Source organism: Mesoplodon densirostris, chromosome 13 (genome assembly GCF_025265405.1).
Source record: "Mesoplodon densirostris isolate mMesDen1 chromosome 13, mMesDen1 primary haplotype, whole genome shotgun sequence".
Classification (NCBI taxonomy): Eukaryota; Metazoa; Chordata; class Mammalia; order Artiodactyla; family Ziphiidae; genus Mesoplodon; species Mesoplodon densirostris.
In genome coordinates this window covers 3,203,029-3,347,207 of record NC_082673.1, presented here as the reverse complement: position 1 = coordinate 3,347,207, position 144,179 = coordinate 3,203,029, and the positions used below count along the sequence as shown (strand labels likewise).

Here is a 144,179-nt window from a genome sequence, read left to right as displayed (position 1 = left end):
TGCGTACATGTATGTATAAGTTACAGTGCACAGTATCACACAGCACTTAATGTCAGGTTGTCCTGTCATTAGTCATGCTAAATTTGCTTCCTTGATAATACCACCAGATTCCTCCTTTATACATGTATATCTTCTATCCTTGAAATTAGCAAGTAATCTTTGGAGTGATATTTTGGCATCACACAAATATCCTTGTTCCCAATAAATCTTCCACCTGATAATTTTGTTATCTATTGATAAACCTTGCTTGAGTCAATTATTACTAAGTGGTTCATATTCTAACTGTTAAAATGGTGATTTTTTTTCTAATTCTGTCATTTCTTCTGCATTTATTAGCTGTCATTCTCTGCAAAGAAGAGTTTATGGCAGCTCTTTTTTTCATCATTGCAGAGCGATTGAATGCCATAAACACTGTAAGTAGAAGGTGAATGTCGCGAATTCAGGAATGAAGGGAACAGCCTTTGTGAAGGTGGAAGGAAGGCATCAGCAGCACGTGGGATGCGATCCTCCACGTGACGGGACGGAGGAGGGCAGGTGTACAGCTTAGAGGCTTGGATGTGAGGTCAGAAAATAATTCCACTCCTAGCCACACCCTAAGGAAATGATAAAAGAAGATAAAACATACACGAACATGAAAATGCCATATAGTAATAAAAAAAGTATTTTAAATAAGAATAGTAGGGCTTCCCTGGTGGCGCAGTGGTTGAGAGTCCGCCTGCCGATGCAGGGGACACGGGTTCGTGCCCCAGTCTGGGAAGATCCCACATGCCGTGGAGCGGCTGGGCCCGTGAGCCATGGCCGCTGAGCCTGCGCGTCCGGAGCCTGTGCTCCACAACGGGAGAGGCCACAACAGTGAGAGGCCCGTGTACTGCAAAAAAAAAAAAAAAGAAGAAGAAGAAGAAGAAGAAGAAGAATAGTAAAGGAACAGCAATAGAGAAATGGCAAAGACTATTATATTTTCACTGTCTATAGAATATTATGTCATTAAACATTATAATTAGGAGACCTATAGGAAGACAGGAACCCAACAAGTTAAAACAATCAATATTTTTGCTTGAAGTTTTCTGATTTAAAAATAAAAAGCTAGTACAGCTGCCACTGCAAAGCCTGATGTTCTGCATAAATCATCCTCAAGGGGACAGGCAAGTTCTCTCTTTACAAATGCTTTAAACAAGTAGGTTTATTTTATCCATGTGGCTCCTCCCACTGAGAATAACAAATAAAATTCATAAACGTGTCCAGCACGTGGGTGGTGCTGGATTACACAGAGATTCAGCTCTGCTTCAAGTGGGTTCTGCTTTCTCGACAGACTGCATGGAGCTATCTCCAGATACCAGAATGCTTGTCAGAGAAAACTAGGATTTTCGATGGCTTTTCATTCCAGGCGTTCTATGACGTTTGGATGACATATCTACTTGTATACACTAAGCTTCTCCCAAGGAACTGATTTCTTACTGAGTTCCTCTCAGGAAGCAGGTTTACTAAAATTTCATCAACCTGTTATACACACACACACACACACACACACACACGTGTGTGTGTATATACATACCCATAGGACACATATGTATACACACATAGAGTGCAGTTTAAGGTGATGGCGTTCATATGTATTCTTGTTATTTTCTCTTAAGCCCCTGTTACGACAGTAGGGGAGTCATTTTTAAATGCACAAAGAGAGCTGGATCAAGGGCGGCAGAGATGAGACGTCAGCAGGTTGGAAAGGACAGGTTCCAGGCAGCAGACGGGAGAAGCGCCAACGGGGGCGACGCGGGCTCCATCCCAGCTGATCTGCCTCCAAAGCCCCCGAGAGGCCCCAAGCCCCTGGGAGCCGGGCAGCTGCAGGGTCCCACACAGGGGCTGGAAGCGGACAAGGAGAGCTGGGACGCCACATCTGACCCCCGCAGCTGGGTGACTCACCTCCCCACCCCATGGGGGGCAGAAGTTCTTGCTCTGGAGAAACTGGGCCCAGGTGTGTGCTGGACGCAGGGAACCAGGCAGGAGAAGACAGGAACCAAGTGTGGGAACAAAAACAGGGAGATGGAGTAACGTCTGAAAACAGAATGAGTGAAGAGACCCTTTGAACACAACTAGCGTCCGGAAGTGCCAACAGCGCCCCTCCCCCCAAATCTCATAATCATAACGTCTAAGAGCAACGAATTAAACCGTTGACGTGTGAACCTGGCAACCTCTGTTCCTGCCAGGAGGGATTTCCCAAAAGAGAAATCCTGTTCTGGCCGGTGGGAGACATGCAGCTCATCCACGCTGACGCTTCTCAGAGATGCCATTTTAACTTTCCCTCCCTTTCCCCATCTTTTTTGTTTTCTCATTTCATTGATGTGATATGATGTCTGTGTGTAACCTTGTGAGATATGGTACAAATAAGTGTACCTTGCCCTAATTTTAAGGACAGTATCATCCATTGCAAAACTCTGTTCTGTATAAATAGAAGTGCCATTAACATTCTGTTCTACTTAAAGGGCGCACCTGGGCCACATATCCTTACGCACAAAGCATGCAGATTACAACGTACCTGGTGCATTTGCAGTTGACACTACGTGTAGCCAGCTCTGGTCAAGGAAATTTTATTCTCATATAAACTTTAACAACACCATACACTTTGAAGACTCTGAGTTAGGATTCAAGTTTTATTATTAAAACTTGTCTTCCCTTTGTACCACGTGATGGAGTACTAGTAGGTATATCTTGCTTGATCCATGTTTTCTATGGTCTAATAATTTCAAATTATACATTGCAACCAATTTCATCTCTGCTGCAGTGGGATGAGACAATTCCTAGAATAGGAACCAGATGGGCTCTGATTGGTCTCTGTGGTCCTCGCCAAAACAACCCACTTCCTGTATCTCACTTTGTATATAAAATGGGAACCGAAGTGCCAGACCCAAAGACATCCTAGTAAAAGAGCATTAAGGGAAGCATTCTTTGATGTCTTCCTTAGTTGGATAAGCGGAGATCATGGCCATCTAGGAGGAACATTGTTTGCTGTTGTTTTCCCAGCATGCTGCTGAGGAAAGGAGAGTTTTCTGGAAGTCGAGGGTCTTTTTGGTGAAATTCTCTACCTCGCACACGTGTGTACCACATCTGTGCATTCTGTTAGCTGAAATAGTAATGTGTGTGCTGGCAACTTAAGCAATTTCTCTTCCCTTCTCACTCTCCACACAAGCTGCTCAAAATTTCAAGAAATGAATACGATAAAAAGCTTATTATCCTTTTTCCGTCCAGCGTATGTACTAGGGTTTTTGTGCTAATCAGCAGTTTGACATCATTTTCACAATCAACCAGAATAAGGGGGGGGGATTTCATTCTTAACCTTATTCTATCAAGTACTTCTATTTATGCATTGCTTATCCATTAGACAAGTTTTCCCTGAAGTCAGTACTTTTAAAACTAATGATGCATTGGGACTTCCCTGGTGGTACAGTGGTTAAGAATTCACCTGCCAATGCAGAGGACATGGGTTCGAGCCCTGGTCCGGGAAGATCCCACATGCCGTGGAGCAACTAAGCCCGTGTGCCACAACTACTGAGCCTGCGCTCTAGAGCCTGCGAGCCACAACTATTGAGCCCGTGTGCCACAACTACTGAAGACCGCGCACTTAGAGCCCGTGTTTTGTGACAAGAGAAGCCACCGAAATTAGAAGCCCGCACACCACAACGAAGAGTAGCCCCCGCTTGCCACAACTAGAGAAAGCCCTCACGCAGCAACGAAGACCCAACGCAGCCAAAAATAAATAAATAAAATGAATAAATTAATAATAAAATAAAATTAAAGATGCATAAATACTAAGGTGACTGAATTATGGAGCCCATGTTCTCAGGAAATAGAATATTCACTCTTCACACAGACTGTTTCAGCTTTTATTTTAAACAGAGCTTCTGTGCAATGGACTAGCAGGGTTTCTGCATTTCTCAAGAGAACGCCTAAGCACATACATTATATAACTGTACTAAGTTAAGTAAAACCAAATGGACATTTAAAAATATCAGCAGTGGTATAACCAAACAACACAGTTTACAGGAAGACTGCAAAAATCAAACACAGAGTTAAAAGCTTTGCAATGCAATGATGTAAGTAAATTCTACTTTAGCATGGCTGTCGGCATATTTATTCTACCTAGTACCCAAGTCATAAGAAAGAAGTCTGAGACTTACAATCTGGGTTTCTACATGCTCATAAGAAGGCAACAACCTAGAAGTAATGATACAACAGTCTATCCAATAATTTAGAAAGCCAGGAGGAAACTGAAGTACTGGGTCCCATTTAATCACACACGCACACTAGGATGCCAATCCACGCCTTGCTGTGTGGACAAGGCAGCCATGTCAGTCCTGTGTTTTTCCAGCAGTCTTCTTGGTAGATTCCAAGACAGCCAGGCTGATCTGTGGGAGGGATGATGCTGTGGACAGGTGGATCACACGGCTCTCCTCCGATCTGTTTCCAGAAGATGTCAAAGTACAGCCACTGAGTTTACAAAGACAGATGAGGTTTCAAATCCAGATTATCACACTTGTCTGTGTTTGCGGCCAAATATCCACTTTACTCTCTGTCCATTACCTTAGAGAATGTGGTAGTTACTCTAAGCTTAAATTTTAATTTTGAAAATATACTGAGGATTCACAAAATAATTTTGTGAGTCATAAAGAACATCAATAGAATGTTTCTAAGAAATTTGAAGATACTAAAATGAATTCCAAGAGGCCTCTGAAGCCCACCAGCAGAGAACTGTTCAAATGCCATGATGTACATCATTCAAAATGCATTGGAGATGGAAAACCATGTTTTGAAAAGTTTACTATTATTTGTCACCCAAGGTAGGTTTCTAAGTTTACATTTTCTAAACTGATAGCTATGAATTATTGCATTGTTCCTAATTACTCTGAGAGCTAAGGAAGCAATTCTTATTCATGAAAATCAGCAAGGGAGTTAGCTTCTTCCTTGGGAAAAACCCAAGGGAGAGTTTTTCCTTTTCATTTATTTTGTTAGAAGTATTTTGAAGCTAAGTAATTGAGAATGTGGTGAATGCCCATCAAACTAAGTAAACAAATTCTGCCAGCAACACTCATAATTTTTATCACACATAACACTGACCCTGGGAAACAAATACTTTTAGAAATTTTCATTCCTGTTTGGAATTCATCCCAAAGGGAAAAAAATATCTTTTAAAACACTCATTAATGACTGGTTAAAGTAGTCTGGTTAAAGCTCTTCCCTCTGGTCTGAAGTGTAAACTGCAGATGGCTGGGCAAAGCCAATGTCAGTCCTCTCTCTTAATCCACTTTTGTCTCCAAGAAGTTGAGATAAAATATAGGGTGCTGTCTGGTCTCCCTTGTGAGACCAGACATCTCCCAGTTGCCGTCTGGGATGAAGAAATAAAGTACAAATAATCCACAGTTCCCTGTGGAAAGGGAACCAGGAGAGGTTGTCATGAGGGCGTCGGTCATTTCAGCTCCCTGGGTCCCCTGAGGCGAAGAGGATGAGGAATATGAGGAAAAAGGGAACGGAGGGATGGATACGCATCTCCTCGTCTCATTAATTCCCCCAAAACGTGTGAGATCAGGGCACACATAAAGTTCTCGGTCTTCAAAAGAAAAATGCACGCTAAGGATTGCAACGAACTGCTCCAAGCTGTACTAGGTCGACGGGGGCACAGGGGCGCTGGTGTGTGTCGGGGGGAGTGGAGCCCTCTGGAGAGAGAAGCGATGACAAGTAACCGAGCCACGGAAAGAGTGGAAAGAGCGGTTTCGCAGGTGCGCTCACCTGCACACCCAGCGCTGTTTTTGGATGCTCGGCGCCCGCAGCTGGCTCCGCCAGGGGGCGCCGCAACCCGGCCGGGGATCCGGCTCCAGGCCCTTCCCGAGCCCGGCGGCCGGGTCCCCGCAGGGACAGCGTGGGTGGGAAAGCGGAAAGGTAAAGAAAGAAGAGGCTGGGACAGGGAGGGGGTTGTCACCGTTCCTATCACTGCTGTGTAGGCATCACAGCCAACTTCCATCCTCCTGCATCCAAAGCCCCGGCCTCTGCTAGACGCGCGCACGCATAGACGCGCGCGTACACACACACACACACACACACACACACACACTCACACACACTCACTCACTCCTGACCCGCCACCCGAGCTGTCTGTCTCCCCCGTCAAAGGCCCGGGCGGCCTTAGCATCTCTCCCCTCGCACCTCCGCGGCGTGGGAGCGCCGAGGGCTCCACGAAGAGCCGGGCTGCGGGCGGCTGGGGCGGGAGGCGGGGGGGAACGGAAGAGGGTCCCTGCAGTACTGCCCCCTTTTCTCCCCTTCCTCCCCTCCTTGTCAAGCTCGGGGGTCGCCTCGGCGCCCTCGGGCCTTAGGGAGAGGGAGAGGTCCATGCGCTCTCCGCCGCCTCGGCCGGTCCCCATGTCCTGCGCGCCTCCGCACCACCCGGAGGGCTTGGCACACTGAAAGGGCGGGCGCAGCCAAAGCGCGTCCGAGTCCGCGGGGCCTGGGCAGGGGCCCGAGAACCTGCATCTCTAGGAAGATGGTGGGCGGGGGGCGAAGCTGCGGCTCAGGGACCACCCTGAGCGCCGGGCCGCTTGTTCCCGGCGCGCCGGCTCAGGCGGCGGCGGCGCGACACGCCAGCAGCTGGCGGAGGCTCCTTCGGAAGCTGTCGTCCAGGAAGGCGTAGAGGAAGGGGTTGAGGCAGCTGTTGGCGTAGCTCAGGCTGGTGATGACGTAGGAGACGGCGACGACCACCGGCGTCTGCGGGAGGTCGGTGGTGAGCGCCACCACGGTGCTCAGGTGGTAGGGCGTCCAGCAGAGGAGGCACACGGCCAGGATCGCCACCACCAGCACGGTCACCCGCTTCTTGGCGCGCTCCAGGGCCCTGGCGTGGTTGTCGAGGCGTATGGCGCGCAGCCGGCACAGCAGCGTGGTGTACAGGACGCAGATGGTGGACACGGGGATGGCGAAGCCGAGCACCAGCGTGTAGAGGCGGCTCGCGCGCCACCAGAAGGCCTCGGGCTGCGGGAAGACCAGCACGCATTGGCGCCGGCCCTGCTCGTCGTCCAGCCGGGCGAAGACGGCGAAGGGCAGCACGACCAGCGTCACGACCCCCCACACGGCCAGGCTCACGGCGCGCGCGGCGCCGTACGTGCGGCCGGCCACGCGGCGCGACTCGGCCGTGGCCAGCACCACCAGGTAGCGGTCGGCGCTCATGACCGTGAGGAAGTAGAGGCTGGAGAAGGTGTTGTACTGGTCGATGGCCACGATGAGCTTGCACATGAGCTCCCCGAAGGGCCAGCGCCGGAGCAGGAAGTCGGCGATGTTGATGGGCAGCACGAGCGTGGAAAGCTCGTCGGCCACGGCCAGGTTGAGGATAAACAGGTTGGTGACGGTCTTCATGCGGGGAGCCCGCAGCAGCACGAACAGCACGGCCGAGTTGCCCGCCAGCCCCACGGCGCAGATCACCGCGTACACGACGGGCACGGCCACGGCCAGAGGCGGCGGCAGCGGCGGCAGCGGGCCGGACGCGTTGGGGCAGCCGAGCGCGGGCGCGGGACACGACGTGTTGGCGCGCTCCGGGCCCCAGGACGACGCGCTGTGCATCCTGGCCGGGGCCAGGGGCTCGGTCTCCTCGGCCGCCTCCCTGCGGGGCTCCGCGGTCCCGGGGCCCCGACCCGCGCCGGGGCGCTCGCGGCCGCGCTCCGAGCCCGTCTCCGGCTTTCCTGGGGGGGCGCGCTCCCGCCGGCCTCTCAGCGCACGGGTGCCGCGGACGCCGGGGCCGCAGAGCGGAGCGGAGAGCGCCGGTTGGGCTCGTCGACGACGGGCAGCACCGAAGGGCGGTTCCGAGGCGGGGCGGGGGTGGGAGCGCCCAACCTGCCCCACGTGACTGCTCTCTGCCACCTGTTTTTTGTTTTGTTTTGTTTTGTTTTTCTCGAGGTGGTAGATTCTTTTATGAATCTTCCATGGGCATCAACCTCCATCACCTCTCCTTCTTGCGCTTTAGATTCCCCATGTCTGAAATGAGAGATTCGACCAAGTCAATTCTCAGTCTCTTCCAACTTGAACAATATCTAATCCTGTAACCATCTCGGTATCTCAGTTCCTGGTCAACACCTTTCTAGTTGAGGGCGGGGATTTAGGGTCCAGAGCTTGGAGGAGGCAGGGTTTTGTTCAAACAACCACTTTCTGCCACCTGTTGGACTCTTACTCTGACCCGCTGGACCAAGCAAACGTTACCCTCAGGGGAAAAATACAAACCCACTGGCCCAGCTCTGACCCCCGCCCGGCCCCTGGAGGCCCCGGTCACCCCAGCGAGCCCGGCAGCGGCCAGCTTCGGGGCCCCGCGGTTCCGTGCGCCCCGGGTAAGAGCGGGCCCAACATTAATCGCTGCCTCCCCCGGCCGGTCCCGGGACGGTCGGTCCTGCGGCTCCCGGAGCGCTCCGGGGAAGGGAGGTGGGAAGGGGCGGGGGAGGCAGCGGCGCCCGCGGGCCGCGCGGCCCCGCCCCTTGCGCGCGCCGGGAGCCGGCCTCCCGCGCCTCGGCTCGTCCCGCCCCCAGCGCCCCGCCCCAAGCAGAGCAGCCGGGAACCGAGAACAGCCTCGCCCGAAAACTGAGGAATAACTTTCTTCGTTCCGCCAGTGTGACCTCACTCCGTCTGAATTCCTGAAAAGCGCTCCTGTTAAGAATTAAATGAAAGGAAAGCAAAGGTAGGGTGTTGCCGGGTCTAGTTGAAAAGGAGCGCAAGGCAGTGAAGGCTCCCGTTCCCGTTTTTTTTTAACACCGTACCCCCAGTGGGCTTATGTAATTTAAAATGTTAAGTTACATTCATATTTCAAGGCTATACACAGAGAAAGTGCACGCAGTCTTCAAATGCAAATCACCCGTTTTCTATGACTCTGGTCTCCACAAGTTTATTAGGTTGTTAGGAACACGTCATGGTCGACAATCTGAGATACTTAAGGCTTTCTGGAAATATATATACATATATATATTTATATTTATAAATATATACATAAAGATAAAGTGTTTCCGATTCTGCCCTGAAGAGAACTACCCCGCGGTCGCAGCAGCGTTGCCAAGGCCCCACCCGGAACGGGCTCTGGGAGCCTCCAAGTCTTCCTCATTTAAGAGGACCTCACCTTGGGCGCCTCATCTCTGAGGACCGAGTGAAATCAGCTCAGTAGTATTTCCCTCGAATTCCTGTTTTCGTCCTCCACTTTCCTTTGGGAGAGCCAGCAAATTAAAGCACGGGGTTCTATCCTGCTTCCCTCCAAGAGAGCAGGCAAAAGCCCAGATAAAGTGCGTGTTTGATCCTTTATGAAGCCTTGGAAAAGGAGAGGGCTTGAGACACCGAGAAAGAGACCCAAAGGAGCCAGTGGAAGAAGCCTGGAAGGGGCAATGGTACAAATGCTTTCCTTTACCCACTCAATTCTCCTTTTACTAGAATATGTATAATTTTGGCTTCCCTGCAGTTTCATGCGTTGTGTGAAGAACATGTCAAGAGAGTCAATGTCCATGAGCAAAAATATGTGAGAAAACACCATACGATGTTAAGTGAAACAAAAAAGAAAGATATATACATATATAATATATATAATGTATATATAATACACACATGTATATACATATGCATATATCTGTGTGTATGTATGTGTATATACATATATATGTATATATATACATATATATGTATGTAGTTGCTTAATTGGCAAACATTTGTAGACTTTCTAGCTTTTTAATTATTGATTTCTAGCTTAATTGCACGTGGACACAGTACAAATAGTATGATTTCAATTCATTGGCGTTTGTTGAAACATTGCCCAATAAATAGTTATCTAATTATTTTATGTTTACTTGAAAATAATGTGTGTTCTGCATTTGTTGGGTGCAGTTGTTGGGTGTAGACTATTGCACCCTACAAACGTCAGCTAGTCAAATTTATTATTGTGTTGTTTAAATCTTCTCTCTGTCAGTATTTTTTATCTGATTGTTTTGTCAATTTTTGAGATAGATGTGTTAAAAAATATCGATCAATGATTGTGGATTTCTCTATGCTTCTACTTTTGTCAGTTTTTACTACATAATTTGATGCTGTTTTATTCGATGCACGCAGATTTAAGATTGTCATATTTTTCCATGAAGTGGACTCTTTCACCATTGTAAAATCTTCTTCTTTAACTGGGCTACGACTGCTTCTTGTACGTAGCCTCCTTTGTTTGATATTATTACAGCTACACCGTTGTGTCTCTCTTAGTATTATCATGGAATACGTTTGGGATCTGAACTACTGTCCATCCATCAGTGAGTTGATTGTGACAGTTTATAATACAAATTTTGCAGTTGGAATTAATTGTATGTGCTTTATGGATTACCCTTTCATTAATGGTCTTGATTTTTTCTAAAGTCAGTTTTATATAGCTGTCATATACTGGGCATCATCTATGTGTCATACATTATACTAGATGCAAGTAAAAGATATAGAAAGAGGAACTTGCAGGCCAAAAGATACTTAAAGGATATATAAGGTTATCGTGATGTGTAAAACTTAAGTACTCTCTAAATACTTGACAAGATTAAGAATTTTTCGTTGTTGGGTCTTTTTAGAGCTAATGGTACTTTTAGTTTAGTTTGTTCTCCCCTTCAACAACAAAAATTTGGCATCCATCCATAAGCAGAAGTGCCTCTGTGGAATTTGTGGAACCAAGCACCATACACCAAGGGACCCAGAAGGAATCTCACCCACTGGTGCATCAGGTGATAGGCAGACAGACTGTGGCACCAGCTGTGGAACCTACAGGACACTGTGAGCTGGTTCCAGCCCCTCTTGGCCGCTGCCTGGGAACTTCTGCAGAACACTGACATGGGTGGTTGCCTTCAGACAAGAGAGCTTTTGCGGAAGTCAAGGTTTCCAGAGAAGCTCCAGCACTGCATTGGAGGGAAAAAAAAATACAAGCTTGGACGCATTAGAGGGTAAAAGGAACAGCTTATCTTTGCTGGCATCACCCCACACCCAAGGCTGCACAGCTTAGGGCTAAACTAGATGGCCTGTGATTTCTCCCATGAGGGAAAGGGAGAGCCAGTGAGTAAACTCCTGGCTCCCTAATCTCTGCAGGATGCTGCCAGAGAGACTCATTTCTCTCTTGCAGCACCCAGAACACTAAAGAGGGAGAGCCATGATGGAGGAAGGAGCAGATAGAGAGTGGTAAACGAGATTCCCTGCTGACTGCATTCTGGACTCAGTCAGCAAGGCTGCCCACGAGATGCAGGGGAAATACCACCCACAGATCCCCACTCCCCAAGTGACCCTCAGGCAGCCCCACAGCTCCTAGCACTCTGCAGTGGGCTCCGAGTACATACAAGGCTGAGCAAGCTCTGGTAGGTGGGGAGCACAGGCAGAAGGCAGGCCAGGGTCTATAGGCAAAGGAGAAATCACAAACGTGGTCTGTGTGCCACCTTCAGGGAAACAGCAGAGGCTACCAGCAACCTGTCTGGTGCTTAGTAGGATTGAGAGAAGACACAGAAGCTTAAGACTTCTGCCATAAGAGGGGAGGGATCAAGGAATGAGAAGCAGGTGTATCCATACAAGGTCAGAGAAAGCCTCAGAATCTACAGCAGGACTGATGAAAGGAATTGCTGCCCTGAAGACCATTTAGTAAAAACTGGAGGAGGTGACTGCTACTTCAAATTTGAATCCAACAATGCAAAACTCCAAAGAACATGAAAAATCAAAGAAACGTGAAGTCACAAAAGATCATGATAACCTTCTAGTAACTGAACACAAAGACATGGAGATCTGTGATTTACTTGATAAAGAACTCAAAATAGCTGTTTTAAGTAAACTCAGTGCCCTACAAGACAACAGAGAAAGACGAATGAAATCAAGTAAACAATATGCAATCAAAAGTGACAAAAAGATTGAAATTTAACAAAGAGATAAAAACCATAAAAAACAATCAACAGAAATTCTGGATCTGAAAAATTCATGAATGGAATGAAAAATGGAATAGAGGCCACTAAATAGAAGAATCAGTGAGATAGAGGATAGGAACTTTGAAATAACCCAGTCTGAGGAGAAAAATAAGAATGAAAGAGAGTAAAGAAAGCCAACATGATCTATGGGACACCATCAGAAAAACTAGTATCTGAATTATTGAAGTTCCAGAAGAAAAGAGAATGAAGGGAGCAGAAAGGTTATTTACAGAAAGAATGGCAGAGAACTTCCCAAACCTGCAGAGAGATTTGGACATTGCAGTCCATGAAGCTAATAGACCACCCCATTATTTTAATCCAAACAGACTTTCCTCAAGACACATTATAATAAAACTGTTGTAATTCAAAGACAAAGACTTTAACCAAGGATGTGGAAGATCTTGAAAACTACAAGACATTGATGAACGAATTTGAAGAAGACACAAATAAATGAATTTCTCGTGTTCACATTCTAGAAGAATTAATTTTATTAAAATGTCCATACTACCCAAAGCCATCAATAGATTCAATGCAACCTCTATCAAGATTCCAATGGCATTTTTTACACAAGTGGAAACAGCAATCCTAAAGTTCATATGGAATCACAAAAGACCTCAAATAGCCAAAGCAATCCTGGGAAAGAAGAGCAAAGCAGGAGGTACTATACTTCCGGATTTCAAGCTATGTTACAAAACTGTATAATCAAAACAGTATGGTACTGGCATAAAAACAGACACATAGGCCAATAGAACAGAATTGAGAGCTTGGGCTCTCACACATGTATGGTCAACTAATAATGGACAAGGGAACACAGACACTCAGTGGAAAAAAGATAGTTTCTTCAATAAATGGTGCTGAGAAAATTGAATATTCACATGTAAAAGAATAAAACTAGGTCCCTATTTTACACCACAAACAAAAATTAACTCAAATGGATTAAACACTTAAATATAAGATGTGAAGCTGTAAAAATCCTAGAAGAAAACATAAGAAGAGGCTCCTTAACATGGGTCTTAGCAATGATTTTTTTGGATATGACACCTAAAGTAAAACACATTATATATATATAATGAAGTATTATTCAGCATGAGAAAGACCAAAATCCCATGATTTGCAAACACATGATGGACCTTGAGTGTACTGAGCTAAGTGAAATTAGATGGAGAAAATTAAACACTGTGTGTTCTCACTTATAAGGGGAATCTAAAAAAGCTGAAGTTGTAGAAGCAAAGAGTAGAATGGTGGTTACCAGGAGCTGTGCAAAGGGGGAAATGGGGAGATGTTGGTCAAAAAGTACAAACTTCCAATTAGAAGATAATAAGTTCTGGGGATAGATATATTGTTATCAACTCATCATAGATTCTGCACTATATACTTAAAAGTTGCTAAGAGGAAAAAATGTCAGTGCTCTCAACACAAAAAAAGATACAGTAATTGTCTGACATAATGGAAGTGTTAGCTAGCATTATGCTGGTAATCATATTGCAATATATGTGTAACGAATCAACATGTTGTATACCTTTAAGTTACAGAATGTGATATGTCAATTATACCTCAATAACACTGGAAAAAATTAAAAACCATGGCTACAAAAAAAAGGTTTTGAAATACATAGTGATGATGGTTGCACTATGTTGTGAATATAATTAATGTCTCTGAATTGGTTACTTAAAATGGTTAAAATGTCATATTTAGGGAACTCCTTGGTGGTCCAGTGGTTAGGGCTCTGTGTTTCCACTGCCGAGGGTGTGGCTTCGATCCCTAGTGGGGGAACTAAGATCCCACAAGCCACACAGCACAGCCAAAAAAGAAAGAAAGAAAGAAAGAAAATGTCATGTTTATATAATACATATTTTACCACAATAAAAAAAAATTTAAGTAAAGGGATGGGAAAGATATACCAAAAGAAATCTAGAATAGCAATGGTAATTTCAGGCGTGGCAGATTTCAGACCCAGCTAGATTGTCAGGAATAAGAAACGGCATTACATAAAGATAGAGGAGACAGCGCTCCAAGGAGACAGACCCATCCTGGATGTGTTGCATTTAACAATAGAGTCAAAATACATGAAGCAAAGACTAATAGAACCACAATGAGAAATAGGCTAACCCACTATTGTACTTGGAGACTTCAACACCCCTGTGTCAGTAATTGACAGAAGAACCAACAAGCAGAAAATCAGTAAAGACATAGTTGAACTCAACAGCACCATTCATCACCTAGATCTAATCAGCACTTACAGAGTACTTACTCCAATAACAGGAGAATACATATTCTTCTCAAGCTCATGGTATATTCCCCCAAACAGAAAACATTTGAGGCCATAAGACATACCTTAACTAATTTAAAAGAACAGAAACTATATAAAGTTTTCTCTTGGACCAAAATGGAATTATACTAGAAATCAATAACAGATTGCTGGAAAATCCCCAAATATTTGGAGATTAAACAACACACTTTTAAATAACACATGGGGCAAAGAAGAAGTCTCAGGAGAAATTTTAAAATATTTTAAGCTAAATGAAAATACAGCTTATCAAAATTTGTAGTATGCAGCGAAAGCAGTGCTGAGAGGGAAATTTATAGCATGGAATGCATATATTCGAAAAAAAAAAGATCTAAAAGCAATAATCTAAACTTCCACTGTAGGAAAGTAGAAAAAAAAATAAAAAGGAACATATTAAATCCAAAGTAAGCAGAACAAAAGAAACAATAAAAGTCAGAGTCAAAATCAATGAAACTGAAAACACAAAAACAACAGAAGGAAGTGATACCAATTCTCTACCACCTCTTCCAGAAAATAGAAACAAAGAAAACGCTTCAGAACTCATCCTGTGAGAATAGCATTACCCTAATACCGAAACCAGGAAAAGACGTTATAAGGAAGGAAAACAACAGATCAATGTGTCTCACAAACATAGATGAAAATTCTCAACAAAATATTAGCAAATTGAATCCAACAATGTATAAAAAGTATTGTACAACATGACCACGTCAGATTTATCCCAGGTTGGTTCAACATTTGAAAATCGGTTAATGTACTCTATCACATCAACAGACTAATGAAGAAAAATCAAATATCTTATTGATAGAAACATCAAAAATATTTGACCAAATCCAACACCCATTCATGCTGATAAAACTCTCAGCAGGAATAGTGGAGAACGTCAACTTGACAAGGAACATTTATCCAAAAAAAACCCCTCCAGGTAACATCATACTTAATTATGAGAAGCTACATGCTTTCCCCCTAAGATTGGGAACAAAGCAAGGATGTCCCCTCTCACCACTCTTTTTCAATATTGTACTGGAAATCCTAGGTAATACAATAGGAAGTCTGTCTTTTTACCCGCCCCTTAACTGCCTAAAGAACTCAGACAAAGGCCCTGGTCCAGGAAGGGCACTGTCACCAGAGATCTACAAAGCACACAGGTCGGCGCTGGAGGGGAGCTGCACAGGGCCAGGAGACCAGAGTCCTCTGTGTGTCCCACTGTCCCTGCAGACCCAGCAAACATCTGCCACCAAACATCTGCTTTCCTTCCCACCTCCGTGTGAACTGCCTTCTCCCCGCTGAAGTCCCCCCCGGCACCCCCTTCTCCTCTCTCAGGCGCCACATCTATGGCCTCATATTACGGGGCCCCTGTACATACGTAATCACATCTGGTTTTCTCCTGTTAATCTGTCTCTCGTCAATTTAATTCTTAGACCAGCCAGAACAACCTAGAAAGGGTAGAGGGAAATGCTTTTCTTCTCAAATACCACTCTTGGTATCAGTTTGCTTTTATAGCTTAGGAAGATAAGATAATCAACACAAATTGGTCAAAATTTGTCTTCGTGTTGGAACCCTGTGTGCCAAGAGCGTCATCAAGACTGAGTGAGGAGTGATGAAGATCCTGACAGCCTCAAGGCTGAGGGCAAAAGTGTATGCATAGTGCTGGTTTGTTTACACAGATGTTCTTTGGAAGATATTTCCCATAATAAAATAAGTTGCAACATTTTTCTGTGTTCATTTTTTTGGGGATAAATCTTCTTAGAGCTGCTTGGTTATTACTGTTTTAAAATGAAATGCTTTTGATTATACTAAACACATGACAGCACTTTCTGATTTCTGTGCGTCATACTGCTGAGAGATTCACGAAAGGAAACAATCATCAGAGCAAAGTGGTCACCAAGTTTATTAATCAAATCTCAGGGGGAAAAAACAGACAAAGAGTGAACCCTAATGTAAACTCTGGACTTTAATAATGATTTATCAATACTGGTTCATCAGTTGTAACAAATGTACCACACTAGTTCAATATGTCAATAAGAGGATGATTCCTCATAATCATATTGGAAGGCAGGTCAGTAGCACACAGACTCACATAACAATAGAGTTAAAGTCTTGGAATATGGTACCTACATGGACAAGGCACTTACCCGCCAACTCATGGCCAATTAGGCATTATCCCAGGTTGGCCTGTGAATCCACCAGCCACAGGAGGCTGGGTGCTTCTCTGACCTGGCTGACTCATCGGCACTTTATCCAATAGAACGAATGCTCTAATGCTTAGTTCAAATAGTGAATCTTAAAGTTTTTATATCTTCTTTCATCCAAGGTTTATAATTGTTCCATTTAAAATCCTGTGGTGTTATTTATTCATCTTCCTCTCTTCTCTCACTAATAGTGGCCCCAAGCAGTCCTCATTTCTCAGTCAGCTCCCTCTGGTTGTAGCTGAATAATTTATTTCCTTTACTTCCTGATGGCCTGATTCCAGTTCTAGCAGAGTTTGCTGGAAGAAAATACCACCAAAATGTTGTCTAAGATTTGTCTGCCTCAGAGTGTGGAGGAATGCAGAACATATACAACAGTCACTGAGGAACTGTAATGCATAAGACGATGTATAGAATACTGAGAAATAGGACAGCGAGAAAGCAGCTGTTGTACAAGGCAAAAGAGTTCTGCAAGTTTGTCATAGATCATAAGTGAAAAATGGTAGAAGAAGGAAGTGAAGGCAGAATAAGTTTCTTATTGCAGGTCCTCTTGGAATCCTTAGTATGCTAACGTAAATCAGGAACTCCAGTTCAAACAGCAGTAGGCAGAATTCTATAGACTTTCGTTACCTGAGAACACTTCTTTATGTGGATGCTTCCAAGAGACAAGCATTCTACAGAACACACCTAAGAAAATGCAGTGAAGAATAAAGTACCAAAATAAAGATGAAGTAGTGCAGAGGCAAAGTCTGGTGGAAGTCCATGAGAAGAATTGTTCTTGCCGACCAGGGGAAATCAGGGGAGGCGTTACTGAGGAGGTGGCATTGTAGCTGGTTTCCGAAGGATATAATGAGGATAAGATGTGGATACAGACAGTCCTGGTCAAAGAGCACAAACAAACAAAAGAATGAGGTGTCAAAGTGCGTGCTGTTCCTTGAGGAGAGATAATTTTGACATTCCTAGTCCAGAAGACCAGGAGGATGGTGCACCATTTACCAATGATAGGGAAGAAGGAAAATAAAACTTTTGACCAGAAAGAACTAGAAGATGAAGGAAGTGGCATGTGAGAGATGAAGGTAAGGGATTATTTTGAACTTGTTAAATTTGTGATGAAGAGGTTCTTGGTGAAGTCTTCAAGAGACAATTCCTGGAGATTAGGACAGAGCCCTAAGGAGACAATAAAGATTTGAGGGGTCTTCTCCTATCCAACATCCAGAAATATGGGACTAGCTAAAGTAGCCTCTTAGGGATTAACCCTTGATGACATTAATCCATATATCTCAGAAAACAAACTACTTGATGAACATATCAAAATCACGTCCATCTTTACAGTGGCAGAGAATGAGTTCTGATCAGCCTCTTAAAGATGAAATGAACTTTCATCTTTAAGGTCGTTATATGTCAGCCTCTTAAAGATGAAATGACCTTGTTTGTATCTCATACTTTGCAGCACAGTCAGACGGTAGGGTTTCAGCAAAATTATAGCAAAGTTTAATCCTAACTCTGACATCTCAGTCACCTTTCATGTTATTTGAAAGAAAATTGGTCTGCCTTCTCTGGTCTGACAGATGATGGGAAATATTCGTCTACATCAATTCATGAGCAGTAGCTAATGGATTGGCTGGATGCATGGTAAGGGATACAGAAAGGACAGGACTGGAGGACTAGTGACAAGGAAGTTTGGGGTATCCACATACCTCTGTAGATAGATCTCTCAAGTGGGGTTTGTGTCTGTATTAGTTATGTGTTGCTATCTAACAAATTACCCTCCAAAATTTAGAGGCTCAGAACAACAATCCAGTAATGGCTTAGCTGGTCCCCTGCTTCACGGGCTGGCAAGGTCACAATCAGGGGTCAGAGCTTCTGGCTCAAGTGATGGCTCTTCTGGGACACGATCCACCTCCAGGGAACATGGTTGTGGGCAAGACTCAGTCTCTGAATCTGGAAGCCTCAGTCCCTCACGGGCTGCTGGCCATGGCCCACGCTTCACCACGTGACAGGTCGTCCTCTCCGTCGGGGCTCGTGTGCAGGCAGAGTTCCTTGTCGTGTCGGTGGCATGTCACCAGTTTCCCGCATTTCATTTCCTCGAAGCACGTCCCTGGGTCCAGTCCCCACTCAAGGGGAGGGCATCACACGAGGACATACACGCCCAGAGGCAGGACCCCCGGGAACCATCCTAGGAGGCTGCCCACCACGCTCTCATGTGAATACTCATCCAAGGGTATCCACTGCGGAGGAGGTGCTCGGTACTCAGGCACACGATGATGCACTCCGTGGCTTCAGTCAGCGTCCTTCCCCAGCCCCACAGGACCTTTTCATGGACGAGAGAAAAGTATCCATGGTGATAAGGATGCCATTCACAGGCTCAGCAACACACACTCCTCATCTCCAAGGCTGACCCCTCTCTCTGCGGCCTTATCTGCCAACAGCAGAGAGAAATAGTTCAGCCCCAAACAGCGAACAATTCTCCAGGAGGAACAACCAGCTACCTGGTGGCAGGTTGGTCACTGGTTCTGTTCCATCATGGAGGAGGAGAGATTCATCCCCACTGGATGTTGACTTGACAGATCAGTCTTTAGGGAGCAGAATTTTCGGCGGCAGATGCCTGAAGGTATGGAGTTGTTCATATGGTCTGTGACAGGTACAGTTACCTTTGGGACTGTTTGGGGCCGATTCAGAGAGGTGAACGTAGACTTCTTCTCTGTACTTTGACTGTCAAGCACCCAGGAGGTGCTCAATAAATGTTTACTGGAAGAATCAATAAACTCAAATTACTGTATCACAGGATGCTACTGAGTTAATCATGAACCTTCTCAGGTGATGCTTGTCATTTCAAATATTTCAAAGAAGATATTCCAAAGAAGTCTTCAGATTTTCGGTTACTGAGCTGGGTAGTGGAGAAAACTCTGAAGCAAGGATGTCCTCAAATCAAACCATTTATGTGCTGCCTGTATAGCACACACTCAGAGGTGGTCCTGGCTGTTCATCATTATCTGTGTTTCTCCATGGTTACTCTCGGCCAGCCTAGTAACATGCAAGGCTGCCTGTAGGATTGGCCATTTTTACAGCTTCACTGTCAGCTCGGTTTACAGGCAATTTATGCGTGGCTGGAGTTTCTGTAACTTAAAGGTCACGGAACTTTAATAAAAGACCAAAGGCTGTTATCATTCATCTGCTTTCTTTTATGGCCCTGTGTGAGAAACACAGAGGTAATATTGATAATTCATGGAGGTTCTTATTTAGCTACTTAGAATATAATGCTGAGAACTGGAAAAGGTGTACGATGGCATGATAACCCTTGTATATGGATGGTAACCTACTACTCAGAACTTACCATCGCTAAGCAACGTGGGTGTTTTTTCCCTCTTTGCTGTGATTTGAAAGAGTTCTGCTGCCGTGCTCCCTAGGTAGGCTCTCTTCAGATGACCTGCACCTTCCCAGCATTGCACAGGTCTGAAGAATCAAAGACGGTGCCAGGCATACACCTCAGCTGTCCCTGGAAAAGCTCTGGGCACCGCGGCATGATGCCCTGAGACCACACTGCATGAGAAGTTCTGAGAAGCCAGCGCTCTTTGCAACGGCTTCATTGGGAAAACATCATGTGCGTGGAGGATCCCCCCCCCATCTCCCGCCTGCATTGTAGGTGCCCGAGGGAAACAATCAAGAAATCCTGTAACATGTTTTTTCTAAAGTTCGACTTGTTTCAAGACTAGCTCATGTTAAAACATGGTCAAGAAGTCTTACATTTTAAAAACTTTTAATTTTATATTGTAGTATAGTTGATTAACAATGTGGTGTTAGTTTCAGGTGTGCAGCAAAGTGACTCCGTTATACATATACATGTGTCTATTCTTTTCCCATTTGGGTTGTTACATAATATTGAGCAGAGTTCCCTGTGCTATACAGTAGGTCCTTGTTGGTTATCCATTTTAAATACAGCCATGTGTACATGTCAATCCCAAACTCCCTAACTATCCCTCCCCCCGACCCTTCCCAGATGGTAACCAGAAGTTCGTTCTCTAAGTCTGTGAGTCTGTTTCTGTTTTGTAAAGAAGTTCATTTGTATCTTTTTTTTTTGGATTCCACATATAAGCAATATCATACAATATTTGTCTTTCTCTGTCTGACAAGAAGTCTTACATTTTTGACAATTAAAACCAAGATGGATATTTTCATGTCACTGCCTGTGACAGCCGGAAGGAAAGTGGGCGTGCTTGGAGGGACAGCGGCAGAAAACTCATGCTGGTAAGACACTGAGGTTTATTGGATGTTTGTGAGGTGCCAGGTTTGCCTGTGTCAGCTCGTCTGAGTCTCAGCTTGGTTCTGTGTTTACCTCCCATCCTCCCGATGAGGACATTGAGGTGTAGAGAGCATGGGTTGAAGGTCACAAAGTGGTAAGCGGATGTGGGAGAGTCCAGACCACACCAGCCCTTACTCCTGTAATTACTCCTCCAGACTGCTTTTCCCCTTCAGTTATTGCTGTAGAGGGCCAGGAAGCAAAATATGATATCCAGCGACCCTTATAAATAAGTCATACATGGGGAAATTCTTAGAACTAAAAAATTATAGATCATACAAGAAAGCATTGAAGTTACATTCAATAAAGCTGTCCGACTTGCCAAATATTTTTCCAGACTGTGGACACTTCTGTTTACCAGCTAACACTTAAAATTTCAGTTCTTGATAGTACTCGATAGCTCTTGATAGGATGTTAGTGACATGCTAACCGTCTTGCATCCCGATTGCTTCAAGCCAGTTTGTGATACCAAGGGGATGATGTCATAGAAACCTAGGGGCTGCTCTGTGTCCACTTGTCTTCCTGCTGAGCTGTCCATTTTCTTTTCATTTATCAGGCCAGGGGCAGCTGCTGATAAGGTACAGGTATAAGGCAGCCTCTCTAAAATATCACACTTTCAATTCTCTGATGAAATTTAATTTTCTGAGGATTTTTTTCTTTTGTAGACACATTCACTTAAGTTAGAATTTGTACTTCTGTATTACAAATGAATCCTTCATGTAATAAGTGTTTATTGTGTGCCAGACATTCTCATATGGGTCAGTTATAGTCACCACGGCTAGCATAGTGTGAAATAACATTTTACATTCATATTTTATGATCTTCCTAGCAAAGCTTTTAAATAATTAAAGTTTATTTCAAATTAAAATGAAGTTGAAACATAAACTCCGGTGCATGAATTTGTAATGAGTCCGTAATTCTTAGGAAATAGAATGTCTCCATTGTAATTAGTCTATTCTTTTAACTTGAAACCCTTTAAAACTAAGAAATGGAGCTGTCTACACTTCCAGTTTGCTCAAGGCACACTCCAGACAGCCACTCGGGGATTTTTGTTGAGATACCCTTTAGAGGATGTTCCAGGCCCAGCCGTAATCAAGTGGCACACTCCGTTTGAGAAGTCCTTTGAGGAGTCTTAACAAGAGGACCATGAGAGGTGTAGGTCATGTTTAGGAAAATTGGTAAGAAGCAAGAAAAAACGTATCCTGCCGCTGGCCTCAGTGGAGGAAAAGAAGAAGGCATCACCTCCTACGGGCCTGAAAGGATGAACAGGGGCCGGGTTCCCTGGACACAGAGAGAGCCGTCTTGGGGTCAGGGCCATGCAGCTGGACCACCCTAAGGGAGAAGGAGGCAGCTGGACCTCCTGGCTCCACAGGGAGGAGACCCCAGAAAACACCCCTCACTCCCTTCCTGTCCTCTGACCTCTGCACAGCATCCCACTGGCCAAACTCAGTGGGAAGCCAGAGGGGAAGGGGGGCTGTGGATGCAGCCCACAGAGGTCAGTGTCCCTGGACCCACACACTCTAGAGCATGGGGAGAAGGTGGGAGGGGGGTCTGAGAGGGATGAGCAGAAAGCACCACGCGGTACTTCTCTGTCACTGTATGCTGCAAGAAGTTCAAGAGCCTCATGAAATGGGGCCACTCAAAACTTCGTTGAGAAAATTAGTATAATACCAACCTCTTGGGTTTTCTTTTTCTTTTCTTTTCTTTCTTTCTTTTCCTTTTTTTTTTTTTTTTAGTGAAACAAAGTGTTTATTTGGAGGAAAACTAGTACGAGTGAATAGACACACACAGATGGACTCGAGAGAGAGTCACGCCTTTGTGGTGGTTTGAATTACTTATATGGGGCATTTCTTCCGGGTTTCCTCTGGCCAATCATTTAGGTTTTCTTTTTCTCTTCTTACTTCGTTTTGCTCTCAAATTAAGATAATTCTCCTACACATTCTATGCTGAAGTATTTGGGCAACGGATATGAAAATATTTTTTTGATCTACCTAAATAATTACTCTAATTCTCTCCTCTTCACAAATTATGAGCAAAAAATACCAGAATAGTTTAAAGTAGCACAGGCCACATTGGAAATACAATTTTGAAGACGATAAGGGTTATGTGTGAGACGAGAAAAATGCCTCTTGTTTCTGTGATGTAAGTGTCCCATGGCATTTCCCGAAAACCATGCACCGAATAAATGAATATGAATGAATGAAGGCATTGGGTAGGAAACACGACACGTAAACGTGTGAGGCCAGGAAGTCACTGCTCTACCAGGAGCAGGTCCTGCCCCTCTCCTGTCATGTTTCTTCTCTGACTGCCCCCATCCTCTCTTCACCCTACTTAACTTGTTTATGCGTCTGGCTTTCTGACCGAACTGTAAATTCCTTCAAAGCAGGTGCCATATCCTCTCAGGAGGTAGTAATTCAATTCATGTTGTTTAAATAGTCGACAAAGCAGGAATTACAGCAATAGTTTAATAGTAAATCTTACAAATAGGTGAAACCAACTAAATTTAAGAGGCCCAAAACTCCGAATTTTCACGTTCCAAATGCCAAAAGGAATTGAGGGAGGGGAAAAAAGCCTTCATTCCCCACCTTCTTTATTCTCTCATTAAATTATTTTTATCTTACTAGTAGCAAATAGTGTTTCTTTTTTTTTTAAACTGGTGCTTTCTTCCATTTCCAAGTTGTACAAATGCTTGCATTACAATACAGGGCACCTATAACAATATTAAATGTATTTATATTATATATTTATAAATATTAGAATTCCCATAATGCTTATTATGGAAATCTTAGTGAAGTTCTAGAAATGGGAGCTATTTAGCATAGGTAGATTACTCTCTGAGGACACAGTCCCGATTCCATGATTCTTTAAGCCTGATGAGGCAAGGGCAAAGGTTTTTCAAGCAAGGCATCTTCATTTCTTTTGCTTAATTATACATCTGTGTAGTGGCTGCAGAAGCTTACAGAAAATTTTACTTTCATAGTTCAAAAGGAAAATGCTTTCTTAATACTTACATTTTTAATGGCAAATATAACTTTTTAAAGCTTTTTATATTGAACATATTTATTAGCTTTTGAAAAGTATGTTGAAGGTGAAAGTATCTAAAGTGATGGAAGAAATTTTCACACATTGAAGTATGGGGAAGTCGTTCTAGCTTGTATGTGATTTGTCTTGAACTTTATGCTAATGGACAGCCTGTCTTCTGGCCCGTCAGACACGTACTGTACATCTGCTTTAACCATTAAAGAAAAGAATGCATTGATAAATCAAAATGGATGCTGTATAGCAGAAACTAACACAACATTGCAGCTGACTGTACTCAAACCTGGAAGAGCTGAAAATATACAAATTAAAGATGACTCTGAAAGAGGAAAAGGCCAGAATCCTATTACAACTAATCGTTTTACATATTGATCTTTTGATCTCTCCCCATGGGCATGCATATTTTCTACGTTACTCATTAATACATTCAACAAGCGTTTACTGAGTCTCCTATATGCTGACATTGTTATAAACGAAGCACATGCACAACTTTGTATTTACTTTTCAACTGAATATGATAATACACATTTCTGTCAAATGAAATAAACAAACAAAAAACACAAAATGGAGTAACCGTGGTTCAGGCATCGGAAATGGAGCCCAGTTGTCACTGTGAATATTGGTTTCAGACACATTCCTGCATCACTGAGAACTTGAATTTTGAACTGTATCAAACTCGGGACACCACCAGCTGCTCTCAAAACAGTACCTGCCAGCAGCTGCCAGCTGCCACCTCATGGTCTCAAGGTCTCCCCTTGAGCGTGCAACCACTTCAGACCCCACCCGATCCTTGCTTAACAAGCACCCTTGCTGCTTGCCAGCTCCCATCCTAATTCTTGACAAACAACTTACGTAACTTTGTGGGTTCTGCCTTTGTAAGCTCCCCCCGTTTTGTAGTCGGGCAGAACACAGTTCAAGTGCTTCTTGAATCTGTGTCTACCGGGCCTATAGTTCTCAGTGTGACTCAGATAAAACTCATTTCTATTCTTATAATAGATTATTTATGGATTATTTGTGTCGACAAAAGTCAGTGGGCTGTGGTTTCATTCGTTTGTTTGCTGAAATTAAAAAACACACAGAAACAAAAAACCCTGTGGTAAATACAACTTTTATCCTGTCTGCTATCAATTTGGAGAATAGTTTCTATAACTTCAACATCTAAGTTTTCTCACTTTAATTTTTAGTCAGCATTATTTTTATGTTTATACAGTAGACAGTGAACCAAAAATTAGAGCAGAAGTAGGTTGGTACTTTTGAATAGAGCTACTAATTTAATGGTAAAATGAGATTTGCCTTAATAAAATTTTGATGAAAATATTTGATTTCATGTACTCTGTTATAGAAGGAAAAATTTCAGGCTTTTGCCTGAAATATCTTATCAAAATTTCTGAATGCATTTGTAAGTGGAGGTTTTACCTTATTTTTTAATTACCCCTTTGGTGTTTAACAACCCTCACTCTCAGGAAAATAATTTAAATCTGCCTAACTTCTTTCATGAAGGGTAAGCTGAGTTTCTCCTGATTTATCTTCACTAAAAGTATTTATTAGATCAGACTTATTCTTGTCACCTAAGAAAATATGAAATTTTTCCAAGGCAAACTGACCAAATGCGCTTCCTATTCAAAATGCACTCATTGTTCCCTTATCTTTGAGTGACTCAGGTTAGTAGATAAGAAATGGAGTGGCTGATGGTAGGCTTTCTGAAAGCAGGGCTTTCTCTCTTTCATCCACTGGTGTAACCACCCATAGGGTTTAGAACAGCCCTAGTAATTGTCCAATTATACTTTTTGAATGAATGGATCAATCAAAGCAGATTGTCTTTGTCTGTTTTGGCTGCTTAAATAAGAACACCACGTACCAGGTGGCTTATAAACAACAGAAATGTATTTTTCACTCTTCTGGTGGCTGGGAAGTCCAAGATCAAAGTGCCAGCAGTTTCGGTGTCGATGAGAGCCCAGTTCCTGGTTTATACGGTTCAAAGCCGAGTGTCCGCTCTAACCTCACATGGCAGAAGGGTGAGGGATCTCTCAAGAGCTTCCTTTGTAAGGGCACTAATCCCATCACCTCCCAAAGGTCCGCCTCCACATACCATCACATTAGGGGCTAGGTTTCAACATATAAATTTTCAAGGGGCACAGACATTCAATCTATAGCACAGATCTTTCATAAAAGGCTGTTTCGTTGTAATTCTCTAGAAAGCAAACATTCAAGTAATAAAGCAAATAAGGGTAAATGTGGATGTTTATAGAGTGTTTCCAACTCAAGTGAATCTCAGGTAAATAGATGATAGGTCAATTGATAAATATTATGTTATAATAAAGTCATACCACGGTCCACACACCAAGTCTGATCAGGGCTGGGGAAAGAGAGGAACCTTTGGGGATGTTTAACAGATTATTACATAAAACTAACTTTGACTTAGATCAGTTTTCCACGCTTTGGTGATACGGTTCACCTACAGGCTTATTTAAAATATCTTCCCAGGCTCCTCCATAAAAAGTCTGTTTCATTGTACCTGCAGGGATCCCAGGAGTCTGCATTTTTATAAGCTCAGAAAGTGATTTTTATAATCAGCTAAGAGAGCAAAGTGGCTCTGTTTTCATAGGGAAATAGTTAATCAAAAGCAAGAGAAAATATAAATAAGTATGAAATAACAGAGCCGCAACTGTAAAAATAAGAGCTGTAAAAAAAATGTACGGTAGCTCCCCCTTATCTGCATGGGATCTGTTCCAAGACACAGTGGATGGTACTGCACCCTCTATATATTGATACTGTATCTTTTCCTATACATACATACCTGTGATAAAGTTTAATTTATAAATTAGAAACAGTAAGTGATTAACAACAATAACTAATAATAAAATAGAACAACTATAACAATATCCTGTAATAAAAGTTAGTTGAATGTGGTCTCTCCCTTTTGAAGTATCTTACTGCACAAATTTAATGCCTTTCCCATCTTAACTAAGCCCTTGTCAGGTACCACTGTTATAAATTTTGCAGTTTGAGATGCCACAGCAAGACTAGGACAAATTTCCTTTTCCTTCTTCACAATTTCACAGATAGAATAGTCGTTCTTATTGTAGATCTTAGCCACTTCAGCATATAATTCTTTTCTTTCCTTATGAACCTTCACCTTTTCACTTAAAGGAAGCACTTTACGTCTTCTATTTGGCATATTCGAATTGTCAGCATGATTCCTCTTGTGCTTTGGGGCCATTATTAGGTAAAATAAGGGTCGGTTGATCACAAGCACAGGACAGTTGACCTGATCACCCAGCGGCTACTAAGTGAGTAACCTGCAGGACACTCTGGACAAACAGACGATTCATGTCTCAGGTGGGATGGAGCTGATGGTGTGAGATTTCATCACATACTCAGAATGACACACCATTCAAAACTTAAAGGTTGTTTATTTCTGGAATTTTCCATTTAATATTTTCTGACCCTGGTTGACTGCAGGTGACTGAAACCGTGGATAAGGGGGGGCTACTCTAAGAATAAAGAAAGAGGACAAAAAATAAGTACATAAGTTCTGATAAATATCCATATCTGATAGGAGAGTACAGAAATGTCATTTTGAAATAAAACATTCCTTTTTTTTAAAAAAAACGAACATTTATTTTTTACTTTTACCATAAGTGTTTTAGTATATTGTAGCAGCAGCTTCTGAAAATGTGCAACTTATAATTACAAAACTGTCCAAGGGAGGATCTTGCCCAGGAAAGGTAACCTTTTATTTGAAAACTGAAGGAACACCTAGTGTCTGATAGACAATTTCAGGGCCATGACTAATAGGTGTAATAAAAGTGTTTCTCAGCAGGCTGGGGAGAGAAAAATCTGAAACTCTGAAAAAAGTCTCGTCAATTTAAGACCTCACAGATTTGAACTCCAATAAGAAAGACTCAAAGTTTGGAGGGGATTTTGGGGGAAGTCCTGTTGGACACACACAAGCTGGAGCTCCCTGGGCTGTGCCCATGCAGCCTATTCCCCGGGCACTGGGGGCCATGGCTTGCTGGTGCAGGACCTGCTGAGTTCTCTAAATTGTAAGGAATGACTCAGAGTGCAGGTCCCCCACTGGGACCCACTCAGGTCCCCCTTGAAGTTGGGCATGAGAGGCATGGGGGTGAAGAGAAAGAAAGCAGTGGGTTACAACCAGTCTGGCTACAACTGTGCAAGAACCGTGGGTGTGGTCACCAGCAAACAGAAGTCACTGGAATCAAATAGATACAAAGTCTCTGAGGTTTCAAAGACAGCCGTACAGCTCCCAGCCACAGGTGGGGCTCATTGAGAGGCACACTCTGAGTTTGCAGGGAGCCCCTGCCTTCCCCCACCCCAGGGGAAGGGAAGGGAGGAAACAGGACTCACAGAGGACAAGCCCGGCTCCGACATAGCCTCAGTGGTGGCTTCAGCCAGCCCGTGGGGTCTCTGAAGCTGGCGTGATGGTGGAGGACTTGGTACCCTTGCACTGACCGTAGGGACGTGGCTGCACCAGCAAGGGACGTAACCTTGGCAAGGCAGCTCCCTGCAGCTCAGGGCTAACTGATGCTGAGGGCTAACTGTCGCATCATTCCCGGTACCAGGAAAATCAGTCCTTCAGTTCTAGATGGAGTGCCTGCCAGGGTCCACTTTACCAGGAAACCACAGTCTAGACTAAAAGAACCTGTGACTGGTTGAGCCATAAAATGAACCTTGAATCCCAGCCTACATGGGCAGGAAACGAGCTCAAGTCCACAGGGAGGGGAAATTCCAGTTCCAAGATTGAGTCGATGTACGTTTCCCTACAGTTCCCACTAAGTATAGCTAAAAACCTTGGACGTTACATAAAGCATACATAAGAAAACTCAAAAATGTAGAGAGCAAGCAGACCAGCTAGGGACCTTGTGACCTGAGGAACACAGGGCAGTTCCCTGGCTTTTCTTCTTGCCTCACATGTGGAGCCAAAGAAACAGGCAACCTGGAAACACCAACAAGTGCAGATCCAGAAAGTACCCCCCCACCACCAAATAAAAGATCTGCTCTCTCTAGTCAAAGGACAAGGAAAACTGTAATCTCTGAGGACAGAAACTTTTAGATAATAATCATTCTACTCTAGCCAAACACCGCAGGAATAGGAAAGCGAGGAACCCAGCTTCCTGGTCCCCAGCAGCCGGTGACAGGGCACCCCTCATCCCCACAGTGGGAGAACCAGGGACTTGCATGACTGCGTGCAGGTCATGAGACCCCAACACAGTGTCCCTGGACCCCACGAGGGGAGACGAGGCTTTCAGCCCGACCCAGCAGGAACCAGGAGACCCAAACCCTTCGGGAGACCAGTTGGGGAGTTTGGACTTCTTCCTGTGCTGGCGGTGTCAAGGAGATGCCCCCCACCTTTTCTTGCCAGAGAAGTGTCAGAAAAAAACAGCTAAAACACAAAGCTTAAATAAGATCCAGAGTTTCATAATACAAAAATGTCCAGCTTTCAATAGAAAATTACTCATCATACCAATAACAAAATCTCAAGCTGAAAGAACAAACGACAACAAATGGAAGCCAGCACCGCAATGACGGAGATATTAGAATCATCCTACAAAGATACAAGCAGCCGAGAGAAAAATAATTCCACGAGCAATCACAGAACACTTGAAATAAGTGAAAAACAGAAAGCCTCGGCAAAGAAAAGCAGCCCAATGGGAATTTTGAAACTGAAATAAATACAATAATGGAAATAAAAAGCTCCGTTGATGGGCTCAACAACAGACAGGAGGGGACAAAGGAAAGAATCGGTACATGGTAAAATGGAAAATTAGAAAATTTCTAATCTGAACAAAAGAGAGAAAATAGGTTGAAAAATAAACAGGGGAGGGGTAAATCAGAAACTTGGGATGAACAAACACACACACACATACACTACTATATATAAGATAGATAAACAACGAGGACCTACTGTATAGCACAGGGAACTCTACTCAATATTCTATGATAATGTATATCTAAAAGAAAAGAATCTAAAAAAGAATGAATATATGTATATGTATAACTGAATCACTTTGCAGTACACCTGAAACTAACACAACATTGTAAATCAACTATACTCCAATAAACTTTAAAAAATTAACATTAAAAAAATTTAAAAAGTAATAATAAATAAATAAATGAACAGAGCCTCAGGGCCCTTCTCCCTGTGGGATAAGAACTACAGCTCTGCATAGCACAGGGAGATCAGCTCGGTGCTTTGTGACCACCTAGAGGGGTGGGATGGCAAAGGTGGGAGGGAGACACAAGAGGAAAGGGATACGGGGATATATGTATACGTATAGCTGATTCACTTTGTTATACAGCAGAAATTAACACTCCATTGTAAAGCAATTATCCTCCAATAAAGATGTTTTTAAAAAAAAAAAAGTTAAAAAAAAAAGCACTACAGCCCTTACATTCCCATCACCTAGTCTCAGAAAGGAGAGAAGAAAGAGGTGGGGCTGGAAAAGTACTGAGATAAATAACGGCTAAAGCCAAGCGAGCAGATCATTGGACCCTCCGAATATTTCGTCGCTCTCTGGTCCAGGTCCGCAGTGTGGCACGTGCTGACCCCACAAATCACGACAGACGATGAGGCAATGTTTGGCTGTGCCTCAGATGTCGCTGGTGGGGGTGACTGGGGGTGATCGACATGCACACTTTGTGTACAAGAAGAATGTAATGAGTCACTGCCTCTCTCCTACAATTTGACTTTTATGATCTGTAATCTACTTTTGGGCCTTGAAAACAGCTGCTTCTCCCTCGCCATCTGTCACGGCTTCATACGTTCCCGTCAAGGTAGAAAGAAGACAGCAACCCGGTGGTCAGAGTGAGCCAGAAGCAGAAGCACAGTGACGCGTCTTCCGGCTCAGGAGCTGTCCCAGCGCTGACCTCACGGGCCGCGACCCTGGGCAAATCGCTGAACATTTCTGAGCCTCCGTTCCCTCATCCTTAACATGGGCACCATCAGAAGGCCAACCTCGCTGGACAGCTGTGCAGGTTAGATGAGACGGTGGAAATTCTCACTGTGATCAGCTCCTGCAGTCAGGTCCAAGAGGACAGGGGACAGCTGGCTGTGTTGGGAATTTTTTTCTCACAAAGTTGGTTGTGCCCAATCGTTCATGCACCTACAACCGTGTGCTTAGGGAACTGGATGAGAGGAAGGCACGGTGCTGGAGCTCGTTGATTCATTCATTCATTCATACTCCCCTGCTGCATCCTGGAGGAGCTGACAATCTCGCCAGGGGCCCGGACAAATAGACAGGCATGGTGATGAGTGCTGGAATAAGACATGGGCGTGGTCAGAGCCCCAGGCAGGGACCCACCGGAAGGGCTAGAAATTCTATGTGGAGCCGCTCCTTGAACTGGCACAGCAAGATGGGGGGCGGCACTCTCTATGTGGGGAGTGGAATGGGTCAAAGCAAGAGAGGGCAGGGACACACAGGGAAGTGGGGGATCTGGCTTGGCTGGAGAGTGGGAATACCAGTGGGAGAGAGGCCAGAGATGAAGGGCTTTCATGCAGTGAGGAGGGATGGCGTTCCTTAGGCAAAAGCAAGGAGCTTTTGTGTTGTGAATATTGTGAATCAACTATACTTCCATTTAAAAAGGAAATATAGGGCCTCCCTGGTGGCGCAGTGGTTGAGAGTCCGCCTGCCGATGCAGGGGATACGGGTTCGTGCCCCGATCTGGGAGGATCCCATGTGCCGCGGAGCGGCTGGGCCCGTGAGCCATGGCCTCTGGGCCTGCGCGTCCGGAGCCTGTGCTCCGCAACGGGAGAGGCCACAGCAGTGAGAGGCCCGCATACCGCAAAAAGAAAAAAATAATAAATAAATAAATAAATAAAAAGGAAATATATTTAAATTCTTATATTAAATTTCAGTAAATTATATGCTTCCAAAAGCTCTTGGTGTTGCGTTTGTCTTCAGATTGTTTGGTCTGTGGGTTCACCTTTTCGATAATTGCTGGCATTTCTCTGAAGGTTACAAAGGAAAAAAGTTCTTAAAAAGTTAATGAGTCTGTCTTCTGGGGCTCCAAAAGGAAATTGAGACTGTCTGTAGTTTAACGACGGTCTAGCTGCCCTGTACAAGGACAATAAAAATCATGTGCTTCCCTCATCAGACAGGTTTTTTTTTTTTTTTTTTCCCCTGGTACGCAGGCCTCTCACTGTTGTGGCCTCTCCCATTGCGGAGCACGGGCTCCGGACACGCAGGCTCAGCGGCCATGGCTCACGGGCCCAGCTGCTCCGCGGCATGTGGGATCTTCCTGGACTGGGGCACGAACCCGTGTCCCCTGCATTGGCAGGCGGACTCTCAACCACTGCGCCACCAGGGAAGCCCCAGACAGGTTTTGACTGGTTACCTTCCAAGGAGCTCTGAAGCAATCAGGGAGCCTGTATCAAGCAGAACGTTCATCTCTGATCGTCAAGTGGCTACCATTAAGCACATATCTTGACATTTACTTTAAACGTGTTACCCACAGCATCCTATCACTCATTTGATCAAAACCTGCTCTAAAGGGTTTATTTTAATGGCACACATTGGCCTTAGCATCCAGCACTTCCCTGTTTCAGACTCACAGATGGGGAAAATGTAAAGGACATCTGGCTTCTTTATAATTTAATTCGAGTCAGCAATCATTTCTTCAGCGCTCACTGTTGCAGCCTCCAGCCCACGTAGGTCTCTTTCCCCAGCTCCTCTTACCTCTCACCATCCTCCCCCATCAAAGTGCTGCTCTTTCTATCCTCTTAACTTAATGGAACCACCGTTTAAAGGATCATCATTTTAGACCCACAGGCGTGGAAAACAGACTTGTGGTTGCCAAGGGGGATAGAGTGGAGGAGGAATGGATTGGAGTTTGGGACTAGCAGATGCAAATTATTATATGTAGGACGGATAAACAACAAGGTCCTTACTGTATAGCGCAGGGAACTATATTCAATATCCTGTAATAAACCATTGTGAAAAAGAATATATATATATATGTATAACTGAATCACGTTGCTGTACAGCAGAAATTAACACAACATTGTCAATCAAAGTATATGTCAATAAAATAAATTTTTTAAAAATGATCCTTCTTGGTGCTGTCAGACTAGACCTGCTGGATTCTGGCCTTAGCACAAGTCCCAGGTCGTCAGTACAACCCCACCTCTGCCCCGCCACCGTCCTCGGCGCCCTTTCTCGGCGCAGGGCAGTTTCCCGGCAGGTAACACCTCCTTGATGGGAACCCAACTCATAAGTCACATCATTTTACTGCTTCCAGCCTGCACCACTGAAAGGATTGTAGTTTTCTGTACAAATCATGCTGCCTTTTGTCTCATTTATTTGTTCATATAAGAAATATTTATTAAGGTACCTGCTCTCTGCAATTCTGGAAATATCATGGTGAACTGAATGTCTACCCAAGGTTACAGGCTATTGGATGCCTCTGGAAATCCCAGATCCTCACCACAAATCATGGGTCTTACTCGTTGCTGGGCATCACCTTCTAGAAGAGACTTCTGACCAGCCAGGCTCCCGCCCCCACCTGCTTCACACCTGTCTCCTCCCCCGACTGTGCTTCTTTCTGCACATGTGAATACAAGAACAAATAGAGCCACTCTGCAAGACCTTATAATCCGTGAGAGAAGATGAGAAATATGTGCATGTCCCCATGAAAATGCAGAGAGCAGCCAGAGAAACATAGCCTCCCTGGACTAGATAATATGAGCGATTCCCTCAAGAACCATGCCCTGGGCACCTGGTGTGAAGTATCTCCTGGTGCTTGGTGACAAAAAGAGTAGGCAGCAGCCCATACATCTGAGGAAATCACAGGCTGACATGGGGTTCAGAAATTTTCATAGGGAGGAAGCATTGGAGATGGACAGAATTTCCAGAAAGGAGAGTGAGGAAGGGGTGAGCACTGTGGGCATCAACAGCTGGTGAGTGGTCCGTGGCAGGGGGACACCAGGCTGGGGTTGCTGCAGGGATTAATTTCCCTGGAGGGGGAAAGGATAGCCAGAGAATTGAGGTCTTAAGTAAACAAGTAACCAATCTTTTAGGAGAAGGTGTAACCTCAGATTGACTAAATTTGTTTGATTCTGTTTGCATTTAAGTTTTCTGAGTCACGAGGGGATGGTGACTATTAATTCAGAGTGCGTGTCCGGGCAACAGCTAGGGATGTCAACTACCGTGAATCATTCAATGACTTACTAGGTCAATCTGAGTTTCAAAACATTCGTTTTCTTTTTTTCTTCTCTCTGTGTGCCAAGCACGGATTTAATACACAATTACTGATGGATTTATTTTAGTTCTGATATATAGATCATACGCTTTCTGAGTCATGTAGTTTCATCCTTTTGTTTTTCTGTCTTTAAATTTGATTTGTTTAAAAGTTAAAGAGGGGTAGAGTGAAGATGGCAGTGTGGGAAGATGCGGAGTTAGCTTCTCCCCACAGCTAGGGTGCCCGCCGGCTGCTGGGGGGAGACTCTGACCCCCAAGGAGTCGGGAGGAACCCCAAAGTGAACCAGTAGGATGTAAGGGGACTGAGGGGGGAGGAGGAAAACATAGGCAGAACACTCTATGACATAAATCACAGCAAGATCCTTTTTGACCCACCTCCTAGAGAAATAGAAATAAAAACAAATGGGACCTAATGAAACTTCAAAGCTTTTGCACAACAAAGGAAACCATAAACAAGATGAAAAGACAACCCTTAAGGATTTCCCTGGTGGTGCAGTGGTTAAGAATCCGCCTGTGGATGCAGGGGACACGGGTTCAAGACCTGGCCTGGGAATATCCCACATGCTGTGCAGCAACTAATCCCACGAGCCACAACTACTGAAGCCCCAGAGCCTAGAGCCCATGCTCCACAACAAGAGTAGCCACCACAATGAGAAGCCCACACACCACAACGAAGAGTAGCCCCTGCTCGCCACAACTAGAGAAAGCCCATGTGTAGCAATGAAGACGCAATGCCGCCAAAATAAATAAATAAATAGAATGAATAAATTTATAATAATAAATAAATAAAATAAAGAGACGTAAATCTAAAAAAAAGAAAAGGAAAGACAACACTTAGAATGGGAGAAAATATTTGCAAACGAAGCAACTGACAAAGGATTAATCTCCAAAATTTACAAGCAAAACATGCAGCTCAATATCAAAAAAACAACCCAATCCAAAAATGGGCAGAAGACCTAAATAGACATTTCTCCAAAGAAGATATACAGATTACCAACAAACACATGAATAGATGCTCAACATCACTAATCATTAGAGAAATGCAAATCAAAACTCAATGAAGTAGCGCCTCACACCAGTCAGAAATGCCATCATCAAAAAATCTACAAACAGGACTTCCCTGGTGGCACAGTGGTTAAGAATCCGCCTGCCAATGCAGGGGACACAGGTTCAAGCCCTGGTCCAGGAAGATCCCACATGCTGCAGAGCAACTAAACACGTGTGCCACAACTACTAAGCCTGTGCTCTAGAGCCCGTGAGCCACAACTACTGAGCCCACATGCCACAACTACTGAAGCCTGTGTGCCTAGAGCCCATGCTCTGCAATGAGAGAAGCTACTGCAATGAGAAGCCCACGCACCACGTCGAAGAGTAGCCCCCACTCGCCGCAACTAGAGAAAGCCCACGCACAGCAACGAAGACCCAACACAGCCAAAAATAAATAAATAAAAAATTTAAAAAATCTACAAACAATAAATGCTGGCGAGGGTGTGGAGAAAAGGGAACCCTCTTGCACTGTTGGTGGGAATGTAAATTGATACAGCCACTATGGAGAACAGTATGGAGGTTCCTTAAAACACTAAAAATAGAACTACCATATGACCCAGCAATCCCACTACTGGGCATATACCCTGAGAAAACCATAATTCATAAAGAGTCATGTACCACAATGTTCACTGCAGCACTATTTACAATAGCCAGGACATGGAAGCAACCTAAGTGTCCATTGACAGATGAATGGATAAAGAAGATGTGGCCCATATATACAATGGAATATTACTCAGCCATAAAAAGAAACAAAATTGAGTTATGTGTAGTGAGGTGGATGGACCTAGAGTCTGTCGTACAGAGCAAAGTAAGTCAGAAAGAGAGAAACAAATACTGTATGCTAACACATATATATGGAATTTTAAAAGAAAATGGTTCTGACGAACCTATGGGCAGGACAGGAATAAAGACACAGGAGTAGAGAACGGACTTGAGGACATGGGGAGGGGGAAGGGTAAGCTGGCACAAAGTGAGAGAGTGGCATGGACATATATACACTACCAAATGTAAAATAGATAGCTAGTGGGAAGCAGCTGCATAGCACAGGGAGATCAGCTTGGTGCTTTGTGACCACCTAGAGGGGTGGGATAGGGAGGGTGGGAGGGAGATGCAAGAGGGAGGGCCTATGGGGATATATGTATATGTATACGTATAGCTGATTCACTTTGTTATACAGCAGAAACTAACACACCACTGTAAAGCAATTATACTCCAATAAAGATGTTTTAAAAAAATAATATGTGGCCTTGATGGACAATAAAGAAAAAATATATGAACAAAAAGGCAAATATAAAAAGCAACCCTAATACTCTTCATCAGAACAAACTGCTCCTAACTTTTTAGTGTATATTATTTCAATCTTCCTGGACTTCTAATGACTAAAAAGTCAACATTAGTTCCTGGTAAGAACACTATTCACTCCATTAACAGGGCAAAGAAAATGGTCAAATAACCAGAACTCCAATTTTGCATCTTCAGAAGGCATTGGTGGCCATGTTTCCCCCAATTCTCATGAGGAACAGGTACCCCTGCTGGTGCTGACAATAACCCAGAGAAGAAGGAAGGCTGCAGGCCACTCCTGCACGTCTGCCTGGACACACATGGGTACGCAGCTCAGGAAGAGACGTGGATGAAGAGAAGGGAGAATCCTTTCTCAAAGGCCGTCACGAGACATGTGTTCCAGGCCACAGGGGAGCAGACAAGAGTATGACTCTATTAATGAATCCTTCCCACTGAATCCCACTGAACTCCTGGCTGCACAATTGTCTTAACTATGAACTTTAGGAACCTGAGAATTAAATTCACTGGAAATTCCAATGTGCAGAGAACTAAGAAACAGGAACAGGGACTTCCCTGGTGGTGCAGTGGATAGGACTCAGCGCTCCCAATGCAGGAGGCCTGGGTTCGATCCCTGGTCGGGGAACTAGATCCCACATGCTGCCACAACTAAGAGTTCACATGCCACAACTAAGGAGCAAGCCTGCTGCAACTAAGACCTGGTGCAACCAAATAAATAAATTAATTTTTTTAAAAATTAAAAGGCTCCTATACCTTTTAAAAAAAAGAAAAGACACAGGAACACAAAAGTCTAAGCCAAATTAGTTTGCATTTCCTTTGTGGACTGATTTCTAGAAATGTGGGGAATGGTGTGGTGAGAGGTGATGACAGCATAAACAAGAGGGGCTGAGCACAAATGTGGAAGGACAAACCGATGTGAGAGGCATCAGGAGGGAGAGCTGATGAGAGGGAGGAGATGAACAGGCGGACTGAAGACCATGCGAAGAATAAACACAATCAACCACAGAGTTTCAAATGCAGTAGAGGCTCAGACATCAACGTTATGTATCTTCTTTGAAGCATTATATTTATTTATACCTAAGAAAGCAACCTCGACTTATGGGACTTTTCAAGTTAATAGATTTTGGTTAATCCTGGCCAGGTGTCTGTTCCTGATACCATTTGGATTCTGGGCAAACTGACTTAATCTCATTATAATTTAAAGCTTGTTGCTAGGTTCTTTCTGATCCCTAGATCAAGATATCCTTGCCCAAATGTCGGTAAGCTAATCTGTTTAGATACACACACATGTCATTTATGAAACTATCTCTGCATGAACAGAGTCAGATATTTTCCCACAGAAGCTGAGTATTCACCCGATGGTAACCTTAGTCATCTTTTTAAAAACACGAGGATGCCAAAAAAAAAAAAAAAAAGATTCCAAATGTAGAAGAAAACATAGCACAAGGAACAGAAAGAAATTCCTCACAGTATGGCATTAGATGGTTTTTGAAGTTATTGTAAATTGTGTATTTTTTGTGTATTTCATTTTATAATTGCTTGTTGCTACTATGTAACAGTACAGGGTTAAGCATTAAAAAACTTTCTTGGCCTTAAAAAAAACAAACAAAAAACCTGAGGAAATAGAATAGGCCCCTCCCACTGAATGGCCAACAACCCTCTGTCCTTGGCTTCAGAGTTACAAAAGTGTGAAGCAGCATCCTGTAAGCTGAAAATACAAAATCCTCGCCTGCACCTTCTCATGGAGGACATAGGAGGTCAGAGAGAGAGGATACCTTGGAACAATCTGGTTCCCACGGGGTGAGCAGCCCGGGAGGGTTAATGTGGAGATGGGCTCTGGACGACGGACTTGAGCACTGGGACTCTGCTCTGTAGGACACAGGAAGGGATGGGGTAACTGAGGGAGAAACACAGCACCCAAAGGACACTTGAAAGACAGCCTACTCATACCATTAGTTGTCAGCCTCGTTCTAGGTCTTGTGTGGGTGATTACTGGTCAGCGTCATGAATGGACTTACGTACTGTGCATATATTGCTCCAAGGATATCACACAGTGACCACACAATGCTAAACACTTCCTGTGAATTTATTTGACCAATAAACAAATAAATGCCACAAAACTGTGGTGTGTCTATAAAGACTATAGAGAAAGGTGTTAAGTGCCAGTGATTCTACTGAACCCATCAAACAGGAACGCTTTGGGGACTTCCCTGGTGGTCCAGTGGTTAAGACTCCTCACTCCCAAAGCAGGCGGCCCGGGTTCAATCCCTAGTCAGGGAACTAGATCCCACTTGCTGCAACTAAATATCCCACATGCAACACCAAAGATCCAGCGTGCCACAACTAAGACCCAGAGAAGCCAAATAAATAAATAAATATTAAAAAAAAAAAAAAGGAACGCCTTGGAAGAAGTCACCAAGATGGGACCCTGCATTAAAACAGACTTCAGTGACTTCCCTGGTGGCACAGTGGTCAAGAATCCGCCTGCCAATGTAGGGGACACGGGGTTCTATCGCTGGTCCAGGAAGATCTCACATGCCGCGGAGCAGCTAAGCCCGTGCACCACAAGTACTGAGCCTGCACTCTGGAGCCCACGTGCCACAACTACTGAGCCCGTGTGCCACAACTACTGAAGCCTGCACACCTAGAGCCCATGCTCCGCAACAAGAGAAGCCACTGCAATGAGAAGCCCGTGCACTGCAAGGAAGAGCAGCCCCCACTTGCCACTAGAGAAAGCCCGCGCGCAGCTATGAAGAGCCAACACAGCCAAAAAATTTTAAAAAATTTTTAAATTAAAAAAAAACAGACTTCATAAACCATATCTGAACAAAATGTACTTGAGATGTGGCACATTTGGGGCAATAAACAAAATCAAATGAGAACAGGGAAGTGTTTCCCATACAATTCTGGTGGTGCATTCAGTCACTCCCTTTCTTCCAATTTTATTTTTCTCATTAAAATCCAATCTGTGGCACATTTCAAGTTCTCTCCCATCCAACAGTAACACACGGGAAGCAATAAGCTGCACGTACCCTGGGGGACACCAAGTGAAGACTCTCAGGGTTCCAAGGTCCATGTGACACTGCAGTCAACAAGACTTGTCAGCCGCTGATTGCACAAATCTGACACACTGCCAGGTGAGACTGGGTGAAATATGTGGATAATACATATAAGAGTGTTGGAACTGAGTCATACAATTTTTGCCTGTTTTATGGGGAAAAAATAAAAGCATTCAAAAATTGGGCTTGAGGGGAAATCACTTCTTCCCTGGACATCTGAAAGGCTGGGTGGCAGCTCAGACTGTTCTAATTGTTCAGCTAAATCTGGTTTGCTCCCAGTGAGGCAAGGGCTTGTTAATTCAACAATGTTCTTGCCCCAAACCTCAAAAACTAATCATCTTTTTCATGCTATTGCCAATAGCTTTAGTGTTTTGTCAGAAGTGCATCCTTCTTCCAACAGAAATCTGCCAACAAACACACAAACAACCCTAAATGATTGAAGAGCTTCATTTCATCCTTATTTAAGTACCGCAGGAAAAGAGTCTTCAATTTTTAAAATATACTTATGAGAAACTCATCTATCTGAGGAGTGAAATTAACTTTCTTCCCCTGAAAATTCTTGTTGAAAGTTAGTTAATTCTGGGCTCAGTCCTGAAATTTTGGGGGAATTCCCCATGCTTCTCCCTACACAAATCCAAATTGACGGGTAACTAAAGGTTAAAGGAAATCGCCCTTCGCATGACGTCGAACATAAGGATGGAAGAAGGTTGCCATGCCATTTCTGTGGCGTCTGTGCTGCCAGGAGATAGGGCTTAATGTCCCTGGCACAGCACTGCTTTTCTTCTGAAAATGCCAAGGTCAGAATATTCACTGACCAAAGGCAGGCCTACAGGACCTCATCAGCTCATGCAGAAGACAGTGAACCGGCAGGGACAGTGTGATAAATTCCTCAGCATGTGCAAAGGAAGGGAGGTTACCCCTTCAGCTTTGGAAGGTCCATGAGGGCATCCCAGAAGGCAACACTTATAAGCTGACTCCTAAAGGGAGGGAGAGAGCGAGTTGGGATGGAGAGAGGGCGGCAGAAGATGAGAAGTGTGGGAGGCCCTCTAGCCAGTGAATGCAGTTCCTGGACATGTCAGACGTAAAGGGGCACAAAGCTTCAGGAGAGTCCCCAGCGCTAGGCCTCATCAGCAGTGTTTCTGGGCGTGGCCCACAAGCCATCTCCACGTGCAGCGCTCAGCTTGTTGAAATGCAGTTTCCTGACCTTGAAGCTCTACTACATCGGTATCTGGAGCCCAGGACTCTAAGTTTTGAATAAGCATTCTAGAGGATTCTCCCACACTCCAGATTTTATATCCTCCAGCACAGCATAAGATGGGCAAGGAGGAAGGGTCCAGAGGTGATTTTGGAGAGGAGAGCGGTGTTGGACCACGATGTCCTTCAACATTGAAGGTTTGGGACTTGGGACTTCCCTGAGCGCAACAGAGAAGCCACAGCCAGGATCCTCAACATAACAAAAAGCGAACAGAATTCTGCTTGAGAAAGGCCACCTTGGCGGCCATGTGTGAGAAGGGAGCTGGGCTGTCAGCTCTTCTGTGTCCCAAGGAGCCAAAGAGAAATAGTTACAAGCAGACCTGATTGATTCAGTGGGATATGGCAGTGGACGGGAGGGACATGGTTTTAAGGACAGGGGACACCAAGAATGACCCCTCCCCAGGGTTCTGGCTTGAGTACAGGGCACAGGGTGCTGATCACAAGGCGTGGTGCGGGGACAGTTCAGTTCTGAGCAGGTTGCGTTTGAAGTGTCTGTGGAACTCTGATTCTGGAGACACACTTGGGATGGAGTTAAACTCAGAAGTCTTCGATATACAGATGGCAATAGAAACTGGGGGGAAATCAAAGCATATGGTACACTTTTCTTCATAAAGTAGGAAGTGAAGTTATTTCCCAATGCTTAGTAAAAGAGGAGGTGTCAGAGAATGCAGGAAATACAAAATAGCCTCTACGAAGCCACAAGAGAGAACACTGAGTAGGGAAACAGAGTAAGCGTTAAAGGCTCAGCAAACATGAAGAACAGCGACCATTGCAGTGACCCCTGTCTGTCTGGCTGTGCTGTCCTTGTGCAGCACTTGCTCGCCTGGGGCAGGAATGGAGAAAGAAGACAGCTGGGGTGCTGGGGCCTCGGCCTTTAGAGGAGCCGAGGGGACTGAAGGGCCCCTCTTGTCTGGAGGGCTCCCTCCACCGTGCTGTGCTCCCAAAACTCAGATCCCGAAACCAGAACCTGCCATGCCTTTCTTCAGTTTGACTGCACGTGCACACGTGCACACTTTCGCAAATACAAGCACATCCCTTGACTACTCACTAGGTCTACTTAAGTAGCAATGAATGTTGACATTTCTTCCTGTTTCGCAGTTACATGTGCCTACAGCCGAAAAGCCAGCGTGACAATGAAGCAGAACTGTCATTCTAAGGTGTATTCTGAGTTCATAATCAATCATTATTTCTATCCCTGGCGTTTCCCAGCATCTCTCCCTCTGTTCACTCCCTTCTCAGATATCTTCACCAAAATACCCTTTATAAAGGGCTTAACTTGAACACGATTGTATTTTTTAGAAAATCATCTTCTCTGTAAACTCATCTCAGTTCATAGTTTTTCACCGGTTGAATGATTTTTGACTATTAACAAAACAAAACCAAAGCACAAACAAAACAAAACAAAGCACCTTTAACCACATCAGTAGAAACCCACAGAAATTAAGTCTCACTACACCATGAATCAAAAGAAGATTGGGGGCTTCCCTGGTGGCGCAGTGGTTGAGAGTCCACCTGCCGATGCAGGGGACACGGGTTCGTGCCCCGGTCCAGGAAGATCCCACATGCCGCGGAGCAGCTGGGCCCATGAGCCATGGCCGCTGAGCCTGCGGGTCCAGAGCCTGTGCTCTGCAACGGGAGAGGCCACAACAGTGAGAGGCCCGTGTACCGCAAGTGCTTCTTGTGAGTATAAATTAATATTATCGTGTATATGCTAGCAAGTAATTGGAGGCAACCTAAATGTTCACTGACAATGTGATGGTTAAACAAGTAACTAGGAGATGGTGCAGTCAGTGAAAAGGACAGCTATAGGCATAGAAAGATCTTCATGTTACACTCCTAAGTGAAAAACAAATCACAGGAAAATGTGTGTACTGTATTCCTGCCTGTGTTGGAAAAAGACACTCAATCTATACATAGTGTTATGGGCTGAATTGTGTCCCCCAGACTCATATGTTGAAGCCCTACTCCAAAAAACATCAGAATGAGACTGTATTTGGAGACAGAGCTTTTAAAAAGGTGATTAAGATAAAACAGGCTGCTAGTGTGGGCCCCAATCCAATCTGACCAGTGTCCTTGTAAGAAGAGGTAATTTGGACACACAAAGAGATACAGGGGAGACAAGACCATATAAGGACATGGCAAGAAGACGGCCGTCTGCAGGCCAAGTAGAGAGGCCTCAAGAGAAACCAAACTTGCTGACACCTTGATTTTGGATGTCCAGCCTCCAGAACTGTGAGAAAATACATTTCTGTTGTTTAAGGCCCCCAGTCTCTCCAGAACTGTGAGAAAATACATTTCTGTTGTTTAAGGCCGCCAGTCTGTGGTGCTGTGTTATGGCAGCTGCTGCAGAGTAATACTAATAGTAAAGATTTTAGGAAGATACATGCCCAGTGGAAAATAGAGGTTGCTTCTGAAGCTCTGGAATAAGAAGGGGGAAAGGAAAGAGATTAAAAAAAAAATATATATATATAAAGAGAGAGAGAGAGAGAGAGTTTATATATGCTTTCATGTTGCTAGAAATGTTTAGAGCAGTTATTTCTTTTGTAGTTTTTTTAAATTGAAGTACAGTTGATTTACAATGTTGTGTTAATTTCTGCTGTACAGCAAAGAGACTCAGTTATACACATACAGACATTCCTTTTCATATTCCTTTCCCTTATGGTTTATCACAGGATACTGAACATAGTTCCCTGTGCTATACAGTAGGACCTTGTTGTTTATCCATTCTATATATAAAAGCTTACATCTACTAACCCCAAACTCCCACTCTATCCCTCCCGTCTTTCATTATTAAAAAAGAAAGAAAAAAAAAGGATCACTCTGACAAGTTGGGGAACATTTGTCGATGACACACAAAGCAATACTTTAACCCATTACTCAATGTTTTAAACAGAATAGGTGCAGACAGCATGTTTTGAGTTTAATTATACAGGAATGTCATAAAGTTTATATATGGAGTATGTATTTTTGAAAAGACTTAAAATATCAGTTCTATTTTCAGAAGGTACATTTTCAAAAAAGGAAACCTCACAGCCAGTGTAATTTTAAGTCCAAAGACTGTTCATTTTCCTTGCTGCATCTCCATTACTGCAACAAGCCACCACCACATTTTGCTAAAACTAAGTTATTCCAAATTAAATAAACAACACACTGACAAAGTCAGAAACATTTCCACCCCAGAGAGGGCAGCAGAATCCACAGCAAAGCTCTCTGGCTCAACCCTCCACGGCCACAGATACTACCTGCTGGACGCAGATTCTGACAGGTTGTCTTACCCAACAGCTGGCTTCAAGAACTTGCTTTACGCTTAGGTCACTAAAGGACAAATTCAAGAAAAAGAAGCAAAGGGATGAGGAAGTCGCCCCGTCTCCCAATTCTGAACCTTAAAATTGTCGGCTAGAAGCATAAAAACTCTACCATCAAAGTTTTCACTAGCTGAACCGTGTTTTAACCCGGCTTCACTGTCCACTCTCTGCCATCCCCATCCGCATCCCGCCCACCCCTGGGATCAGGGTTTGCATCCATATTGTGACATATTTGTTAACCTGAATCTTATTATGTGATTTTTGCCAGAGAAGAGTCTGTCCTGAGAGGAATGATGGTGGAGGCTCCAAGCAGAGGAACTACGTACATAAAATTGAGCTGTAAAATGACACTCTGGTTGCTGTGTTGATGATAGACAAGGGAGGTGGGGGGCAAGCAGGCAGAAGAGTGGAGCATCTGTTAAGATAGTCTAATGAAGAAGACGGTGGTGACTTAGACCAGAGCATAGGAGGGGAGAGGTGAGAAGCAGTCAGATTCTGGATCGCTTGAAGGTAGAACCAAGAGAATTTCCTGATGATTGGATTTGAGGGGTGAGAGTAAAAGAAAAGAATCAAGGGTGAGTTGGAGTTTGGTCAAAGACAAATGGAAGATTAAGTTGTTGGATGCAGGGGTTTTGGAGAATCAAGAGTGTGTTTGGGGGACGTCCCTGGTGGTCCAGGGGTTAAGGCTCTGCTCTTACACTGCAGGGGGCACAGGTTTGATCCCTGGTCTGGGAACTAAGATCCTGCAAGCCACACAGTGTGGCCAAATAAAACAGAGTGTGTTTGGGCATATTTTGGAGATTTCACATAGAACACTGGATATATGATTAGAGTTTAGAACCAAGGTCTGAGCTGGACATACAGATTTGGGAGTGGAGGCTGTAGAGTTGGTGTCTGATGCCAATGAGTTGGGTGTGACAGAGGTGAGGTCCAAGGTCAGAGAGACAAGGAGGGACAGCATGAGAGATGAGAGGAGGAAGAGCATGACACCCTAGAAACCCAGGTGAGGAAGAGGCTTTGAAGAAGGGAGGTGACCAAGCATCCTTGTCCACTGTTAGAGCAGGACGGGACAGGGAAGGGCCATTGGTTTCCGGTACTGCAGTCACTGGGCAAAGCGCTATCTGCTATGTTTTTCATTTACGTCACAGGATGAAGCACATTAATTGCTAATACTATCTGGAATCAGATTACTACCAGATTTCTGGTAATATATTGATATGAATCCATGTTGGTGTGATAAAGAAGAGATACATATACATTGATATATTTTTTTTTTTTTTTTTTTTTTGCAGTATGCGGGCCTCTCACTGTTGTGGCCTCCCCCGTTGCGGAGCACAGGCTCCGGACGCGCAGGCTCCGGACGCGCAGGCTCAGCGGCCATGGCTCACGGGCCCAGCCGCTCCGCGGCATATGGGATCCTCCCAGACCGGGGCACGAACCCGTATCCCCTGCATCGGCAGGCGGACTCTCAACCACTTGCGCCACCAGGGAGGCCCTGATATATTTTTAATTAACTTGAGAGGAAACCATGGAGCCATAGATAAAAATCACAGAATCTTGCCAAAAGTTTATTTTTATCTTAAAAAAAAACCTCCTTCCTATTAAACCTTTACCAAATCCACTCAGGAGCGCAAAATTGACTCGCTGATAACTCACCTCTCAGCAATATTAGGTACAATTAACAAATGTTCTGAAATAGATGCAGGACCTATAGGAGGAGAAGCAATAGCCCTGAATAATCTCCAAACTGAATAATCAGCAAGCATTACAAAGCATCTGTAGTCCAGAGAAAGGTGGCGTGCAGATCCCAAGGCCTGTATTTCTGCATCACCTTTGCCACGAGCAAGCTGCCTGAACTCTGACAGGCTGCTGGCCCTTCTGGACCTTCAATTCTTCACGTATAAAAAGAATGGATCAGAACCGAACCTCCAATTCTAAAACGCCATAAGCCTGTACCAGCATAAAAACATGGGTGTCATTCAGAGCAATCTTTGAGGGTATATATGAGTGAACTCCATTCTTCTATACGTAGTTTTAAACTCAGAAGATCATTCTCGGATTCAAACTTGACACTACTGATAACTTTCTTTCCCAGTACCCTATTCTCTATGCAAATGGACTGACTCAGGGGCGCATTGAACTGCTATGACGCTGTTGAGTTGCAACATGCAGGGAAGACTCAAATATTTACACCTTTCTCTTCCTCCCCAGAACCAGTAAATTCAGAAGGTTTAGTAATAATGAAGGATTATTGCACCCAACAGTCGTACGCATGGAAATGGTGACGCTGTCCCCAGGGGGTCTTCAGGGGCTATAGCACCAAATGAAATGTTTAGTTTGCTTTTCCAGCAAAGAGATCCTGAACATAATGTTTCAAGTTTTGCCTATTGATGTAGCAGAACTGAAAGAAAAATCAAATCAAAATGAAACAAAAAACTCATTATAGGTGAAAGGCAAGGGTTAGATGAAGGTATCTTTGCCTTCCAGAAATAAGTTACAAAATGCAGATGCATGGTTTATAAACATTTACTTTTCTCATGAAATAGAATCAAGAAAATCATACATAACAAAAATGCAAATCAGCACTCTAGGACAATAAAAATCTGAAGAAAGAACACTGTTGGCTTTCAAGTCTCATTAGATGTCAGAAGATATTTATTAGCAAAAATAACAAACCACTACTTTGCCTAGCATTTAAAAAAAATAGCTTAACGAGACTGAAAGGCAGGTCACCTTGCCCACTACCCGCCGGGCACCCATAAAGTGTTCAGATTCCATCGTGTACAAAATAGGAAGTGGTGGGTGTGCTTCAATCGGGGTGACATGACTATCATCAACAACACATGTATCCTCTGGTTATAGATGACTAATTAAAACTCCTAACTTTTCTATGCCCTTTTTAAAAAAACATTTATTTTTGGCTGCGTTGGGCATTCTTTGCTGCCTGCTGACTTTCTCTAGATGCGGCGAGCGGGGTCTACTCTTGGTTGAAGTGCACAGCCTTCTCATTGCAGTGGCTTCTCTTGTTGCGGAGCACAGGCTCTAGGCACGCGGGCTTCAGTAGTTGTGGCATGCAGGCTCAGTAGTTGTGGTGCACGGGCTTAGTTGCTCTGTGGTATGTGGGATCTTCCCAGACCAGCGCTCGAACCTGTGTCCCCTGCATTGGCAGGTGGATTTTTAACTCCTGCGCCCCCAAGGATGCCCTGAGTCCCCAGGGAAGCCCTCTGTGCCTTTTTTTTTTTTTTGCGGTACGCGGGCCTTTCACCATTGCGGCCTCTCCCGTTGCGGAGCACAGGCTCCAGACATGCAGCCTCAGCAGCCATGGCTCACGGGCCCAGCTGCTCCGCGGCATGTGGGATCTTCCTGGACCGGGGCACGAACCCATGTCCCCTGCATCGGCAGGTGGACTCTCAACCCCTGCACCCCCAAGGAAGCCCTGAGCCCCCATGGAAGCCCTCTGTGCCATTTTTAATTAGAGTAAACTTCATAGACATTACCTTGCTTAAACATTCATTCAGAACAACCACGTTTGTTGAGAGTTTGCTATGTTCTAGCCCCTCATAAGGCACTGGTATGTATATATACAATGGAATATTACTCAGCCATAAAAAAGAAATTCTGCCATTTGTGACAACATGGATGGACCCAGAGAGCATCATGCTAAATGAAATAAGTCAGACAGAGAAGACAAACACCGTATGATCTCACTTATATGTGGAATGTAAGACGACAACAATAAAATGAACTCATAGATATAGAAAACAGATTGCTGGTTGCCAGAGGCAGGGGTGGGGAGCTGAAATGGGAGAAGGTGGTCAAGAGGTACAACGTTTCAGTTATAAAATAGATGAGGCCTGGGAATGTAATGTACAGCTTGGCAATGATAGTTAGCAATACTGTATTGTATATTTGAAAGTTGCTAAGGGAATAGACCTTAAAAGTCCTCAACACAAGAAAAAAAATTGTACCTGTGTAGTGTTGGATGTTAACTAGAAATACTGTGGTGATAATTCATAATATATACAAATATTTTATCACTACATCATATACCTGAAACTAATATGTTATATATCAACTGGATATAAATTTAAAAATTAAAAAGACAGTTTAAAAGAAAAAAAATAAAGATTGGAAGGAAAATCAGAGAAGGGATGAGAGCTGGCAGTCTCGGGGGAAGGAATGAACTCCCACCTGTACTGATTCCTAGACTAGTGGGATGGTCCAGAGGGAGTTTGCAAGGTAAATTATAAATGATACAGCAAGTGTGGGAGAGTGTAAATATTTTATTCTCTATTAGCACAATCCTGAAAAACAAATTTTCCCTAGATTTGATTACAGAAACTTTTCTTCTCTCAAAAATCGCTATATACAAATAACCTGAGGGAATGGAAAGAAACTACTTTTTTAAGAGCAATCAATCATTCGTTGTATTACTTCTTTCATTCATAACCACACAATGAGCACTGAGCACAGCTCTGTTCTCTGTGCTCGGATGCTAAAGTGGATAAACATGATTCTAGAATCCAGTGGAGATGAGGGGAGTGAATCACTCAGAGAAGGAGGGCAGTGGCCTGAGACGGGCACGCACCTTCCTGGGGTGCAGGTCACTTGGAGGACTAGAAGAGGGCCCAGGGGGTCAAGCCCAGGACCTCGAAGCAGAGACTGTGGCTGGAGAGTCCCCTGCATTTAGGGCGGGGTGCCACCCAGCAGAAGGCACAGCATCCACCCAGGCTGGACTTTGGGAAATCAAGCTGACACAAGCGTCAGGAGGACAGAGAAAGACTGGCACAAATACACTGTGGTGGTTCAAGCTGTCAACCTCAGGAAAATAGAGCCCCTGCCCACCTCCAGAGGGGTCTGAGCTGACACAGAGGAAGCTCCGAGCTGGATCTCACTGTGCCCAGCGGAGAAGCACCTGCTGTCCAGACACAGTGGTGAAGGCTTATAGCTCTTATATTTGGTGTTCTCCAGACACTAGTGAATTTATATATTTGTGTATAAAGAAATACATATATCTTTTAATCCTTTTTTTCTACAAAACTTGAACCATTCTCTGCATACCATATTTTTAAAAATTAATTATTTAATTTACTTTTGGCTGTGTTGGGTATTTGCTGCTGTGCACGGGCTTTTCTCTAGTTGTGGCGAGTGGGGGCTACTCTCCATTGCAGTGCGTGGGTTTCTCATTGCAGTGGCTTCTCTTGTTGCTGAACATGGACTCTAGGCGTGTGAGGTTCAGTAGTGGCATGTGGGCTCAGTAGTTGTGGCTCACGGGTTCTAGAGTGCAGGCTCAGTAGTTGTGACACACAGGCTTAGTTGCTCCATGGCATGTGGGATCTTCCTGGACCAGGGCTCTAACCTGTGTCCCCTGAATTGGCAGACAGATTCTTAACCACTGCACCACCAGGGAAGTCCCTGCATACCATCCTATAATTTGGGTTTTTTTTTTAATTTAACATGTCTTAAAATTTTTTCCATCTCAATAAATATAAATTTATGCCATAATATAAAACCTGTATAATATTACATGATATACCTGGATCAAAATTTTCCTGATTATTCATCTACTGTGAGGGATACGAGTTGTTGTTTCCTATTTTCACTCATAAACCAAGACATGATGAAAAACCTTGCAGTTTTCCCATTATTTCCTATGATTAAATTCCTAGGATTGAATTTACCCTGGATCAAAGGATGTTTACTTTTGAAATTTCAATACATGTTCATATTGCTCCCTGGAAAGGTCGATCCAATCTTCACTCTCACCAATAGCATGAGATTTCCAATAAAACCATCTTGGATGCTTAATGAAACACTCCCACCTTGAGATACTAACACCTGCTATGTCACACATACACAAGTTTGAAAACTGATTCACATAGTTTTCTTCTCAGATCATTCATTTATCATTTTTTGGATATGGTCTAAACATATACATAACATTGTGATTAAAAGCAATATTCCACTGTAAAAATCTGTACACAGACCAGAGGGCAGACAGCAGAAGCAAGAACTACAATTCTTCAGCCTGTGGAAGGAAAACCACATTCACAGAAAGATAGACAAAATGAAAAGGCAGAGGACTTTGAACCAGATGAAGGAACAAGATAAAACCCCAGAAAAACAACTAAATGAAGTGGAGATAGGTAACCTTCCAGAAAAAGAATTCAGAATAATGATAGTGAAGATGACCCAGGACCGCGGAAAAAGAATGGAGGCAAAGATCAAGAAGGTGCAAGAAATGTTTAACAAAGACCTAGAAAAATTAAAGAACAAACAAACAGAGATGAACAATACAATAACTGAAATGAAAACTACACTAGAAGGAATCAATAGCAGAATAACTGAGGCAGAAGAATGGATAAGTGACCTGGAAGACAGAATGGTGGAATTCACAGCTGCAGAAAAGAATAAAGAAAAAAGAATGAGAAGAAATGAAGACAGCCTAAGAGACCTCTGGGACAATATTAAATGCAAAAACATTCGCATTATAGGGGTCCCAGAAGGAGAAGAGAGAGAGAAAGGACCTGAGAAAATATTTAAAGAGATTATGGTTGAAAACTTCCCTAACATGGGAAAGGAAATAGCCACCCAAGTCCAGGAAACGCAGAGAGTCCCAGGCAGGATAAACCAAGGAGAAACATGCCGAGACACATAGTAATCAAATTGACAAAAAACTAAAGACAAAGAGAAATTATTGAAAGCAACAAGGGAAAACTGACAAATAACATACAAGGGAACTCCCATAAGGTTAGCAGCTGATTTCTCAGCAGAAACTGTACGAGCCAGAAGGGAGTAGCATGATATACTTAAAGTGATGAAAGGGAAGGAACTCTAACTGGCAAGGATCCCATTCAGATTTGATGGAGAAATCCAAAGCTTTATAGACAAGCAAAAGCTAAGAGAATTCAGCACTACCAAACCAGCTCTACAACAAATGCTAAAAAACTTCTCTAAGTGGGAAACACAAGAGAAGAAAAGGACCTACAAAAACAAACCCATAACAATTCAGAAAATGGTAATAGGAACATACATATCGATAATTACTTTAAACGTGAATGGACTAAATGCTCTAACTAAAAGACACAGGCTCACTGAATGGATACAAAAACAAGACCCATATATATGCTGTTTACAAGAGACCCACTTCAGACCTAGGGACACATACACACTGAAAGTGAGGGGATGGAAAGAGATATTCCATGCAAATGGAAATCAAAAGAAAGCTGGAGTAGCAATACTCATATCAGATAAGATAGACTTTAAAATAAAGACTATTACAAGAGACAAAGAAGAACACTACATAATGATCAAGGGATCAATCCAAGAAGAAGATATAACCATTAGAAATATATATGCACCCAACATAGGAGCACCTCAATACATAAGGAAACTGCTAACAGCTATAAAAGAGGAAAGCAACAGTAACACAATAATAGTGGGGGACATTAACTCCTCACTTACACCAATGCACAGATCATCCAGACAGAAAATTAATAAGGAAACACAAGCTTTGAATGACATAATAGAGCAAATAGATTTAACTGATATTTACAGGACATTCCATCCAGAAACAGCAGATTGCACTTTCTTCTCAAGTACACACAGAATATTCTCCAGGAGGATCACATCTTGGGTCACAAATCAAGCCTCGGTAAATTTAGGAAAATTGAAATCATATCAAGCATCTTTTCTTACCACAATGCTATGAGATTAGAAATCAATTACAGAGGGAAAAAAAAACATAAAAAACACAAACACATGGAGGCTAAACAATACATTACTAAATAACCAAGAGATCACTGAAGAAATCAAAGAGGAAATCAAAAAATACCTAGAGACAAATGACAACAAAAACATGACGATCCAAAACCTATGGGATGTGGCAAAAGCAGTTCTAAGAGGGGATGTTTATAGCAATACAAGCCTACCTCAAGAAACAAGAAAAATCTCAAATAAATAATCTAACCTTACACCTAAAGGAACTAGAGAAAGAAGAACAAAGAAAACCCAAAGTTAGAGAAGGAAAGAAATCATAAAGATCAGAGAAGAAATAAATGAAATAGAAACAAAGAGAACAATAGCAAAGATCAATAAAACTAAAAGCTGGTTGTTTGAGAAGATAAACAAAATTGATAAACCTTTAGCCAGACTCATCAAGAAAAAGAGGGAGAGGACTCAAAACAATAAAATTAGAAATGAAAAAGGAGAAGTTACAACAGACAACCACAGAAACACAAAGCATCATAAGAGACTACTACAAGCAACTCTATGCCAATAAAATGGACAACCTGGAAAAAATGGACAATATCTTAGAAAGGTATAACTTTCCAAGACTGAACCAGGAAGAAATAGAAACTATGAACAGAGCAATCACAAGTAATGAAATTGAAACTGTGATTAAAAATCTTTCAACAGGGCTTCCCTGGTGGCGCAGTGGTTGAGAGTATGCCTGACGATGCAGGGGACAAGGGTTCGTGCCCTGGTCCGGGAGGATCCCACATGCCGCAGAGTGGCTGGGCCCGTGGGCCATGGCCGCTGAGTCGTGCGTCTGGAACCTGTGCTCCGCAATTGGAGAGGCTGCAACAGTGAGAGGCCCGCGTACCGCAAAAAAAAAATAAATAAAAAATATAAATAAATAAATTTATTTTAAAAAATAAATAAATAAAGCTCTTACTGTTATAAAGGAAAATGAAAAAATTTGAAACATTATTAATGCTAATATTCAAATATGAATTTATATTAATTATACTAATATTCATTTAAATCCTAATGAATCCTAATTTTAAATATTAGGAACATTGAGAATAGAAATATTTTATTTCTTGAAAAACTTAAGAGCAGCTTGACCACTGTATAACTCACAGAACAAAGGGAGCATATTTTCCTTGCTTTGGTCAATTTTACTCCTTTCTAAATGGATCAGCTTCCAATATTTTATAGTTTGTGCCTTTGATGTCATGAAATATCGTCAAGAATTCCCTTAATGTGAAGCTTTTTGCCAGCGTCACGGTCTGAGACATTGTCGTCCTTTTCTCACAGCCATGGTCCTTGTTTACGTTGATAAGTTCCTCTAGGCTGCAGGACTAGAAGCTCTTGGAGCAGCAGACCACACTGCTGTGGTCCGGTTTCGCTTCTATAATTCCATTGATGTTTCACTCAGACTTCACTTCCAGCATGGTCAGTTTTTGCTTCTTTGCTGCACTCTTGTCTTCGACGGCCAGTTTCCTTTTCTGTGTCTATTTTCAGGAAATGTCACAGGGGTTTACAAGTGGGAGACAAGGAGGCAACAGAGCTACATGCTTTGCTGCCTGTGTGTGACTCGAGTAACCGCTCAGGGACCCATCACCAAAGGACTTTGAAAGATGTGATGACACACATCTGCTATTTATGTGATGACATACACGCTGAAGACCTAAGAATTAAATTTGTATTTTATCCACTTACAGTTCATGTATGGTGGACACAGACGTTTTAACTGAGTTGTTGGGGGACTGCTTTATTGAGCTGAATGGGGGTAAATGAAAATCCATGCATATTGGGAACAACCAACACAGGGGCTGCCTGTATTGTTCTTACTTGCACATGCCAATAACTTGGAGGAAACTTAGGGAGAGAATGGGACCTAAGCCCCGCCTCCTATTCCCTACGTTATTTCTATGCAAGATCTTTCCTTTACCTATTTGCTACAGTAGCTAAAATCCCACTGATGGTCACCACCCTTTGGTGTTAATACCCTGCCCTCCTTTGATCAATATTTACTGAGTACGTCCTGTTCCACACACAAGGAACGTAGTGGGAGACGAGCAGAGAGGGATGTAAGTGGAGCTTCCATTCCAAAGGAGAGACTCAGAAAACAAAATGAACAAATAAACCTGAAGCATGACTTCTGCCTGTGAACTTGCTTTGGAGAAAGTAGACAGGGCAATGTAATAGAGCCGAAGCCAGAGCACGTGGGAGGAGGCTGTGTAAGCGTGAAGGAGAGCAAAGGCCCGCTGAGATTTCAGATGAGCTGCGCCCTGCTGATGAGAAGAAGCCAGCCAGGTTTCAGAAAATGAAAATGCATTTGGAGTGTTTGAAAAAAAAGCCAGGAGTGCGGCTGGGGCCCCCGAGTGAGGGGGGGAGGAAGGGGACGTGGGATGGCAGAGCTGGGCCAGATCTCGGAAGGCCTGCAGGGCCCCAGAACGGAATGGGGTTTTATTCCACTTACAATGGGAAAAGATTGGAAAGCGTGAGGCAAAGGACTGGTGTGATAAGAGCTTTGTTAAGATGGAAATATGCCTGGGAAGGGTGACAAGCTGCTGCCAGTTGGAAATAGAAATGGTAATTCTGTAGCTGAGCCGAGCAGAATAATTTGGGATGAGGGGTGCCAGCCACACTGAGTAAGATGAATTGGAACGCCTCCGTGCAGGGATGCGGATGCTCCAGGGCACCCAGGATAATCAGGAGGACAATGGGCACCCCTGGGCAGGAGGCCGACCCACGCTGCCAGGTGCTCTCTGGGCTCGGTGATCCGGCCAACAGCAGCCAGTGTGCTAGAGGTATAGACACTGCCTGCTAAAAACGGCAGTTTTCTGCCCTGAAGGTTGTCATTGCCTGGCATCCTTTTTCATTTCTTATCTATTGTCGCTAACCCAGATCCCCTAAACCCAGCAGAGAGAAGTAGCCAAGAAAGAAAGAAGATGCATCGTGAGAGGCAGGAGGAATTGTTACTTCCCTGTGTTTCCAAGATCTCGGAAGGCAGTTGAATCTTTCCTCAACGCCTGGGGTCCTGGAAGTAAACCTGGAGTTCTGAAAACTGAAAGAAATCAGGTTAAGAGCCCTTCCTATGATATTGTGAAATAAGGATCTTTTGTTAACAGAGCCTCTTTGGGTTGGGGGATGGAATAGACAGGCTTTAAAGTCAAACAGGCTTAGATTCAAATTCCAGGGGTAAATCATTTTATGTCTGAACATCAGCTTCCTATTTGTATGGAAAACGGATTTGATAATCATACTGACCCCCCATGCTCCTCGGCAGGTGAGATGAGGCAAATATATAATATGTCAAAATCCCTGGCCCATAATGAGTGTGAAATAAATGTCTGGTATGTGAAATACGGAATCCATGGAAGTTCCGGGCTCCGAATTCGAGCTCAGATAGATTAGTCATCTTCCTTGCCCTCCGGCCATTCCTCTCCCCGCCTCCCTCCCTTGAATGGGATGCATGGCAGGCCCAGACTACCTGAATTTTCTTCAGTATTAAAATATTATTATAAGGTGCCAGGATAGGAAAAAGAGGAAAAGGAAAACAGGAAGTCAACAGGAACATGCAATGTGGAGCGGTCTGGGGGAGGTGGAGAGCAGATCCAGGCAGCGCTGTCTTCCAGCACTGGTTTGTGCCACTGAGCAGGAGCAGTTTGCTAAAATGATGGGATCGCACCCCATCCTGGCCCTGAAGCACCAGCCATCAATTCCCTGTGCACAGCACACTCTGGTGCAGCTGGTCCATGAACGGGGAAGAGGGCCCTCCAGGCAGGCTCGCAAACACATTCTTAACTTTTCAAAACATCAAGTGACTGTGAAATGGTGTTGAATGCTAAAATCAGAGTGGCAAGCTAGACAAGAATCTGGAAAGGTTGTCCTACCGATTTCTTTGTCTTATGGCCCAAATAGGGAAGATGCCAAAAATGAATGACATTCAATTTAACAAATATTAATAGAGCACATACCACATTCTAGACACCCAGCTGGGCAGGGAGACTACAGAGATGGGTGTACCCAAAGGGAAGAAGATGTAACATCCAATAGCAAACTATTTTTCCGTTTAATAACCCTTTGCCAAGTTGTCCCTGACATTTTATTCTGTCCCCAAAGTAGAGAAAGCCATGACCTCTCATGGGGATACTAGAAACAGTTAAAGACTGAGACTCTTAGCTAATTCCAAAGTTTTGGCCAAACAAACAAGGCAGATAAGCAGAAGAGATGATGTCAGACTCCAAAGTCTGTGTCACTTACAAAATGTCTAATACCCAAGGTATGAGTATTTGGAAACCCTAAAGGGATGTTTCCAGCAAAATAGAAAATTAACCTCTTTAGAACTATAGATAACTGGTCTACTAGCTTAAAGAAAACAAACTCCTGTCTTGTGTGTATCCCTGTAATTTGCATGATTTGAATATATGTTCTGTCTGAAATAGAAGTACATCTTTTTTTTTTAACTGGATTGAAATGGAATTGAAGTAGTAATTTTTTTCTTTTTATCATTTCCCTCCACTTCCATCTGATGTTGTTATGTAGACCATGTTAGGCTTTCCTGATATCAGAGGGGCAGAACTGAAGGAGAAGAGAAAGAGTGATAGAAAAACTGTCTCGGGTTTGCTAAGGGAAGTTGGCAAACAGGGCTGGAGTAGGAATCTTGAGATTAAACCCCATCCTGGGGCAGAATTTTCCATTTATGTTTGAATCAGGTAGGTATACATTCTTTTATCATCATTCCTAGTGTAAGAACCAGAGGAGAATTGGTAAATCATTTCAGAAGCAAAGTCGGACTGAGCTATGTGGTTGTTTTGTGCCTTATATAAAATGTATATAAGAATCGCCAAGCAATGAACAAAACTAGACAAAAATTGGGGGGTAATTTGCGTCTTACAGGTACAATGCAAGCCATTCCTATACTCTATGCTTGCTCCTAGTTGCAGCTATTTAATCACTTTGACCTTTTTAAAAATTTTATATTCTATTTTATGTTCCCGTTAAAAGTAAATTCAGAATAAAATCAAATACTCAAATAATCAACCAACTCTTTTTGCATTCAAAAATAAATGAAATTCATCACAAGCCCAATTAGAGTCCCAGCAGTCTTTTTTGTAGGAATTGACCAGCTAGTTCTTAAGTTTATATGGAAAAGTCTATATAGAATATGCAAAAAAGTCTTAAGAAGACTAAAGTTGGAGAACTTATACCACCTGACTTCAAGACGTACTATAAATCTACAATTTCAAAAGTGTAGTATTTACATAAGGATCAACCACTACAGCAATGGGATGGAATACAGAGGAGAAAAACAGACCAAAGCTTATAAGCTTATTTGATTTTCAGCAAAGAAGACAAAGAAATCAGAAATGGACAACCTTTTCATCAAATAGTGCTAGAACAACTGGATATTTTGGGGGGAAAAAAATAAAGCATGATCCCTACCTCATACCATACACAAAAATTATTTTCAGATGGATCATACGCCTAAATGTAAAAACTCAAACCATAAAACTTTCAGGAGGAAACATAGGAGGCTATTTTTCTGACTTGAGGGTAGGTAAAGGTTTCCTAGAAGAAAATACAGAAAACAATAACAATAGGAAAAAAGTAATCATTGAAAACAAAAGACATTAAAAGAGAAAAGTGATAACTTGGATTTAATTATAATTTAAAATTTCTTATTAAAAGACACCTTTTAAAACATGAATAATCAAGCCACAAGCTGAGGGAACATATATCTGTCAGAGGACTGGTATTAAGGATAAGTAAAGACTCCTTACAACTTAGTAATAAAAACAAATAACCCAATGAAAAAATAGACACAAGATTTGAACAGATACTTCACAAAGAAGATATACGATTGGTCAATAATCTCATTAAAAGCTATCCAGGGCCTCCCTGGTGGCGCAGTGGTTAAGAGTCCGCCTGCCGATGCAGGGGATACGGGTTCGTGCCCCGGTCTGGGAGGATCCCATATGCCGCAGAGCGGCTGGGCCCGTGAGCCATGGCCGCTGGGCCTGCGCATCCGGAGCCTGTGCTCCGCAACGGGAGAGGCCACAACAGTGAGAGGCCCGCATACCGCAAAAAGAAAAAAAAAAAAAAAAAAAAGCTATCCAGTGTCATTATTCATTAACGTTATGCAAATTAAAATTGCGTAAGATGTCATTGCACACCCGCAGTAGCAAGTGCTTGCAAGCATATGAGGAGTAACTGAAACCTCAGACATTACTGGTGGGAATGTGAAAATGGAACAACTACTTTGTAAAATGACCCCACGCTTCCTTCAAAAGGGAACCATACACCTACCCTAGCAATTCTCCTCCTGCATATAAGCCAAGTACCCATCAATAGGAGAATGGAAAAACATACTGTGGTATATACATAAAATGGAACACTAATTAACAATAAAAAAAAGGAACAAGCTGTGAATACACACAACTACTGGAGGGGAATCTCAAAAGCATTATGCTGAGTGAAAGTCTAACAGAAAAGAGTACAAAGCGTATGATTCCATTTACATGAAGTTCTGGAACAGGAAAAACTAACCTGGAATGTAGAAATAAACATAGTGACTGCCTCTGGGTGGGCAGGGACCAAGATTGGCTGGAGATGAGAAGGGAGGGTGAGTTTCTCAGGTGAAGAAGTTCTAAATCTTGATAGAGGTTTGGAATGCATAGATGTATGCATTCATCAGAACTCACAGAATAGTAGACAAGATGTGCCTATTTCACTGTGTGTAAATTTTACCTTAAAAAAAAAAGAAATGTAAACAATATAGAGTTTAGGGGAGTTCCCTGGTGGTCCAGTGGTTAGGACTCTGCACTTCCATTGCCAAGGGCATGGGTTCAATCCCTGGTCAGGGAACTAAGATCCCACAAGCCATGCAGTGTGGCCAAAAAAAATTTAAATATATATATATATGTATATGTATATATACATATTATATATATTTTATATATATATATATATATATATATATATATATATCTTAGGGAAAGTGTACTGATTTCTGCAACTTACTTTGAAATACATCAGAAAATAAGATGGGTTGATGGATAACAGAGGGATGGACAGATTGATAATAGGCAACAAAGCAAATAAAACGTTAATGGTAAAATCTAGGTTGTGGGTATACAGGTTTATAGTGTAAAATTCTTTCACCTTTTATGTGTATTTAAAACTTCTCATAATTAAATGATGAAAGAAATGAACTGGAAAGCTTTTCTTATACTTCTTGTAAGTTTAGAATTAATGCAGCACTATATTATTAAGGTCCATCTGGAACTGTCTACGTCTTTCAGATCCGGGCCATATTTGGCATTGCCAATCACGTCCTCACCCAGGCACCCCTCTTTATATTTGCACAGTTCATCGTTCCCCCCCACCCCAAGCCCCCATGTTCTACACTCTATTCAAATCTGTCAAGAGGCATCACGATGATTATTGATCATGGCTCCATCTCTGTGGTCACTTTGAAACCATACACCTGTCAATCCTCTACCCCCAAACCAGGGCTGTGGTTTTCCAGGGCTTTTTACTCCATCTGATCTCTGTGCAGAGGGTGGGAAAATAGCAGTCTCCTGGGCTGGTCACTAGGCAGCATGTTTGCCCAGGTGCCTCATTTCAAGAGTCATCACATTGAGATTATTTTTAGCCACATAAATGTTTCAGCCAGCAGCTACCTTACACACCAGATGGCTCCCTGCTCCTGCTTTTCTCAATAGGACCTTCTAATGAGACTATTATATGGTGTGCTTAGGGTACCACAATTAGAGGTAAAATGAAGAGAGAAATCCAGGCTTTCTGATTTTACAAAGGTCCTTCCAGTGAATCCCCACCGATCTCAGTTATGTTAATCTCATTTTAAAAAGAGAAAGAGTAGATGGGCTTCCCTGGTGGCGCAGTGGTTGAGAGTCCGCCTCCCGATGCAGGGGACGCGGGTTCGTGCCCCGGTCCGGGAAGACCCCACATGCCGCGGAGCGGCTGGGCCCATGAGCCACAACTACTGAACCTGCGTGTCTGGAGCCTGTGCTCCGTGGCAGGAGAGGCCGCAATAGTGGGAGGCCCGCGCACCGCGATGAAGAGTGGCCCCCACTCGCCGCAGCTAGAGAAGGCCCTCGCACAGAAACGAAGACCCAACACAGCAAAAATAAAATAAATAAATTAATAAACTCCAACCCCCAACATCTAAAAAAAAAAAATAGTGTATATGTGTCAACGCCAGTCTCCCAGTTCCTCCCACCCCACACCTTTCCCCCTTGATATCCATACATTTGTTCTCTACATCTGTGTCTCTGTTTCTGATTTGCAAATAAGGTCATCAGATTGTTTTAAAGATCACACATCTGGGAGGGGTTGAAACTGAAATCAAGTCTCAGTTTGCTATCCTGGGGCAAATGACTTTTGGGCTTTTTACCACTTTTAAACACTGTCAAATACAGACTCCCTGATTGCTGCCCACGGTCCATGGAGGGGTCTGGGGATGAGATAACGCAATCTTTATAAAGTTCTTAACACAGTGCCAAGCACATAGCAAAGGTTCAGTTCCTATAAGCTGTTGTTATGATTACGTTTCTACTTTGACTCACAATCTTCCTTTCCCTCCCGACTCCTGCCAGAATTCTGGTGGTTCTACTGTGAAACAGACCATTCATTTCCTCCCGCTTTAGCCTTTGAGAACCACCCCCCCCAGAGCTGGACCATTTACCGCCTTTATCTCTCTCGTATTTGACGTACACTCCCATTACCAGGAAGGGGTCAGGGCACACCTTTAAAAGAGGGACACCGCCACCGACAACAGGACACAAACTGGTTAGAGCCAACTCGTTCCAACATGGCGGATTTCCACTAGACCCTGAGCCTCACCATACGCTCCCTGGAACACATCAGCTAAATGACACACCCACAGGTGCTACAGCTGTTCCGAGGCTGACCATAAAAGGCCACAAAGTGGGCAGTGGCCGAACTCCAGGAAATCTCTGCTCCTTCCCCCAAATCGTTGGACTAATCCTCCTACTCATTAGCCTATGAATTTACCCAGCCCATAAAAACCACCCCATATTTTGGGGCCTCTCTCCCTTTCTGAGACAACCGCAGTCTGCCTGAGGCAGGAGGTTGATGGCCCCAGGCTGAACAGTTTCCCCCTTGTGGACAGAAACTACATAATAGCAGAAGCTCCATAAAAGCAGGATGGTGGAGGAGGCTGGGCCCTGCCCAGATAGAAGATAAGAGACTGCATATTCCTCATTCTCGAAGTCAAGGAGACCTCCCCGACTACACATGCGCAGAAAGGCTCCTTGGAGGTCAAAAGGGGAGGGGGTGCCACCTCATAGTAAGTGATGCCAACGACCCATAGGCCTCTTCGCTGGAATCCATCTTGGCTAAGAGATGCTCACACACAGGGGAGGACCCTGAGGTAAACCAAATAGGAGCTCAGACCAGGCAAAGCAAGTTGACTGATCAAAGGAAACCCAGAAGAGATGCCCCATACAAGTGATTCAAACGGCCACAAGCACTCGACTCCCTCTCTCTGAGCCCGCCCATGTGTCTATCCACAAGTTCTGTGCTCTTTTTCCTCCTAATAAACACTTTACTTGCTTCACTACTTTCCATCTCTATGTGGAAATTCATCTCTTCATAGCTGACGGGCCAGGGCCTTCTTACTGGCCACTTGTCCCTGGTGGTCTGGAGGCCAGGATTCAGCGCTCTCCCTGCCACTCCCGACGTCAGTCTGTGGCCGGGAACCGAAATCCTGCTTCAAGCTGCTGCAGGCTGAGGCAACCGAGATCATGTCTATGGAATGTGTATTTCTTTAAGTAAACCTGCTTTCACTTTACTGTGGCTCGCTCTTGAATTCTTTCCTGCAGGAAGCCAAGGACCCACACTTCGTGGCCCATCCCGTCCCAGGGACTCACCTGAGACCTGGGACATGACCCTCCTCTCACGCCCCACTCTTTCCTGCAACGACATGGAATTCTTCCACATTGTAAGTTCTCAGTGTTCTCCCCTCTAATCCAAGCTGTCTCTGAGAATAAGGGCTGGGGTGTGATCTTCCTGAAGTACGAGTCTGATTATGACCTCAGCCAGTTAAAAAAACCTTCAAGGGCTCCCCCTAGTAAAATTCAGTGCCTTTAGCTTGTCATGAGTAAATTCACAATCCTGATTCAATGTAATTCTTCTCCGTTAATCTCAAGCCACAGATACTACACCCTCTAAACTTAAAACTCTCAACTCCAAGGATACCTTATCCTTTTTCCCCTTCTAGCCTGGGTGGTTGCAGAAGCTGGTCCTTAGCCCGGGGCGATGGAAGAGGGTGAGAGGGCCTTTCTCCCTTGTAGGCCAGATGCTCTGGCTTACCTTTCATTTGCGTAGACAATACTCCTGCACAGGGACCCTTCCAAACCCCTTCTCTCTGACTCTCATCTCCCTTCCCTTTGTGTCACCTGAAGGTCACTGTCCCTCTGTAATGCCCAGCCGTCCAGCACTGTTGGCGCACTGGGGCACCGACCACAGAACTGAAGTGTCATGGCACCCGAGGGCTTTCTTCTCCCTCCTTTCCAGGGACTGTAAGTCCTCTGAGGACAAGACCTGGTCGGGTTGGATTTTTTTTTTTTTTTTTTAACTTTCTAGGGCTTAGTGCTGCCTGGAACACAGGAGGCAACCAACAACTGCTAACTGAGCCAGATGACTGGATCTCATCTATTCCAGCCTGGAACTTGAAACTCTTCCACAAAGATTCACAATGTCCCCGCCTCCTGGGATAAATCTCCTCAAGGACAGACAGACATAACTCCTACCTGAAGACCAAAAGGGCCTTTCGTCTTTTAAATTTAGAAGAAGATGGTTAGGAGAGGGGTATAAGCATAAAAGAGAATTTAAAGATCTGTGGATTTACACTAACCTTTTCTGCAGTATCCACTTTCTTTTGCCTCTACAGGTCTTCCAGGAAAAGGCGAGTGAGACTAAATTTTTTAAATGTAAATGAGATGTTTTTTTCCAATTGCTTTGTATTTCAAGTACAGAAAAAAAAGTGCTGAATTTATTTTTTGCCAGCTTAAATAGTGAAAATAGTTGTCTTTTGAACATATAGTTTGCCATTAAATCAAATGTATTTGAAAAAAATGTTTTAAAAACATACTTCCTTGTAGATTATTCTATTTAACTGTGAATTAGATAATTTTCAAGAAATGAGATGCTAAATTAATCCTTAAATCATTGACTCACCAGAGTGTCTTCAGAAAGGCAGCATGTTTACTTTGAAGTTTATTATTATTATTCATGCATGTGACCATAAATGTCAGGGTTTCCTTTTTTATGGCTGGGCTATATTTCACTGTGTATTATTACCACATCATCGTTATCCATTCACCCATCAGTGGACACTGAGGTTGTTTCCATATATCGCCTGTTATGAATAATGCTGCAATGAACATGGGAGTGCTGATATTTCTCAGAGATTCCGTTTTCACTTCCTTCGGATATATAGCCAGAGGTTGAATTGCTGAATTATGTGTTGGGTTTTAGTGACTTGTATTTCTTTAGTTACCTGTTAGTGTCATTTTATCTTATTTCCTCCTTTTGAGTTCTTCATGTTTTTCTTAGAGATTTGTATGAGCTATTTAGCTAATAAGCATACAATTATTTTTTATGAATATTATTTCCTACTTTATTCTCTCATTTTATTCACAATCAATTCACAACCATTGTGATGTACAGACATTTAGATCTTTTATAGTCAGATCTCCCTACCCTTTCCTTTCAGAGGCCTGCCATCCCTTTGATGCTTAGAAAGACTTATTTACCTAACTCAATGAATGGCTCAACAGCCAAACCAGAAACCGGAAACATACATTATTATGTAAAGGCCCCTTGTCTGTTAAAAATTATTATAAATATAAGTTTATTATTAATGCCTAAACTAGTAGTAGGCATGGTTGGCACAGGACACCACAGAGACAAAAATAAACAACATCCAGCCCGTCCTCCTGCCTCCCCCAGTATTTCCCTCTTCACTCCCACGTCCATCATCTTAGTTCCCACCTGCACCTCCTGCCTCTATTAATCTATGCATTGCTCCCTGATGGCCAGAGTGATTTTCCAAAAAGCCAAAACCGTTTCTGCCACTCCTGTGTTTAAACACCTTCAATGCCTCCTTGAAGATTAAGTCTCAGCAGTGTAGCTTGACTTTATTCATAGTTCATCTCTCCCCTTTTATTTAGTCACGCCCTAAATCCCACCGATTTTGCACACAAATTATTCCCTGTGGTGTTGGGAAAGTTTTAAATATCTTTTCTATTTAAACAATTTTTCTTCATTTAATACTACTGTCCTCTCTACTACACTCTACACTTTAATTGTCATAACTGCAAACCTCCTTGGTTCCCCAAACAAGTGGAAATCTAACAAGTCCTTTCCACATTCTGATTTGCTTTCCCTTGAGGGAAGGATGGACATGCAAAGGCAGTAATAAATGTATTCCCTGTCTACATTATAATGAAATACACAAGAGTCTACAGTGCCCTTTTTTTTTTTTGCCGCATGACTTGAGGGATCTTAGTCCCCCCAACCAGGGGTCGAACCCATGCCCCCTGCCGTGGAAGCGCCGAGTCCTAACCCCTGGACTGCCAGGGAATTCCCCACAGTGTCTTTTTTTTTTTTTTTTTTTTTTGGGTATGCGGGCCTCCCACTGCTGTGGCCTCTCCCGTTGCGGAGCACAGGCTCCGGACGCACAGGCTCAGCGGCCATGGCTCACGGGCCCAGCCGCTCCGCGGCACTTGGGTTCTTCCCGGACCGGGGCACGAACCCGTGTCCCCTGCATCGGCAGGCGGACTCTCAACCACTGCGCCACCAGGGGAGCCCCCACAGTGTCTTTTTAAATTTGCCTTCTCAGGGGTGAGGAAACAGGCATGATGGCAACCACACAGCAAGTCAAATGACGCAGAGTCACATTCTTAAGATGAACTTCACGGTAATGATTATTTGTGCCTGAAAAGTGCACGCGTTTTCGTTCGTAATTTTGTTGCCTCCTAACTTATAGCCTCTGGAGGGGCAATTCATAAGTAATCCAAAGGATGAGGGCAAGCATTCAGCCTCAGTGTGACTGGCTCTTTTGGGTGAAGGTACTGATTCATGTATAGGTTAGGCTGCTAATAAGCAGAATTGTACTTATCGTGACTGGCCAGTGGCTTCTGGGGGGCAAGTTTGCTGGGTGCTGAATTACCCCAGCACAGATCTAACTGTAGCTAAGAGCAAACCTACAGCACAACCCATCCTTGCTTATCCTTTACAAATAAGAGAAATCAGACTGAAATTCCTATGGTAGAGTTTCTCAACCTAAGATCCTTGGTTCTTTATTGGTCAACACTGAATTTTGTGCATCTTTCTGGGTCAGAATATCTGTAGCTATAAGCAAATTCCAGAAGGGGTTAATGATCCCCTAAAATGCTAAAATCTATAGTTTGGTAACCGGAACTCTATTTCCTGTATATACCCTATCCCACCTGACCCCCAAATTGCAAAGTATTCTATCTAATCTTCAACTGAATTTACTCTTCCTGTTGTCCTTATCCTTCATTTGCCTGTTTATTTTGAATAATAAATACTGAATTTATTTTGTTGAGGCTTAATATTCAAATAAAAATCATGTGATTGACACGAACTCAACATTTTAAAACATTTGAAGGTTTCTAGCTTATAGTGACCCCTGGTGTTATTTTGAAAATATGCAGTATGCTATTCATATCTTTAAGGTCATCTACTGATGGTCTACTGCCTGGAGTGGGCAAACTGTATAGAAAGCTGCTCCTTCCTGGTGACCCATGGGGTAAATAGCAAATTTATCCACGTGAAATTAGATTCTGTGCACTAAACATACAAAAGAGCAACATTGTATTAGGTAATACCTGCACGTGCTATTTTAAAATTTTACAATAAAACCATTTGGGAAATAAATTCATTTTATCAATTCAAAACTATTAAAGCAATAGGAAAAATAAAAAGTGATTATAGGAATTCAGACTTACCTAATCTAGTGGAAGGCAATATCTAAAAGGAGAAACATAGATATTTTCCAAGTACCTTAAAATCCACAATTATGCAGAATTAGGTGTTCCCCCAAGAAGAGCAAATTTAAGAAATCAGTTGTCTATGTAATAATATGAGATAAATCTAACTAACTCATACTGAACACTAGAACATTTATCTCTGGATATGCTACTGTAATGAAAACAAAATGTTCACCTCAAATCCTTCATGGATGTATAATCATAATTTGTTTAACTTGTCTTCTATTAATGAACAATCCATATTTTACTACTACAAATAATATTTCAATAATTATTCTTGTTCATGTGTTCTTGTTCAGTTCCCATACGTGCAGTTATGTCTATAGAATAAATTAGAATTGACACTTTTATGGTAACATTAATCACAATGGATTGTCAAATTGCCCTCCTTTGAGGTTGTAATACACTTACACTCCCTGAAATAAATATGTGCCCACTTTCTCACCTCCTTTCCAACACTATTTTTTACTTAAATACTACATTTTGGAGATATATATAGCTCTAGTTCATGCATTGAATAGTATTCAATCGTACAACTTGAATATACTATTTATTTATCCACATCCCCACTAGTGGACAATTATGTTTTTCCCATGTCACTTTATCCTTGTCAGAGTGTCTCATCCATGATAAATGTTTGTTGAGTGAATGAATAAACTAATGAATCAATGAGTAACAAAGAAACTGATTGCAAAGTATGCTAGACATTTGGTATGGACTGTAGTTGAGAATCCCTACTACAAATTGCAGTGTCAAAGGGATGCCCAAGAAACTCCAAACTCCAACTACCTGCTGTCTTTTCAAGACCTTAGAGGTGGATGGGAAGGGTTGGGGAAGAATAGCCTTTTACTGCTTTTAAGCTCTGTATAATTTTTCAGTTTTCATAAGTGGCATTAATATCCTCAATTATCACTTAATCAAAGTGTATATTAAGGATAATTTTTCTACTTTTAAATGTAAACAGTACCTTATTAGTGATCTTTTGAATTGTAGGGACACACCCAGCTAGCTACAGGCCACCACAACCTGAGTGTGGCTTATATTTACTGAATCAAGAATAAATCCAGCTAGGTTGCTTTGTTGTTAAAACGAGACCAGTAATTTGAAGCTCAAGTTCGAGTTCATATATTCTGATTCACCAGTTGGTTTTTATATCATGACAAAGGGGCAGCTTCCACATAAGAACTTTAGAACACTGACCATCCAGTGATGGCAAGTTTTGGCACAGGACGTTATTTAATATTTGGGAACGATGCATTTTGTGCTGGGGCAAAGGAACACTGAAATGTGGTCGACTTGAGGCCAAGTTTAGAAACTTCTGATTTCAGATCTCTCTTGGGTCAGCTTCTAGGAATTTAGGGGTGTAAAGGAAGGAAGGGAAAAGGGGGAAGAGGTAAAAAGCCTATAGTATGAATGTGGAATGTGACAAGAAAGATGTAAAATAAAGAAATCTGGGAAATGCTTTTATGTTTTAAATGTACCTAGATGTGTGCACTGACAAACACTTTATTAATTTCAAGAACTGATGGAGTTGCATTTTTCAAAATGTATCGAGTGCCCATCATATAATTATCGTTCTGGGCCAGCACAAAATGTCTTGAATTGCAGTATATATATATATATTTTTTCTTTTTGCGGTATGTGGGCCTCTCACTGTTGTGGCCTCTCCCGTTGCGGAGCACAGGCTCCGGATGCGCAGGCCCAGCGGCCATGGCTCACGGGCCCAGCCGCTCCGCGGCATATGGGATCCTCCCAGACCGGGGCACGAACCCGTATCCCCTGCATCGGCAGGCGGACTCTCAACCACTGCGCCACCAGGGAGGCCCGAATTGCAGTATATTTTACATGCCTTTTTTTGGCTCGCTGCACGGCTTGCGGGATCTTAGTTGTAACTACTAAATCATACTGCTGATGTAATGCTTTATTTCTTACTTGATTTTCGTTTTAAGTGGAACAACAGGCAATTAAGGATAAATTCCAATTTCAAAAGATGTTACTTAAATTCTGTAAAACATTTGCCATGTACACTTAATTTGGCACTTACCAAGGGGTCCCACAGAATGACTGAATGAGATGGTGGGATGGAGTCAAGAGCCCACCAGTCCCTTCAGTAGAAGGGACGAAGAGTGACTGGAGGGGCACCAACAGTAGGCATGGAGAGGTTTGCAGATTACTCGGCAGGAGAGCGGAGTTCTCACAGCTTCCATTTCCTCGTGATGTAGGAGGTGAGATTACTGACCAAGAAAGAGGAATCGCAAAGGGGTGGGGATTAGGGATTTAAGAGCAGTGCAGTTGGATGGAGAGCAGAGTTGACTACTAGGGAAACAAACACAGCACAGACGGCTGAGGCAGGAATGGACACCAGGTTTCCAGGCACCCGGTTTAGTGCTCTCCTTAATAAACCATATTAAAAAGGATGCCTACTGGCAAGTGTTTTACATGTATGGGCAGCAGGTAGGGTTGACTAAAACAAATGGATGATTTGGGGAAGCAGTAGTTTCTTTTGTTGTCTTTTTTTTAATAGATCTATGACAACCCAGTTCTATTTTTTGACATTTTAAGCTCTTTGTCAAAATAATGAAAGACAGAATCTCAATGTGAAAAAATGACTATTTTGTCTCAATCTATTGGTTTAAATCTGTTGGAAGATGAAGGATGCTGTATTTTCTTGTGGGTGTTGCATTAGAAACAGTGTTGCTTACGAAGCTTCTCTCACTAGCTTTGAAGATCCTCACTTGTACATTAACTATCATCATCATCATCATTAATAACATGTAAGTACCAGCAGAGCAGCTGACTGGGGCAGCTTTAAGGTCTGTAAATAGCACTGGACAGATTAACTTAATAATGCCAGAAGCCTCCAAGTACTGTACGTGACCATATCTTACACACCAAATAGCTATGGTCTTCAAAACAAAGTCCGAGACTTTTTAAAGGGGCTAACTTTTTAAAATGGAAAATTATGATTCATACTTTAAGTCATGTCAGTCGTGGTTACTACTGTTTGAACATAATCTAAAAAATCAGGCTAATGACACGAAATTGTTTGAGAAATATCTGACACAAATGGAGAAGGAAATCCCCAATCAGGCAGTTAACAAAATTAAGCTGTGTACTGTGATCTTCCCAATATCCTGATGTATTTTTGGTTCAAAGATTAATGTCATAAGCTTGTCACGACAATGACTTTTGAATGATCCCCTGTCCGAGTTTCTGAGATCCTCGAAGGCAGAAATCTTCCACAGTACCTTACCTACTCAACCTTCAAGTTGAATATTGCATAATTTATGACATTCAATACTTCATTAATTGCTAAGTGCCCAGCTCTCTATAAAGTCCTAGGAACTTAAAAATGAGTAATTCATAGTTCCTTGTCTTAAGGGTTTCAGCTTTAGATGGGGAGACTAACAGTTTACAGTGGTGTGATACGAAGCAGGGGTGGTGGAAGGGGGAGTGATCGCTATACTGTCTAGAAGCTGGCAGCTGGCTGAGGCCCAAGCTCTGTTTTAAAAGGTGACTTTGAAAGATGAACAAGAGTGGAAGAACATCCCTGGATGATGAAACTCATACCAGGCATGTGTCAACATGACAAGTGCCAGGAGATACCCTAGAGGTGGGTTGGGACCTAAGAGATTCTTATGCTAAGAAGCTTAAATTGTATGTAAAACGCCAAACAAAATCAGTGAAGGTTGTAGGTGGTAGGAGACAGGATGAGGTTGGTCTTAGATTGAGTAAATAACAAAAGATGAGTTGGGTGGTGAGCTGAGGTATCAACTAAAAAAAGCCTGTAGGGCACCGTCAACAAATGTGTGAGTGCACTGTACAGCATGCATTTGCGGAAACAGCTCCATTAAAGGACTTACATTTCAGCAGGTCAGAGAGATGCTGAAAGATACAAGGATCTAGGGGAACTACGGGCATGTCAGGGAAGACTCCCTGAGAAAGTGACACTGAAGTTGAGACTTAGGGGAAAAAGAGGTGTTAAAGACTGGCACTGATCTGAAGTACTTAGGGTGTTTAATAGCAGACTTTTCCTACTCCTCTTAAAGACTCAGAAAGAGAACCACTGTCTTTCGCCCTCATGGGAAATCTATCAAAGGACCTAAAATGTTTATCAAATTAACGAAGTAATGTGATGAGGACAAGATCAAGTCTCTTATCTCTGCGTCCACAGCACCTTATATTTTCATCATTTGCATCTGTATTGAGAATTTAGAAGAGGTCCAAGTAAAAGAACAGATTTAAGAGCCAGGAAGGAAACACTACAAAGGGAAGGGGGAGAAAAAAAGATTTAAAAATGTAAAAGGGCAAATGGTTTAGAAAGTTCAAATTAAGTCTCAGCATTGCCCATTTAATACAATAATTTGGGGTTCCTTATTAATCCGCAATTTCAGCAAGAAAAGTACAGTTGGCAAAAATGAGACTGTGGATCGAGGACTTCCTATCCGGAAGCTTGGCTGAGAAGGAACGCCGCATGAGGATTGTTTGTTCTTGTTTTCATTTCTTAAGGGAGAGAGTGCAGAGGGTTTTCAATATCCTTGGTTTGAAGGAAAACGTGACTTACTGACAACTATTATGGACACACGCAGCATTAGGACACGGTAACAGTGTTTCCTCTAGATAGCTAGATATATGTCAGAAAACTAATGTTGATACATTTTCACTTATCACTAGGCAAGGGCATGAGGCATATAAACTCTTACTATTTATACTCTGGAGAAGAGGAAGATGAGGATTGAATTAGGTTTTGTTTTGTTTTTTCCCCCAAAGAAAGAAGTCAGGCAAGTAACATTTAAAACATTTTATTTAATAGATTATCACTGGCATATTCCAGTCATGATTTTACATTCTAAGGTGTATTTAATTTGTACTGACGAACGTCATTGATAACTAAGAGGAAGGTCAAGCACCAATATATTCTTTAGAGGCCTAATCCTGTGCTCCGCTTGCCAATTTTCTGGCTGAATCCCTTCTGACCACTTACTTTCTTTATGCTGGTTACGATGCTGTGCCTGATAAAATCAGCTCCTTTCTTCATCTTGCCAGTTCACAGCTTCCCCCAAGGCGTAACAACGGTTTAGCCTCTTAATTTTCAGTTCCCTGCAGTAGTACCTTGTTGGGGTGGTGTAATAACTCCACCTGAAAAAAAAAAAAAAAAGTAAAAATGACTCGCCAAAGACAAGACCTCTCCAGGATCGTCAGGAGTGTAAACTTAAGAATCAAGGGGTAACACGGGTTAGCCCGTCTTAGCCCGTCTTAGCCATAACTTTCAGATACCGGGTCAGCGCGACGGAAACTGAAAAATCCGTAATGCTTACCAGCTATTCGACGTTTTCTTTCAAGTTCCTACCATTACAAACGAAGAAGCGCAGATTTCGCTTGCCCGTAGCGTGTGTTCTGCTTGGGCGCCTTCGAAAAGGGTGCTGACACGCCTCTTTACGCAATCGCAACTCAAAAGCCCTCTAGTGACTCAGCGGTAGCACCTCCAAGCTGTTACTCATACCAGATATTCCTGGACCTAACAGGAAGCCTATAAGTCTTACGTATTACTCTACCTGCAACTCCCGCTCCTCAGACTTGAATACTTGCGCGCTGCGGCTCCGAGCCATGGCCCGTGACTCACCGTCTTCACAGCATCAGGACCCCCGACACTGCTTTCCTTAGGGGGCTCGTGCTAGCCCACTAGAGAGCTCAGGCTCGAGCTGAAAATGGCGTGGTCGCGGCGCTTTCGACCCAACGACCCCACCGACCCAGCCTTAACTGCCTTCTTTCCCTTCCCTGATCTGAGCCTGTGGCGCCAGCGCCTGCACGCTTGCCAGGCCCCTGGCCGGCGGCCTGCAGGCCCGGCGGAGGGACGGAGCCCAGGGGCCGCGACAGGCCGAGGGGGCCGAGCTCTTCCGCCCGGGCTAACCCAGGATTCGGTGGGTCGGCGAGCGCAGGCCCACTCGCTGGAGCGGAGAAGGTCAGGCTCACCTTGGGGCAGTCGCGCCCGGACAGCGGCCAGCACCGCCTCGGGCCGCCCAGCGGAGTCTCCCGGGTCACGCGAGGACGCCAGGGCCCCGAGCCGGGAAGCACCAGCACCAACACCGGCACCAGGCGGAGCCCGATCCGACCCTTTCCGGCGGCCCGCCGACTTCCGGACCTGCGCGGAGCTGCCCTGCGCCCGCCGCACCGCCCCTCCCCCGCCCGTTTCCCGGCGTGCCCCGCGCAGGAAGGGCCGGAGTCGACAATAACAAACCCGCGGCGGCCGTGTCCGCGGCCCTGCCGAGCCCGGCGCTGCCTCGGCTCCCCGTCGCCCGGCCCCTCGGCTCTGACCGGCCGCGGCCCGCCCTCCCCCGGCCCCCGACCCAGAGCCGAGGGGCCTGCCCGTCCCCGCCGCCCAGAGGCGGCGGCCCCGGCCGCGGCGGTTGTGTCGGTTGGCGGCGCCGATGGACGGTTGGTAGCAGCCGCCGAAGACGAGGCGGCGGCGGAAGATGGTGCCGGGAGCCGCGGGCCCTGCTGCTGCCGCCGGCGGAGGAGGAGGCGCTGCCCGGTGAGTGCGGCCTGCCCCTCGGGCGCGGCCCAGGGAGTGGGTTCCCGGGCGGGGGAGGCGGAGGCGGGCGGCTCCGTGGGGGCCTGTGCAGCCCCGGCCTCCCGGTGCCTCCCGCCGGCGTCGGGAGCGCCGGGGCCCAGGGACGCACCCTCGCCGCCGCCGGGCTGGGCCCCGAGGTGTCAGGCTCGGAGGCCGGACGGGGCGAGGGTCCCAGACGCGGCTCCGTCCCGCCGCGGAGCGCGAGGCTTCCCTGAGGGCAAGATGCGGATAAAGTTACTCCCGGGAATGACTCAGCCTCCGCCGCCCCGCGGGCGGGCGCGGGACGGGGCGCGGGTGCGGGTTTCACAGCTTCCGCGGCCGGAGCCGGACGGCCCTCGTGGGGGGTCATCGCCGCGGTGCCTCCCACCGCCTGCCGCGTGCGCTGCGTTCGTTGTAGATGGTTTCGTGCCCGCGTCCCCTCCGTCCGAAGTGTAGTCGTCCCGCGGGGCCCTGGGCAGGCGCAGGTGCCCGCTGTTGATAAAGAGGCGCGTTGCTGCGAGACCCGAAGCCGGAGAGGAGCGTCCGCCAGGCAGGGAGCAATGATTTGGGCCGCAGGAGCAGGGCCTAACCACCGTTTTGTATAGTTTCTAGGTTTTCGTGTGTGGGTGGTGCTTGTGTGCTTTCTCCCGAGGGTGGGAAGGTGAGCCGCTTAGGAGCAGGGTACTCAGTTTAAGCAGACAGACAGCCTGTCTGATGAATCTCGCTGTTGTATGTCCGTATTTGACATAAGCAGCGCGCTTCCGATCCTGACGTTACTATGAGGGGCAGCCAGGGGCCACTGAGGAAGGTGGCTGACTCGATCCGTAAGGAGACCCTTGCTGGCGAGGTGAAGATCTCTTTTTCCTTTCTGTTTTTAATGTTGCAACAATAGAATATGGTCTGGATGAACACATTTTCTCAGCAACATTTTCGTGTTTAATATTGTGTTTAAAACCTAGAGTTTTGGAAAAGAGATGCTTCCTGTTGATAAACGTTTGTGTTGGCAAATGCCTGTTGATGGACATCGGACATGGACTTAGACCACGGTTTTAAAAAGTAATTTTATTTCGTCTGTTTGGAACCTTTTATGTTAGTCACAGGATTAGTTTGGGGCCTGATTCTTATATGGTGATGTTGGATTACAGGGAAGGCGAGGAAGCGAAACTCGTCTCTGAGGACAAGTGTTTTTCTGGCCCTTGCCAACAAGCACAAGGTCAGAACACATGGCAGATTGGACTCCTAGCAGATGAAATTCATTAAGTTAGAGGGGCAGAGGGCCGAAGACCTTTGTTTTTGAAAAGCCGCACTTTTGAACTTAACATTTTTACTAGGTAAGCTTGAGGAGCTTTTATTTAGCCTCTGAGTTTGAGACCATCTTTAATTGTCATGCGTTCAAGCAAATGTTTGAACACCTGCCCTATGCTTTACTTTTCAGCTGTATATAACTCTTCAAAAAAAGTAGTGGGTAGTGAAATTTTCTCATTCAGGTAATGCTGTTCTGTAACCCCAGTTAATCTTTCTGTGTTCAGAAAATACTGGCTCAGGCAACTCAGGTAAAAATCTAGCAGTCCCTTTCCATGCACACTCATTTGGATGGTTATTATTTCCTTACCAAGGCAGACCGTTGAACCAGTTACTGCAAGGAATACAGGAATGTGTTCGATATTGTTTTTGCCTTTTATAAGGAAAGAAAATGGAAGTCCTGTATACAGTTAATTACTATTTAAGCATTATTTGGAAATCTGAAGGAAAGACCCAAGAGAAGTGAGGAAGCTGACTGTGACTGTCTGGGGAAAGAAGGAATTGTAAACGCAGAGGCTCTCAGGACCTTGGCATATACGAGGGAAGGCGAGAAGGTTGCTGAGGTGGGCGGGGCGAGCGAGGGGAGCCCCGTAGGAGCGTGTGGTGGTGGCAGCAGAGGCTCCACAGATACTCAGGTTTCCGGACTCTGAGTAAGGAAGGTAGCGTACTCCAAGCCCCACGTACTCCAAGCCCCACGTACTCCAAGCCCCGCGTACTCCGAGCCCCGCGTACTCTAAGCCCCGCGTACTCTAAGCCCCGCGTACTCCGAGCCCCGCGTACTCCGAGCCCCGCGTACTCTAAGCCCCGCGTACTCTAAGCCCCGCGTACTCCGAGCCCCGCGTACTCCAAGCCCCACGTACTCTAAGCCCCGCGTACTCTAAGCCCCGCGTACTCTAAGCCCCGCGTACTCTAAGCCCCACGTACTCTAAGCCCCACGTGCAAAGCCACAGAGGCTTGTTCAGTAAACCTGGCAGAGCTGGGAAGCAGCTTGGGCTGAGAGTCATTCCTTTGCTTGTGAAATGTTAAACCCCAGCAGGACCCAGTTTTAGCTCCAGCAACACGAGCAGTGAACAAAAGGAACTTTATATGTAAGCTTTGTATACAAGGTTGTAGGAAATGGTGAAACACCGGAAGTTTTCAGGAAGATAAATCGCGAACGCAGACTGCTCTGAGATGCTGAAGCAGGCACGGTGCTGGGGGAGCAGACTGTGGAGTACTTGCTGTCTCTGCGTAGTGATGAAAAGGATGCACATTCTCATTATTACATGACTCTGATTCTTCCATATTGGGGACCCAGTAAAGCTAATTTGTCTGTAACCTGGACCCCTTGTGCAGGGCCCTGGGAGGGGGGCCTTTCTTCCATGGCTCGGTGAAGTTGCTGTTCGGTTAAATCTCTCTGCAGGTACGGGGCTGGAGCGCTGCAAGGGTCCCTTTCTCCGTCGGTTAGCGTCTGCTTTCACAGCCGTCCAGTGGGGACCCAGAGGGTTATGCAGTCTCCCCGCAACCGCCCCCCTCCCCCGATTTTGCTGTCGAAATCTCATATTTTATTGGCTTGTAATTACGCTAAGAGACGAAATAATGGTGACTCCCCCTCCTTTGGTTGCTGGTTCAGGACTGTTTGCATCATGTTTTCCTTCATGTGCCGCACGTAACTGGTTAGTAACCAGCAGAATATCGAAATGTTAGTCGCATCAGTACAGTACCTGTTCATATTTCCATGGCTGTTTTAGACATTATACTGCAAATTCCAGATGTGCACATCCTTTTTTGATATTGCTGTATATTTACATATAGTCTTGGTTTAATAGAATGAAACTAATTCAACATTTGCTGTAAAAGATAGTTTTGGTTCCATTTCTTTACTCTTAGCATCTATTATAAAATGAAGCATAGAACTAGAAAATTTTGCTGTAGATATTATTGTGTGAGACTTTAGAGTTAAAAAAAACAGTTCGTATTTAAAGAAGGTGTCATAAGTCGATATTGATATTTCAGAATTGTACCACGCACAGCCCTGGATTTAGCATCATCACGATGACACTAATACAGAAAAAACGGTTGTGGCTTCCATGGTTGGTATTTGGAGGCCGGGGAGCTATTTTGTAGCAGACTGACTTCAATTCATTTTAATGGTTATTCTGAGAATCTATCAAATGACCCATGAAAATTTTTTAAATGTATTAAGGATGAAATCGAATGATACTCTCTATTGGGACTAATTTTTTAGACTGTGTATTTACTAATATTTCCAATTCCAAATTATCTTTAAATTATGTGTTTTACGCAGTTTTTACGACTGTCAGGACACCACAGTGTGTAATACATTTATATGTACTGATATGGAAAGATTCCCATGATATTATATTATTCAACGCAAACAAATTGCACGTATGCACGATGTTATCTCGTTTTTGAGAAACCAGACTGTCCACACGTAGACGTGTCCTTCCTGTACATGTAGGAAAAGCCCGAAGCGCCTGCTCCGCACTGCTGAGAGCGTTCCTCTTGCCTCCACGCTTGTCTGTCGGGCCGCCCTTCCGTCAGGTGGCCCGTCTGGTTGCCGGCGAGGCATTCATTCAGGACGCCCTGGACCTCCATGGAAAGGTTCTCTTTCGGGGAGTGTAAGGAAGATGGCTGACCTACTCTTCTTTCCTTCTTTTTCTCTTTTTCTTTTCTTCTTGAAAGAGAAAGAGGAGGATCAGACGGGAATAAATCTGATCTGGGGAGGTTGAAGCCCAGTTTGCAGTCCCTGGGTAACCCGGACAACTCCATTTGTGGTGAACATTACTAGTTCCATTGATGTAGCACCCGTGGCCCTCACTGAGGTCCACCTGCTGAATTACAATTTGCAGAATTGCACATCAGAAGTTTTCCTGATCCTTGTTCTTTATGAAGCTTTTGGTCCACCTTGTCCAGCGTCATCCACATTTCCTGTGTTCTGCTAGACTTGAAAGCAACTTGAGGGTCTTTGTACTCCCAGCACCTGGCATGGTGTCTGGGTTATGTCGGGTGTTCGATAAAAGTAGGGTGAATAATGACTGGCTTTGTTCAGTTTGGGAGGGCAGAGTTGTTATCTGGGGCTTTCCCCTTGGTCTCCCCAAGTAGGGAAGCTGATTCTGAGTTTTGAATGGATTAGACCCGTTGACAGTAAGCTGGAGTGACTGACCTGGTCATTGTGGTGGTAATCTCTCAAAGAGGAAATTACAAATTAATCTCCAATGATAAATGATAGACACTTTTTTGTGAGTATGAGAGATGCTTTCTTGTTTTTATGGGCATGAAAGGACAGTTGTAACACCTGTATGTCTGGGAATAAATGCAGCGGAATCAGTATTTTTAAAAATAAGTCTCTCCTTTCCTCCTCATTTATAGCTGACTTTATCCCAGGAGGATCCAGAAGAAACAGATGTCCTTTCATGATGTGAGATTATCCCCCCCCCAATAAGATAATTCACACCACTTGATAGTGCAGAGCTCTGTTAGTTCAAGGCAGGGAAGGGAAGACTGTGGGCCACCAGTGACTAGGGAAGACTTCCCAGAGGGGCTTTTTTTTTTTTTAAAGATTTTTTAAAAATTATTTATTTTATTTATTTTTGGCTGCCTCCGGTCTTAGTTGCAGTGCACGGGCTTCTCTCTAGTTGCGGCCTGCAGGTTTTCTCTCTCTGGTTGTGGTGCGTGGGCTCTGTAGTTTGCGGTACGCGGGCTCAGTAGTTGTGACACGGTGGGCTCAGCTGCCCCGCGGCATGTGGGATCTTTGTTACCAGGGATCGAACCCGCATCCTCTGCATTGCAAGGTGGATTTTTTTTTTACCACGGGACCACAAGGGAAGTACCCAGAAGGGCTTTTGACCACAGTTGGATGAGTAAAGTTCAGATGAGACGAAATGGGGCGAGTATTTTATCTGGTAAGACTATGTATAGCTAAAGTGAGAGTGTGGGTTTCGTGTAGGAGAGTAGCTGGAGATACTTTTAAGAAAGACAAACTGGGGTTGATTATGAAGTCCTAGAGTATTGAAGATTACGTAAAATTACAGTTGGCACCATTTTAGAAGCTTTTATTATATTCCTTACACCATAACCTGAAATGCATTATTGCCATCCCTCTCGTACACTCTGCAGAAGGTGTGATTTCAGTTCATAAACGGATGTGCAGAGGGGCACTGAGGGTGGGAGAGCTGGCCCTCAGATACAGGGGGCTCTTGCCGTTTTCCTGCGAATCTGGCTTCAGGCCAGAGCTGTGGCTCCACGCGTTTGATGGGGCAGGCAGAAGATGAAGTTCAGGGAGGCTGTCTGTGTACCGAACTGCGTCCTGCACCCAGGTCACAGACGGCGGGGCACGGTGGGCCGCTGGTGTGCCAGCTGCTCTGGCAGCAGTGAGGCTCCGGGGTGGAGGGGCGAGGCGGTGTTGCCCGCAGTGTTGTAAGTGGAGGGTGTGTTCAGGAAGGGCTGGAGCCGGATGAGGGGAGCTTCCAGGCTCTGAAAGAAGGGTGATGTCGTCGGAGAATGAGGGGTTGGATTATAAAGGGAAAGAGGGACAGGATTTAGACAGAAGTAACTGAAGTCTTGGGTAGCAGGAGAACCATCGTTTTGTTCACAAAAGAACTTAGGGAATAACTTTAAAGGAAAAGCACTGAGTTGAAATGTAGACATGTTGAGTTTGAGGAACAGTGTGGATTCTGACTGGAGACAGTTAGCAGCGGCCAGGCGCTGGTCCTGAGCTGAGGACAGAGGTCTGGGAGAGTTAATTGTCTTGCACGCGGTTTGCATAACCCTCCTGTGTATGTATAGATTCTTCTCTGCATTCTCACAACCTGTGAGTTGGGAAGTCTCCTTCCTTTTGGTATCAGAACAATTCAGGTTAGTTGAGGTCCATCAACATCACACAGTCGGTAGTGGGGACGGGACTTGCACGTAGGTCTTCTGACTCGTGATCTCACGTTCCTTTCACAGTTCTCTTCTCCCTCTTATGTGCACATCAAGACAGTGACTGAAACTTGAATGGCCATCTAGGGAAGTGTGCAGAGTAAGTGGGGTGGGTCTCCCTGGGGCCCGATTGGGGGCCAGCCTGGGACCAGCAGGTGGGGAGGGTTGTCTTGTGTCTTAGGTGGACCAGCTCTTATAGGGCAGTATATTCAGGTCCTTTATTTCTTTGGAACGTGTAGAGTGTTGTCTTTTTTTCTTTTTCAAAATGGAAGCAAGTATTTTTAACCCCAGATTATAAATGTGATTTTAAAGACACCAGAGAGCGTGAAAGTCCTGCATCCAGAGATAGCCTTTGTTAAAAACACTGACGTTACGTTGTTCCAAACTTTTTTTTAATGCTTGTGTCTGAGTATATATCCTTCAGTTAATAAAATAAAAATAAAATCCACAAACAGAATCACATGATATATTCTGCAACTTGCTTTCTGTAACTAAATGATAAATATATCTCTAATCGATGGGTCTAGATCTAATGAACATTTTAAAATGTCTGAGTAATGTCCCATTATATAGTTGAACTGTAATTTATTTGACCGGCACCTATGATAGTCATTGTTCTGATGTTTCATTGTTAATAACGGTGTAATGGAAATCATTGAATATTTACCTTTGTACACTTGCCTGGTTATCTGCTTCAGACACCTTTCAGGAAGTGGAATTTCTGGTTTGCACATTTTAAGTTTTGGTGCATATCGCCAGACTAAATCTCCTTACCAGGTAGACCAACCTGTATTCTTGTCGGACCTGTGCCAGTGTGCTCACTGTTACCTTGTCAGCAGTTTTATTCATTAATCATTAATAGTAATCTGAAGTGTAAAAATGGTATTTCAATAGACTTTGTTTGTCTTCATGCTGTGGATAGCCATTTAGTATAATACTTTGTTTGAACAGTTTTTACTTTCTCTCTGTTTGGATTTCTCCTATTGTGTATCTGTGTATATGTGTTTAAAGATATGTTTGAATCTCTTCTGTTCCATGTGTTATCTATTAATGGGCCAGAATCCTAGTTTTAATCGCTGTTATAGTATGTCTGATGTGTTTTGATCAATGTTCTTTCCTACAGTGTCTCAGTATATGTACAGCAGGCTGGTAAGTTGTATTCTCAACCGACAGAAACTAAAGACAGTGTTTATGCAAAGGGCCACATAATTTTAAGAAAATTTTGTGTCAGTGGTTGAGTTACTAATCATTTGATTTTTTTAAAAAATCTAATATTGGCTTATTTTCTTTCTTTTTTAAAAAATTTATTTTTATTTTTGGCTGCATTGGGCCTTCGTTGCTGTGTGTGGGCTTTCTCTAGTTGCGGCGAGCGAGGGCTACTCTTTGTTGCAGTGTGCGGGCTTCTCACTGCGGTGGCTTCTCTTGTTGCGGAACACGGGCTGTAGGTGTGCGGGCTTCAGAAGTTGTGGCAGGTGGGCTCAGTAGTTGTGGCACGTGGGTTCAGTAGTTGTGGCTCGCGGGCTGTAGCCCGCAGGTTCAGTAGTTGTGGCGCACGGGCTTAGTTGCTCCGCGGCATGTAGGATCTTCCCAGACCAGGGATTGAACCCGTGTCCCCTGCATTGGCAGGCGGATTCTTAGCCACTGTGCCACCAGGGAAGCCCCTGACCCTTTGGTTTTAATTTAGAATTGCGTTGTGTTAACTTGTGTAATATTGAGTATGATTTCATCTTGTAGAAGTTAATAAAAAGTTTATATAAAAAATGAACATGCCAAATTTTAGAAAATCTTAACTGGTGGAAAGTAATGTTACTTTATGAACTAAGCTTATATTTTATATGAGGCACATAAAGTTAGTTTCTAATTCCTCAAGCAGCAGTTGGCTTCTGTGCTGGTACTTTATAATTAATTGCATGTAAGGAAGGATGTCTGTGACCTCTTTGCTTACAAAATGGAGGCAATGAAATGATAGGAGCAAGGGCACGAAAGGTGAAGCTTATTCCTCCCTGTTCAGGAGGTCGGCGTAAACGGTGTGCAGCTTTATGTAGCGAGCCGTAGAAAGGCGATGCTGGAGTGTTAGTCCAAGGAATTTAGATGATTGAGTAGATGTCATCAAGTGTTTTTAGTTTGGGGAGAATTACAGTGACATTAAAATGAGACCTAAGATTGCGTAGTTGGTGATGTCCTCCAGGATGGCTTTGACATGACTGCTGCGGGTAGAAGGAACTGAGCTAGGCTGTTGGCCCAGGTGTGCAGTAGTAGCGCTGAGTTAGATTGCTTCCTGGGAGTAAAGTGGAAAGAGGGGCGCACAGACTTGGGGCTGTTAGGTCTGCGCCAGGGAGTGCTTCTTCACATAAGACGTGTTAAGCCAAACTGGTCACCACCGGTAAAACCAAAGAGGTGGGTAGGAGGGGTAGTTACAAAGAGAAGGATATGTTTAAGGTAGAGGTGGTTATTACTGTTTTGTTTTTTTATTAAGGAACCTTGGAATATGTTGGCTGCTAAAGAAACTACCAAAAATTAGCTACTTGGATGTGATCTCTCTCAGTTACTATTTGAACTCTGCTTTGCTAGTAGTGGAGTTTTTGTTTGTGAGGACCTATTCACTCAACAGATAATCTTGAGTACTTTGTGTTATGTCACAAGGTATTTCCTGTCCCTAGGCAGCATTTTGGAGTATTTACTGTGGAATATGCTCTTTTGTGGGGATTATTTTACTTGTTTTCTACAAAAGCGGTATGAGGCAGGTATTGCTAATATCCCTACTTTACAGGTTAGGAAATGGAAATTTAGCTGGGTGTGCACTGATGAGGACGTTGGGGTTTTTTTTGTTTTTAACTCTGTTTACTTGACAGTGAAGCCATGTGGCTCATGGATTGGCTGGAGAAGATGTAACTCAGTAAAATTTTATAACTTTGATTTAGATTAAACAAAATTGGTCTTTATATAGGTCTTATGACATTTCTTTTAAAATAATTTAAAATATTAGCATGAATAAATATATTTTGTTCATTCTGTTACCCTTTTTAGAACATTTAATTTTATAACCCATACTTTTCAGTTAGAATCTGATCAGAGCTTTTATTTCGCTCACATACACATTCCTATTTCCACTCCCTTATTATTGTGTCCAGTCTACAGATTATGAAAAAAATAAAATTAAATGTAGAAATAAAATCTTTCCTCTACCAAACAAACTTCCTTGCTGTGAAGCTGTGACATGTTCATCTAAAAATTAGTAATACAAGGTTGAAGTTACAGCTCAAGATAGAAATAGATTGTTTTAAAGGACTTTAGTCTTAGAGGAGCCAAGGTAAAGGAGAGAGAACTTGAGATCAGGCAGCTTTATGAGGAAGTGCAGGTGGTGGAAAAGCAGGGGTCTCTGTGATACGCCTGGGCTTGGACTGGGACAGAGTGCGTGCGTGAGAGTCACGGGACATCTTTCTCGTTTACTGTTTATTCACATCTGGCTCTTTGAATTGTTAGTTACATCTTGTTACCCCTGCAAGATGGTACACCCTGCAGGACAGAGACTCAATTTTGTCTGTTTCCATGTACACAAAATTTACCTTATAGAACCTCCCTCGAGTAGGTCGGTACTGTGGGTGTCGTCCAGGGTGTCTTTCCTCTCAGGGCAGTGACAGGTTTGGGGAACTCTTAACTCAGAAGTAATTTCATTTTTCCTGTCTGTAGTTTGAGAATAAGAAAGCCTGGACTGACCTTTATACTATATATCGATCAGGTGTTGGTGCCCAATGGAAGTTTGGTTTGTATGTTTCTGTATATTTATGCTTACTGGTAGGAAGTTATGATTTTCATTTCACTGGCAGTTGTTACTGTTCCTTTTAGGTAGTGAAGCATAATATTTATGCCTTGCCGTGGACACAGTGGCCACAGAGCCCCTCTGTACAGGCATTATTTATATATTTTGCTCATTTTCATGGATTGGCTGTGAATATGATATGCTGAGAGCTGATAGGAGATGCTGGGTCCAGACTTACTTGAAAGTGGGATGAAGATTGCCTTGGAGAAATTGTGGAAGAGAAAATTTCTTAGCTCTGTCTTACCACAGTGAAAGGCTGCTCCAAAAGTGTTTCAGTGACTTGTATCCATCAACATGAGAAAGGATGACCAAAAGGTCTGGGGGGAATTAAGTTTGTGTCCAGCATGAACGGTGGGAGATCAGGTTCATAATTTCTGGTGTGCGTGTAACCCTCGCACAGGCATATGTGTCCTTTTGTTCAGTAGTTATCTCATGGCCAATCTTGGTTCATGTATGTGTCCCCCCCTCACTTCCCCTTGTCTCACTACTTTGATCTTGAAGAACAGATATGCCCCGGATAGCTCTGCAAGGAAGATATTATCTCTGCTTTTGAGATGAGAGAGGTGTGTGTTTATTAAAGTTTTACTTACCTATCCCAGGAACACCGGTTGCTTTTCAGGAAGGTCATAATTATTTATAGTAGATTCCCACCTATAATATATGAATGCTGAATGTCTTGTGTGCTTTAATAATTACCAGTCTTTTGATGATCTTATCTATCCCCCGTGTAGCTAAACTCTCCCCTCCCTCCCTCTCTTCCTTCCTTCTTAAATTTGTTTTTGCTAGACTATTTTAGAACATCTCAAATATCATTTTACACATGAATATTTTTAGAACTAAATTATTTTTTACAACTATTATTTTATAACCAAAATGCTATTATCATCCAAAAAGAGGAATCGTAATTCTTTTTTTTTTTTTTTTTTTAGTTAATTAATTAATTTATTTATTTTTGTCTTCGCTGGGTCTTTGTTGCTGCCTGCCGGCTTTCTCTAGTTGCGGCGAGCGGGGGCTGCTCTTCCTTGCGGTGCGCGGGCTTCTCACTGCGGTGGCTTCTCTTGTTGCGGAGCACGGGCTCTAGGTGCATGGGCTTCAGTAGTTGTGGCTCACGGGCTCTAGGCACGCGGGCTCAGTAGTTGTGGCGCATGTGCTTAGCTGCTCCACGGCATGTGGGATCTTCCCGGACCAGGGCTGGAACCCGTGTCCCCTGCATTGGCAGGCAGATTCTTAACCACTGCGCCACCAGGGAAGCCCTGTGCAGTGGTTTAGTCGAATCTGGACTTAGATGGAGTGGTCCTCACAAGACCTCTGTCACTTGGGATACCAGCCACAGGTTTGGTGGTGCCCAGGACCACCCTCACTTCGCACCAGCTGACTGCAAAGTCTGGCGTTCCCCAAGCTTACAGAATTCAGGAAAGTGCTGTGTTTATGATTACAGTTCTATTATAGTGAAAGGATACACATTAAGATGAAAAGCAGACAGAGGCAGATCCGCACGGATGGGAGTCTGGAAGGGTTCCAGGCGCTGAGCTCTGGTGGTGCCCTCCACAGGGTCGAGGGAGGCTCCATGCTGCCCTCTCTGCCACAGCACAGAGTATGGCGCCCTGGGGCTTATCCGAGTCGTTGGGCAGAGTTGTAACTGAGTCTTCATCACCTAGCGCCCCGTGGCTGGCCTTTAGTCTCTGGCTGCTCCTGGAGGCCAGACACACATCTTTATTCCCCATTTCCTCTGGGGATCGGGACTGATGCCTTGTTTCCCAGCTGTACGCACAGTTGAAGGAATAAAACAGAAAAGAGTGAGCGTAGATGTTGGAATTGCTTTTACTTAAAAATAATGTGCTTTTTTTTTTTTCTTCTTTCGCTGTTCTTTCTGAAAGTAGATATCATGGAGTTTGTGTTTAGATATAAAATTTTCATGTTGCCCACTAAGATGTAAGCTTTATGAGAGAAGGCAATTTTATCATACTGTTTTCTCTTTATTCCCAAAGCCAAGAAAATGCATAGGATGTACTAGAGTCTCAGGTGAATTTTCATTGAATGAATGTTATTCATTGACCTGGGTTCAAGACTCTGGAACGTTTATTTACTAAGTTTCTGCCTTCGGCAAGTTGAGGAACCTCTGAGTCTTTTTGTTCATCTGCGGAGGGGGACAAGTAATACTGTAGATACCTTACATGTTGTGCAAAGTGGGTGAAGTCATGCTGAGCATAATGACTGACTGGCATGTGGAGGCTCACTCCGTAAGTGCTAGCAAGGATTATTTCCTGTGCCGTCTCCTTAGGACAGTGGAATAAATAGCATTTGTGGTCCTGGCAGCCAGCAGCCTGACATTTGCACGCAGACCCTCAGTGCTGTGGACCCCGGAAATGATGACTGACTTCGCCAGCTGGGTTTTCTGCACACTGTTCAGGGGAGGCCCTTGGTGCGGGCTGACGGTGAGAATGCGGAGCGAAGATTCGGAAGGGGGCTCTGGTTCACGCTGCCGGTTTGATGGCTGTAAACCATAGTCAGGGGATGAAAACATGGGACACCCTATCAGTGCGGGTGGGCTTCGGAGCTGTTGAAATGAGCTGAATGCGCAGTGATGGGGTCGAGTGTGCCGAGACAGTGGAGTGGAGTTCTGCTGAGTTCTAGAGCCACTGACGTCAAAACTGTCCTTGAAGTTGGCTACATTGTTCATCCGGTGTGCAGACAGACTCGGTCTCAGATAAGCTTTGTTCAGGTTTTTGTCGGCGTTGTGAACGACTGCGGGTCACAGGTTGAGCTGCGGCTTCCGGTGAGCGCCCAGAGAGGACCGGTGTTTGTTTGAAGGATGCAGGAGCTGCTGCGGCTTGTCAGTTTCTCTCGTTTGCTGCAGGTGTTGTGGAGGAGGGCGGTGACACTGAGGTGTCGCTAATCTCTGATGCTTCTGATTGACTGAGAGTGAGGTCGTGAAAAGGAAAAGGAAAGATGGAGTGTTCCAGAGTGAAGGAGATTAAATAGATTTTACAGCTAAATGCCGCATATGGTCCTGAGTTGGATTCTGTATTGGGAGAAAAAAACTTTAAAGAATATTATTGGGGCAGTAATTTGAATATTGACTGTGAATTAGATAAACAGTAGTGATCAGTGATTTGATAAATGTACTTTGATTACATACAAGAAAATCCTTGCTGTTAGGAAATACACATTCTGAAATATTTATGGGTAAAGAGACATTCTATTCTGTCTTCAGATTACTCTCATAGTTCAGAAAAAATAGATCTAATATTTATATGTATCTAAAGAGAGAGAGGAAGAAAGAAAGAAAACCGTGCACGTAGCATGAACTGGTCCAAATGGTAAAGCAGTGGAGCACAGTGGGTGAATCTGGGCCAAGGGCAGAAGGGAGTTTTTTGTACTATTTTTGTTACCTTTTTTCTTATGTGTGAAACTATATCAAAACAAAAAAGATAAATAATATTGAAAAGGAAACAAAAAAAAACTTAGAATAATGTAGTGATTATTATAAAGACTTCCTGTCTAGTCTCAGAGAAATGCTGTGTCTTCCTGTAGTGCTTTCCCCGCCTTCCCAGGACAGGCTTCCTCTCACCCCCTGCTACCCTGTCTACATGGACCCGCACAGAGGCCTGCTGCCGTCACCCCCACCTGAAGTAGGTCCTCCTTCCTGCCCACTCTTCGTTCACTGTAATCATCACAACTGACATCTTGTTTGCTCTCTTCTTGTTTGATGCCTTTTTCTCCCTCAAGACGGTGGACTCCATCAGGGCAAAGACCACGTCTGTTCTGTTCACAGAATTCCCAGTCCTGGCCACATAAGTTCATAGACAATGGTTGGATTTGAATGGATGAATGAATGAATGAATGAGTGAGTGAATGAATGAGTGAGTGAATGAATGAGTGAGTGAGTGAGTGAGTGAGTGAATGAATCAATCATCTCCGCCACCAGTGTTCTTATACTTCTGTTTTAGTCACATACTTCAGCTACCTAATCTGTCGTGAAACAAGATGGCTCCTCTTCACCTGTAAGATAAAGTTTGTGCATTCACTGACATGTTTTAACTAATTTGCCCTTTTATCCATGAAACCTTCATTGACTGCAGTCATGTGATCCCCTGCTTATCTCTAGTTTCCTCTCTTGGTAACAGCTCAGGTCTGCATCCTTTTCCTAGGGATGCACCCCCTGGCTACTCTTTTCTTGTCACTCTGAGCGCCTTCCGTGTTTCCCTCTCACTCTCTACACACTTCTTAGACAGTATTGTGATTATGGCCATTCTGCCTACTTTTCTTGGCGGCAGATGTTACATTTTTTTTCATTGTTTCTATATCTTCGATGCTCAGCCCTTGAATGTACAGAATCTACGTATGTTGAGTACGTTTCTCGAGTGCTTGTCTTAGGCATTGCATTGGATGTTTATATATATATCGTGTTGCTTAATTTTTAAGCTCACTGGCTAAGATGAGTTTCCATTTTTTCTGGTAATTGAGGTTCACAGAAGTTCTGGGACTGTGCTGGTCTTATTTACTGTTACAGCCCACCTCTACCATAGTGCATGGCACGTAGTAGGCAACCTATGCATGAGTCAAGTCAAACTCACAAATAATCAGAGACAGGGTTTACATATAAAGTAATGAAATAATATTAGCAAGCATTTGAAAATAGGATGATGGCAAGGATACAGTGACCTTGTTGACTGGGTGCGTTGCCTGAGGAGTATAAACTGGTAAGAGAAGCAAGCCTAACAGCCTTAAAATCTTTGAATGCTTTGACCCAGCGATTTTACTTCTAGGAATCTACTTTATGGGAATAATCCTAAGCATAAGAAAAAAGATGTACCTGTGAGATTAAAAAACAAAAACCTGGAGATAGTAAATAGACTGTGGTCTATTTATTCACACATTGGAATGCTTTTTGGCCATCAGTATTGATGTTTATGAAGTATCTGTAATGGTGTGGAAGGATGGTTACTAAGTGATGGACAGGTAATTTAGATAAGTCAGGGTACACTGGATGATGCTCTGGTATGGAATTCTCATCTAAACTTTCAGTGATTTTTCACATGTTTTTCTCTCACACTACAAGCCCCGCAGGGGTGGGCAGGGGACCGTGCTTATTGTTACTACCCAGAGACCCAGCTCTGCTGCTTGGGATGCCCTGATAATCAGCTCTTTTTTATCACTTCAGTCTGTTGGCTTCCTAGTCACTCTCCTTCATTCATTAAAAGATTTGGTTCTACTGTAGTGTAACAGGAGCATATCTCTTCGTATAAATTAGGTATCTGTTTAGTTGGGCTGAGCCACTGGGGTTGCATTTGTAGAGTAGTTGCACCACCCATAATCGATAGTGGGGCGAGTGTGTTGGTGGTGGGTGAAATGCAGCCTTACTTATCCTTGGTGGAGATAAAGAGCCTGTGGTCAGTGCCCCGCGTGTGACTTCTTAGCAGTCTTCATAAGGATATAGAATAATCCTTTACTGGTGTAAGATTAATCACTCATTTTATTGAGAAAGTATTTTAGAGCTAGTTCCCAGGAATAGGGTCCTTGCTTTAAAGAAGCTTGCCGTTCAGTAGATGTGAGAACTCTGTAAAGAAACATCACAATATATGCAGCGTAGAAGCGCACGTGGAGTACATAGTCAGCACGGCTAACAGCAGGATTGTGTGATTAACTTTGTGAAAGACTGTGGTGGGGGCAGGGGGAGGGTGACCACAGCCAACCAAGGAAGGAGGCTCCAGGCTGGGGAACAGCCCTCACGAAGGCTCAGAGACTCGAAAGGGCTAGTTTTGTTCAGGAAGTTAGGCAGGGTGGTATCTGGGAGTGACAAGCTGCGGAGGGGTGGGAAAGGGTGGGGAGGCTGAGGGTGGAGAGGAAGCAGCCACGCAGTGTCTGCTGTTTTCCTGGATGTTACCATCGTGGTTAGAGACTCGAGAAGATGGAATTGGACCGTCTGGGTTTGAGTCCTCACTCATTATCCTGTGACATTACTGAAGCCCTTAATTCTTAGTTTCCTTGTCTATAAAGTGAGGACGATGATAGTATCTACCGTAAAGGATTCTTGTGAGGATCCAATGAAAACGTTTCATTTAGTAAAGTGTTTAGAACAGTCGCCTGGGACAAAGTAAATCCTTATGAACGGTGGCCGCTGCTATAAAGGTCATCCTGACCCTGGTTGGTGTCCCGGAGCAGAAGGGTTGAGAACAGCCTCCCTGAGGGCAGTGGGAGGGTATATGCGGGGGGGGGGGTCAAGGAGGTGGGGAGCCGGTTGAGAAAGTCCAGAGTTAGCGAGGGCTTGAGTAGCCACAGGAATAGGGGTAGGTAGCGTAGATAACGCGTCAGAACCAAGCAGACGTGGATCGTTCCTGACGTTTATGGATCCGTGAGGAAGACGGAAGACGTAGGACAGTGGGTGAGCGTCGGCTCCATCGACAGAGAGGAGCGGAAATGGACAGCGAGTTTCAGGTGGCAGGGCGGATTCCGGAGGGCTTGCGTGAGGACTCGGGGCCAGGGAGTGAGTCAGGCTGGGTTCGGTGGTTGGCAGTGGTGCCTCTACAGCCCTGGGGGGCGGTGACGTCCTCAGCCCTGCCCAGCACTGTCCTGTGAGGCCCCTGCGGTGTGAGCACCGTGTCACCCGTCGCTGAGGAAGAATGACCACGATCTTCGCTGTTTAAAACGGCACAGACGTATTATTTCACGTTTGTGGGCACGGCTTGGCTGGGTCCTCCGCTTCACGGTCTCTCACAAGACTCCAGTGAAGGTCTCGGCCCGGGTGGGGTCTTGTCTGAGGCTCAGCAGGAATGATCCGCTTCCGAGAGCTCGCTGTGGTTGTCAAGAGCCGGCCGGTTCCTCGCAGGCTGTCGGACTGATGCCCTCAGCTTCTTGTGGGCTGTTGGCTTCGGTTTCTTGCCACGTGGGCCTCTCCCTATGACAGCGCATTCCATGGAAGCTGGCAAGAGGGAGGTCACGGTCCTGAGTAGCCATCATGTAAGTGACACCCCATCACCTTGGCCGAGTCTCAGTGGTTAAAGCAGATCACAGGCTCCGCCCACGTCCAAGGGGACTTGGGGAAGCCGCGGGGCTGGCTCAGAGGCCCAGTGCTATGGGCACCATTTTATTCCCGTCTTACAAAAGAAGAAACTGAAACCGTTAAGCATGCAAGTAGTGGGGCCGTTATATTTTAAGGACTGAAAAACGGCTCTACGCTTTGACAGTGTCGGGGAGTTCTTTGGGGACTTTTGTCTGGTGTCTTTTTAATGCAGTGCTGTAGGTCAAGGTCATGTGCTTGGGGTTCAGTGAATGTGCAGGTGGGAAGAGAAGCTGAGTAGAGATTACTCTTTCAGAAGGTAATGTTAAAAGGAAGAGCACATAACCGTTTTTATAGTCACATTGAATTATTTCTCTCTATAATCAGAAATTTTTCTTTTCCAGTTCACTGAGTTTAACCAGTAATGCCATTCAGTTGCCAATATCAAGCAAAGCAAACATAAGCCACTTTTAATCTGCTTTTTAAGAAAAGTGGTAATCCTTTTCACAGTGCCTGACGGTAAGTCACAGTTCCTGCCTTTATAATGGAGTTTTGATCTAATGCATTTAAAATAGCGATTTTGGAAACAATTTTAAAGCCTTATTTGTTTTTTCTTCCCTCATAATTCTGCTCTAAGCTCATGTGGAGAGAGCGTAAAGAAAGATAACTACTAGTTTCTGGAAATGTATTTATCGTCATCTTTCATCACTTACATTGATATTGGGGGTTTTTACCTCCAGTTGTTAACAATAGAACGCTAGCTCTGGACATCTGTCCCTTTTATTTATAGACGAGGAAGCTTTATTTTATACATGGGGTTTTGACTTGGACAACTAGGTAATGGCAGGGTTGTTTTAAATATTCTGATTCCCAGACCTGTGCACTTTCTGCTGTTCCACAAAGCGATGAACTGTTAGGGCCAGAGTTTCTTCCGTCAAGTGTTTCTAACTCAGCGTGGAGGTGGAACGCAGAGTAAGAGGCACCTGGTGGAAGGAATAGGGGCTCCTCTTACTTGCCGTTAGTAAGTCTAACCTTAAGACTTTTTCATTGTTACAAGGAAGAAGCAGGGGGAGAACTTTTGGAGTTAGGAAGATGTTGGACCAAATTTTTAATTTTTATTTTTCTTCCTGACGTCGGGTGGTCCATGAGAGCAGTGTGAAATGTACACCACAGTGTTCTAACTACTGTCCTCTTTCTTCCTCAGAACAAATTGTTTTTCTTTATGATAGAAGTTACGCTCTCATTAGCCTCATTACTGTTCATTTTTGTTTTTTAAGCAACAAGTTTACTGAATTGTCCAGTTAGCCGTTCTAGACATCAAAACCTGTTCTGTTTTTTTGTTGCTTATGTGGTATAACTGTGCTCTGTCTTACACGAGCATAATTGTCTTTGTACTTGCGTTTGTAAATTGACCACTTTTCTTGTCTGTTTCTTTCAGTAATCGTATCAGAGTGAGGTATAAGCTCACAGAATCCAGAGAAATCATCATGAAGTTGTATGTATTTCTGGTGAACACTGGAACCACCCTGACATTTGACACTGAACTTACAGTGCAAACGTGAGCTGGGTTTCATGGATTCTCATCAGTTTTGCATTTTGTACATGTAAAAAGTTAAAGATTTGATTTTGAGAATACTATTCCTTTATTAAGTAAGAGTAGCAGTATGGCAAGTCTTAAGTTTTTTTATCCTCAGCATATTACGTATACAGTTGTCATCTTTCTCTAAAGTGCTAATGATAAATTTGTTAAGTTGTGCTTTGTTCTGTTTGCGTGACTATATTTTTCAGAGTAAACATACTGATTTCAAACCAAAGCTCAGGATGCTGCTGAGGGGGTTATTGCTAGCTACATAAACCAGCATGTACCAGTCCTATGGTTTTTCGTCATTGTTATTATTATTTTATGTGAATAGAGTCAATAGTGTTTGTTTTGTTTGCTAATGATAGAGTAAAATTTCGAATTAATCTTATTTTTTTAATGGAATTATGAAATTATTTTTTTGAAAGTTCTCGTTTTTATAAAATCTGATTTGACCTGTAAAGGAATGGTTTTTTGAAAGATTAGGAAAAGGAAGCAGTTTTCATACGGTGTAGACTTCATGTGTTTTGTGTAATGTGATGTGGAAATTTTAACACACATCCTTTGTTCTGAGGATTTTAACAGACCTGGTGCCAATTTGAGCATGTTCCTTTGCTACGTTATATAAAGATCACAAAAATAAATGTTTCTACTGCCTGCATTTCATAGGCTCACTTTTAGGTGTGGGACACGGGTGATCGTTGACCTTCTAGTTATTTATAATTGGCTGGTTGATTATGGAATCCAGCTGCAGAAACAAGAAGCTTGTAGTTTTTACTACTGTTTTGGGGGAAATTTTTAGAGTGAAATTCATTTATCTGTCAGGTATTTTTACATAGTGCCACTTGGATAATGAAAAAAGTTGTCATTGGGCAAATGTAAATAGCTGATGTTTTGGCCCCCCTGCCCCGCCTCTTTTAAAGTGTGGCTGACCTGAAGCATGCCATCCACAGCAAGTACAAGATCGCTATTCAGCACCAGGTGTTGGTGGTCAACGGGGGAGAGTGCATGGCTGCAGACCGGAGAGTGTGCACCTACAGTGCCGGGACGGTAGGTGTCCAGGGCCTTTCCTTCCATGCAGACGCGCTCCAGCTTCACGGAGGGGCTCGGGGCTTGTGGTCGCAAGGAATGTGTATCTGATTGGTGTATGGAGGGCAGTGTGCACGTTCAGTATTTGTAACATTTTACTTCCTTTTTTTTTTTTTTTTTTTTGCATTTTTACTTCTATAGGACACAAATCCAATTTTTCTTTTTAACAAGGAAATGATCTTATCTGAACGTCTACCTGCTATTCCTAAAACTACCTTTTCAACAGAAAATGACATGGAAATAAAAGTTGAAGAGTCCCTTATGATGCCTGCAGTTTTTCACACTGTTGCTTCAAGGACACAACTTGCAGTGGTAATTTGTAATATTTATTTATATCTAGTACAGTTTAAAATTAAAAATTGGCATTATTTAACAGAATAATGCCTTATTCACATGCTTGGTAATGTTTTTGTGGACTATTAGCTTACTAGGCATTGACGAATGATCTAAAAAATTGATTGCTTCTAAAAGCATTCAAGTCTTGGGCTTCCCTGGTGGTGCGGTGGTTAAGAATCCGCCTGCCAATGCCAGGGACACGGGTTCGAGCCCTGGTCCAGGAAGATCCCACATGCCACGGAGCAACTAAGCCCACGCGCCACAACTACTGAGCCTGAGCTCTAGAGCCCGCGAGCCACAACTACCGAGCCCACGTGCCTAGAGCCCATGCTCCGCAACAAGAGAAGCCACCGCAGTGAGAAGCCCGCGCACACAATGAAGAGTAGCCCCTGCTCGCTGCAACTAGGGAAAGCCCGTGCGCAGCAACAAAGACACAATGCAGCCAAAAATTAATAAATACAAAATAAATAAATTCATTAGAAAATAAAAGCATTCAAATCTAAATAGCAGAGTAGTCTAAATTATAGAAGAAACATGCCAAAAACATGAAAAATAACAAACTTTGAAAAAATATTTTGTGATTACTTTGTCTGGTTTTTAAATTTCAGGCATGTGCTTTGTAAGTCATCCTACGTTTGCAAACAGTTACAAGCTCTTAGAGTGGAACAACTGTCTTAAACATGGTTTGTTTACTCTTTCCTAGATGATGGTGTGCAGATAATGACTTCAGGACATTGCTTTGATCAGTGCAGTACTTACGTTTGAGTAGATAGACATAGGCACAGAGAGCTTAAAGAACTCTTAAGATTGTGACTCTTTCTCTCGTATCCATATTTAGGTCCTGGAGGAGCACCCAGTTTCTTCCTAATACATACCTCTTGTGTTGCTACTTGCAGTCCCCATGCATTGTTTCCCAGTCATTTGGTTTATTTTTTGTTTTTGTTTTTTTGTGTTTGTTTTTGACTTGCTGGTACTTTACTGTAATACTGGCTGTAAGCTATCAGTCGTGGGACACATTTTGCTTTCAGACATAAAAAAAATGTTATCTTTTAGAATCAACTGAAAAAGAGTATTTACCTTTTATAAAAATAAATTAATGAAGTAAACTATTAAGTAGTAATATTTGCGATTTTTAAAGAAATTTCAGAGCAGGTTGTTTTAATGTAAGTACATACATTTGTGAAACTATACCATTTTTCACACAGGATACAACATAAAAAGAGAATAACCCCATCTTTCTGGAATATGCTTAATAAACATTAAAGAGTCTGGAAATAATTTTTAGAAAGCAAAATTATTTTTAAAAAGACAAACTCTTTAAACGGAATTTATGTAATAGAGTCCTTTAGATTTGTTTTCTGATTATTGGTCTATAAATAAATTAATAAAACTAATAAAGATAGGTTACACAGTTGCATGCCACTTAAAAAGTAATAGTTTTGATTGAATTGAAAAATATAGATACTACATGCTAATAGAAAAATGTAATATTAGATATAAAAGTTAAAGGCTAACCAAATAGGATGTATAATTGTTAAGTGATAAGAGTAAGAAATCAAAAGAACAAATAAAACTTGATAAAAAGATTTAAAAATCAAACAGATGAAATGAGAGAGAGGATTAGTGTAGCAGCAAACAATCTTTTCATTATCTGGTGATGCCAGGTGGCAGGTTAAAGATTGTAAAGGTTTAATCCAGGCATGGATTAAGTCAAGTAGGAAAGGGAAGGGGGTATAATGAGTAGCAGAGAAGAGCTAGGAATGGATACTATCTTCATTAAACTAGCAAAAATCTAGATAGGATATACTAGAAATAATAAAGTGAATACTAAACATAAAAGAGTGAGATTAATACAGTCCAGTGTTTGGTTATTAATTAGCCAACTTTTCTCTTACTAAAAGAAATTTTATGGTATGATCAAAACAGAAAACAACTATGCCATCACAAGAAATACTGCTAAAACAGGTTGCTAAAGTATGAGAAGAAAGATATGCACGGAACTAGTAGATAGTGGTTGTTAAAAGCATTCAACAGAAAAAAGTGAAATTAATAATAAAAGATTTAATTTATGAAAAAGACAAGCCACATCTGTATTTGCCTGTCAACACAGGCTAAAGATAACAATATTAATCCCAGGAGAACTTTTAATATAATGACGTACGTCAGTGTTCATAGCAAATGGTGGAAACAGCTCAAATGTCCAAGCGGATGGATACACAAAATGCGGTATATTTGTACAGTGGGATATCATTCAGCCTTCAACAGGAAGGAAATTTGTGATATGAGCTACAAAATGGAGGAACCTTGAAGACAGTATACTAAGTGGAATAAGCCAGACACGAAAGGACAAATAGCGTATCATTCCAGTTATATGAGGTCCCTAGAATAGTCAAATTCATAGAGACAGACAGTAGAATAGACGTTACCAGGGACCGAAGAGTGAGGGGAATGTTGAGTTAATTGTTTAATGGATGCAGAGTTCCAGTTTGGGATGATGAAAGAATCCTGGAGATGTGTGGTGGTGATGGTTGCCCAGCAACGTGAATGAGTTCATGGTACTGAGCCATACACTTAAAGATGGGTTGAAACGGTAAAATTTAAGTGTGTTTCACCACAAAAATTTTTTAAGGGAGATTTTAATACATTTCTCTCATAATCAGAAGGATCTTGCGGACTAGATTGAATTCTCTGAATCCTAAAAATATAGAATATACTTTTTTCCTTATAGATAAAAACCCAGAAGAGTATCAAAAGACTAATATATTAATAGCAAAAAGCAGATGTTATGGGGATGCAAGGATGGTTCAGTATTTGGATATGTATTAATATAATTAATTGCCTCAATCACTAATACTTTACAGGAGAAAACATAGAGCATCATATTAATGTTGTCTGGAAGAGGCATGTGTTAAAACTCAGCAGCTGTTCCTGATTAATTAAATAGCCCTAGAAGGGAGCAAAATAAATGTAACACAGACTTGACCAAATACAAAAAGATAATCAGCTTTCAAGTAAGTGAAAAGCTAGAGTCACTTGCATAAATCAGAATAAACCTGTTCAGTATTCTTTTGGAACTTCTGGGAAATATACTGAAATAAAAAAAATCAAGTAAGTGGTGAAGTTAATGGAAAAGAAGCGAAAAACATCCATTTTAGGTGATATGATTGCATATTTGGGAAATTTGAGAGAATTTAATAAAAACCCACTGGAAGGAATTGTAAGGTTGATTGGGTGTTTGATAAATATATAAACATCATTCCTATTTCTCTGTATTGGCACTACTTTAGAAGAGAAATGGGAAATATATTGCATTCTCAATAGCAACAACAACAAAAGTCTATAAAGTTCCAGAACATAAAAACTTATTATGTTTTTAATCTTTAAAAAAAAATTTATTTTATAATGGAACATAGTTTATTAACAATAAAACATAATCAAATGAAAAGATATATTCTTAATGTTCATGATCATATTCTAATTACTATCTGTTCACTAGCTTAATTAGTTAATTGCTATGATGAAGCATTTTTGCTTTGGGGGTGTGAGGGAAATTTGGTTGTTTTGTTTGTTTTATTTGTTTTGCATAAAATGGATATTAAGTTTGCTTGGAAGGATCACTGTCCAGGAATAGCTAAGAAAGTGATGAGAAAGAAGAATGGGAAGTGGAGGGAAGAATGTACCTCTCAGATTGTAACATTCACCCAAAGCTGCTCTAACCAAGATAGAGACCCACAGTCAAACTGTCCATCACGTCAGCAATGAGAGGTTCGGTTTTTTTTTTTTTTTTTTTTTTTGCTCCACCACTGGGTTTGTGGGATCTTAGTTCTCCCACCAGGGATCAAACCTGGGCCCCCAGCAGTGGGAGCGCGGAGTCCTAACCACTGGATGCCAGGGAAGTCCCGAGCCTCTTGTTTTTTAACCATCTAGAGCATGGTCTCCAGAGTCACGTTTCCCAGTTACTTGTGTGACCTTGGACTGTTGTCTTTACTGCTAGTGAAATTAATAATAGAGTGTTGTTTATTGATAAACATTTGAAAATGGACATATCACAATTATACATTCATAATTACTAGTGCAGTTTCACAAAGTGAACACAAATTCTAAAATACGGTGTCACCCCAAAAGCCCTACTTCATGCTTTCTCCCTTTCAGGACCCATTATTTCTTTCATGAAGTTAACCAATATCCTGACTCCTAAAACGGTTTGTTTTCTTTTGTGTCTGGCCTCTTGGACTCAGCATTATGTTCCTGAGACTTGTTCATGTAATTGCGTGTGTTAGTGGTTTGTATTCATTGCTGTGTAGTATTCCACCATAGAAAGTTCACAGTTTTACTTTTGATGGTTGTTGCTGCGTTGCCCTGCGTGGACCTCTGGCCGCATTTACTCCCAGGAGCAATGAGTTCCTCCTCATTATCACGGCAACAAGCAGGAGCCAGAAATGGAAACTTTCCTGTAACAGTGCTTCCTTTGACATGAGTTCAGAGCACATTCACACATGTTCATAAGTACACATATGCAGACATGCACACAAACATTACCTTCTTTTACCGATTATTTCTTCTTTTCCAATATAGGAAATGTATGAAGTTGCCAAGAAACTTTGCTCTTTCTGTGAAGGTCTGGTCCATGATGAACATCTTCAACACCAAGGCTGGGCTGCAATCATGGCCAATCTGGAGGATTGTTCAAATTCCTACCAAAAGCTACTTTTCAAATTTGAAAGTATTTATTCGAATTATCTGCAGTCCGTAGAGGACATCAAGTTAAAACTTACTCAGTATGTATGCCATTAAAATGGATAATAAGATGTTTGTTTAAAATACCTTTGCAATTTATCAGTAGTTTTAGTAACAGTAATTTCGCTTCTAGTAGGCCATATATTTATTATAATTGAGGTTCATGTTTTTGAGACTTTTATACTGACTTTTATGGGCTGTAAAATTTTTAAAATTATGGACAGTTTTATCCTCCATATATTTTATGGATCTGCCATGTTTCTTTTTCTTGTATTTTCTCAAAATACTTTTGAAATCACTTAGAAACCAGGAACCTTTGTCTCTTGCCTTGCTACCAGTTTTACAATAAAGTAAAGCAAAATGCAGAAATAACAATCTAATGGGAGTGGAAAAGTTTTCAAACATTAGGCAGTCAAGGAAAACTCTATTTTTCTTTTTAAATATTGCCATATGATGAAGGCTTGCTGAGGTGGAAAAAAGCCTTTGTGTTCTGGTTCTCATTTAGATGTTTTTCTGGTTCTTTGCATATAAGCCCATCTGATACCCATTGGTTCTTTTTTAAAAGGGCTATAATGAATGTAAAACAGCACGGCAATAATTCCACACAAATGTAGCCCTTTGTTGTTTGTGTGTTTGTGCTTTCAGTGTTTTGTATTCGTTTTTTTGGTTCTTCTTAAATTTTTTATTTAACTAGAGTTGGAGGGAAGTATCATTTTCTTTTTCTTCTTTCAAGTGAACTTTATTAATTCAAGTTTCTCTATTTTGTGGTATGAATATTTAGAACATTTTGGCCTTAAGTGGACAGTGGGATGCATCTTGGGAAGGAAGGAATGATTAATGAAGACTGGAAAGAGCATTTAAAATTTTTTATAACCTGAAATTTCAAGTAACTGTTTTTTGGGGGGTGGGTAGTTCTCTCAGACGTTAATTTAATGTAGGATCCTGAATCATTTTACATAGTTTTTACAGAAGTCAAATCATCAAGATTTGATCTTTTCCCCATGTTTTTTTGACAGCATACATCTATCTACCTGTTTATTTTCAGGGAGTGACGAATGCAAGAGTTAACCTTAATCTCTAATAAGAGTGTTAATTTTATGCATTGCTTTCAATGTATCAAAAATGTTTTGTCTTTAAGCTAATCGAACATTAAACTTTCTGTGGTAAATCTTTTTTATAAGTTCCAATTTTTTATACCTTAAGGTTTGTTAAAAACCAAGTGTCCACATGTCTAGTGTAAACTTGCTATCTTTACTTTAGAGGGTGTTTCAGTGTGTGAACGATATCCTCCTTCTCTCTGTCTTCTTTTAAAGAGCACCTCATGGACTACTTAGATGCATGTAGTGTTAACAGAGAGGTGGTGAGATTTCTGTGTGTGATAATAACATACTATTTCTTTCAAAACGCTAACCTCTGACTAGAGCAGTCCCATTATTTTACTGACAGGTCTCTTGTACTTTAAGTTTAGGAACTGCGGTTTCAGTCATGGCCAAGATTCCACTGTTGGAGTGCCTAACCAGACAGAGTTACAGGGAATGTTTGGGAAGACTGGATTCCTTGCCTGGACGTGAAGGCTCAGAAGAGGCCGATACGAAAACCTCCACTGAACTGGTGCTCTCTCCAGATATGCCTGCAACAATGAACAAACCCTCTTTAACCTCATTCCACAAGTCCGTGGAACATGTAGCCCCAGACACCACAGATGCCGAAAGTGGAAAAGAAACGAGGGAACCTTGTCCAAGTCCTGTCCAGCAGGACGAAGCTGCAGTAGATGCTAAAGACGGTGACCTGCCTTTTTTTAATGTTTCTTTGTTAGACTGGATCAATGTGCAGGATAGGCCTAATGACGTGGAATCGCTGGTCAGGAAGTGCTTTGATTCCATGAGCAGGGTAAGAGTCATCTGATTTTTCTTGTCATTTAACCACTTGAGATTATGTTACCTGTACTACATATTCTCTGTACAGTAATGGGAGAAGGGGCGGGGGTCGTACCATGTTATAGCGGAAATAATGAGCCTTGGAATAAAACTTTACAACCATATCTAAGACTTCGGACCAATCAAATCATTTAATGCATAACCTTATTTATGAACTGATAGTAAATTTGGGAAGATTATTAGAAGTAATATAGGTAAAGTCTCTATGCAGTGCCGAGCCTTGAGGTGTCCACTCCAATGGGGATGGTCTTGGTGGTGGTGGTACTTTGAAATTTTTTTCCCCTGATCCTGTAATATTACTTGGACTTTTTAATATCTCCTATCCTCTAATTTGTCCCTACAGTTAGGCTCTTTGATCTACTAGGTAAAACTTGAACAGTCTTGCTGGTTTTCATTATTGTGCCTTGAGTACTGAGCATTCTCTACAAGTAAATCTACAAGTAAATGGGTAAAATGATAACATTTGGCCATCGCTGTTTCTTACATTAACTTAATAATGATTCATATGTTCACATTTACAGATGCTGTAGAACTTTCAAGCTTTTGGGGGGAAAATATTAATGATATAATTTTGTTTTTATCTATAACAGTTTTTTACACTAAGAATGATTGACGTTCGATGAAATACACAAGTCTGGAGTGGTTAGTTCACGGGAGTGACCAGCATCCAAAGGCAGATACATTGAACCTTTCCACCTCCCAGAAAACCCCCATGGGCCTCTTTTGCATCACTCCCTCCGCCTCCCTCCCACCCGAGCCCCCCCGCCTCCCAGGGAACTCGTCTCTGAGGTTTAAAAGAAGTAATTTTAGATACAGTATCTGCCTGAGATATTTTAAAATTCAAAACCTAGACATTGTGTTTTTAGTTTTAGTTTGTAACTATAGTGACTTGTGTTTTGGATTAAGTTCTCCCCCAAGTACACTTATAAAAACTTTTAAACCTGGGGAATAAATCTGGAATAAACCTCTTCAGATCTGATCAGTAAGTGGATAGAAAATCTTTGAGGCCTGAGAGGAAGTTGTTGAGGCACATGCGTCAGTGATGCAGACCACATGAAACAATATTTTGAAGGCTGCTGTTGTCTAAAGATGATGGGCAGAATACTTAAACTTTTCTCAAAGGTAAACTTTTGACTCAGTTGGAAAAGAGACTTATTAATCTTCGGTTGGTTATTGGGGGAAAGGCAGCACACTGTCTGGGATGCCTGGAAAACAGCAGCATTTTTTCTTGTTTAAGTTATTGGACAGTAAAAATGGAGTGCATTCTGAAGTTTATTCTTAATTCTTTCAGTACAGCCATTTCCTTGATGACATCCTTTAGGCACTTCTTTCATTTTGACCATTTATTATCTGTTGTCAAGAATGCTTCAATTATGACATTTGCCAGGGCGGGGAAGCATGGAATATATTGTGCAAAGATTACTGCCAAAAATGAATGAAAACTAGTGTTCCTATTCAAACTGTTGACATTTTAGTAGCCTAAAAATTCCATCTGTGATTGTGGAAAATCAACCACATGATTGTGATGGGTGATTGAAGCGTCATTTTTTATAATTCCACATGAATCAGAGAACAGGGCTCTAGGCCACGAGAACCACTTTTTTAAAGGGCTTGCAGTTGGCTTTGTGTTTGCATGTTTAAATGAAATCTAGCAAAGCCATAAGGTTTATTCACTTTATATGACGAGAGAAGAAACAATGATCCTTTTCTGGCTTAATAATGAAAATTCACAATAATTTATACCTACAGAATTCAGTGAATCTTAAAACATTCTTCCATGCTTGTCTGTGTAGTTGTGTTGTACTCTGAGTGAATTATGAGATACAGAAACATTAGAACCAGGAGCCATGGTTTAGAGTTTGTTTTTTCTTCCCTAAATCACTGCTGTGTTTTATGTATAGCTGTAATTAGGCCCAAGTTGAATTATTTTAGTCATCTTTTTTAGCCTTTTATCATCCTCATAGTTTATAACTAGTCAGTACTTTGCATTGGAACTGTGTGCACATTGGACTCAGCGTGGAAATGAGGAAATGTTCACATGTGCACAGGTTTTCGTTAATATTAGGTGAAGCAGGCGCTGTCCGTGTTACATAACAGCTGTGTTAACTTTTCTGTGATGTTAGAAGTGCAGCTTATCGACTACACTGAATTCTTGATAACGGTAGAACAGTTCACTTTTAACTGCTTTCGTATGTTGTCTGTGAACCTAACAGTGCACCTAAAATGAGTAATTTACAGTCCCTTTGTGGTGATCAGGGAAGACACGAAGGAGGTGGTGTTGGCTAGGCCCCTCACAGGGAGGCTGAGGTGGGCTTCAGCAGCTGGCAGGACAACCCGTGAGAACAAAGATCAAGCTAGAGAAACAGCATTTGTCTGCAGTTCAGTGTCTGTGCTTTGGGGACACGTCTGGGGGCCGAGGGAGCCGTTTCGGGATTCCAGCAGAGGACAGCTTAGTAATCATGGCCGGTGTCCGTGTGGAGGTGTGAGCGGGCAGGCAGAAACCCAGGCTGAACATCTGTGAGAAGGATGAAGGGTTGGACAGGCGTGGGGAGTTCACCTCCTTCGAAATCCTGTAAGAAACAGTAAGGATGGGCCATAGCACAGAGTCCTGCGGGATCTCGCCTGTTTGTGGAGGAGACGGAAGAGGAGCCAGACCCAGCGGAGGGGACGCCCGAAGCTGTGAGGGGTGGTCTCCCTCCCACGGGTAGGTGGGCTACACTGTGAGCCCCGGCGGAAGCCAGTGCACCGAAGACGCCAGTGTACAGTGTTCTTCCGAGGGAAAGTGGAGCGGGGTGGAGAGAATTTGGGGGGTTCCTTGAATTACCTAAATCCCAGAAATCTTGGAGAAGTAAAGCCCAGGAACAGGAGAGATTGCAGAGTAAGAGAGTGTAGTTGATCAAGCAGCTTCCTTGAGGAGCTACAGACCGAGAATAAAGGTCTCTCCAGGAGGGAGGGAGGTTTGAAGGTGTTGCTGCGTTTTAGGGGGAAGTTGACCGATCAGACAGGTAATGACCGAAGGATGTGTTTTCGTTATTAGTTCTGCTGTACTTCATAAGACCTTGACAATAACATTTTCGGTGGGATATTGAGAATTGAACGAACTGCGGCTTGAATTGAAAGGTGTAATGTGGCTTCCCTGGTGGCGCAGTGCTTAAGAATCCACCTGCCAGTGCAGGGGACACGGGTTCGAGCCCTGGTCCAGGAGGATCCCACATGCCGCGGAGCAACTAAACCTGTGCATCACAACTACTGAGCCTGCGCTCTAGAGCCCACGAGCCACAACTACTGAGCCCACGTGCCACAACTACTGAAGCCTGCATGCCTAAAGCCTGTGCTCCGCAACAAGAGAAGCCACCGCAATGAGAAGCCCGTGCACCGCAGCAAAAAGTAGCGCCCGCGCACAGCAGCGAAGACCCAACACAGCCAAAAATGAATGAATTAATTTTTTTTAAAAGTTAAAAAAAAAGTGTAATGCCTGGAACTAGATTCCTAGTTATGTATCCCAATATAATCAGTAATAATTGTGTTTTTTAACACCATAATTACCCTGTTCTTGACCTTCTTGTGGAAATATAACCTTGATTTCTCGTGCTTTTGCTTTTCTGTATTTTTCACTATTACTGTTTTTCATTAAAGCTGTGTACCAAAATAGTGTGAAATACATTTTAAGCCATTTGCTGAAAATTTCATTCGCACGTGTTTTCTTGTCATTCAGCTTGATCCACGGATCATTCGACCCTTTATAGCAGAATGCCGTCAGACTATTGCCAATCTCGATAATCAGAACATGAAGGCCATCAAGGGGCTGGAGGACCGGCTGTACGCCCTGGACCAGATGATCGCCAGCTGTGGCCGACTCGTCAACGAGCAGAAAGAACTCGCTCAGGTGCTTATTGCAGACTTCTCTCAGGAAAAGGCATTTGCGGTTTTCTAGACACATCTTTTACGTGCGCTGTCAGTTTGCTGTGCACCGTGTGTTCACTTCACCCATGAATGCTGTTAACGCGGTATTACTGGTTCCACGTAGTAAAGGAGGAGGCCGGTTCTTCCCGTTCAGGTTCGAGAACACCACGTGAGCTGAGGCTGCGAAGGGTGACAGCCGGGAGGCGGCCCGGAGACGCTGTGGGTGGCAGGGGAGACCTGCGCACGCGACAGCCCCGTGCTCGCCACCTGAGCAGCCTCCTGCTCCCTCCTGGGGAAACCGGGAACCTCAGAAAATGTAGGTCTTGTTAATGCAGTGTTCTAGGAACCCTGTTGCCAGGTTAGGTTGATGACCAGAAGAAGGTGGTGGAATCGTGGGGAGTCTTCCACGTGGTGACTGGCTGTGACCCTCGACTGCTTTGTGTGCCCCCTTCCCTGGTGAGAGCATTCTGTGAAAACAGCCAGGGGCCAAAAGAGGTCACTTTTCTAACCTTGACGCTCACACACGCTTTTCTGGTTCAACTTTCCCTGCCACCATTTTTCCTCTAAATGTGTTCTTTCATTAGAACATCAGAGTGGTCATTTTAATGGGTACAAATGTTTTATTTCACCTGCGTGGCTGAGGACATGCAGTATCGGGTAGGTAGATAAAGTGTGTAGATAGAGCCTTGCTGAGTTCTTTTTAAACATGTTTAAAATATTGATAGCATTTTTATAGTTTACTAACTGAATTCATCTTGTAATTACCAGATTCTCTTTTTCTGTCTCTTGATTTTGGATCCGGCCCCCTTACTGTGAACTGAATTTCTTTATCTTGTGTTTGCACCGAATGGAGCCCTCCCAGTGTAATGCTAAAATAGATGTGATACTGGGTGTCCTTGGTTGATTCCTGATCTGTAGAAAATGATCAACGCTTCACCATTACAGTGTTCGTAGTAGGTTTTTTTTCCTCCTTGTTTTAATAGAAACCCTTTATCAGATTAAGAAAGGTACGTTCTACTTCTAATCTTGGACCATCCTTGGATTCTCGGAATAAGCTCAATGTGGTCATAGTATATTGTCTTTTTAATGTATTAGCTGTATTCCTTTTAAGGAATACATACATCCTTGACGTATTAAAGTCTATCATACGTTAAAATATCCTTTAGTATTTCCTTCCAGGGGCAAATTCAGGTTTTATCATTTGAAAATCCTTTGTTTCTGAAGGATATTTTCTCTTAATAGAGAATTCTAGGCTGTTACTGATTTACTTGTAGCACTTTGCCTTTGGTTTGGGTTTTAGAGTTTGACTGTGATACGGTGAGGTGTGGCTTTCTTTGTATTTCTCCTGCATTGGGCTTGTACTTCATGAATTGTGGATTGATGCCATATTTTTCTTGGATTCAGTAAAAAGCAATTGAAAACCTATTAAGATTTTATCAAAGGAGAATAAAGCAGTAAGTTACTTTTTAAAAATAGATTAAATTACAGAAAAAGCATAGCCACGGTTAGGCACGCAGCATATTGGAAGAAAAATAAGATATAAAATAATTACTAAAATTATCTTACTTTCAGATATTGAATCATCTCGACTTTTTTTTAACACACATCATTTAAACTTAAATATTTTCATGATATTTAGAAAAAACATGAAACAGAAAAGAGAGAGAGACCTACCAGAAAGTAAGAAGACACACTTGCTGTCCTTTGTTGGTTGTGTGGTTGAGCCCTACAAGGATAATTACCTATAGTAGCAAGTGTGACAGCGAGATGGGTGTGCAGATCCTAACACTTCTATAACATGGTAACTAGTGAGTCGAGCAGGGAAAAAACCCGTGAATACAGTGAAATACTCAGCAAGATGTCTCATCAAGATGTCTTTGGACTTTTTTTTTTAAGTGTTTGCTCTTGGCTTTGGCACATCTGACTGAATTAATCTATAGCCTAAAAACAATCCCTGCCTAACAAAAAGATGCAAGGTTCGCCTGTGAAAATAAATAAGGATAGCTAAGAAAAAAGTGTGATAATTACTTTTCCTATGAAACAGTAAGATATACTGTAGAAGTCATTGTTCTAAAGATAATGAGCACAGATCAGTGGAACAAAGTATATAATAGCCCAGAAACACTGGAGGAAGGAATGACTTTTCAGCGAGTAGTGCAGAGTCGATTGATTGATTTTTATTGGGGGAAGTGTATAATATGCTACTGAATATCATTGATTAGATTAAATCTGTTGTTAGTTTTCATGGGGCTTAAAGTCAGTGCCCCTGTTTTTACCCGTGCTCTGACTGAACTGTGGTGTAACAGGAGTTTACACTCATAGGTTCTAGTTCTGATTTGCCTCCTGTGTCCTTGGATATGTTGCTTTAGCTTCCTGGGTCTCATTTATTTTTCTAGCACGAAAATGGAACAGAATTGGATGAGCATAAATTTCTTAAGAACTCTGAACTTTTGCTATGGACACACCTACTACACTCAGAAAAGTAGGAGATTTTAAAATCTTACCTGAAAGTAGAACAGTTCATGTCTAACGTAAAGCTTTTCCTCTTAAATGAATGCTCATGGTTTTCATGAAAGTTAATATCCTTTAAAATATTTTCTCCCAAAGGGATTTTTAGCTAATCAGATGAGAGCTGAAAACTTGAAGGATGCGTCTGTGTTACCTGATTTGTGCCTGAGTCATGCAAATCAGTTGATGATTATGTTGCAAAATCATAGAAAACTGTTGGATATTAAGCAGAAGTGCACCACTGCCAAACAAGAACTAGCAAATAACCTTCATGTCAGACTGAAGTAAGTGATTCTAGGGTGTCTAATTTGGGATGTTGAGAGTTGATTTTTTTTTATTTCTCCCAAGTGATGGCGTAATCCTGTCACCATGTTGACATACTTCACTGGTTGATTAACATGGGCTTGGATGATTTGTACAGCGTTTGTGTGTCTTGATTTCATTCTGTAGGTGGTGTTGCTTTGTGATGCTTCATGCTGATCAGGATGGAGAGAAGTTGCAGGCTCTGCTCCGCCTCGTTATAGAGCTCTTGGAGAGAGTCAAGATCGTTGAAGCTCTGAGTACAGTTCCTCAGATGTACTGCTTAGCTGCCGTCGAGGTGGTCAGGAGAAAAATGTTCATAAAACACTACAGGGAGGTATGCAGGTTGGATTGTACTTTGATTGTGCCTGAGCCTCAGTGACTTGGTGTGTGACACTAACAGAGGCTTTCCTTTTCTTAGTGGGCTGGTGCTTTAGTCAAAGACGGAAAGCGATTATATGAGGCTGAAAAGTCAAAAAGGGAATCCTTTGGGAAATTATTTAGTAAGTGTTCTTTATTAATAACTTATACTTTTTAAGAAAAAAATGCTCTTTGTATTTCATAGATATGAATAGCATTATATAGCATGAGTTGTAAAATAACCATATTGTTAATTTCTTTACACAGGGAAGTCCTTTTTAAGAAATCGTCTGTTCAGGGGATTGGACTCCTGGCACCCATCCTTTTGTGTACGTAATTTATCTTCTAATATGACTAAATCCTGTGTGTGTTCAGACCTTTATTTCAGAAGTAGAGATATTTATCGGAAACAAATTTTTTATCAAAATGATTTTGGCTTTAAGATGAATTCATAGTTTTTGGTCAGGAGTCTTCACTGCATGGGACGATGAAGTCCTACTGCACTGTCGAGATGGGTGGGAACAGATTCTCCCCCTCACTTTATCTGTCTCCACCCCTCCTGTCCCTGCCACCCTTTCCCTCCTCTCCCCTCCCCTCCCCTCCCCTATCATTCATGTTGCACAAATCAGAATAGGGTGACCCATCAGGTCATCTTCATTGAAACCATGAAAAATAAGGTTGCTGTATTTCTAAACCAGAGTGGTCTGGGGACCACTAATTTTATTACATGAAACATGTGATTCCGTGATCAAAGAAGTTTTGGAAATGCTGTAGGTTTGTTGTTTTCTCCTCAGACACACTGCTTAACTGTTAAACATGTGTTTGTACTGCAGGATTCCTTAGGGCTTTAAATATGTGTTTTTGTGTATCTATGAATGAGTGTTGTAATAGGCAGGATTTCCCACACTCCTTTATTTAGGACCCCTGCTTAATGAAGGGTGTCTTGACATCTCTAAATCTGCATAAGTGATGACTCAGACCATTGGAATTATCCTAAAAGGTGCATTTCTTGGCAATGTTTATAAAGAAATGGTAGATAATTTTTTTATGAATCTGAAATTGGCTAAGACTTTTTATTTTGGAAAATGTAATGAAGAGGTGAAGAAAAGGGCAAGGAGGAAGTTTTGCATAAGAAAAAACGATCTTTACTGCATTAAAACAATACAGCACGCTACTAGGTGACAGGAATAGATACAGAGGGCGGGGGCTGTCCTCACGACTGTGCTGTCGGTCAGGTAGAAACTTGGGAATAGCCTGTGTGATAGCGAGACAAATGGGTTCCTTTAATGCTGGCGGGAATACCAGAATTCCCATGAAAAGACGCTGAAAACAGAGAAGTGGGGAGTGAGCACGGCAGTTGATCACCAACAGCTTGCACGTCCCGGTTATTTCAGACTCAGAAAAGCGGTCTCCCCATCCTCACTGAATAGTCCTTCATTTGCATTTTATTATTTTATTCTGTTTCTTAGGTGTGAGTAGATCATTTGAAGCATTTTTGTTTATTTGTTATTGAATTTGATTATACTAAGAAATCAGTTACAAAAGGATACTGTATATTTTTTGGTACATTATTATTTTTTAATATAGACACAGAAGCCTCGAAAGTTTGACTGTGAACTTCCAGACATTTCATTAGAAGATTTACAGTTTCTGCAATCATTCTGTCCTTCCGAGGTTCAGCCATTCCTCAGGTAAACACCGTTCCTATTTTTAGCTTTACTCACTGCCTTGTGATGATTTCGTTATTCTGGAGCTGTGGGAACGGCAGCAGCACCCCAGGGGATGCCGGAGCGGAGGAGTGCGTTATGATGGCTGGCGCGCTCGTGGCCGCTTTGGGAAGTTTCTGGGGAGTATGAAAATGACCAGAAAAAAGGATCAGAAAATGAAGAAGATAAAGTAGGAGGAAAGTAATGCCTTACATGAAGTTAATTCTTTTCTGGTAGTTGTCTGACGTTGTGGCATACTGTGAGAGATTTCTGAGTTATCACTTTATTTAGTTTATATATATATATATATTTTTATATCTATATTTTTTAATTGGAGTATCATTGCTTTACAATGGTGTGTTAGTTTCTGTTGTACAGTGAAGTGAATCAGCCATATGTATACACATATCCCCTCCCTCTTGGACCTCCCACCCATCTAGGTCATCACAGAGCACTGAGCTGAGCTCCCTGTGCTCTACAGCAGGTTCCCACTAGCTGTTTATTTTACACACAGTAGTGTATATATGTCAATCCTGACTGATCTCCCAATTCGTCCCACCCTCCCCTTCCCCCCCATTTAATGATACGTCTTAGTCTGCTTAAACTATTCGTGGTATTGAATGAAAGACGATGGTGAGTTGCTTTTGACATAGATTATAGTATTTGGTTGCAGTTACCATTTTTCATTGAGAAATTAGAAATCTAACTTGATTGTGCTCTCTTTCAGGGTGCCCTTACTTTGTGACTTTGACCCTCTACACCAGCACGTACTTGCTCTACATAATTTGGTAAAAGCAGCACAAAGTTTGGATGAAATGTCACAGACCATTACAGACCTACTGAGTGAACAAAAGGCAAATCCCGTTCTTTGTAGTGGTTCGCCCCGTTAGCGTAAACGCCTGTGTTGCTGCAGCTCTGTAAGCCTGTCCCTCTCTTTTCCAGGCGTCCGCGAGTCAGACGTCCCCACAGGCGGCTTCCTCCCCCCGGATGGACAGCACGGCAGGAACCACAACCACTACCTCACCCCGAACACCCCCTCCACTCACTGCGCGGGGCCCCTTGTGTCCTGCAGTCTGTCCCGTAGAAGAATTGTCTCCGGATAGCATTGATGCACATACGTTTGATTTTGAAACGATCCCCCATCCAAACATAGAACAGACTCTTCACCAGGCTTCGTTAGACTTGGATTCATTAGCAGAAAGTCCTGAATCAGATTTCATGTCTGCAGTGAATGAGTTTGTAATAGAGGAAAACTTGTCATCTTCCAATCCTATCAGTGATCCACAGAGTCCAGAGATGATGGTGGAATCCCTTTACTCCTCAGTCATCAATGCCATCGACAGCAGGCGAATGCAGGACACGAGTGCCCGAGGTCAGGAGCACTCGGGCCACCATGCGTCTCTCAGCGTCCAGTTGGAGAAGTGCCGTGTCACTGCCCACGACTCGCAGCTCAGTGTACAAACCATAAAGGAGGACCTTTGCCACTTCCGAACATTTGTGCAGAAGGAACAGTGTGACTTCTCAAATTCTTTAAAGTGTACAGCAGTAGAAATAAGAAATATTATTGAAAAAGTAAAATGTTCTTTGGAAATAACACTAAATGAAAGACACCAAAAAGAACTACAGTCTTTAAAAAGTGAATATGAGGGCAAACTTGCTGCACTCGTCAAGGAGAGTGAAGAAAATGAAAACAAAATCACAAAGCTGAAAGGAGACTTGGTGTGCCTTGAGGAGGTTTTACAAAATAAAGATAACGAATTTGCTTTGGTTAAATGTGAGAAAGAAGCTGTCATCTGCCTGCAGAAGGAAAAGGATCAGAAGTTGTTAGAGATGGAAAATATAATGCATAGGCAACACTGTGAGATTGAAGAACTGAAGCAGTCACGAGAGACCGTGCTAGAAGACTTAAAGAAGCTCCGCGCGGAGAACGATGAGAAGCTCCAGCTGTTGAGGGTGGAGCTCCAGTGCCTGGAGCAGAACCGGCTGAAGGACTTGGAGGACACCCTGCAGGTCAGGCACACCCAGGAGCTCAGGAAGGTCATGGCCGCCCACGAGGTCTGTTTGGAGAGATTAGAAAAGGAAAATCAACAAAGAGTCGAGCAGATGCAAGGTTCTCACGCCACAGCCGTCCAGGAAAAGGAACAGCAGCTCCAGGAATTAAAACTCAAGGTTTCTGATTTGTCGGACACGAGATGTAAGTTAGAGGTTGAACTTGCCCTGAAGGAAGCAGAAACGGACGAAATAAAAATTTTGCTGGAAGAAAGCAGAGCCCAGCAGCAGGAGACCTTAAAATCTCTCGTTGAACAAGAGACAGAACATTTGAGAACAGAGATAAGTAAACTAAACCAAAAGATTCAAGATGATAATGAAAATTATCAGGTGGGCTTGGCCGAACTAAGAACTTTAATGACAATTGAAAAAGATCAGTGCATTTCAGAGTTACTTAGTAGACATGAAGAAGAATCTGATATGCTTAGAGCCGAGTTAAACAAAGTGACATCATTGCGTCACCAAGCATTTGAAGTAGAAAAAGGCCTGAAAGAAGAATTGGCTGAACTGCAGAGTAAACTGGACTCAGAATTGAGTGCTCTTGAGAAACAAAAAGATGAGAAAATCACCCAGCAAGAAGAGAAATACGAAGCCATTATCCAGAAACTTGAAAAAGACAAAGAGGAATGTGTCATGAGGCACGAACAGGACCGAGGACAGCTGATTCAGAGGCTTAAGTGTGAAAAAGAGGCAGCTATTGAGACTGCCCGTAAAGAAATGAGCTTGGAAAGGGAAGCTGTTGAGAAGGAGCTGTTAGAAAAAATTACACATCTTGAGAGTCAAATAGCAGAAAGGTAAGCATGAACTTCAGTCTATAATCATAAAATTAAAGTCTCAGTGACGGAGATTTTAATTGTGAGTGTCATCATGGCACCTTGATTTTTTACTCATTTACCTTAGGTAAAGGTAACAGTGGAGATACTTTATGAAGTAAAAACGTACGTTTTAAAGTAGTGTTTCTCACAGACATCTAAAAAAAATGAACAGGCTACGTGAATCCATTAGGATGGCTTTTAAAAATGGATTCGTATTTTGGATTTTGAGAGGAATAATTTTTGAAAATTTCCTATGTTTTCGGGATCTTCTTATTCCTTTTTTAAGTTAGACATTTCCTTTTGGTTTGTTTGTAGTTCTTTCCCTAAATTCTTCATTTGAAAGTTACTTATTTTCATTCTTTTAAAATACTGTATGTATGTATGCATAAAAGAGAAGTCGTTGGTCACTTCTGGGTTGGTGGTTAGCTTTCTGGCGGTTATTTCCTCTGTGATTCACAAGATAATGTTAAATGCTGGGTTTATACAGTGGTGAGGGTTTTTGCGTGGTCGTATTGTCGCTTCCGGACATGACTGCCTTGGCTGAGAGGAAGTGGGCTTCCGCATTTCCACTCGTTAACATTCACTGAAGGGGTTTGTGGCCTCATAAACCATTTCTAGCACATTATCCGTTGGTTCTATCATTAATTTTTCCAAGGGAACATATGTATAGGTATATTTGCATTGGCTATTTTAACCTCTGGCCGGAGGTTAAAGGGACTTTTACACCGTCTCCTGTGATCGACTGTCCGCTGTGTGGTGTTCACACCCTGGTGTGCAGTCCACCCCCCGCGTCTGTTTTGAAGACAGAAAGCCTTTATGTGTTCCGGAGGGATGGCGGGCTCTTAGAGGAACTAGGCCCTACACGAACCTTCTCAGAGCTTGGGGGACGCCGAGGTCCGGGCAGTCACCGCAGAAGGCTGGGAGGGCACCGGTAACACAGCAGGAGGACAGACGCTGGCGCGCCCACCGCGGCTGGCGGCTCCGGGCGTCCCCACGGGGCCCAGCGATGGGCTAGGGGTGCGGCTCAGCCCGGGACTGTGTTCCTGGACGACGGGGAGCGGCCCCGGGGAGCGGGCCCGGCCGCCCTTCTCCTTGCGGACTCCACGCTCGTCCTCCTCGCTGGCGGATTTGCGGTTGCAGAGGGGGTTCCGGGAATAATCCGGTGCAGGTGAGGCCCTGGCAGGGCGGGCCGCCCGGCACCGGGCACCCTGTCCTCCCCTGGCTCCCACGTCTCTCTCACCCGCACTGACCTGCCGGAGCCAGGCTCCCGCGACGCGGCCTCTGTCCCCCGTCTCCCCTCCCTGGAGCGTATGCGCCACCCCGGAGTGGATGCGCGGCGCTGAGTTCCCCTTTCCACACGGACGGTCTCTCTCCAGTACTCTGTTGGCCGGTCCTCCCCCGGGGCAGGCGTCCTCGAGTTCACCGCTGATCTCGGGCGCCCCTGCCCGCCGGGCTCTCGTCCTGCCCCTGGGCTCTGGAGCCGGGCCCGCCAGTCCGCTTCCCTGCCGGGCTCGCCGTGGCTGTGATGGAGAAAAGGGAAGCGCCTCCTGCGCCCGCCTGGCGCTGCCGGGGCTCGTGTGGGCCCGCCTCGCGTCTACCACGTCGTCACCCGAGTGTCCCCCCACCCCCGGCGTCCTGGCTCCGTGGGCGAGACAGTGTCCCCTTCCTGACAGGCGTCCCAGGTCGCGCGGTAACTGGGGAGAGCACGGTCAGGCTCTCGGCCTCTAGACCCAGGAGCGAGCCCTGAGCCACCTTACGGAAGGGAGACGCTCACCTGCTTCAGGATCCTGAGCGCCTCAGCCGCGATTCTCCTGGAGGACTTGCCGAGGCTCCGCACACTGCCCACTTCTGCCGCAGACACGTCAGGCACCCGCTGGGAGACGGCCCCGCCGCAGGGCAGCTGGCACGGGTTGCAGGGGCTCCCACACAGCAGGAGGCTGGGCAGGTGTCCAGGAGGAGCTGAGCTACTGGGTGCTGCCCGCAGCCCTCGGGGTCCTCACCCGCACCCTGGACGGGCGTCTCGCAGGCCTGGACCGCTGGGCACTCAGAAATCTCGCTGTGCTCACAGGCTTGTGGGCTTCCACGGCGCTCATTGCTCACCCCACCGGCACTCACGTGTCTTGCCCTGGTAGCTCAAGTAGTGGCTAATTCCTGTTTACCAGGCCTGAGGAGCATGTTGCCATAAATGGGTTGGATTAGTGTGATTTCTTGAGGAATAGCAGGAAGATCGATATCCCTGCCAACGAGATTTCAACAGAGGACCAGGAGAGTTGATCTAATCCTGGATAAGACAGTCGATTGCGGTCCCTGTTGGTGAAATCACACTGCTTCCTGTGGTCTCTACCCAGGATTGATAGTCTGTGGCCTGTGGGAATCCAGCCCACAGCCTGGTTTTGTAAACACAGCTGTATTGGCTCACAGAGAGGCCATTTCTCTAGCTGTGGCCTGTGGCTGCTTTCAGCAGAGTTGAGTAGCTGTGACGGAAATTGTCTGAGTAACATTTATACTATTCAGTATTTGTCTTTACAGAGAAAAGTTTGTTTATCCCTGGTCTGTACTAATAAGAATAAAGGGGGAAGAAATCACCGTATCAGTAGCTACATGTCAGGTAGTAGTGGTCTTGTTAATTTGCTCCAGTAAAGAGGTTGTGTAAGAAATAGCAGTTTTATTGGAGTCACTACCTGATTGAATTATGGTAACCCATTGCTTGTTTTTATATGTTTTTGACAGGACGCATACTTAAGTTGAGCAAGATTGTGGTAGAAATCTCCTCTGTGTTTCAGGGATTTCACCTGGCTCTTCCTGCCATAATGGTCCTCGTTCCATCAGTAGGGGGACCAGCAGTGATTCGCCAACACTTGCTTTTACATCTGTTCCATTTCGGATCCGAGATGGAATGACGCGTCTCTCGTGTATGGCTGTCAGTCGTGTCCTGGTGGACCACAGCGGCATTAGTAACGTGAGAACCAGTGCTCAGTATTCCCTCAAAAGTTGATTAAGTACCTTCCTTGAATACACACTCAGCCTGGAAAATGGCCGTGGGTCTCTCTGAAGGTTAGAAAGAAAACTCTGTATAAAACTTTGGCATTGTAGTTGGTGACTGACTCAGGTCTTGGAATTGGGTGAAAGATGGTGATTCTCTGGAAGTTAGATCTCTGAACGCCAGCTACCGGGTTGTTTAAAAATCAGTTTAATAAGCCTTTCTTGGCCCATTCTGGTAGAGCCCTCGTGACAGCCACTGCCAGAGGTTTTTCTGGGTCAGACTTTTGGTTGCTTTGGCTCTGCTGCCTGTGAGGGCACCACGTCCTGCGTCTGGTTACATGGTGCTGGTCGGCCTCTCCCCTCCAGAACCTGTCCTGCCTGTGAAGCTCGTTGAATTTTACTGGCTTGTCCTGCCACTCTCCCTCTTCTGCAGGCGCCCTGCAGAGCCTTTGGGGTGGTGTTTCTGAAAGCCTTGGTGAAGGAGCATTCTCTGAGCCCTACCGGGGGTATATAATAAATCCCAGGATTTTAGTTTCTTTTTGAAGTGTCACATTTTGTCAGTGGTAACAAGTTATGTCACTTATTCATTGAAGTAATGTTGATCATTTTTGAGAAAACATCTATCAAAAATGCAAGTCTAAATAACCAAAGCTCGTCATTTTTCAAATAGAAGTAGTGCACCATGAAAGAAGGTGCTCCTTCGTCACACACAAAACAGATGTGCAGGTGCTTTTCCATGAGACAGGCGTACCTTGCGATGCCGGAGGGCTTCGTAGGTACTTCTCATCTTGTCACACAGAGGATTAAACGCTGTGGGCTCCGTGGTCAGGACCCAGTACTATTACTGATTTTACTGCGTCACGGATATTCCACAGTAAACCTGCCTTCACTTGGCGTGCTTTGACGTGCGGGATACAGTGACCGAGAGCGTAGCTGGTGCCGCTGGCTCTCCATGAAGGTGTCAACAGCCTTAGCGTCTGTGCGACGCCAGCAGGGAGCAAAAGACAGAGAGCATCTTGGCGTCATCGTGTGAGTAGTTTTGACCTTAGTGATCCCTTGACTGTGACCTCCGGGGTTCTGTGGATCGCCCTTTGCGCGTCACTGGTGTAGGGAACCAGTTGGCAGTTTCTGTAAAGGCTTCCTTTTCAGTGTTCTAGGCTTTGAGGGCTAAGTGGTCTCTGAGCTGTTTAGCTTCACTGTTGTATCAAGAGGAGTGTGAGAGATGAACGAACAGGCACGGCTGTGCTCTGGTGAAACTCACAGGTCACAGGCCGGATCTGGCCCGCAGGCCGTGGTTTACCCGTTAGGTCCAGGTTTCAGGCTATCACCATAGCAAACTGATAATAGCTAATATTGAATCTAGAATCTCTGGTCTTTACATCCACACAAAGTTTGGCCTGATTCTTCCTGTTCTAACTCTCATTGGGTCCATCCCCGTACATATTTCCTATGATTCTGCCAAAATAAATGAAGAAAATCTTGCAGTTGTATTTTCTCCTTGATTAGATTTTTAGCTCCTCTGGGATCTGGGGATTTGAAAGCCGCGCTGGGTCAAGTAGTAGTGAAATGGTGGAGAGGTTGTCGAGAAGAAAGATCAGCTTAACTGAGAAGGGACCTCAGGAAGGTGATCCTGATCTCTCCAGAGAAGGGGGCAGGAGAGCTTGGTGGGCACTGGGGGCTCCGCTGGATGTCTCCAGACTCTCACTCCGGGAAGACACAGCTGTCCGGTTCTGCAGTGGGGGCCCGGCTCCACCGGAGCACCCGTTGCCCTGGTGCCAAGGTGGTTGCTGCCTTCCGGTTGGAGCCGGTCAGAGAATCAGTCCCAGGTCTCTGTCTTGATGGTTTTCTCCCCTAGGGTTGTATTTGTCTGATATGAGCTTAGAAAAATAGAGCCTCTTTTAAGTATTCCAAGAATAAAGCGTTTAATACTAGGTTTAGAACTTGTATGAATTTGGGGAGGGCTGGCAGAGCGAAGAGTAAGCGTTGCTGCTGAAGGGCTGGGAGTTGGTAGGTTCACAGTCACCTTGAGTACAAAGCTGGTGGCCCATCAGGAAACCGTTACAGATTCTTTGGATATTTCTGCCAGGTGTCTACGGAGACGTCGACCCAGGGAGTTCACCTGGAAACCCCTTGTGACCCTCATTGCCTCCCTCTCTGGTCACAGCCCCCTCTGGAGTGACAGACTCTAGCACTCCTTTATGCAGGTAACTTTTTGTTGCCAAACTTGAGACCAGAGCCTCCTGGGAAGGGGATTCTGCAGAGTGTCGTTCTCGGCTGCTGTTGCACAGAGGAAGCCCTTGAAGAGGAGTGAGGGGACTTGAAGGGAGTGGTGCCGATGTGATAGCACCCAGGCCACCTCCTCTCCCAGCCGTCCCCACTCGGCCGGTTGTCCATCTGCCAGCAGCAGCGTTGAGAGGCCACCTGCCTGGGAGAAACGTTGGCGACATATAAATGGGAGTATTAATTATGTCTGTAATGTCAGAGAGGTCCCACAGATGAGCGAGAAGAGGGCAAACAGTCCATGAGGAAAATGGGCAGAAGATGTGAATCGACAGATCAGAGAAGACAGAAGACAGCCAGGATGCGAATAGCTGCTCCGCCTACTTGGGGTTAAGGAAATGCAGAATTAAAAGTGGGTACCTTTTCTCCATATAACTGGGAAAAATGAACTCAGTAGTATATATTATTTTGAGAGTTGAGGGCAAGGGCTTTCTCACACCCTGTGTACACGGAACACGCATGCAGGACACGTGTGTGTGGTTTGCATGTGTCGAGAAGCCTTCCTCCCGTCCCACTTATAGGCGTGTGTCCAGGAGCAGTTGCTGTGGGTCTGCCTGGGGACGGGAACACCGGAATAGGGTGTCGTTTCGAATCTCTTATTCTGTGATCTCAGAAGAGTTTTAAAAAACCCACGATCAACTACTCGGTTACTAGGCCCAAATCTAATACAGTCACTGATGGGGGAGAGGCCACTCTGGTGTGTGTTCAGTGCAGGTTTCCTAGTTACTAGGAGCACTGGGTGAAATAGCTTTGCTCGCACACACTGGTTAATGGACGTGGGGGAACCAGAGTTGCTGTGCTTCAAGTTCTGTGTGATGGGATGACGTTCCCAGCTGATAACAGATATACCTTGCTTCCTTGAGTTTTAAGTTCAAGGCCTTTTTAAGGTTTTAAATTAATATATGGAAAGATAGTGTTATGTAAGTCTCTCATTGGGGGAGGGCAACCTTTATTGATAAATTTCTTAGATTTCCCTGGTAGCACCGCTAGATCAGAAACACCTTTAAACTAAATTGTGAGATACTGTAACCCTTTTTTACATCATCTCCCCACACAACACAAACATGGCTCCTAATTCCCCAGAGGAAGCCAGCCAGTGATGCTGTTAAAAAAACTACTTAAAGTATTCAGCTATTACTTACTGCTCAATTGCTAGGGTTAATTCCCCCTGAGGTCAGAGCCATTTGGGGCCTTAGAGTCCTGCAAACTAAAGCTGAATTATGGGGCTGGTGGTAATCTGGAGCGTTTTCTATGGGAGCCTCCAGCAATGTGACACAGTGTGTGCTTTTGGTCAGACTAATAATAACAGTCCTCGATGTCATGGGGGTTGGTTCCAGGACCTCCCCCAAGCACCAAAACCCACCGAAGCTCAAGTCAACTTGTATAGAGTGGTGTGGTGTTTGCATATAACCTCCTGTACACTTCAGATTATCTCTAGGTTACCTGTAATACCTAACACAATGCAGATGCTGTGTAAATAGTTGCCAGCCCTCAGGCAAATTCAAGTTTTGCTTTCTGGAACTTTCTGGGATATTTTCAACTCGTGGTTGGTTGAATCCGTGGATGCGGAACCCAAGGATAAGGAGGGCCGACCATAGAGCCACGAGAAGCCCTGCCCCAGCACAGCGTGGTTCTGGATCATTTTTTGTGTTAAAAGCTCTTTTTTTGTTGTTGTTGTTTTTGCCTGCGTTGGGTCTTGGTTGCTGCGCGTCGGCTTTCTGTAGTTGCGGCGAGCGGGGGCTGCTCTTCCTTGTGGTGCGCGGGTTTCTCATTGCAGAGGCTTCTCGTTGCGGAGCACAGGCTCTAGGCGCACGGGCTTCAGTAGTTGTGGCACTCAGGCTTAGTAGTTGTGGCACGCAGGCTCAGTAGTTGTGGTGCACAGGCTTAGTTGTGCCGCGGCAGGTGGGATCTTCCCGCACCAGGGATCGAACTCGTGTCCCCTGCACTGGCAGGCGGATTCTTAGCCACTGCACCACCGGGGAGGCCCCATAAGCTCTCCTTTCTTTGTTTTTACTGTCAAAGTGTTCACCTTGAGGGTCAGCACATACCCTGTGCTGATGTCACGGGTGCTCATCCTGGTGTTGGGGGTGACCGTGTGTTTACAGAGTCAGAAGTGTCTGAACGTCCTTGTGCCTGAACTGTCCTCTCCTTCCTGCCTCATCCTCGCACAGCACTGACCCTGAAATAGAAACAGCACTGCCCTCGGCGCACTGGGCAGCGCACAGGTGCAGGGCACCTAGGAAGGAAGGTGCTTCCTGCCTGTGCACGTACACGCGATGTGAGCGCACGATTGCACTCCTACAGGATTCTTATTACTTAGCGTCCTGTGTCAGCTGAAACCTCTCATGCAGACATGCCCCAGTGTTCTGACCAGGATCCTTACAACAGTCTTTTAAAAATCTAAATTCACTATATGTCATTCTTTCTAGACAAAATTCTTCAGTGACTTTACATTGTACTTAAAATACATTTGGTTACTTTTTAAAAAAAGGTTATGGTTGAGAGTCCGCCTGCCGATGCAGGGGACACGGGTTTGTGCCCTGGTCCGGGCAGATCCCACATGCCAAGGAGCAGCTGGGCCCGTGAGCCATGGCCGCTGAGCCTGCGCGTCCGGAGCCTGTGCTCCACAACGGGAGGGGCCACAACAGTGAGAGGCCCACGTACCACAAAAAAAAAAAAAAAAAAAAATGTTATTGAAGTATAGTTGATTTACAATGTTGTGTTAGTTCTGTGTAATTTTGAAAAAATTAATGCTGTATTTAATTTTTAAAGTCATACCATTGAATCTACCAAAGAAGATTCTTCAAGCCTAGTCGCTGAACTTCAAGAAAAGCTCCAGGAAGAAAAAGCTAAGTTTCTAGAACAACTTGAAGAGCAGGAGAAAAGAAAAAACGAAGAAATGCAGAATGTGCGAACATCTTTGATTGCTGAACAACAGGTATGTGGGTCTCCCACCTTACTGCATTCATTCTAGGTCTAGAGGAGATGAACATACATTAACAAGTAAAATTTCTTTGTGTAGCTGAGGTTTCTTATATCTTAAATGTGATTTTCCCACATTGATCCTGATGGTATTTATTATTAAATAGCTTCTTCATGATAGAAGCATTTTCTTTTTAACGGTCATTATGTCACACAGGTGCTTCAGAATGAAGCAGTGCTAGATTAGAAATTAGGAAATGTAAATTCTGTTCCCGGTTCCTTAGCTACCTATGTGATCTCGTAAACATCATTTAACCTCTTCCCATCAGTTTGGTTTTTTTGCAACTGAAAGTGTTTGTACTACTGCATAGATGATAGTTGAATTTTTTTTTCTAAGCTCTAAAATTTTATTCTAAATTGCAGGCTGATAATTCTTATCCATGTGATAGGCTGGCGGTAGGTTATGGTGGAATACTGTTGAACTTTGGTGATTCCCTTATTGATCTGGATCAGTGGTGAGAGCTGACGCTTGTGAGGTCAGCAGCGGCCAGTCCACTGAGGGTCAGGATGCCCTGTGAGGGAGCATTACATCAGCTAAGGTGCTGGGCGGCAGTGGGAGAGGAAATAAAGGAGCGACGCGGTTGGATTTGTACGTAATCAGGATCGCTGGCTGGGGCGCGGGGCAGGGTGAGGGCTGCCAGAGCGGAGCGGACCTGGGTGAGAGCAGGTGTGAGTCAGGCCAGGGGCAGCACGACGTCCCTTTTACCCCGAGGAGTATGTTTCTGAGGCTGGCAGGCATGTTACAGTTGATGTGCACATTGAACGTGGTGTGGTGCAGTTTTCCTTTTCTTATTGTCTTTTTAGAGTTTTAAAAAAATGTCAACCAGAGAACAGAAAGAAAATGTAGAAGTGTAGTTCCACACACTTAGGAGCTTTAAATGTTAAGGCCTGGGGCTTCCCTGGTGGCGCAGTGGTTGAGAGTCCGCCTGCCGATGCAGGGGACGCGGGTTCGTGCCCCGGTCTGGGAGGATCCCACATGCTGCGGAGCGGCTGGGCCCGTGAGCCATGGCCGCTGAGTCTGCGCGTCCGGAGCCTGTGCTCCGCAACGGGAGAGGCCACAACAGTGAGAGGCCCAAGTAACGCAAAAAAAAAAAAAAAAAAAAAAAAAAATGTTAAGGCCTGGGGAAAGGCAGAGGAGCCTGGCAAAGGGGGAATGAGAAAGAGGAACCAGAAACAGAGTGTGCTTCACGGAAACCAGGGAGATGAACTGTCCAGGGCTGGGGAGGAGCCACCAGGGGTAAAGTGAAGAGGCCGCTCAGGTCTCTGTTTTTAGAAGTCTGAAGTTGCGCATTCTTTCATGTCTCCTCCTCCGTGAGCTGCGTCTTTCTCTCCCGCTTTCTTGCTGCCTGTCTCTGTGCTCCCCTGAGCCTGTGCAACTGCAGACTTCCAGCATTAAGGGGGGATGAAATAAGACAGAGACCAGCTTGGAAAGCTGCCAGCCACCTGATCCACATGTAGTTCTTCTTTTAATAGTTGTCAAGCGAGAGGGGAGGTGACTCCTAAGGTACCTGCCAAGTTTAAGTGGTGTTTGGATGTTAAGTGGTAGTTACTTGAGTTGATTTGTAACTAGCTTTATAAGGGCTACTTGGGCCTAGTTGGCTCTTACATTAACTAGTCTTGTTTCTAATCTGTGTGTTATAAATTGTGTTAACTTTTCTGAAAATCCATTTGATATTGCAGAAACAGCCAGAGGTTATGAAAACAAAGTAACTAATATACTATTATAAATATTTGTTAATTTTCTACCATAAATGATATAAAGCAATGGCTTAATACAAAGGCATATCATAAATATTCTTTTTGAGGGGATCTTCCTGTCTGCTTTCTGGCTAGAAATGAGTTTAACTCAGTATTTAACAAATTCACTAATTTTGGCCCAAGAATGCCACATTCTTGTTAAATGTCTCTGTTTCTAGCATCATTGGCATTAATGATTGATTGGAGGATCTTTGACTCTTAATTTTGGAAATTGGCTCACGGGATCTCTGCAGGCAGTTGGTATGTATGAGATCCTCGGTGAGAAGGCTTTCCTACAAGTCGAGGAGTGGCAGGTCCAGCCATTATAAACCAGCAGATATCCAGATGAGAGGAGGAGATGGGATACAGTCATGTCCAAAATGTGACTGGAATCAGTCCAGCCATTATAAACCAGCAGATATCCAGATGAGAGGAGGAGATGGGATACAGTCATGTCTAAAATGTGACTGGAATCAGTCCAGCCATTATAAACCAGCAGATATCCAGATGAGAGGAGGAGATGGGATACAGTCATGTCCAGAATGTGACTGTGGAATCGAGATTTAGCTAAGGACAGAAGGAAGATTCCAGAGGCAGGGAGATCACTAAAAGAAACAGTTCAGTACATAACAGCACTGGTTAAAGTGTTGGCTATTTTATTTCTTTCCCCCACATTTAAGACATATTTACTAATGCTTGTCCTGTGACAATAATAGATGTGTGGACAATAATGTGAAAATAGCATTCATTTTCAAGATACTAAATTGGAACATATTTAATACAGAACTAGGAAAATACAATCGAATGTGTTTACCACAGCGTGGCATTTTAATTTCAAAGTAAACATCACTTGTGAATTACGCTTTTTCTTCTCCCCATAGAGATGCACCATGCAAAAACAGACGTATTTTCTTTAGCTCTGGCTGCCCTGTGCATGCAGATAATTTAAGTAGTTATCGTTCTGTTGTTCCAGACCAATTTTAATACTGTTTTAACAAGAGAGAAAATGAGAAAAGAGAACATAATCAGTGATCTCAGTGACAAGCTGAAAAGCACGATGCAGCAGCAAGAGCGGGACAAAGGTCAGTGACGCTTCCTAATGCGACATTGTTAGTTCCGTGTCACACTCAACGATTGTAACGCTCACGTCCGCCCGGGGCTGCAGATTTGATCGAGTCCCTGTCCGAGGACCGCGCGCGCTTGCTGGAGGAGAAGAAGAGGCTGGAGGAGGAGGTCAGCCGGCTGCGGGGCGGCGGCCCTGTCCCCTCCCCGGGGGTGGCCGTCGCCCCCGAGCTGTATGGGGCCTGTGCGCCCGAGCCCCTGGCGGAGGCCCCGGATGCCCTCGGCGAAGGCAGGCCGGACTCAGCGCTGGAGACCAGCATGATGTCTGTCCGGTGAGTGCCCGTCCTGCTTGCCGGGGGCCGCGGCCCGTGGACCTGGGAGCTGCGCGTGTGAATTCTCCGTGCCACGGCCTGTGATAGCGCCACTGATGGTGTGCAGGAATCCACTTCGGCACGTTTTCATACCGTGCCCAGGTGCCACCGCAGTGTGCAGGCGGCCGGGCAGGGACCCTGCAGGGGGGTCTAGGCCTTGAGGCCATGGCGTCAGGGGCGCAGGGCTTCCTTAGGGTCGCCAGTGTGTCCAGTGCTGAGGCCGTGCTGGGGGGAGGGAGTTGTCACTTCTGTGTGGAAACTGAAGTTAAATCAGATAAAAGTCAAACTCACGGAAGCAGAGAGCAGGAAGGTGGCTGCCAGGGGCTGGGGTGGATCGTGGGCCGTGTTCTTACGAAGAGGCGGGTGAATGACGTGAGGTGACGGGTGTGTCAGTTAACTTGACGGAGGGGCTCCTCCCACAGCGCGCACGTGCGTCAGGCCATCGCGTTGCGCACTTTAGATACATTACGGCTTTACTTACGGCTCAGCTTAAAAAAATGAAAAAGCCTGCACGCTCTTTCTTGTTTTCTTTTCTGATTCGTTTCTGACTACCTCAGTGTGATGGGCAAATTCACACATGACAGTGACTAGCGCTTTGTAGACATGTTGGAATACTTTTGTAGTCTTTATATAGATTTGGTTCTTTATGAACTGAAGCTTTGAGTTTTATAGCCCACTCAAGGACTTGTGACATTTGTTTGTTTTTAGTTTTAATGGTGAAGCCGCCCAAGAATGACCGTTTTATCTGTAACATGGATAAGAATGGTCCCTGGGAGAAAGCTTGAAATTTCAAAGACATTATCCCTAGAAAAATGCATGCACAAAGTTTTGCTCATAATTTCAGAAGGTTTATCAATCCAGGTCCAAGGTCTGTGGTATAAATTTTATACCACCCTACACCATCAGAATGTGTCCTGATTTAAACAGGCTGCTTTTGAAAATTTAGTACAAACCCTTAAATCTGTAAAGTGCTGTGTATTAACAGTTACATTTCCAAAACCTTATTGGAGACTGTGAAGTCCAGAATTTTAAGACTGAAACTAAAATAAGCCATTCTCTCTTAGAGAAAACGTCCACATGCTCTCTGAAGAAAGGCAGAGGATAATGCTGTTGGAACGAGTAAGTGCATCGTTTTCTTGAAACACAGGGTTTAATACATATGTTCACTCCGCGATGTAGTGAAGTAAACCTTACGCTGAAAGCAGACTTTATTTGTGTTTATAGATTAGGGTTTTTTCTTTTCTTTTTTTAATTTTTTTTTTTGTCTGCACCACGTGGCTTGTAGGATCTTAGTTCCCCAACCAGGGCTCAAACCCGGGCCCTGGCAGTGAAAGTGCTGAGCCCTAACCACTGAACCGCCAGGGACTTCCCCAAATTAGATCTTTTTTAACGGTTATTTTTGTGGTTACTTTCGAGAAGTCCTGTCATCTCTGATCCAAGTGGCCAGGAACAGTTCAGGATTCAGCAGTACAATAGAAGTGTGAATTTCACATATTAATTTCAAAAACCAAAATATTAACTATTTTCCAAAACAGGGCACAAGTAGAATATGTGAACAATGAAGAAAAGTTAGGGTTTTTATAGTGATCAATTGAAGTAAAGAGAAAAAAGTGGTAATAAGGGGTTTCTTCTCAGTTGCAGACTTTACACATCTTTGTTCAGAGACCACTTTTCATTGCTTAGGCTTTGAAGATTTTTAACACTTTAGCTCCCTACAAGATAACTGTCTGATAAGAACTCAGAGTCAGAATTGTACAGATTTGTGCTCTTGCACGGGTGCCCTTGTTAGTGAAGGTTCATCAGCATCTGCTGGCCTGAGTATTATAATTGCAGATTCCTCCTCTTGGGCCCGACCTCCTAACAGAGCCTCTGGGGATGGATCTCAGATAGTTACTGCATATTTACAAGGTCACAAGGGGTTCTAATGCATATTAAACTTTGAGAATCCTTGGCTTAAGGAAATAAACCTAAAATTGTTCTTATTCTCTTTTAAGCCAGTAAATAAGACAGGTGGAAAGGATTCCTAGAAAAGAATGTCCCCACAAACCTTTTATAGTAGAACCAGACTTGAGTACGCAGACTATATTTTCGAGCATAAACCAGGGGTCTCTCTTTCCCACCCCTGCAGACACTACAGTTGAAAGAAGAAGAAAACAAGCGGTTGAATCAGAGACTGGTAAGGTCTTCTCGCCCAGTTGATCTTGACATTTAAAGTGTTTGCATTGCATTTCATTATAAAGATCAGAAGGCTGTGTGGTGTGATTGGTTCTTTCCTGGTAGTTTGCGTTGAGCTGCGCTGGTCACTGATGACAGTTGACTCTTAAGCCTGACCACATGCACTGCCTCAGTCTTACAATGTTAAAAGCAGCCGGCAAAATCCAGATTGTCTTTTCTGATTATTAATAAGCTATAATCTCTTAGGATTGCATAATTACATGTGTTTATAACGTCAGGTTAGGGCTGTTGGTTAAGTGAGCGAATAGTCAGAGCTGCTCCTCCCGAGGCTCTTGTTGGCGCGTCCGCCCATAGGTGTGTGGAATCAGCACCTTCTGTCCGTCACGGATTTTTTTTCTTTCTTTTTTTTAACTCAAGGTGTTTGAACCTGACACCTTGCCTGAGACCCTGCGTGGCCCTCTAAATTGCCTTGGCTTTCCTCTAGCCTGTGAATCTAACCAAGTGCTTGATTAGTCAGTTTTACAGTCAATCTTACCTGCTTTAATAAAGCAATTGCTTCATTTTTCAAATTCTGACGATGACAGTTCATGAGGAAATAGGAACAGTTTAAGGCCTGTGTTCAGGATTTTTGAAAAATTTTAAGGTACAGATTAGAATTGAGTTTTTTTTTAAATAAAGTGTCTTGTAGGGAAACATCTATGCTTTCTTTCGTTTGCCTTTCTTAACTTGAACAGCAAAAATTACGTATTAATTACATAGCTCTGCCAGAGTGTCAGTCATGAATTTATCACCAAAACTATTTTTTGAAGGCTATTTGCTGTTTCCGTGAGTGAAGCAAACCCTTTTCAAGGAGCCTTGGAGGAGTTGCCTGCGGCCACTGGGGGCGCTGCACAGAACAGACATGCTCCACGTGTGCTCCATGCAGCGTCCCCAGTGGGATGGATGCTGTGCTGGGCGAGGGTATAGGGACTTTGTTCACAGGTGTGCTCCTGGCACCCGGAATAGTAGGTGGTGCACAGCACACAGTAGATGCTGGGGAAAGGCTTACGAGGGAAAGGATCTGGTCCTTCAGATCCAGAGCGCACCCGCTCCCCCGCGAGCAGCACCTCCGGGTCACTCATACTTTCATATCGATTGACAGCTCTGTTCAGCCAGTGCTTCCTCACGTCTAAGCCCTTGTTTGTAACAAATACGTGGAGAGCTTAAGCTTTTTTTTTTTTTTTTTTTTTTTTTTTTTTTGCGGTATGCGGGCCTCTCACTGTTGTGGCCTCCCCCGTTGCGGAGCACAGGCTCCGGACGCGCAGGCTCCGGACGCGCAGGCTCAGCGGCCATGGCTCACGGGCCCAGTCGCTCCGCGGCATATGGGATCCTCCCAGACCGGGGCACGAACCCGTATCCCCTGCATCGGCAGGCGGACTCTCAACCACTTGTGCCACCAGGGAGGCCCAGAGCTTAAGCTTTTTAAAGAAAATCTAAACAGAGTTGAATACAGTCTGAAAAATGGATCATTAAACTTGTTCTCACTGGCAGCATGTAGACTATTTGGATGATTTTGAAAACAGGTTGGAATACACTTTTAGGTCTTTCTAGTCACTAATTGTTTTCTTTCTCTTTTGTTTTTAAACATTAATTGAGACCCTTCATAGTGTTCAAAGGGAAATGGAAAAAATTCTGAGCGTCAGAATTAAACTTATGAACAAAGAGAAATCCATTTTTTTCTGTCCTTGATCTGTGTGGTTATAACTGGGCCCACGCTACTTGGGAGGGATACCTTGGGACCCGTGTCCCATGTATCATGTGACAGTGTGAGAAATGTGCTGAAGCCTGACTGAGGAGCGGAGAGTCCCGGCCGAGCTGAGGCAGCCACAGAGCAGTTAGCCCGTCCCGTCCCGTCCCGTCGTGTCCCCCTGCGATGCTCGTTAGGAGAGGGGGAGGGAGGGCAGCCCCTTCCTTGTGTCATGCTTGCTCGGAAGAGTGGGTTTTAAAGTCTTCTCGAAAAACATCAGTCTCGTTCCTAGTGATATTTTTTAGGATTAAATATGTATTTGTAAATAAAGTGATGATTCAGTCTTTAATCTAGCGAAACCTGATTAAGAAATTACATAAGTAAAAGTGTAGGTAAATTTGTCCACTGAAAGTGATTGTTGAAGGAAAGGAATTACATTAATGGAGCAGAGAAGTTTGGACCCTGAAAGCTGGGACACAGACGTGAATGTGTGTAACGTTGGAAGAAATGTTTGCAGCGTGGACCTAGTAAGTGCATCGAGAGAGAACATGCTACTTGTGTAAGCTTTGTGAACTGTTCTCTTTCTAGATGTCTCAGAGCATGTCCTCCGTATCCTCAAGGCATTCGGAAAAGATAGCTATTAGAGAGTAAGTATTTGATTTGTATTTTGTGCTTTTTTTCTGTGAAAATAATGCACTGAACTGAGTAGTATTGAATTGTCAATGAAAATGTATTTCATTGGCTATAATCTTTCAACTTCAGGTTCAGTCAGCTGAGTGTTTTGTACTCATTCATAGTTAACTTTTTTTTTATTGAAAAGCAAGGTTTCTCTAAATTATTTTGGGCACATTAGGATTGTATTCGAAGTCCTTCCTTTCATAGCTTTAATTATCGCTTACACATACATTCCTGAAGGCTTTTGGATTCTGCTTCCTTTTCAGCTGGTGCCACCTCTTTTAAATCCCATTTATCACCTTAGTCTTTTTCATTTTAGATTGGAGAATCTTGATATTTGAAGTCGGAGTGTTTCTTCGTTTTTATTTCTCAGACTTCATTTTATTGATATGCTACAAATCCACAATACACTGTTAAAATGATCACTTGAATAATTTAATAGACAATATTCCAGGACCAAATTACCGCATAGTAATGTATTGGTTTTTGGCATGGGCTACTGGAAAGGAGGTGTCTGATAAAGCATTGTTAGCAGCTCGTGAACACTGGTCATTTCTTCTCTGCTTGTCAGGACTGACCTAAAAATAAATAAGGCCCTCTGTTTTGTCTGTAATAGATCCATCGACCATATGTTCGGTTATCAGGCACTCCTGATCTTTAACTTCTCATTAGAGTTTTATCTTTTTTTTTTTAATTTATTTATTTATTTGGCTGCGTTGGGTCTTTGTTTCTGTGCGAGGGCTTTCTCTAGTTGCAGTGAGCGGGGGCCGCTTTTCATCGCGGTGCGCGGGCCTCTCACTGTCGCGGCCTCTCCTGCTGCGGAGCACAGGCTCCAGATGCGCAGGCTCAGTAGTTGTGGCTCACGGGCCCAGTCCCTGTGCGGCATGCGGGATCCTCCCAGACCAGGGTTTGAACCCGTGTCCCCTGCATCGGCAGGCAGACTCCCAACCACTACGCCACCAGGGAAGCCCTTCTAGAGTTTTATCTTTTCTCAGTGATTTGAAAGGGCTGGGTGTATCAGTCTTTATCTACCAGCTGTATGTCAAGTCAAATCAATATAAGGTTTTTCAAAGATTAGAGAGAGATGAGCTTAAAAAAAAAAAAAACAACTGCCTCAGAGAGGCCCTATCTTCCTTTTTTAAGGTATTATCCTCCAAAACAGTGCCTGTCACATCTTTTTAGGCAGGCAGTTAAGTGTAGGATAAATAATTAGAGGATGATAGACTGTTAACTTTTTAAAGTTTCCCCAGTGATGTTAATGATTCATTAGGTGTAGGACCCACTAAGTTATCTTAGATCTAGGTTAACTTTGAACTGATACTCCAAACGACACTTCCGAAGGACCCTGGAGAGACAGGCACCAGCTGAGACACCCTAGGCGGTCACACCTACTCTCTCCTGCTCCCTCCTTGCTGGCTTCACTCCGAGTCGGTCATCGCTGTTGACTTGTTTGAGCCCAACTAAGTACACGCAGCTGGTTCACTTGGGTTTTCTTTCAAATCGAGGAGACTACTTAGAGACCGGAGAAGTAGTATGAGGTAGTATAAGGTAGTTCTTTCTTTCCCACCGTGACTAAGTGTGCTCCCTCAATCTATGTTTATTATTGTAAAATGGAAGATTAGGATGAATGCCTTCTTTCTATAGCTAGGTGAACTATAATGGGTATTCTTTTTCTCCCCCTCACCCAAGCATTTTTTTGGGTTGCGCTCTTTTAAACAGAAGATTGTACTGGAAATTTTATTTTTAAAACTTTTGGGTCTTTGGCAGTTGCGCGCGTTAGCCTTTGAGCGTCTGTGTATGTCCAGCATTCCCATGAGGGCCTGGGTAGAGTAAAAAAAAATCAGGTAAACATGAAATTTCCTCCTGCACTGTTCATCGAGTGTTTCGCAGAACACTGCAGAATCGAGGTGACTCTTTCGTTCAGTTTTCAGGTGGGAGATCTGGTCCTCATCATCCTGGACGAGCGCCACGACAATTACGTGCTCTTCACCGTGAGTCCCACCTTGTACTTCCTGCACTCAGAGTCGCTGCCTGCCCTGGACCTCAAACCAGGTGAGGGGGGTAAGTGTCACATCTGTAACCAGAACAATAAACCTAGTGTGGAGAGAATATATGAAAGATTTTTCTCCCACGTTGTCTAATTATATCAGAATTCAATAGGTAAGCAGGAACTCTGCCTAATCTGGTTTTTGTTTGTTTGTTTTTCTAAAATCTTCATTATCCAGATTATTTTCCTGGATTCTGCTGATGCAGTTGGGTCAAATACCTCATACTGTAGCAATAGCAGAATTACACTGTTAAAATTCTCATCCCTATTTAAGCTTCAATATAACATGCTCATTTGTTTATAAGGGCATTACTTGTTTCGGCAAAAATAAATTCTTTTAAATTATAAGATGTCTTTTCTCTCCTATTTATCATCCTGTTTCTACCTTTTTCTTTCATTGAACTTGTAAATTTTTTTTAAAAGGCAGTAAGCGTTGTTAAAGTATACTAAATTACAATTAGTGTATTACTATCATCTATTACATTGATCTTTAAAGAACTCAGAAAGAACAGAATAGGTACCCTGGGATACTTAGGCTAAATAGAATTATTCAAAAACAAGACTGTGTGTCCGTTTGGTTTGATGTTCCTGTTTGGAATGACTTGTGAACATGGTCATATGCCCGTTCTCTGAAGTAGGCCGCACACGATCACACCACCATGGCTGTTGGCGGTGGGTTATGTAGAATGTGACCGTGAAAAATGAGAAGAGAAGCTTGCAATTTAATTGACTGGTTTTGTACCTTGAAAACAATGAACTTGATTTTTTTTCTTTAATTTTTTTGTAGGTTTTTTGTTTTTCATTTATTTAGACTTATTTGAAAATGATTTTTAAATTTACCAAAAAAGTTGCATAAATAAGTACAGCATAAAAAAGCCGGATATCCTTTGCCGAGAGTCACCTGAGGTTAACGTTCTGCCCCGTTTGCATTACCTCTGCCTGTGCACGTCTAAATGCACTGATCCACGGCTGTACACAAGCATGCACACATTTGTTTCCAGCGTGACCAGGGCGTTGTTATGCCCATGACGGGGACTCATCACTCCTTGGACATGAGTGTTAGATGACTCTTTTCAGAAATTGTGAATTATCCTTGAAGGGCTCTATTAGTCCTTAGAGTAGACTTGCCATGTCCTGTGGTCCAGGAGCTTTTTTATCTTTGTATCACATGGTAGTATCTGTATGTTCATTTCAGATGGTTTATTCAGGATATCTTTTTTTATATGCCATGCCAAGTAAGGTTTATGGAATAAAAATCAGTTTTAGCTTCTCAGAGGCTTTACCCTCAACAGGTAATTTATTGGTCGAATACTTTTGGAATCAGCTCTTTTATGACAGCTTCTCTTCCGGTGAATTTTAAAAGAGAATGAGTATTTATCTCTTACACACTGCCGTGTGAGAACTAGCTTTTTCATCGTGTCTCCTTCCACATTTTTTTGTCTCCCCTCCACACAAGTACTGCCCTTTAGACTTTCTTTCATCCTTAATCCTTATTAGTTATTTATTGTGCACTGACTGTGTTTGCATTGCGGTGCCAAAAAAAAAGAGAGAAGACAGTGCTTTGCTTTGAACCTAGAATATAAATTTTGTCTGTGTAATAACTGTCTGCTTTCAGTAGCAGAAAAGGTCATGTTTTAGCACTTTCAGTAGGTGGCACTGCTGAGCTAATTTAGAATTCCTAGATTTATTTGTTCATGATTTGTTCTCAGATTGTGTTTTTGTTTCTTGAACTTTGTCAGTTCTGTGGTTTGACTTACCATCTGCACTTAATGAGTAAGTGAAGCCAAAATTAGTGGTTGAAAAGTAAAACGAATTCAGTTTTGTTTTATAAATTGTTACGCATTTCTGTGATTTCACTCTCGAGAATGTCATTAAACTGTTTTGACTCTGGCAGTTATGTTTTCATGAATAATTATAGTTGTACTTTCAAAAAGAATTTAATGGTTTGATTCCACAGCTTCAGGTGCATCTCGAAGACCATGGGTCCTTGGAAAAGTGATGGAGAAGGAGTACTGTCAGGCCAAAAAGGTAAGCCCATCGTGGGACATGGACCTAGGAGTTGTAAGAAGATTCTCAGGATGCTTTATGCAGAACAGTGCTCTTCTTGGCCTTCTAATTCACTTGAATGAGGCCTGAATTTAATGAGTGTGAGTTTGCACCAGCAATTGTATGAATATTTATGTGATTTACCTTCCAGTAGTAGAGGTAGATGGCCAACAAGCTATCAACATACCCAGGAAAACTACAACAAGTTTCTGTTCTGAGTATTAAATTACTAGTGTTTTCATGTGCAAAAAAAGAACACAACATAACTGGTGATTGGTCTGTTTGTAGGCAGAGCCGATGTTTCCTTGCTTTTACAATGCTACCCCCACTGAAGAAAGATAATGTGAGGCGTTGGTGGCTCAGAACGCACCTGACTGATGTGGGCAGTGTCAGGGCTATAGAGCCAGAGAGATGCAGTGAGCGGTCTTCCTAGCTCGCTGGTGGACCCTGTGCGCCAAAACAGCAATAGAACTTGACCTGTGTGTTGTTGAGGTTTCTTTGATGTTTAAAATAGTAACATGGCTCACTTTGTAGTGTATTCCTTAGCAGTGATTACCGACCCCTCTGTCAGTATTAGTGGCTCGTCTGTTACATGCTCATCTGGTGAGGGGCGGATCTGCGTCCTTTGATAAAGACACCCCTCTCCCCACAATGATCGAGCATTGCATAGTGTGGTAGGATGGTACCTCTGTAATTTGGCTTAATCACCCTTTTCTTTCTGTCTTAGGCACAAAACAGATTTAAAGTTCCTTTGGGGACAAAGTTTTACAGAGTGAAAGCTGTGTCATGGAATAAGAAAGTATAATTTATGGAAGAAATTGAGACATTCTGTGACGTTTTTCTGATTTGTCCCAACAGTGCTCATTCATCACTCCAAAAACAGCAGGCCATCTTTTTATATACAGGTCAACACGACAGCATACTTCTTCCGTGTATATCATTTACTTTCTACCTGGCTACATTTTAGGAACAATAAATTCATCACAACCCTTGGCTGAGTTAAAATGGTTTTGTTTTTGTTTTTCTACCCAAGTAACTCTAGAAATGCGGACCAAACTAGTTCACTTTCTCAAAGGGCACACCCCGTGCATTGTGGTTTATGATCAGCCATATTCTTTGCCTGTTGCATATACCTTAGCTTGAACTTAGATATTCAGTGTTAGTTGTTATTACCAGCATTTGTCCTTTTGTGAAATCAGTATCAGAAAACTTGCACTCTTTAACACATTCTTTATAAAATGTATAAATTCTTCAAAACTATTTAAGGAGGAGTGTTACTGCATGCAGATAATCATAATTTTGAGTTTGCCTCTGTAGATTACTAAAACAAATTGTTTCATTTATTTTTTTAAATGCCCTTTGATGTTTCAAAACAAAAAGGAACTCTAACTTGATTGACTGACTTTAAGATCAGCCATAATCAGCAATCTTCAAAAGCACTTTGAACAGATTGGTCGCCTGGGTTCTACAGGGAGGAGTGTGCTAGTGATGGTTTCTCAAGCAGCACACACACCTTCCCAACACTTTATTATTCTGTTTAGAATAATCATATTGATGAAGTCGTAATTCATGGTTCAGTTTCAGAAAAAACATATTCATTGTACATTAACCATTTAGAGGTCATTTAAATATAACAAAATGTTGTATTGTAAAAGACATGTAGAATTTTAAAACAATAAAGATTTGAACCTGTAAGTGTGTGTGCCTTTTAAAGAAGGATACATTTTTAATATATTTGAGTGATTGCTGGGAAGTGTGAAAAACTTGTTCTGTATCATATCAAAAGAGAAACATATTTATTACAAAAATGTTCTTTAACTATATGCTATGTAACAGGGTAAAACAGTGTTACGTAGAATAGAGTTGTGTGAAGCCGATCTTTAGCTAAGTGGCCACAGAGCGGGGGTATTTAAACGAGTAGTTGAGTTGGTTGAGACTTGTTTCAGGTTTGTTGCTAGAGAACAATAATAAAGTGATTCTTTTTTTCAGAAAATATTTAATTTCTTCGTAAAAATAAGTTAAATATTTTTTTAAATATGTATGTCTAATAGTACAGAAAATGGAATAAACACCATAGTGTATAGAAAACTGAATTTGACAACATATTAATGAATAAATGAACAAATGATTTCACATGTTTCTATTCAGTCCTTCCATTACATCTTCACGCAGAGAATATCAAAGCACTAAAGAACTTTATATACAGAGTGGTCCTGCTAAGCAGATGTGGTTGGTCTGAATGAATCTGCCGGGGGCCTGTTTGACTTGAGATTTCACGTTGTCATTGTGCCGTGGGGCTGTGGGCTGACGTGTGACATCTCAGGAGTGTCACTCTTTAACGTTGGCTTCTGTTGCTTAGAGTTTTTCTTATATCCCATTTCATATGCATGCTATCGGTGGTCACATAAACCTTCACAAAACAAACAAAAAGAAAATGCAGTTTTCTTAGTTAAAAGGAAGAAAAATGAAGCCTGGTTGAGTTCTTACCATTGGGTCGTTGAGGTGAGCCTTGGCATCAGAATGTCCTTGCTTCAGTCCCAGATCTAACTTTAGTTTTGGCCAAGTTGCATAAACTCTGAACCTCAGTTTTCTCATGTATAAAATGGTGTAATAATAAGACCTACCTCGTAGGGTTATTTTGAAAATTAAGTGATGAAAATTATAAAGGGCTTTGAACAGTTTCAGATAAACAAGTTAAGTACTGAATAAACATTAGCTATTATAAAGATTTCTTTATCAGAATCTGTAAATTCACTGTTCAAACTCGAGTAGAAATGTAGCTCTCTTTATTATGAGAATAATAAAAAATTTTTAAAAAAAGTTGAAGTCACATTTAACTGCAAGTAAACTTTAAGCGTACATGAATTACGTGGATAGTTTTACTTTTGCAAAAGTACCTAGATATCCTAAGAACAGAATGAGCAAAAATTATACAAACTTTCATTTTTATTTATTAAAAAAATTATCATGGTATAAAACATGTACGTGCTTTCAAAAAAATTAATATGCCCTTAAACCCCTGTCCTATTTCCCAGTTTTGCCACGTGGAAGTAATTTTGCTTGTTTGGCCTTTTTTTTTTTTTTTATGTGCCAGACTATATGACTATTCTGGTATTTCTTGATAAATCAATTTATATTATCAGTTTACTTTCTCATAGGATACAAAGATTTAGTTACTTCACAAGAACCTTTTCTGCTTCTATCTTTACTGCACTGTATATTACTTTCTAGTTAGTTCATTAGCAATTATATTATCATGACTTTTTTTTTTAGTAGCCATCCTAAGTGGGTGTTTTATGTGCTTGTGGGGCATTTGTATATCTTTGTTGGAGAAATACCAGTTCAAGCACTTTGCCCATTTTTTTCAGTTGTCTTTCTGTTGTTGAGTCGTAAGAGTTTTTTATATATTCTGGATACTAGGCTCATATGATTTACAAATACTTTCTCCCATTCTGTAGGTCATCTTGTCAATTTCTTGATAATCTCCTTTGATGTGCAGAAGTTTATCATCTTGATAAAGTCCAATTTAATTTTTTTTTGCTTGTGCTTTTGATGTCATATCTAAGAGTTTTGTGGTATTTATTCATATTTAGATTGTTGATTCACTTTAAATTGACTTGTGTATTTGGTGTGAGGTAGGCGTCCAACTTCATTCTTTTGTATATGGATATCCAGTAATCCCAGTACCACCTGAAGAAACTTTTTTTCCTCCAGTTGAATTGTCGTCGAAAATCATTTGACCATTGATGTATGGGCTTATTGCTGGACTCTCAGTTCTGATTCATTGGGGTGTGTGTGTGTGTGTGTGTGTGTGTGTGTGTGTGTGTGGCCTTACGTCAGTACTGCAGTCTTTACTATATTGAGTTTTATAGTAAATTTTGTAATAAGTTTTAAAATCTGGAATTATGAGTCCTCCAACTTTGATCCTCTTTGAACATTGTTTGACTCTTTAGGGTACATTAAATTTCCATATGATTTTTTTTTTTGCCACGCCGTGAGACATGCAGAATCCTAGATCCCTGACCAGGGATCGAACCTGTACCCCTTGCAGTAGAAGCATGGAATCCTAACCACTGGACAACCAGGGAATTCCCTCCATATGAATTTTTGAATTGGTTTTTCCATTTTGGAAGAATGACTTGGAATTTTGTTAAGGATTGCATCAAATCTGTAGGTTACTTTATGGCAGTACTGCCGATCTCTTTTTTTAAATTAATTAATTTATTTTTGGCTGTGTTGTGTCTTTGTTGCTGTACGCGGGCTTTCTCTAGTTGCAGCGAGCGGGGGCTACTCTTCGTTGCGGCGTGCGGGCTTCTCATTGTGGTGGCTTCTTGTTGCGGAACACGGGCTCTAGGTGCGTGGGCTTCAGTAGTTGTGGCACGTGGGCTCCATAGTTGTGGCTTGCGGGCTCTGGAGTGCAGGCTCAGTAGTTGTGGCACACGGGCTTAGTTGCTCCACAGCATGTGAGATCTTCCTGGACCAGGGCTCGAACCCATGTCCCCTGCATTGGCAGGTGGATTCTTTTTTTTTTTTTTTTTTTTTTCTTTTTGCGGTATGTGGGCCTCTCACTGTTGTGGCCTCTCCCGTTGCGGAGCACAGGCTCCGGATGCGCAGGCCCAGCGGCCATGGCTCACGGGCCCAGCCGCTCCGCGGCATATGGGATCCTCCCAGACCGGGGCACGAACCCGTATCCCCTGCATCGGCAGGCGGACTCTTAACCACTGCGCCACCAGGGAGGCCCGGCAGGTGGATTCTTAACCACTGCACCACCAGGGAAGTCCCTGTATTGACAGTCTTAGTATTGTCTTTCAGTTCATAAATACATGATGCCTTTCCATTTATTTGTATCCTCTTTATTTTAGAAATCTTTTGTAGCCTTTGTTGTACAGTCCTTTTTTAGTTAAATTTATTTTTAAGTATTTTGTTCTTTTGGATTTTGTAAGTGGAATTGCTTCCTTAATTATCAGATTATCTGCAAATAGAAATTGTTCTACTTCTTCCCTTCCAATTTGGATGCCTTTTATTTCTTTTTCTTGCCTGATTGCTCTGGCTAGAACTTCCAATACTGTGTTGAAAAGAAGCAGTGAAAATGAGAATCTTTGTGTTCCTATCTCAGGGAAAGCTTTCAGTCTCTCGCCATTATATATGCTACTCACTGTGGTGGGTTTTTCACGTATGGTTTTCATGTTGAGGAAGTTCCCTTCAGTTTCTAGTTTGTTGAATGTTTTTAATCACAAAGCGGTGTTGAAGTTTGTCAGATGCTTATTCTGTATTAATTGAGATGGCCATGTATTTTTATTCTCCTTCCTTCTATTAATGTTATGTGTTAACGTCGATTTTCATATGTTGAGTCATGCTTGCATTCTGGAATCGACCTCCCCACCCCACCTGGCGGTCATTTTGTGTAGTCCTTTTAATCTGTTGAATTCAGTTCCTAGAATTTTGTTGAGGATTTTTGCATCTTAAGTGGAGGGACACATCCTCTGGATACTAATCCACCATCTTTTGTGACGTCACTATTGGATCGATCCTTTTAAAGACAAGAAATCAGGTTTGGAGTGATTAGTGACTTGGCCAATGTCTCAGAATTAGGAGCTCAGTGAGAATCACATCGATCACTCCTGACTTAGCATAATGTTCTTCCAGTTGCGGGAGAGAGAGTAAAACCCCAAAACCCTGGGTTTATGGCTCAATTTATTCCGATGGTTGGAGTAGTTTACATGTATTTCATTTCTTTCAGGCATTGGCCTGAGAGAACAAAAACAGACCGAAAGATATGTATTTGCTAGAAATTAAGACTATGCATTTATCATAAGTGCTCTAAAGTGGATCGTTTATACCCTCCTTCCAGCTTACTCAAAGTTGGGGGTCAAGAGGTCTTGTTTATTTTTAAAATGTCTTTGTGCATATATGTTTATCAAAGTACAACTCCCTTAAAAATTCTGTGGGTTTCCTATAAAACTGTTTGGAGTTCCCTAAATGTCCTTTAAAAGTTAAATCGTGATTCACACAAACCTCTCTGGAATAGTGAAGTGCTCTGGGAAAAATCTCTTAAGATGCTTAAGAACTCCTTTGTCTAGCTGAGAGGATTTTCTAGGTGCTGACGTAACCCTGAAGTCTTAATAAAGGGCATAGCAGTTACAGTCTTGATTTGATCATGATCCAGGAACCATTTCTTACTTTGAGAATCTTCAGCTCTGGAGAGAGTGGACCCAACCTACAGGTCCTACGTCTTCTATATTTTTGCTGAACTCTTCTTGCAAATGAAAAGCTTCTTTTCTGTTTCATGTCCCTCTTCCCATGCCTCATACAGAGCTGAAGGAAACCAGTGGACACTTTGAACATTTCTTAGAAAGTTTCTTAGCCAAAAACAAACATTTGCTAGTTTTGCCAGTTGTTTTGCTACTTAAAGATGTAAATCACCATCTTTCCAGCTTCCAATAGCAGTTTTGCTTTTCCAACCTTCACGGACAGTTAGTTCCCTGTTCTCCCAGGCTTGTCAGGCAGTGCCAGGTGTTCTGGGTTTGGGGTACCAGTTTCTGTGTCAAGTGTATTGTAACTGCTCATTCATTGAGCAGTGGCTTAAAGTATCGTTCATTTGCTTTACATGGCTGCAGTTGTCTGTCAATTCACTTCAGGCTGGCTGACATCGCTCAGTTGGCTGGAACTGAGTTAGGGTCACCGGAGATGCCTTGGTTCCTTATGTGTCCTGTCAAAGTGCCCCGGTTTCTAAACAGTGGCTGCAGGGGTGCAGTATTCCTAAAAGAGGGGGCAACAAAGTCGGAGGCTTGGAAGTCAAATTATGTCACTTCTGCCGCAGTCTTTTGATCATACTGAGTGACTGAGCCAACTCAAAGTATAGGAGTAGCTATTGGCCTTTAATATTAGGTATAAATGTCCTTGAAGATTTTTTTCTTTAAAGCATGTGATTTAATGATGCCTAAAGCCACAAAACTGAATACTGTTTTGTTTTTTAAGATTTTTTTGATGTGGACCATTTTTAAAGTCCTTATTGAATTTGTTACAGTATCGCTTCTCTTTTGTGTTTTGGTTTTTTGGCCATGAGTCATGTGGGATCTTAGCTCCCCAACCAGGGATCAAACCCGCACCCCCCTGCATTGGAAGGCAAAGGCTTAACCACTGGACCGCCAGGGAAGTCCCCAATACTGTTTGCTTTAAAATCTAGTTTTCATAAATTTACCCTTTTACTTAAACACTTACTAGTGATGACTGGGAAGCAGTTTAAAATGTTATTAATGTCCATTAATTGATGGCTTTTATGTTAGTCATACTCTTAGAATATAAACAAGCCATCTTTGGCCGATTTTGAAAAACACTTTGTATAATTTATCTTTAAGGGTAAGATGGAAATTCAAACAATTCCTAACATAGTGGTAATAACACATACTGTCAGCTGTAAGCTATTTGGTTTACATACTTCTTAGGTGTCTCAGACACCACTGACGTTGAACTCCACCTGATTGTTTCCTTCTTACCTTAAGATAGATGAGGCTTAGCAGCAGCATCACTTCCAGTGTTAGCGGAAACAAGCCTCCATATAACAAAATGGACCGTCAGTGCTCTACATACCCTTGTAGTGAAAGCAGTACACGTGTGTGTGTGTGTGTGTGTCACATAGGGACACTTCTGTCCAGGGTCTGTGCCTCACTAAAATGCTGGGCTGTCAAACCACTTTAACAGATGTTACCCTTTTCCTTCAGAGCAGGTCACTAGGCAGGAGTCCTCCATCTTCACTGTCACTAGAGCTTAATGGCAATTTAGGAAATTCCAACACTTTCATTGCCTTTCAGGGACCATTTTTACAAACGTTGTGTGTCGCTTCAGAAGGATCTCTCCAGTTTTGTGGACCCTGATAGCACAGATGCTTCTCTGACAGTCTAATTCTGAATTGATGCTGTAATACTTCTTAGACTGATTTAGAAATGCCACCAACTAATTCCCCCACTGGTCATACTAGTAATGTTACTCAGTGAATAATTAACGTAGGTGTCACTTGTAATCTCTTTGGAATTCTGTTTGACCAGTGGGTGTCTGCTTAACCAGCTTAGGCTTTTAACATGAACTTGGTTTCTTAAAGAATGAGTTCTTAAATAATTCCTACAGTAGTGTAAAGCCTAACCTTACAAGCATATACGATGCCTGAATTCTCGGCAATTTCAGTCATAGTCATACACAAGCTTATCTCTTCATCCTACCTGTTTGTTAAGACATTGGAGAAGCTTTTCAAACCATGAAGTTTTGATTTCTTGAAAAACTAACTGGCCATTTACTGTTATCGGTAATCATGGTATTCTCAGCTGAGGTAGCTGAAACCTCACAGCGTGAACTAAATGATAATTCCTAGTGGGTAGAGGCTTGTGGATATAACTGGAACGTCAAAAAAGTTTCTCCACTTTCGAAGCATAAACGCTGTCTTATTCCCCTTGAATTACTTATCACTTTCCTTCTATAAGCATGTCAGTGCTGCTCGGTCTTCTAAATACCTTTACACAAAACTGTTCCCTAAATATATATATATATACACACATATATTTATGAATCAGTAGTACCAGTTTTTCCATGATTATGTATAAAGGCAGACCATGTCACAGGGGTTGTGGTTCTGGTGTAAAGCAAAACCATGCTGATTTGTGGTGAGTAACATAGTTGCCAAGGGAACATAGGATACACGATGGTTCAACTTAACTTTTCGACTACCATGTGAAAGCGATATGCATTCAGTAGAAACCGTACTTCGACTTTTGGATTTTGATCTTCTCCTGGGCAGCGAGATGCGGTGGATCCCCTCGTGAAGGCTGGGCAGGGCAACAGCAGCTCCTGTCACCACAAGGTCTCCAGGGTGATCCACTGATGCACTGGAAACCGTTCTGTTTTTCGCTTTCAGTACAGTGTTCAGTACACCACATGAGATAGGCAGTGCTTTAGTATAAAACAGGCTCTGTGTGCGATGATGTTGCCCAGCTATAGGCTAACGTGAGTGTTCTGAGCGCATCTGAGGGACGTGAGGCTGAGCTACGACGTCCAGTACGTTAAGTGTAGTCAGTGCCTTTTCCACTTGAAATATTTTCGACTTAATGCTGGGTTTATCAGGATGTAAACCCAATTTAAGTCAGGGAAGATCTGTACTAATAGATGAAGTCTTTCTCTTGTTGGAAGCCACACATCCACAGCCTCTAGGACTATTTTTCCAGATGACTAATGCATTTTTTCTCTAAACTTTTCTCATTTTACTCAAGTTCTAGGGATGCCTGCATGTGTTCTCTGCAGTGTCCATTAGAATAAGCAAACTTAAATTCGAAATACACAGATTATTCACAAAAATCTTGACAATTCCAACACTTCTGACATACCAAAATACCTGCTGAGTGCTCACTGCCATATTACTTCTATTTCGTTAAAAAATTACAGAGCTTGTCGCTAAAAGTTTATGGCGCAGTGGTTGAGAGTCCGCCTGCCGATGCAGGGGATACGGGTTCGTGCCCCGGTCTGGGAGGATCCCATATGCCGCGGAGCGGCTGGGCCCGTGAGCCATGGCCGCTGGGCCTGCGCGTCCGGAGCCTGTGCTCCGCAGCGGGAGAGGCCACAGCAGTGAGAGGCCCGCATACCGCAAAAAAAAAAAAATAAAAGTTTATGATTAGAATGAAGTTCAGAAAGTTTCCATTAAATAAATGCCTGACATCAAAATGATTCTGCTATTCAGGCAACAGCGAAATTCAAAGTTTGATTGGGGTTAGAGGGACCAAAGCCAAATGCCTTCTACTTCACTCGCAGCGTTACTTAGGAGGGTGCAGTTGCGAAATGGGAGATGACTGACATTTAGACTATCAATTTATTACAATTACTTTGCTCAATATTTTCTCGTATATTTTTTTCAGCGTTTGGGGAGCCTCTGTATTCAAGTTTCCCATAATAACAAAGTTGGATGTTACAGAAAGTGATGAATGGTGACTGTGCTCCTTTCTGGGAGCAAGTTCTGTACGTTAATATAAGAGCACAAGCAGACCATGTAAGGATAGGGATTGTCTGACAAGAAGTGTGTTGACTATTTCCTGCTTAGTGATCCTCTTATAATAGGATGAACTGCTTTGCTCTGGGGAGTCTTCCTGGGTGAATGCAGGGAGAGGGGGAAACAAGGAATCCATAATTTCACCAGTAAAGCTGCACCTACTGCTGGACCTATGTTTATGGGAACCAGGTGCGTTCTGAGATGGACTTAGACATTTATTTTCACAAGGTATTAAGTGTTCAGTGACCAAGTACTTGTAGAGAATTGAATTTGGTAAACTAGTCCCACTGGGTGCATCAGAGAAACTGTCATCAATACTTACATCAGGAGGGTTTTTTTTTAGTTATCTTATGAAGAATATGTGGAATTTTATTTCTTAAAAATATCACAGCCAAAATATACACAAATATTTCTTCTTGTAGCTGTTGTTGCCATTCACAGTCAAGAGCTAAAAATGTGCTTTTCTAATTAAAAGATAATTTATAATTTGTAGTGCAAACACAGATAGCATGAATATCTATAATAATTATAATAAATGGCAAGATTAAAGACAAATTGATGTAATTTTTTTTTACTCATAAAAAATAGGAAAAGGAAAAGTTAAAATCCCAGGTTATAGCACTAGCTGTTATTTCCCTGAGATCTCAAAACATTTGTAGAATATTTCTAGTAGATATCCATATATACAACCAGGAATATAGAAAATGAATTATGAACAATGCAAAATAAAGGCTCCTTAGGTGTTCATGTAATTTCACTTTGTTTTCTGGATATTGGGTTAAGGGACATATTAAATTTTGTATTATTTTTTCTATTAGAAAAAGTAGATGTAATAGAATTTATAGTAAAAAATGTCTGGATCACCACTGCCATTGCATGGCCTGCAGCTCTCTGCCATCTTTGTCCTTATAAAGAGATGGAAAGTAAGTCAGGGAAAAGAATCAAAAGAACTCTACCAAAGCAAAAGCATTCATGTCTCCACCTAAAAATAGCATCTTGGGAAATGACTGTCTCTGACCCCACAATCCAGTTATGGTTTCTGCTCACAGGGTAAAATGGAAAAGAAACAGAGTCCAGAAATAGACTCACATATATACAGTCACCTGATTTACTACAAAGGCACCATTGCAATTCAGTGGGGAAAGGATGGTCTTCTTAATAAAAGATACCAGATGCAAAATAAATGCACCTTGGCCTTGACTGCAGATTATGCACAAAATGTATTTGAAACACACACAAAATGTATTTTGAAATGGATCATGAAATTAAAGGTAAAAGTTAAAACAGTAAAGCTTTTAGGAGGAAAAAAAAAGAAAAATATCCCTTTTTTCCCCTCTAGGGAAGGACCAAAGAAAACATTAAAAGATTGAGACATTGGATTTCATTGAAACTAAGAACTACTACTTATCAAAAGACCCCCTTAATTAGAGTAAAAAGACAAGCCACAGACTGGGAGAAGATATTTGCAATACATGCATCTGACAAGGGACTAGTATCTAGAATATATAAAGAACTACAAATCGATAAAAAGACAAGCTGATTTAAAAGTGAACAAAAGACTTGATGGGTTCTTCACAAAAGAGGATAACCAATGGCCAATAAGCTATTAACAAAGTGCTTATATCATTAATCATCAGGAAAATGCAAGTCAAAACCACGATGAGGTGCCACTACACACCCACTCGACTGGCTTAAATTCAAAAGACTAACAATACCAAGTGTTGACAAAGAAGTGAGACAATTGGAACTCTCATACACTGCAGGGGGGAAGAGATTTGAAAGCACGGCAGTATCTTTTGAAATTACACACTGCACTGACTTGGTAATCCCACTCTTAGGTATTTACCCAAGAATAATAAGTGCATATGTTTACCAAAAGATGCATACAATAATGTATAGAGGTAAAACCTGGAAACAACCCAAATGCTTTTCAGTAAAAAATGGATAAATAAATTGTGGTATATTCACACAGTGGTATATTATGTAGCAATTTATAAAAGAATGAGCTGTTGGTACACATAAAAACAAATATCACAGACATAACAATGATAAAATGACAGATACAGAGATTTCATACTGAATGATTCCATTTATATGAAGTTCAAGAATGGGCAAATGAACCATGCTGACAGAAGTTAATTTTGTAGAAGGGCCCTGAGGGAGACTTCTTGGGTGCTAGAAATATATGTTTTCATTGGGGTGGGGTTAAGTGGGTGTATTCACTTTACTAAATGTGCGTTTTACCTCAACTTCTTAAAATAACTGCAATAGTTGATTTATGTATTTCTTCTCACTATTTTGCCATATGTTGTTCTATATATTTTTAGACTATATTTTTAGGTAGATCTATGTTCATAATTGTTACATTTTCTTGATACATTTTCCCATTAACCTTTATACAACATTCTTCCTTAGTATGATGCTTTTAGTTTTAAAAAACATATTTTGTCTTATTTAATAGCTACCCTTGCTTTCAATCCATATTTGCCTGACATCTTTTTTCGATCTCTTCATTTTTATCCTTTCTTGCATTTTGTTTTACATAAGTGTCTCTTGTAGAAAATATATTGATGGATTTTTAGAAAACATTTAAATATTGTTATTTTAGGACTTAATTCTCTTTCCTGATATTGGCAGTATTTTACTCTGCTTCCTTTTTATTTCTACTTATGTAAAAGTTATACACTTAAAAAAATCTTCCTGGTGATTATCTGTAATTTATTAAGACCCACCTATATGCTTCATTTTCCCATAAGTGTCTAAAGCTTTATTTATTTATATTTATTTCTATCCATGCTTTTCCCTAAGTAAAACCTTTCCTCTATACAAAATCTTAGCACACTCATTAGTCCCTTCCTTTTGTTTCTGTTGACACTGCCTGTATTAGTGTTGTTCATGGTTTTTTCCCAAATTTTTAAAAATTTTTATTCATTCATTCATTCATTTATTTATTTATCTCGGCTCTGTTGGGTCTTCATTGCTGCGCGCGGGCTTTCTATAGTTGTGGCGAGCAGGGGCTACTCTTCGTTGCGGTACGTGGGCTTCTCATCGTGGTGGCTTCTCTTGCTGCAGAGCATGGGCTCTAGGTTTGTGGGCTTCAGTAATTGTGGCACGTGGGCTTCAGTAGCTGTGGCTCGCAGGATCTAGAGCGCAGGCTCAGTAGTTGTGGTGCATGGGCTTAGTTGCTCCGCGGCATGTGGGGCCTTCCTGGACCAGGGCTCGAATCCATGTCCCCTGCATTGGCAGGCGGCTTCCCAACCACTGTGCCACCAAGGAAGTCCTTTCCAAATTTTTTGACAACTTATTTCTTTCCTAGAAGTTCAAGGATTGAGCTGAATCAGAGCGCCAGGTTCGCCATCTTTTCCAACCTCAAAATAAATCTCTTTCTCTGTTTTTACACATAAGAAC

At 43.1% G+C, this 144,179-nt stretch overlaps 2 protein-coding genes across 3 annotated transcripts; one reads left to right on the top strand and one right to left on the bottom strand.

Annotated features, from left to right (window-relative positions):
* Positions 1 to 6,600: 6,600 nt before the first annotated feature.
* On the bottom strand, positions 6,601 to 7,593 carry NPBWR1 (neuropeptides B and W receptor 1). Its single transcript, XM_060116455.1, has one exon. The coding sequence runs from the start codon at positions 7,591 to 7,593 to the stop codon at positions 6,601 to 6,603; it is 993 nt and encodes a 330-aa protein (XP_059972438.1).
* An 82,176-nt stretch (positions 7,594 to 89,769) lies between these two features.
* On the top strand, positions 89,770 to 131,749 carry RB1CC1 (RB1 inducible coiled-coil 1). Of its 2 annotated transcripts, none has more exons than XM_060115598.1 (23): positions 89,770 to 89,861; positions 90,781 to 90,900; positions 91,845 to 91,971; positions 92,152 to 92,322; positions 96,922 to 97,124; positions 98,547 to 98,973; positions 102,736 to 102,906; positions 105,531 to 105,715; positions 105,882 to 106,068; positions 106,153 to 106,234; positions 106,359 to 106,420; positions 107,679 to 107,782; positions 108,525 to 108,651; positions 108,740 to 110,640; positions 118,696 to 118,861; positions 121,616 to 121,724; positions 121,808 to 122,036; positions 123,140 to 123,194; positions 124,204 to 124,251; positions 126,565 to 126,623; positions 128,576 to 128,703; positions 130,656 to 130,726; positions 131,472 to 131,749. In XM_060115598.1, exons 2-23 carry the CDS (start codon positions 90,830 to 90,832, stop codon positions 131,547 to 131,549), a joined length of 4,761 nt encoding a protein of 1,586 aa, XP_059971581.1. In that variant the 5' UTR covers positions 89,770 to 89,861; positions 90,781 to 90,829; the 3' UTR covers positions 131,550 to 131,749. The 2 variants fall into 2 exon arrangements, with proteins under 2 accessions (XP_059971581.1, XP_059971579.1); XM_060115596.1 differs by having other exon boundaries at positions 128,576 to 128,712.
* Positions 131,750 to 144,179: the final 12,430 nt, after the last annotated feature.

Excerpts from the sequence above, each read along its gene's own strand:
- NPBWR1 (XM_060116455.1), bottom strand. The coding sequence starts at position 7,593 with ATGCACAGCGCGTCGTCCTGGGGCCCGGAGCGCGCCAACACGTCGTGT.
- RB1CC1 (XM_060115596.1), top strand. The coding sequence starts at position 90,830 with ATGAAGTTGTATGTATTTCTGGTGAACACTGGAACCACCCTGACATTT. Across the intron at positions 108,652-108,739 it reads ACCTACTGAGTGAACAAAAG|GCGTCCGCGAGTCAGACGTC; the intron begins GCAAATCCCGTT and ends TCTCTTTTCCAG. Across the intron at positions 130,727-131,471 it reads AGTACTGTCAGGCCAAAAAG|GCACAAAACAGATTTAAAGT; the intron begins GTAAGCCCATCG and ends TTTCTGTCTTAG.